The 144,179-nt window shown below is 40.3% G+C and overlaps 5 protein-coding genes across 10 annotated transcripts; 3 read left to right on the forward strand and 2 right to left on the reverse strand.

Moving 5' to 3' along the window:
- The first annotated feature begins 3,815 nt into the window (after nucleotides 1–3,815).
- Nucleotides 3,816–73,048, forward strand: LOC103716702 (DNA-directed RNA polymerase III subunit 1). Of its 3 annotated transcripts, XM_039116935.1 has the most exons (28): nucleotides 3,816–4,080; nucleotides 4,159–4,250; nucleotides 4,393–4,522; nucleotides 5,700–5,849; nucleotides 6,001–6,157; nucleotides 15,782–15,963; nucleotides 16,125–16,237; nucleotides 16,352–16,451; nucleotides 37,741–37,941; nucleotides 38,027–38,175; nucleotides 38,261–38,402; nucleotides 38,490–38,630; nucleotides 41,675–41,863; nucleotides 46,252–46,444; nucleotides 48,673–48,766; nucleotides 49,566–49,800; nucleotides 50,164–50,355; nucleotides 51,086–51,184; nucleotides 62,199–62,402; nucleotides 62,490–62,765; nucleotides 64,484–64,631; nucleotides 65,639–65,790; nucleotides 66,999–67,154; nucleotides 67,237–67,353; nucleotides 67,482–67,549; nucleotides 67,956–68,160; nucleotides 68,303–68,505; nucleotides 72,722–73,048. In XM_039116935.1, exons 2-28 carry the CDS (start codon nucleotides 4,186–4,188, stop codon nucleotides 72,771–72,773), a joined length of 4,113 nt encoding a protein of 1,370 aa, XP_038972863.1. In that variant the 5' UTR covers nucleotides 3,816–4,080; nucleotides 4,159–4,185; the 3' UTR covers nucleotides 72,774–73,048. The 3 variants fall into 3 exon arrangements, with proteins under 3 accessions (XP_038972863.1, XP_038972862.1, XP_038972864.1); XM_039116934.1 differs by having other exon boundaries at nucleotides 3,900–4,250; XM_039116936.1 differs by lacking the exons at nucleotides 3,816–4,080; nucleotides 4,159–4,250; nucleotides 4,393–4,522 and having other exon boundaries at nucleotides 15,777–15,963.
- A 2,080-nt stretch (nucleotides 73,049–75,128) lies between these two features.
- LOC103716675 (protein MODIFIER OF SNC1 11-like) lies at nucleotides 75,129–83,906 on the reverse strand. 4 transcript variants are annotated; one of them, XM_039116937.1, is made up of 5 exons: nucleotides 83,558–83,894; nucleotides 76,024–76,104; nucleotides 75,752–75,877; nucleotides 75,563–75,620; nucleotides 75,129–75,464 (listed from the first exon to the last, which is right to left on the reverse strand). In XM_039116937.1, the coding sequence occupies exons 1-5, from the start codon at nucleotides 83,854–83,856 to the stop codon at nucleotides 75,429–75,431; spliced, it is 600 nt and encodes a 199-aa protein (XP_038972865.1). In that variant the 5' UTR covers nucleotides 83,857–83,894; the 3' UTR covers nucleotides 75,129–75,428. The 4 variants fall into 4 exon arrangements, with proteins under 4 accessions (XP_038972865.1, XP_038972866.1, XP_038972867.1 ...); XM_039116938.1 differs by having other exon boundaries at nucleotides 75,136–75,461; nucleotides 83,558–83,897; XM_039116939.1 differs by lacking the exon at nucleotides 75,563–75,620 and having other exon boundaries at nucleotides 75,136–75,539; nucleotides 75,991–76,104; nucleotides 83,558–83,906.
- A 3,973-nt stretch (nucleotides 83,907–87,879) lies between these two features.
- On the forward strand, nucleotides 87,880–97,852 carry LOC103716674 (50S ribosomal protein L6, chloroplastic). The gene is made up of 3 exons (XM_039116941.1): nucleotides 87,880–88,027; nucleotides 89,631–89,939; nucleotides 97,362–97,852. Exons 1-3 carry the CDS (start codon nucleotides 87,993–87,995, stop codon nucleotides 97,696–97,698), a joined length of 681 nt encoding a protein of 226 aa, XP_038972869.1. The 5' UTR covers nucleotides 87,880–87,992; the 3' UTR covers nucleotides 97,699–97,852.
- Nucleotides 97,853–101,693: 3,841 nt separating this feature from the next.
- LOC103716673 (conserved oligomeric Golgi complex subunit 5) lies at nucleotides 101,694–111,052 on the forward strand. The gene is made up of 3 exons (XM_008804771.4): nucleotides 101,694–102,896; nucleotides 103,435–103,908; nucleotides 109,823–111,052. The coding sequence occupies exons 1-3, from the start codon at nucleotides 101,820–101,822 to the stop codon at nucleotides 110,744–110,746; spliced, it is 2,475 nt and encodes an 824-aa protein (XP_008802993.2). The 5' UTR covers nucleotides 101,694–101,819; the 3' UTR covers nucleotides 110,747–111,052.
- Nucleotides 111,053–117,544: 6,492 nt separating this feature from the next.
- LOC103716672 (glucan endo-1,3-beta-glucosidase-like) lies at nucleotides 117,545–118,733 on the reverse strand. The gene is made up of 4 exons (XM_008804770.3): nucleotides 118,573–118,733; nucleotides 118,245–118,273; nucleotides 117,809–118,055; nucleotides 117,545–117,709 (listed from the first exon to the last, which is right to left on the reverse strand). Exons 1-4 carry the CDS (start codon nucleotides 118,709–118,711, stop codon nucleotides 117,684–117,686), a joined length of 441 nt encoding a protein of 146 aa, XP_008802992.2. The 5' UTR covers nucleotides 118,712–118,733; the 3' UTR covers nucleotides 117,545–117,683.
- Nucleotides 118,734–144,179: the final 25,446 nt, after the last annotated feature.

The following is a 144,179-nucleotide window of genomic DNA, read 5'->3' on the forward strand; positions in this document are numbered from 1 at the left end:
ACGTAGCCTCTGAGGGACCCATCCGTACAATGTCGGTACTGATACCGAGTGCATCTGCAATACGCCGCCGGTGCATGTCAGCATCATCATGACCTCCCCTAGCTCCAGAATGAGTACTCGAGCGCAGATGAGGAGGCTGAACTGCAACGTGCGTGATACGGAGATACCACTCCATGTATCCCGGTACGCTGTCTGATGGCCGGGTAACTGGGTGGCTCCTGCTCGCCTGGCTCAGCACGTGGTCCTCCCACCGCTCCCAAAGCTGATCCATATAGGAGTAATGTATCCGGTACGAGCCTGCTGTGGAACCTCTGTTGGCTCGCGTAGGGGCTAGTGGCGCTCGAGGGATGGTCTGAATACGACCAAACTGTCTAAGAACCCTTTCTGGATGATAGGGTTCTACGATATCAAGGCACTTGATGGAGCCACTAAAAAATGCGATATCAACATATGGGCGATCTCCCCGAAGCCGATGATGGGGATCCCAAATAACCTGCAAAACAAAAGGTCCATTTCAGTTTTATACTATATCGCATATTAAAAGTACTGACAAACACAAGCAAATGGTAATATGATACGTACTTCATCGATGCTCAAAAGGTCCAATGACTCACGTAGAACCACTAAATGGTCCATCGTGGTACGGGATGGAGTACCGGGCATCCAGCGGTGCACGCGGGGACTGGCATCAGTATACTCAAGCGACGGGTGAGGACTGAGTGCTGAAAAATGCTCATAAATCCATGCCTGCAGAAGCGTCATATAACCACTGATCTGTCTCACTGATGACCTCGACGCAATCCCTAACTGCCGATACAAATATGCTAAGGCAGCTGTACCCCAGGCATATGTGCTCACCCTATCCAGATCCCGCAGTAAACACAGATACGCTATAGGCACCCTGGTCCCACTCTTATCAGCAAAGAGTGTGCAGCCTAACAAAAATAACAAATAGGCTCGTGCTGCACACTCTATCCTCTGCTGGCTGTCTCTATCAGATACAGAGTGAAACTGAGTCCTCAGCCACTCCATCCTCACAGACTGACCGCGCGATGACAGTACCTCCTGACGCGCGTCTCCAGCTGACACCCCCAACAACTCCACAAGTAGCTCCTCAGCATCCTGATCACTCATCCTCTCAGGAGAAACTGCTACTGAGGCACCTGCGACAGGAATCCCTAAAATGGCGGATACATCATCCAACGTGATAGTGATTTCGCCAAATGGTATATGGAAGGTGTTCGTCTCGGGCTGCCATCTCTCTACGAAGCCCGAAATCAGAATCTTATCGGTGAATCGATAAGAGCACTGTACTAACTCTATGAGGCCCGACTGCCTCAATAGTGCTTTGAACCTGGTATTTGGTTGGTTTGAAGACCACCACTTCCATTCACCAACCTTGGCAGTATGGTTCATGCACTTTAGTGGAGCCCGTTCCTGTAATATAAATGTATAATTACTACTACTTTATAAAACATCAATAAACAAAATATAATGCTATAACAAATAAACAATACCTGTTGCCTCCAGATGGAAGCTGCTATATGCGTCCTGAAACTGATCAGGACGGACTCATCCTCTGGACCTCCTGGACATGGTCCAACGGACTCATCGTCTTCGCCCCTAGCGGGCATATCATCATGCTCTGACTCAGGAGAGGGCGATGGCATGTGAGCAGGCTCGGGAGAAGCAATCCTAGCACGACGTCTCCTAGCTGACGCCGTAGGTCTAACTCTGGAGGGACCGGGATCCATGTCTGAAAATATAGAAATTCAATGTTAGGCTATATCAAAGAAAATAATTCAATTGCATACATAAATGATAAATGATAAAACAAGCCAAAAAAGAAACAAGTTACTTCTTGGAATCTACATGATTGGGTTTTGTGATAAATAATTCAATGTTACTTCAATTGCATACATAAATGATAATTCAAAAGTATACGACTCGTAAACTCAAGACATAACTCAATAATAGACTTTACCTAAAACTATGCCGCAGTTCTTAGTTTTTGTTTTTAGTTTTTGTTCGTTAACTAATGTTGTGGTTTTATTATTTGATAGAGCATTTGATATGAGATAATCATTCCAAGATCAAGAATGACATCGATGAAGGTAACAAGATCATCATATTTGGATGCACCATGTTAATGCTATATGATAATGATTCTAAATTATCCCTACTTCTCAAATTACTATCTAATCTAGTAATGAAAAACTTGTCCTTGATGTTGGGTATCCAATTCACCCTAAGGACGTGATCTAGGCTAAAATTTGGGAATAAAAATAATCCTTAGTCTAGCAACAGAAAAAAAAAAAAAATTTGGATTCGGCCCCATGGGGACCAAGATACATTGGGTCGGCCTCATGGGGCCGAACCAATGTATTTTGGTCGGCCCCATGGGGCCGAACCGAAGGCACTGGTTCAAAGAACCAGTGCCGAACGATTTGGGGAGGCGGGGGGGGGGAGCTACCTCGAGGTGGTCGTGGAGGCGCCGGCGAGGTGCTCGTTGCTCGGGAGATGGCCGGGGAGGTGGTTCCGGAAGAAGCCGGCGAGGTGGTCGGAGATCGGGAGAATGCCGGCGACGAGAGGGAGAAGGGGGAACGGGGGGGTTTTGGGCGTTGGCGAGGTGCTTTGGGCGGAACAGTTCAAAGGGAGACGGAGGGGGTTTGGCCGCCGGCGAGGTGCTTGAGGCGAGGTTTTTTGGGCGGAAGGGAGAAGCCGGCGGGTGTTTTGGAGGGGAAGAGCGGGGTGGGGGGGGTTTGGGGGGTGTAGAGAGCAATTTAGGTGAGGGGGTGGGGAGGGTGGGGGGTAATTTAGGAATTTTTAATTTTTTAGGGGTGTCCTTAGCAAATGGGGGGGGTAGTTCTATATACACCCCCCCTATTGCTCAGGACACCCCCCAAAAACCAAAAAAAAAATACCCAAACTAACCTTTAGTGTAATTACCATATTGCCCTTGAAATTTTCTCATACACCCCCCTTCCTCCTTCTCCGTTTCGTTTTGAAAAGAAAAAAAAAAACCCCCCTCAAACCCCCCTTAAACCCCTCGATCCATTTACATCGTTTAGGCGATCTTTGAAGGAGATTTAAGCCCCATTCGAAGCATGGACAAGCAACTAGTGATTTGGGACGAAGAATCGGCCGCAAAGGTACGTGTTCCACCTTGTTTCGAAATTTTTTTTTTTCACGGTTCGTGCTCCGTTCGGCACTGGATCGCCGAACAAAAGGCTTCTGTTCGGCTGAACAGTGCCGAACAGAAGCCTTCTGTTCGGCAACCCTCAACCGAACAGATCTGTTCGGCTGCACAGTGCCGGACAGAAGGCTTCTGTCCGGCACTGTTCAGCCGAACAGAAGCCTTTTGTTCGGCGATCCAGTGCCGAACGAAGCACGAACCGTGAAAAAAAAAAATTTCGGGAGAAGCCGGCGAGGTGGTTCCGGGAGAAGCCGGCGAGGTGGTCGGAGATCGGGAGAATGCCGGCGACGAGAGGGAGAAGGGGGAACGGGGGGGTTTTGGGCGTTGGCGAGGTGTTTTGGAGGGGAAGAGCGGGGTGGGGGGGTTTGGGGGGTGTAGAGAGCAATTTAGGTGAGGGGGTGGGGAGGGTGGGGGGTAATTTAGGAATTTTTAATTTTTTAGGGGTGTCCTTAGCAAATGGGGGGGTGTAGAGAGTATTTAATTTTTTTTTTAATTTTTGGGTGGTGTCCTGAGCAATAGGGGGGGGGTGTATATAGAACCACCCATGGGGGGTGTAGAGAGTATTTAATTTTTTTTTAATTTTTGGGGGGTGTCCTGAGCAATAGGGGGGTGCGCGAAGATGGGCCGATCGGGTCCATTTGCCCCTTGCGGGCGATGCAAGCACCTCGCATGAGACTGCCTCAAGATTAAAACCCGCCAGTATTCGCCGCTGCTGCCGAACGCGGAGGCGGAGGCGGAGGCGGAGGCGGAGGCGGGTGTTCTTAGCACGCAAGGCTACGGTGTCGCTACTCGTGCCCCGCCCCACGGGCATCGACCTACAAGAACTCCAATACCCTCCCAAAACCCTGACAAAACCTAGGGTTCTTCCCCTCGGATTAGCAATCGTGATTTCCGATCGCCCTATTAGCTTGACGTTCGCCGACAATCTGGTCTCCTGAGTTTGATTTTCTCTCCTCTCTCAGTGTTTTTCTCGGCCTTCCTCGCTCGTAATGATGCAGGAGAAGCTGAGATGCACGAAGGAACCCTATATCGAGGACGTCGGCCCTCGAAAGATGTAAGGCGAACGAGTTCTTGGAACTCTGACTTCAAATATTAGACTGATTTCCAGTTTTGCTTTCTGATGTCAAGTTTGTTCTTTGGAAGTGCAATCATTCTATTTTACATTATCTCCTCCCTCTGTCTCATTTTTTCTGCAGAAAAAGCATTCGATTTAGCACCTTTTCTGGTGAGGACATACGGAAATTGGCGGAGGTGCAGGTCTGGAATAATAGAATCTACGACCTTAATCTGAAACCGATCGAGAATGGTTTGCTTGATCCTCGAATGGTACTTCTTGGTCTATTTGTCTTTTATTATCTCTTGATTTTCTTCTTCTTAGTTACATCTTCTTGATTGGATTAGCATATCTTGTACCATCACGCTCTTTTTCTGTTAAAAGAAGATTAAATATAAATACATGATATGAATCTTCTGATTTCATGTTACATTGGTCTTCAACGGGAAATAGATGCCAGAGAATTAGGATGATACGAGGCAGTCTCAATAAGTTTGTGATGGCATCATCATGAATTTTAACCATTTACGTGGAAGACTTACTCCAAGTTTTTGACACACTTCGAACTCAGCTGAATTTTAGTGTCTGTTGCATCTAGCAAGGACTCTTTGGAGAGTAATTAAACAACTCCACTATACATGCATCTTCATGCTTTATAGGGATGATGATGTTCGTAGGCCGGTGAACATGGGCCAGGAGTATGCAGTAGTTTTATGACCACATGAAGTTTGCTCTGCTAGTGCCTGTTACTCATGTTTTGTCACTGGAAATTTTCAAAGTTGTAAATCTATGACCAGCGCCTGATGATCAAGAGTGGGCAGTAGTTTGATGACCACATGAAGTTTGCTCTGTTAGTGCCTGTTACTCATGTATTGTCACTGGAAATTTTCACAGTTGTAAATCTATGACCAGCGCCTGATGATCAAGAGTGGTTGCCTTGAAGGCCTTCCATGAATGATACTGGTGTCTCAAAAAGCTGACCTGCTGAATGCAGTTCTCGGTGATACTACATAAATGCTGTTTAGTGGGAAGCTTGCTGAAGTCTCTCGGTCTCTCCATTTTCACCTTAAAAGAAATATTGTTATTATATCAGCAAACACATGATATTTCTTAACAGGGGTATCCATAGTTGCCGTATAATAGTTGTTATGTCAATGGTAATGAAAAATTATACTAAGTGAAAAAAAGAGGGGGTACAATTGGAGAGGCGCTTCCCCAAGCTGACATGGAAGCAAGATAATTGATAAATATCTGCGTACATGCCCATCATAGCATTCAGATTCTTGCTAGAGTCACACTCACTTAGGATATTTTTTCTTAGAAAAGAAATTTTAAATACTAGTGGTCTTTGTAGGATACGTAACAAAACTATCTGTCTTATAGTCATGTTTCATTCTAATAAAATGCAAATGTATTCTGGTGTCATGTTCTCTTTATTTAAAATTGCAGGGGGCTCCCAACAGACAAACTGAGTGCGCTACGTGCCATGGAAATTTCACTGATTGTCCTGGACACTTTGGATACTTGAAGCTCATACTCCCTGTTTTTAATGTTGGCTATTTTAATTCTATACTAAACATTTTGAAGTGTATTTGTAAGGTACATCTCTTCCTCTAAGACAAGTTTTATAGTTTTCTTGAAATTTAGAGCTCGAGTCGCAAATTTTATTTATGTAATTTATCAGAAACTTTTACTTTTATTATGTAATGATGCTGATTTTAATGTTAGTGTGCTATGATATGCTTTATAGGGCTGTGGTAGGATACTTCTTGACGAGACACTTCGCAAAACATATTTGAAGAAAATGAGAAATCCTAAAGCAGATATCCTTCAGAAGAATGCTCTCATGAAGATAATTAGAGACAAATGCAAACCTTGTCGTTGCCTCCGTTGTGGATATGCAAATGGTTAGTTTTATGGTATTACTTCTTTATAGTGCACTTTCTTTGTTGTTTGCCATCTATTATATTGTAGGTCCATGCATCATGTTTGACTTTCAAATGAATCTTTCATTTTAATGCCTTCTGTTGCTTTATTGTGAACTTGAATCCTGGAGATGAATGCATTTAAAATTATTTCAAATTGCCCTTTACCTCATGGAATGTTATTTCTCATTTTAGACTGGTTTATCTAAGCTTTGTCATTCACTAGTCTCTTTCTTCCTGTCAATCAGGTTGTTTGACCTTTTCTGACTAAGTTGTGGATAAAGTTATGTTGAGGTAAAACTTTGAAGGAAAATTTTAAAGAGCCCATGTTTCCATGGATTACATGCTTTACATAAATTCTTGCTATGAAACATCTCCATTAAATGCTGTTTGGCATCAAAGAAACCAGGTAGTCTGAATATCAAGGTACACTGAACCGGTACTGGTAGGCGTACCGGTTGCCTACTGGACCGGTTCGGGACCGGTTTGTACTGGAACCGGTCCGATATGAACCGATATTTGTTTTTATTTTTTTTTTTTGGTTCACGTCTGCGCGCGGATGTGGTAGAAAAAGAAATTTTTTTTTTGGTTTGCGTCCGCACGCGGAAGCGCCAGGGCTGCCCCGTGCGGGCGCGTTGCCCCACGCGGGCGGGAGAACCGCGCGCGGGGCGGTTCCAGTGCAAGGAATCATGCTCGCACGCGGGGAGGTTCCTAGCATGGGGAATCACGCACGCGTGCGGTTCAAAAGGAATCACGCTCGCGCGCGGTGGAACGGCGCTCGGAAACGCATTGGGCGGGGATGTTAGCCACCTCAGCCCGCCAAGCCAAATTTCTGCAAGTTTGGCCGAGGCCAACCTCGGCCAAGAGCAACGCCTGGGTCAAATCCACTGCTTGGAAGTCTGCCCAAATAGTGGCCAGCACATTCAGCCTTCGGCGCAGCCCCGCACAGGCCATTCCCAGCGCCTGCGCGAGGTTCTGCGCCCCCTGCAGCAGCGCGCGGCCCACCGCGCGCACAGCCGGCCTCAGCCGCGCGCGGCCAACCGCGCGCCCAGACGAGCCACAGCACGCGCAGGCCCCTGCGCGGCCTCCTTGCAGCAGCACAGCCGGCGGCACCCGCGCCAGCCAGCGCGCGCACCCGTGCGCACGACCAGACGGCCGCCTGCACACGGCCGCCAGCCCGCGCGCGCCCCCGCGCGCACGCCTGCGCGCCCATCCGCGCACCCGACTGCGCACGGCCCCCAGGCAGCACGCGCAGCCACGCGCCAGTCCGCGCCCGCCCAGCGCGCCCCGCGCCCTGCGTCCGCGCCCGCCCAGCGCGCCCCGCGCCCGCGCCCGCCCGGCGCGCCCAGCACTATGCGCCCGCGCCCATCTGGCGCGCCCGGACCTCACCAGACCAGGAGTCGGCCAGCACTCAGCAGGGCCGCCTCCCCGCCTCTCGCCAGCAGTTGGTGCCCGCGCAACAGTGGGTTGCGCGCACGCCAAGCATGGGCATGAGCACGAGTGGCAGCCAAGGGCACCAGCCCATACGTGCGGCCATGGGCACGCACGCATCAGGAAGCACAGCCAGCCCAAGGCACGGCCAGAACAGCATTCGGCCGAGCGCACCACAGTCAGATCAGCCCAAGGGCAGCGCACGGGTCAAGCTCAACCAAAGACACAGCGGAGCAGCCGAACCCGCCCACATTGGGTCCGGACCAGCCAGCGCACGAGCGCCCGAATGCCCAGGATGGAAAGCCACGGTCAGCCTGGCCCCGCGCATCCCTGAAGACACATGGCAGCCATCCGCCGACCAGGCGCCCAGCCAAAGAAGGAAGGCAGCGGTCAGCCCGATCCCGCGCGCACTAGCAGACACATGGCAACCATCCGCCGACTGAGCGCCCAGCCAAAGAAGGAAAGGCATGGTCAGCCCGATCCAGCGCGCGACCGAAGGCACATGGCAATCATCCGCCAAGCAAGCGCCCGGCCAAGCAACTGTCAGCCCAGCATCGCGCGCGCCAAAGGACAAGTGGCAGCCATCAACGCCCAAGCGCAAACAAGGAAAACCATCAAAAGATTGCGCCCAGCCAAGGCCAACAAACAGGGACACTTGGCAGGCTGCCAAGCATCAGCGCCGAGGCAAACCAGGAAACCGCACGCAAAGAATCCGTGGAGCCTGCAGGCTCTTCCATGGCCAACCGACCCAGGCTGACACGGGCGGCCAGGATGCATCAGGCCGCCAGATGAACGCGCGTCAAGAGGACACGCCAGTGATCCGAGGGAAGCTCGAGCCAAAGGCAGCAAGGCATGGCAAACCAGGAAGCAAGCTCGGCACAGCAGGAAACACAGCCCAGCCGCCCGGCGCAGCAACCAAATCAGGCTGCGCACGGGCAGATGGCAGCATCAGCAAGCGCCACGCACAGAGGCCAAGCCAGCAGCCAATCCCGAGCGCCCAAGGCAAATCAGCACATGGCCTAACCAAAGGCCAAGATTGACCAGGCCATTGCGGCCGAAAAGGAAGATTGTTAGCCTTAGAATTGAGTCCATAATAAGCCACGGCAGTAGGCCTATAAGAGGAGCCTTTAGGGCCCTTTGATCTATCATATCTCATATCTCTTAGAATTTGGTTTTTCCTCAAAGGAGTCAAGGGTTGTATCCCTTAGTTTGTCAGCCGCAAGGCTCATGTTCTAGGGCGGGGAAAATCAGCCCCCCTAGGTTTGTTCTTAGGTAGTGCAAGGTCCCTTCCCGACCTTTGCCAAGAGTCCTATTGTAATCCGGTGTTTAGTGGAATGAAATCATATTTCTTTCAACATTGAGCCCCACCTTGGTTTCTTCCCATCGCCGGCAGCCCGAAGGCAAGCACACGGCGTGGATTCCACGGCAACAAGAAGGAGGAAGATACCCACCAGCAAGTCGGTCCCAAGGCAAACCGCCAACACCAACCCTCAACCTTAGACGCTTGGGCCGGGGATCGGGACCGCAACCCCCGGGTCGCCAACACTGGTGCTTTCATTGAGAGACTTCAACGGAGATCGTCGGGTAATCGGCTTCAGTCCAAATCCACGGAAGGGCGATCTCAAGGGTATCTTCTAACTTTTCAGATCTACATACCTCATTGTTTTCCTATTGAGATCTGAAAATCAGATTTGTAATACATTGTAAAAGCACAAAAAAAAAATTCTGATTGTAAGGGGTTGTCTCATGGAGTTGGATAGGGAGTCCTTTAGCCCCCAAAGGCTCTTTGAGACCATTGAAAACCATAACACCGAGATGAGTAGGGTGTTAGAGCACTTGGTAACCTCCCTAGCCACCATAAGAAGAGAGAGTAATGCAAACATAGAGCGGCTTGAGAGGAGGTTTGCAGAAAAAAATCGTGAGGGTGAAAGAGAAAGAAAAACAAGAGAGGAAAGAAGAAGAGGAAGTAGGAATGCATGTGGAGAAACCCTAGAAGATAGATGGGCCGGTGGCATCCCCATGGAGGATCGGCCAAGAAGCATGGAAAGACCCATGAGTGAACCCATAGGAAGTCCTCATTCTTGTAGGCCTTATGGCCGACATGCACATGAAGGAAGAAGAAGGGAGGATAGGGTGAACCATGAGGGAGGTTTCGGACCACATGAGAGAGGGATTAGAAGACCCAAGATTGAATTTCCAACCTTTGGAGGGGGAGATCTTTATGAGTGGCTCGACAAGGTCGAGCAATACTTTCATGTTTATGAGACCCCTAGAGAGGAGAAGGTAACCTTGGCAAGCTATCATCTTGAAGGAAGGGCCAATAGATGGTGGCGGTGGCTAAGGAACATATATGAGAAGGAAGGAAATTATTTGGGGTGGACGGCCTTTGTACAAGAATTCATGAATCAATGGGGGCCTTCACCTACCATCAACCACCATGGCCAATTGGCCAAACTCAAGCAAGAGGGCAAGGTCCAAGCTTATATCGACGAGTTCCGACAACTTCAAACTATGGTAGAAGGATGGTCGGAAGAGGCACTACTTGGCACCTTCGTGGACGGGCTCAAGCCTTGGCTATCCAAGGAGATCAAATTGAAGCAGCCCACCCGTCTACAAGAGGCTATGAGGATGGCGGAGATCCTTGACCAAGCCAACATCCAAGACCGGCGGACCAAGGAGAGCTCCAACCGCAATGTGCTGCCACCCAAGTTCCAACCGGCAGCAAGCACTTCCAAGCCTCAAACAGCCGCTGCATCAACCTCCAAACAGCAACCATCCAATGTTAAGAAGCTCAGCCGAGAAGAGGTTCAAGAGAACATCAAAAAAGGATTGTGCTTCAAGTGCGGCGCCAAGTGGGAGAAGGGCCATCATTGCAAACCGGGCCAATCCTATGTGCTGAAAATTGACAGCAGCAGCGAGGAAGAAGTTGATGATGCCTCAACCAGCAGCTCCTCGGATGAAGAAGACTCTACCAAGGACCAACCCATCAGCCCCTTGCCAAAAGACGCCGAGCTATCCCTCCATGCACTCACCGGCGTTCAAAGACCATCAACCATGAGGATGACGGCATGGATCGGCAAGCATGAAGTCTCTTTGCTCGTTGACAACGGGTCGTCCCACAATTTCATCAACCCGGGAGCCTTGCAGCGAGTAGGACTCAAGGGAGCAGCAACCGAGCCATTCGAGGTCAAGGTAGCAAGCGGCGAACGGCTCAAATGTCAAGAAGTTGTCAAGAATGTGCGACTCCACGTCCAAGGGGTAAGAATTTCTGCAGATTTACATATACTACAACTTGTAGGCTTGGACGTCGTACTTGGCAATGCATGGCTCCGAGGCATTGGTAAAGTAGTCACCGACTACAATACCATGACCATGGAGTTCCGGATCAATGGAAGGAAGAAGGTGTGGACAGCACTCAACCACAAAGAAGCCCTACCGTGCGAAGCCAACATGATCGAATGCCTATGCCGGGGAGGAGCCCTTTGCTTCACCGTCGTGATGTCCAACCAAGGAGTGGCTGTGGAGGGACCTCAACCGCAGCCAAAGGATGATTTGAAGGACCTTCCACTGCAAGTACAAGAGCTACTTGCAGCATATCAAGGAGTTTTAGCCATGCCAACCACACTCCCTCCCAAGCGCGCCTTCGACCACTCCATCCGATTCAAGGAAGAAGGCAAGCCAATCAACGTACCACCCTATAGGTACGCGCACTTCCAAAAGGGAGAGATTGAAAGACAGGTTGAAGACATGCTGAAACAGGGGATCATCCAACCAAGCATTAGCCCATTCTCATCACCGGTTTTGCTAGTGAAAAAGAAAGATGGGTCTTGGAGGTTTTGCACCGATTACAGGGCCTTGAACGAGGCCACCATCAAAGATAGATTCCCAATTCCAACCGTGGACGAGATGCTTGACGAGCTCCACGGTACGAAGTACTTCACCAAACTTGATCTTCGGTCCGGCTACCATCAAATTCGGATGCGCGATGAGGATGTCCACAAGACCGCATTCCGCACACATTCCGGACACTACGAGTACTTGGTCATGCCCTTCGGACTTTGCAATGCTCCATCAACCTTCCAAGCAGCCATGAACCAGGTATTCAAGCCGCACCTCAGAAAATTTGTGATTGTCTTCTTCGATGACATCTTGATCTATTCCAAAACCCTAGAAGAGCATATGCGGCATTTAGACCTAGTCTTGCACACTTTGGAGGAACATCATTTCTTTATCAAACCCTCCAAATGTGCCTTTGTACAAACTGAGCTAGACTACCTTGGGCATGTGGTATCCGGGGACGGTGTACGGGTTGATACCCGAAAAGTGGAAGCCATGACAGATTGGCCATTGCCCAAGGACATTTCAGCCTTGAGGGGATTCTTAGGGCTCACGGGCTACTACCGGCGCTTCGTCAAAGGTTATGGCCTCATTGCAAAACCCCTCACGGCCATGTTGAAGAAGGATGGATTTGCATGGACATCAGCCGCACGCCAAGCATTTGAAGACCTTAAAAGAGCCATGACGCAAACACCAGTGCTTGCATTGCCGAACTTCAGCAAATCATTCCAAGTCTTCACCGACGCAAGCAATGAAGGAATTGGACGGTACTAGCTCAAGACAAGCGGCCCATAGCATTCATTTCCAAAGCACTCGGGCCACAAAAGAAAGCATGGAGCACTTATGCACGGGAGCTTCTCGCGGTGGTACATGCGGTCAAGGTTTGGAGGCCTTACCTCCTAGGGCGGCGCTTCACCATCATCACCGACCAACAAGCTCTCCGGCATCTCCTTCAACAGAAAATCGTGACCCCGGATCAACAAAAATTCCTGGTAAAGTTACTTGGTTTTGAATATGATATAATATATCAACCAGGAAAGGAGAACAAGGTGGCCGACGCTCTCTCACGCAAGGAAGGAAGTCCATTGCTCAAAGACACCCCTGAGGACAAGGGTACTCTCCAAGGAGGGGGGAATGTTAGCCACCTCAGCCCGCCAAGCCAAATTTCTGCAAGTTTGGCCGAGGCCAACCTCGACCAAGAGCAACGCCCGGGTCAAATCCACTGCTTGGAAGTCTGCCCAAACAGTGGCCAGCACATTCAGCCTTCGGCGCAGCCCCGCACAGGCCATTCCCAGCGCCCGCGCGAGGTTCTGCGCCCCCTGCAGCAGCGCGCGGCCCACCGCGCGCACAGCCGGCCTCAGCCGCGCGCGGCCAACCGCGCGCCCAGACGAGCCATAGCACGCGCAGGCCCCTGCGCGGCCTCCTTGCAGCAGCACAGCCGGCGGCACCCGCGCCAGCCAGCGCGCGCACCCGCGCGCACGACTAGACGGCCGCCTGCACACGGCCGCCAGCTCGCGCGCGCACCGGCACGCATGCCCGCGCACGCCTGCGCGCCCATCCGCGCACCCGACTGCGCACGGCCCCCAGGCCGCACGCGCAGCCACGCGCCAGTTCGCGCCCGCCCCCCAGGCCGCACGCGCAGCCACGCGCCAGTTCGCGCCCGCCCAGCGCGCCCCGCGCCCTGCGTCCGCGCCCGCCCAGCGCGCCCCGCGCCCCGCGCCCGCGCCCGCCCGGCGCGCCCAGCACTATGCGCCCGCGCCCATCTGGCGCGCCCGGACCTCACCAGACCAGGAGTCGGCCAGCACTCAGCAGGGCCGCCTCCCCACCTCTCGCCAGTAGTTGGCGCCCGCGCAACAGTGGGTTGCGCGCACGCCAAGCATGGGCATGAGCACGAGCGGCAGCCAAGGGCACCAGCCCATACGTGCGGCCATGGGCACGCACGCATCAGGAAGCACAGCCAGCCCAAGGCATGGCCAGAACAGCATTCGGCCGAGCGCACCACAGTCAGATCAGCCCAAGGGCAGCGCACGGGTCAAGCTCAACCAAAGACAGCGGAGCAGCCGAACCCGCCCACATTGGGTCCGGACCAGCCAGCGCACGAGCGCCCGAATGCCCAGGATGGAAAGCCACGGTCAGCCTGGCCCCGCGCACCCCTGAAGACACATGGCAGCCATCCGCCGACCAGGCGCCCAGCCAAAGAAGGAAGGCAGCGGTCAGCCCGAGCCCGCGCGCACTAGCAGACACATGGCAACCATCCGCCGACCGAGCGCCCAGCCAAAGAAGGAAAGGCACGGTCAGCCCGATCCAGCGCGCGACCGAAGGCACATGGCAATCATCCGCCAAGCAAGCGCCCGGCCAAGCAACTGTCAGCCCAGCATCGCGCGCGCCAAAGGACAAGTGGCAGCCATCAACGCCCAAGCGCAAACAAGGAAAACCATCAAAAGATTGCGCCCAGCCAAGGCCAACAAACAGGGACACTTGGCAGGCTGCCAAGCATCATCGCCGAGGCAAACCAGGAAACCGCACGCAAAGAATCCGTGGAGGAGCCTGCAGGCTCTTCCATGGCCAACCGACCCAGGCTGACACGGGCGGCCAGGATGCATCAGGCCGCCAGATGAACGCGCGTCAAGAGGACACGCCAGCGATCCGAGGGAAGCTCGAGCCAAAGGCAGCAAGGCATGGCAAACCAGGAAGCAAGCTCGGCACAGCAGGAAACACAGCCCAGCCGCCCGGCGCAGCAACCAAATCAGGCTGCGCACGGGCAGATGGCAGCATCAGCAAGCGCCACGCACAGAGGCCAAGCCAGCAGCCAATCCCGAGCGCCCAAGGCAAATCAGCACATGGCCTAACCAAAGGCCAAGATTGACCAGGCCATTGCGGCCGAAAAGGAAGATTGTTAGCCTTAGAATTGAGTCCATAATAAGCCACGGCAGTAGGCCTATAAGAGGAGCCTTTAGGGCCCTTTGGCGAGATCATCTATCATATATCTCATATCTCTTAGAAATTGGTTTTTCCTCAAAGGAGTCAAGGGTTGTATCCCTTAGTTTGTCAGCCGCAAGGCTCATGTTCTAGGGCGGGGAAAATCAGCCCCCCTAGGTTTGTTCTTAGGTAGTGCAAGGTCCCTTCCCGACCTTTGCCAAGAGTCCTATTGTAATCCGTTGTTTAGTGGAATGAAATCATATTTCTTTCAACATTGAGCCCCACCTTGGTTTTTTCCCATCGCCGGCAGCCCGAAGGCAAGCACACGGCGTGGATTCCACGGCAACAAGAAGGAGGAAGATACCCACCAGCAAGTCGGTCCCAAGGCAAACCGCCAACACCAACCCTCAACCTTAGACGCTTGGGCCGGGGATCGGGACCGCAACCCCCGGGTCGCCAACAGGGGAACCGCATGCGGGCGCGCGGCCCCGCGTAGGGCGCTCTGCCTTGCGAGAGCGTGCGTGCTGTGGTTTAAAATCTACAGCATGTGTACTGTGATTAAAAAAAAAAAGCCGGTACCGGTGCCAACCGGCCGGTTTGCACGGGTACGAGACCGGTACGCATGCATACCGGTTGGTACCGGCCTGAAAACAGTTGGAACCGGTTTTCACGTTGTCCGGATACTGGTTCTAGATCGGACCGGTCCGTACCGGGCCGAATTGGCCGGGACGGTCCGGTTTGGCAGACCATGCTGAATATTATACATGTTGAATGCGTTGTCAGCATCCAATTAGTGGATCGTTTGCTCACACATGGACTGCAGCCTATACTTTTTTGTGTGCTGTTTGTTGTGAATTTGCAAAGTTGGGAACTAACCCTTCTTGTTGAAATAGTTTTTGGTTTGGGGCTTCACGTTATTTTGGAGTATTCTACAATGAGGGTGGAATATTTCTGTCTAGAGGGTGTCGCTCTCCTTTCTTTTGTCATTGCTTTAGTCTTTTCCTCTTGTGGGGCTTTATAGTGTTACCGTAACTGGGTAGAAGGCAATATGACTATTCCATCATAGTGCGGGTGGGTTTGAGTTAGGGTCAGCTAGTACGAACAAATCCTGGTCAATTCTCACTTTTTGAAACCTGATAGGAACCAGATAATCTCGAGATAAAACGAACCAACACAACCAAGACCGGGTACGTTCAGTTTGGTTCTTAGGTTAAAATTAATTAAAAATTCATTCCAAGGAAACCTATTAAGAGACAAGTGGTAAACAACATGAACCAGCAAATAATATGTTCAAGAATATCGCAGAAATAACACATATGATTTTTGTTTTGAAAAGTTAACTTCCTGTTTCAGCCATTTTTTTATTCTCTCTCTCTCTCTCTCTCTTTCTGACTAGCACTTGTATATTCTTAAGTGCAGGTGTGGTGAAAAAGGCAAGATCTGGACTGTATTTTATTCAAGATTTTAGCAAAACTGCTGATCCAAGTGTAGAAGAATTCCGTTCTGCATTATCTCACACAAAAGATAAAACATCTTTCCAAGTTTCCCATGTTTTAAGTGCTGTTGCAGTTCTTTCTCTTTTCAGAAAAATGCTTGATGAGGTATAAGCTCGTTGTTGTCTACAATTTGCTGGCTACCTACAAGAACCCCCCCTCTCCCCAAAAAAGAAAGAAAAAAAAGGAAAAGTTTGTGTTAGGATGGAGTTTTGCTTGTTTCCTTTTTTAAATTTATAGGTTCATAATTTTGTTGTTTTGTGGTACAGGACTGTGAATTGCTTAATCTTTATGATCGGCCTGAAAAACTTATTGTGACACATATTGCAGTACCACCTGTCTCTATTCGCCCTTCTGTCATCGTGGATTCTGGAAGATCAAGGTCTGTTTGTGCAACATTTCCTTTCTTATGCTATAGTTGCTTCTCTAGGAAAATAGCATTTTGACAGGACATTTTTTTCACATGCTGAAGTAACTTGATTTTTTAATCGTGCAGCAATGAGGATAATATTACAAGCATATTAAAAAATATAATCAATACAAATTCTATACTTCGAGAGGATCTTGAAGGTGCTGCCCCTCCATTCAAGTGTTTGGTGAGACTTATTACTACTCGTTTGTCATCTCATCATTTCTTGGTACTTTGTTTAAACATTTTGGCCAGATCTACTAGTTTCTTGAAAGTTTTGATGAGATGTTTGGATTTGTTGTGCTAAATATCAAATTTTGTTTGAAGTTCTTTATTCAGTTTCCCTGTATATTTCCTTTATGTTTTACAGAGTGTGCTATCCATATTGCTTTTTGTGAAACCTTTATTGGTGGCAGTAATATGCTAATTGACATGTGGATCTTGAGCACATAACCATAATTATGATTATAAAGTCTTGTCCTATATATATGGGGTTGGCTCTTTGAATCCTCATTCACTGAGTATTCCTATTTAAGGAGACCTCCAATATCATCTCAAGCTTTTCCTTATTTTTCTTCACAAATTCATCCTTGTTACTATAGGCCTTCCCCTCTCTCCTACATCTGAACTAAAGACTAAATTAACCTTCCTTATTGGAGCTTGTTCAAGTTTTCTTGTACATGCCTATAGTATCTTATTTGATTCTCCATCACTTTGTTTGGCCAAAGTGATAAAAAATCCGAAAATCCAGGTATGTGCAACTTCAATAGTTTTTGTAGTTTGACTCAAGATCTGTGAGCTGTCCCAAATCGGGTGGCATAGAGCATGACATACTGACTCAGCCAAGAAACAAGACCGTTCAAGCTTTGGGTTTGGGCAAGGGCTGAACCTCTCTGTTCCATGATTGGAATTGACCCATCTGGGCAGTACAAATTGTTATCTACCAATTCTCCATCTGCTTAGCGATCTAGAGAAAATAGGTTTTTGAACCTTTTCTCTGTTGTTTCTTGCTTGGGTATGTAGAAAGAGAAGAAAATGGAGGGAGAGGGTGAGTTCGGGAGGAGATCCCCCACCATTGTAGCTGGATTCAAACCTAAATAGTGAGAATTTCCCCACCTCTTCTCTTGTTTCTAATTTTTATGCCAAAAGTGACTGAATAATGAAAAAAACCTAAGGGAAATCATGCCAAAATTTTGTACTTTGGCATAATTTATTGATATATTGTAGACCTATTATGATCTACAACTAATATTTATCTTTTACTAAACTATATTCTTGGATAAAAAAATTTAAAAAGAAATAGTTTATATCAAGGTTTGCCGTACTGGATCCGGTAGGCGTACCGGTCGCCTACCGGTATGGTTCCGGTTCGTTCCGGAGCCGGCTGGTATGAACCGGCCAGCTCTTCCCCGCCGAAGCTGGGGAAGAAGAAGAGGAGAGAGAGCGTGGGGAAAAGAGGGTGGGAGGAGATCCGTGGCCGCCATCGGAGAGCTGCAGAGGGGCAGCGGAGGCCGGGGGGCGGCCGAGACCGTGGGGGAAAATTTGGGGATTTTTAAGTAAAGTCGGCACCCGATTTGCCAACTTAACTTAAAATCTCCAAATTAAAAAGCTGCGGCAGCGGCCTCCGCGGGCTTCGCCACCCCCCGGCCTTCGCCGCCCCTCTCCGGCTCTCCGATGGTGGCCACAGGTCTCCTCCCTCCCTCTCTTCTCCACGCTCTCTCTCCTTCTCTTCGTCCCTGGCACAGAACCGGCCCGTACCGATTTTCATTGCTTCGGCGTACCGGTTACAGGCCGGACCGGTTCGTCAGACCTTGATTTATATATTCATCAGTAAAAATTAGGAGCAAGTTGTCATGATCCAGAGGGATGTATGCACTTGTTATCTTTTTTTTTGGCAGCATTTAGCTTATTTTCGAGCATGTTTAGGCAAGGTCCACCGAATTGGTATTGGGACCTATATCGGTCGGTGGCCAGATCGGTACGGTACTGGTTCGGTATGGTACCGGTTCGATACCGTATCAACACGGTATGTAGAGGAGTGCCGGTTCCAAACTGGCATGCTATTTTTTTTACTATTTTTTTACGTTTGATTCATTGGCAATTAATTTTTTCAATATTTTTAATGATTTTAAGTATAATTTGATGTTTCTTGATATTTTTTTACGTATCTATGATCCTGATATATCCTAAATGATGCCTTTTGATTAATGAGATGATGCATGCTACAAGGAGCAGTATAAAATATTCTAAAATCAATTAGTAAGATACAAAATATAAAATAATACATTCAATTACATATATTTAAAGTACAATATACATACCGATATTTAAAATCTCATCGAGTGGCGATGCCTCTCGTAGATATATCTGAATTATTAGCATAATTAGGTGGTATATTAGCCTCCTTTATCCAAGCGACGCTGTAGTCCTGTACGGTCATTCCATAAGGAATGTTTTTTGGGTTATAACTATTCTTGGATCTCTCACTAAAGCTCTAGCTCTGAGAGGTGTCTGGTTGATAATACGACTGTAAAGGGATCCATCCGAGTATGCCGGCAACAAAATTCGACGTGTAAAATGCTCCGAACTGTGTAGGATAGTAGCCATCGAAAGACGATACCTTAGACACTATATCCATATCCATATGGGTCATATATTGCTTGTGGCTGCTGGTAATAAGATCCAGCATACTACTTGGAACTCGATAGGTCTATTGATCTTACTCCATGTGTGAGGTTATTTGCAACTACAGCTGTCCTTCTGAACGACCTCGAGGAGTTTGTCTTTTATATGCAATCGTATCCTCGCAGGCTCTACTAGATTGTGCACCATGGTCTCTATCGTGTGTAGCATGCATAAACTAGGATTCACCGGTGAATAAAAGACCACCTTACGATTGTCTTATGAACAATGGTCTCAGGTCCTCCAGTTTCTCCCTCATCAGCAAATCCATGACCACCAGAATTGTCATTGCTGCTCTTCTTGGTGACTCCACACTTCATCACGGCTGCAACTAGCTTTCTTTTTCTTTTTTTACTGTGTCGAGCAGCTGCTTGCTTACCCTTCGTGTTCCTCTCTACTTGGCTACGCTGGGAGGATGGATGCCATCCTTCTAACTGAGTCGATCGGGTAGCATGGTTGCCTTATCTAAGCAACTCTTAATTGTATCTTTGGGACGATATCTCGGACAAAGAGTCATGTGATGACAGGCTTCCCAGTGACCCTTATGGCCGATCAACTGGAAGGATGCGTGGAATGTTGCAATCTATCTATTGCCCTACATCAACCCTAGCCTCGCCAGCTACGAAACTGGCTGGTCGTGGAGTTGATCCTAGCTCATAAATTCTCGGCTTCTACTGCTGGCCCACAAGCCATCCAATTATAGGATCATCTTCATCGTCAACAAAAGTATTGTTAATCGAATTTGTGTACTCAGCTTCACTTTCTTCTGAATGCATTTTTATCTCAATCTCAGATTATAATGAACATATATGAGGTTGGTGAGGTACTTTCTATATTAGATGATTCCTTTGCTTGTTGTGGACGACGGCGAAGATAGACGAGTTGCGCTCACAACCACTTGAGGAGATCGTCTAGGAGAGGATTCAGATAGCTAGCTGCTTAAATTTTTCATGGACTAACAAAATGAATGCACTATTTAGTTGCAAAAATATTGAAAATTACATATAAGATAGTATCATATTAGTAATCATCTAACATCAGATGATAGTTATTGTTGATATGTAATACACTTGGATTCATACTTTTTTTTACTTATGATGGCTGTCGAGACTTCAAAGCTGTCCGTGCCCTCCCTAAATATTTTCGTTTGTGAAAAGAATTGTGTTGTAATATGTTAATCAGTGAAGATACGAGTTAAGTTATGCATGCTACTTAAATTAACTTACCTTTTCTAGACATAAGACCACAACTTCTGGATTAGGCTTCATCTTATAAATCGCATTATGCAGAGCGGTCAGAAGTTTGTCGTCCATATCGATTTCAAGTTTTGTGGATTGGAACCTCGGGTTCAGGTAGTAAGTTGCAAATAGAGTTCATAATTATTTTAGTAAAATTGTACAAGTACAATCTAATTTTCAATGTTCTTGCTTACCTGCTAGATGCAAGTTCCTACCGTTCAATGATGTCGATGTACTTCTGGGCATGCGTCGAATCTGCCTTTCTGATTTGATTATTTGCCATCTCTATTATATGATACAAGAAACCCATCTGGGAGTACTTCTCACTATCCACATCCTGAAGCACTTCGTACAATGGCTTGATAGTCTTTATTATCTTCTCGACTCGCTGCCAGAATGTTTGCCTTGTCACCAAGTCCTCCATAATGCTTTCCTCCGTGTCAACCCTCATAAATCTACTTTTGTGTTGCTCAGCATTGACAAACATCTAATGTAGGTCTGCTTTTCTCTTGAGGAGGCTATTAAGTACAATGTAGTTAGTAACAAACTGTGTCATATCTGGTCTAAAATTCTCTCTGCATACCTTCTCATAAGTGATAGGATCCATATATGGCTATACATATATCTGGTGATGGCTTGAATTGTCTCTACTGCTGCATCCTACGAATCTTCACAATGTCCATCAATATAAGGTCAATACAATGTGCAGCATATGGGATCCAAAAAATATGTGGCCGTTGTTCCACCAAGATCTTTGCGATAGCCTTATATTATGGCCTATTACAGTGATAACTTGCACGACATTCTCTTTTCCTATTTGATCAATTACCTCTATCAATATAAGGATGTACATGGTGTTGGGCACCTGATTGGAAGCATTAATCGACTTCTGGAAGAAAGTCTTCGTATCACAACATGTCAAGAAGTTGATGCTTCGCCTGGTAGGATTGGTCCAACCATCACACATCGTTGTCAATCCATACATGAGCTATTTGCTCCTGTACGAGACAATCTACTTCTCTAGCTTCTTATTGTTGTCAAGAAGCTCACCATAGATGTTCTTCAGTCATGGAGGATCTACACCGGGATCAACAACCTATATGGAGAAAATGACAGACTTATAGTACGTGTTGTCTGCCGCATTTGCTAGAATTTAGCTGAAGTGGAAACATGATCTAATAGCTCGCCACATATCTTTCTTCTTATCCTTCTTTGGTGTGGTGTCAACTCTCTATTGTTTCAAATCCTTACCGGGGAAGGCACGGGGATCTAAATCATGGATGATGGCTCTTGGTGGAATTTTTCAAAATTTTTTTTTTACTATGAAAAGCCTCCAGCATAGATGCAATACGGCTACCGCCTCTACTGACGGTCTTTTTAACTGAGGAGGTTCTTTTGAACTTTGGATATGCCCTGCTGGTTGTAGAGTTGGAGCCGGACTCACAGCGTGAGGGCCTAAATCGAGCTCTATATCGGGCCATCTTATTCTGCTGCCACTGATCATCCAAGCTTGCCTGAATGGCAGCCTAGATCTGTGCCTTATCGTCATTTGGAGCGGACGCCTCCTCTGACTTCTTGGAGTGATAAAAAGGTGGCTCTGCCGCTCAGCGGTCCATCTCTGCTTTGTTCTTGGCAGTCCTTTCTTTCGTTGCTATGAAATCAGCGAAGTGCTTCTTTACCAGTTGCCGGATCTCTTGTGGGCATTTTCGGTATATGGATATGTCAGGATAACCACCAACTAGGTGCTACTTCAACCTAGTTACTCTTTTCTTAAACTCTGTGTTGCACTAGTTGCACCTTCAGTAGTGTCGGTCCGTGAGCATTTGCCTATAATCCCAACCACTATCACGCTCTGAGTCCTTTTCCTCAATAGTTCCATTTCTGTAGATTTATCAAGCATGTCGGTTTATTAATTATTTAAAAATACTAAAATTTTGTTACGTTAAAAAAATATTTTTTACTTCAGAAAATATATTTGACTTATCTAATACATAATACTATTTTTTATATTTTTTAATTTATTTATCTATTTTAATAATTTTAAATTTAAATATTTGCTTAAATACCGTAAATTCAGAAAAATATGTTTTCTACTTTAGAAAATACTTCTGAATTATGTAATACGTACTACTAATTTTTCATAGTTGGTATTAATTTTATATTTTAATTACTTTTTAAATTAAAATAATAATTTTTAAATATAATTATTTTAAAAAATTAATTTGAGCTCAGATCCATATAAAGCCTACTATGGATGCCATATATATTTTTCTAAGCCCGCGGGCATGCATCAAAGGCTATTTATTTCTCATTTTTTTAAAAAATTTTGGCCTAGGACACTGCACATGATCGCATCTAAACTTGAATAAATGGACACCATATCTAGCTGAAGAGTAGCTTGCATGCCCCTAAATAAGTTTCTGATTTTACAGTCATTTTTTGAATTTATTTTATTTTTTAAAATTTTAGTGCAAAATTTTGGCCTAATCTTTCCTTATTTTGGAAAATTTTCGGCATTTTTCGGTATTGAAAAAAAGAAGAAAATGAGGTAAGAGAGGGGAAACATAGCTTGTTTTGGGTTGGATCCTCCTTGAATTGTCAAAATCAGCACATTTTTTTGGGCAAGGATGGGGTTTGAAGAAATGGTGAAGGAACGCCTGAGAAGGCTTTGAAGAAATGGTGAAGGAACGCCTGAGAAGGCCTTCATAGCGCACTTAAAAACATAGGGGGAAGGGGCAACTGGCTCGGACCAGTGTGAATCGGGCGGCTTGCACTAGTTCCGCTTGGAACTGCTTGGTTCGGACCGATTTTGAGTTCTATTGCCGAACCAACCTAGTCTCGCGCCTGGTCGGCTCGGTACGACCTGAACCGAGCGGTTCGGCCCGATTCGGTAGACCTTGTTTTTAAGGCTACCAAATTAAAGACCAAAATTAAGTAAATTTGAAAATAAGTAGGCAAAAAGACTTCATAGGCTCCAAAGAAAAAAATGTGTAGTATCCCTTCTAGATAGCTGCATTAGCCCAAATTATAATATAATTTTTAAATATTATTTTTTTAATTAGAATCTTGTATCCTAGGGCCACTAAATTTAGAAAAAAATGAAATATATGACAAATAAACATATAAAAACCCTAGATTTGAGTTGCATCATCTTAGAAAAAGGTCATGACCTAGTTATGGTCCCGGTAATTCGAGGTGTTAGGAGGGGCAAACTAGGATAGACCAATCTTTTGTTTTTGTTTTTTTGTGGTACCTTAGGATTCAAGCCCATGCCATTGCACTTGTCAGTCCAAACCTTTTACCATTACACCAAGCAATGGCCCCTTAGTTCAATCGTCTTGAGAAAACTTAAAATAAAAAAAAATACCTTAGGGATTACGGGGGACAGATCATAATGATCATGTGTACTCTATATTAGTATGTCCGTGGTATCATACCATATTGACACTACTTGACTAGCATGAGTCACAGTATTGATACAATGAACTTGGCTTAACATGCTTTGTGTTTGACTGTTAACCTGTTATCAACCCTCCGCTTTTTAACTTTGAGGCTTGGAAGCAACAACGATGGTGTTATAGATCTTGAGCACATCTTGAAAACTAACTTTAAAAAGCCTTATTTTAAAAGATTTATCTTCTGTGCCTGGTTTCTTTGCTAATATGGACAATTTTAGTAAAAAGGGTGTCCGGCGAACGAGGCTCTCTTCACTCTGGGCTCTGGTGAGGGTTAGAGATACACAGCCTTACCCTTCCGTGTGGTTTCTTAATATGGTCAATTTTAGTATCATCTTTATTTCCTTGGATGATAAGTGAACACCAACACAAGTGTTAAACTTGAAATCAGCTATTATCAGAGAGACCAAGGAAACATAACACATTGGACTGTTGCACCGACAGAACAATCTTAAGCCATAGTTTTAGTTCCTGTCTTCCTATTGGAAAAATGGTTAGCACCTTTCTCTTGAGATGGAATCTCTTATTTGAGGAAGGATCATGATTTCTTAACCTAGTCTCCTCTCTTTTCATGCAGGATTGCAACAATCCACTGGCTACTATTATACAATATTAACAATTTAACATCATCACTCCCTCCCAATCGCAAATCAAGACCATCTTTAGTAACTTTTTCATCTTGCTTCGTATTAGTTAACCAACATTCCCCTCCACCCTAATTGAGTCTGACATCAATTTCATACAAATTGAACAGAGGATAGATGATAACCAGATAGACTTTATGGGTTCCAATGATCATGTAGGAAATCCATATTGAGTGGAAGTTACACAGAAGGCTAAAGGCATGTTATTTGTATAAGTATGATCCAGGTTCGTTATATTGGTTGAATTAGTTTGGATCCTATTATTTGTAATCTACCATTGGTCCCTTGGTCCCTCAGTTTTGAAATACCATTCCTTTGATTGCATCCATCCATGCACCTGATGTAAATAGGTTCATATGAGAAAAAGACACATGATTTAAGGTGATTGCACACCTACTTGAGTTTTGAATCAACTTTTTGCTGTCTCAGACTCTCCTCTATCAGACGTGCTTGACACTGGACACTGAACACAAAGACGCTAACTACAGTGTTTGGGGCATAGTGTTCATCTGTTACCTATTGGAAATGCACAATTTCTTCTTCTCTATCATCTCAACCATACGCATGTTTGATTTTCCTCCCAGGATATGTTTGATTATTTCATCAATATTCTTACATTTTCCTTATGATTATGCTGGCCTGTACGTTTCCTTTACTATTAAATTATTTGGGTCAGAAACCCTAAAGTAGGCATAACATAACCATCCCAAACCATGATATTGGATGGAATGAATGGCACAGCTTAAATGTAATCCTTTTTCATCTGTTTTCTGTAACATCATCCAAGGTCTATGTTTTTGCTCATCCAAGATCTATATTTATGCTTGTGCTATTCAAGTTCATGAGTAATATATAGCTGTTAGTGTTGGAATCTCTCGCACACCGCAGAAAATTCCAGAAAAATTCTGCGCGCAGCGGAAGAGGCATGCGCGAGATCCCGTTCATCACGCATGAACGTATTTTAAAAACCATCGTTCGTAGATAGATTAGGATTAAATACTTTTACATAATATTAGGAAGATCAAATCTTCACCTTGTGCGGGTAGATATTCACCGCAATCTGATGATCGTAGTATTTGTTGAAAGGTTCACTTGAAACCGCACATGCGTCCAGCCTCTACGGGTATCCACACGAGGCAGAGGACCAATCCAAACTCTCTAATCTCCCCGGGGTGCTAGCTCCCTTGCAAAGATATGTTTTGATGGCTGAAATCCTCTCTTGATTTATCAACTCTTTGATAGATCTCAAGAGAAAGAAGAAGGACTTGAAAGGGAGGAAGAAGATCCCATCTTGCTGCCTCCTTTTCTTTTATTCTTGTGGATGGAAGAAGGGTGAAGAGAGAGCCACACGCCACCCTATTTTTCTTTGATGCTCACGGCTGAAAACCCAAGAGGAAGGAGGCTTTCCCATGGCACAAAAACCAAGAGGGGAGGAGGCACTCTCACGGCACAAAAAGGGGAGAGAAGGGGATCTCACAGCATCAAAAACAGCCTATTAATTCCTTTGCGGGGTCCGCCCCTTATTCTCCTTTTTTTTGTGTTTGTTTGCGGCTGAACTCATCCTTGGAGAGGGGGCTGCCGTATCCTCTTTTTTTTTTTTTTTTGATGAGAGGAGGGGGGCCACATGCTCCCCTTTTTTGAACCTTAGGCGTGAGCTCGTACAAATTAGGAGCTCACGTCTATCTTTTTGGCAAGAGGAGGGGCGTACGCCCCTCCCTTTCTCTTCTCACGTAAAAACCAAGGGGAGGGGAGTACCTCTTATCCTCTCATGCCCCATGCCCAAGCCTCATCTCATGAGGTGCGTGGGCTCCACTTTCAGCCTCCTTAATTTCCTCATGTTTATCCATAAGATTAAATCAATTATGACTCTTAGAGTCCTAATCTAATTAGGACCCAATTGAATCATGACTCAATTGAACTCTTCAATCCTAATCCAATTAGGAGTCATCTTAATTTATTAGATCAAAATTAATTAGGACTTTAGGAATCCTAAATTAATTAGGACTCATATAATTTTAGTCCTAATCCAATTAGGACTTTAGGAACCTACTCCAAGTAGGACTCTAATTTAATTTGAAGTCCTAATCTAATTAGGAATCTAGGAGTCCTACTGCAAGTAGGACTCTTATTAAATAAGATCAAGCCCAATTAATTAAGTCCAATTGATTTAATTAAATTGCAATCCAATTGCAATTATTTCTTCTTCTACTCACTAACTTTTAGGGAGTTAAAACAATTATCAATCAAATTGATAATTATAAATTATTTGTGATTCCAAATTATAATTCAACCATCGGATCGGTCAATACCTCTAATGTGTGTGACCCCATAGGTTCTATTCTGTCTGGTAGTGAGATATACTGCGATCTCTATCACAATATCATTGAAAACTCCTTTCAATGGGTTGGAACAATTCCAACTCAACTCACCAGGGATCATCGATCATCAAGATAGTCCTTGTGAGTCTCACCATCCACCAGTGACACCTAGCAGCATGTAGTGGCTACCCAGCAGAATGGAATGATGAACCTCTAGGTGCAGTTATCGTATGATACAGTCCTTCTATCGTGGATCCCTACAGGATGGAGGTCATGGATAATTCGTCAAACCCCATCGTCTGTCATATGTCAAGATTTATTCGACTTAAGTTCGAGAGTGGAAAACTCCTTTTCCACTATACATACTACCCCGGCCGAGGATTTACGAAATCAGTCTCATAAATCACATAGGATCTCTCTTAACCTATCAAGATCGATAGATTCCATCTAGATGCACCCCTACTCCTACAATGAACCTACTGCAGCCAATCTGCACCACAAGAACCCAATTGGCTAGGGCTCATGTTTATGTGCTCGTCAAACTACAGCAACCTCAACGAGTGGATAGACATCCAAGTGACTACTTGCTATGGTCACGCTCAGTACCCTTGTTCTCTAACAAGCACTTGCACAATTACTCCAGTGTCGCCACACTGTGGACTCAAGACTCGTCCATCAAAGAAGGCGATCTGTGCACTAATCTCAGCGGATCGATCACCGTCCTCGTGATGATCCATCGATCAGGAGCAATTCAGAAATTAATCACCAATGACACATGCCTCAAATTCTCAACTCTTGAGAATATGCGTCATAATCTTATTAATTTCTTGGACGATTCATGGACACATAAGAACATGAATGAAAAGAATGCCCATTCTAATAAATTCATTATTAGGTCAAGTACAATTTTATGTCCCAGAATAAAATAATGCGTCAGCCAAATTGGCTTCTAGGGCATACTTCTAACAATCTCCCACTTGCACTAAAGCCAATCAGTTATAAACCTAAGCCCCATCTTCTCAAGATGCGCTTCAGTTTTCTGCTGACTTATCTGCTTAGTGAATGGGTCCACCACATTTTTTGTGGAGTCTACTCTCTGATCCTCTACTTATTTCTTTTCTGGGTAGTCGCTTATTTGGTTAAACCACCGCTCTATGTGCTTCAGCTTCTGGTGAGATCTTGGCTCTTTAGCTAGTGCTATGGTGCCTTTGTTATCGTAGTAGAGTGTTATTGCATCTGATGACATTACACCTAACTCAGCAATGAACTTCTTAAACCAGAAGGCAAGGTTCGCCGTACCGGTACCGAACCCCGTACCAGTGCCGCACTAGTATAGGCGTACCGAGTGTCGGTACGGTACGGTACGCTCGGTACCGACCGTCCCGATATTGGTGTACCGATACCGGTATCCATCGGTATGGGTACGGTACGCTCGGTACCGATCGGTACCGACCGGTACAGCGAACCTTGCCAGAAGGTTTCCACTGCTCCCTTAGATACGGCTTAACATTCAGCTTCTAAGGTAGAATCTACAATAATCGGTTGTTTGGAACTCTTCCAATTTACTGAACCATCATTGCATATAATCTGATGTAGACTTTCTATCATCAATATGTGTGCATCCTTCTACCTTCAACTCTGATCTTCTTCCAAAGACCAAGAACATGTCCGTAGTTCTTCTCAAGTACTTAAGACTGTTCTTCACAGCTATCCAGTGCTTCTTGTCTGGATTTGACTGATATATGCTCGTGACACTCACAGCATGTACTATATCAAGTCATGTACATAGCATGGTATACATGAGGCTCCCTATAGCCGAAGTATAAGGGATCTTGCTCATCCATTGAATCTCTTCAGATGTGTTGGGGCACATCTTCTTGGAGAGATTTACCCCATGCCTAAGGAGTAATAATCCCCTTTTAGAGGTTTCCATGCCGAACCTCTTCAACACTCCCTCTATGTACATATTCTGTGACAGGACAAGTATCCTCTTAGATCTATCTCTATAGACCTTAATTTCCAAAATATAGGATGCTTTTCCAAGGTCTATTATGGAGAATTTCTTAGACAACCAAACCTTAACCTAGGATATCATCCACGTACAATACGAGGAATGCAATAGCCCTCCCACTAACCTTCTTATAAACACATGGTTCCTCCTCGTTCTTGATGAAATCAAACGATTTGATTACATCGTTGAAACGAGTGTTCCAACTCCGAGATACTTGCTTTTGTCCATAGATGGACCTTTGTAGCTTACAGACCTTGTGATCACCATCACAGTATCATGATATGCTGCAACAGCAAGCAATATTCGAATGGACTTCAGCAATGCTACAGGTGAAAAGTATCCTTATAATCAGTACCTTCGCACTGACTATAACCTTTCGCCACTAGCCTTGCCTTATAGGTCTCTACCTAACCATCCGAACTTAATTTTTTTCTTATAGATCCATTTACACTTAATAGGTACTATACCTTCTGGTGGATCTACTAAGGTCCAGACTTGGTTGGAATGCATGGAGTCTATCTCTGACTTCATGGCTTCCAGCCATCTCTCGGAATCGATGTCTAACATCGCCTCGTTGTAGGTATTGGGATCCTTACCTTGATCCCTATCTCCCATAAGGAACACTTCCTCTACATCCTCTGTAAGCATACCTAAATACCTTTCAGGCGAACGGAAGATCCTGCTAGATTTACAAGGTGGAGGAGGTACTACGTGTACTGGCTTAATATGAATAGGTTCTATAGGCACAATAGCTCGTTGCTCTTCAGAGACTTTCTCTTAGAGCTCATTTTTCCTCCCACTGCCTTTATCAAGGATAAACTATTTCCATGAAGATAGCATGTCGGCTCACAAATACTTTGTGATCCTTTGGGACGTAAAAATTGTATCTTAATGACTCTTTTAGGATATCCAATAAAACGAGCATTAATTGTCTTATCCTCTAACTTGTCCGTCTGTTGTCGCTTGACGTGGCCCGGACATCCCCAAATCTTAAGATGACCAAGACTCGGGTTCTTACCATATCAAATCTCATACGGTGTGGTAGGAACAGACTTAGAGGAAACACTATTCGATAAGTAAATTGCTGAAAGTAGGGCATCTCTCTAAAGAAACAAGGATAAATCAGTGAAGCTCATCATGGACCTCACCATATCCAATAGGGTTTGATTCCTCCTCTCTGACACCCCGTTGAGCTGAGGTGTACCAGGAGGGATCCATTGTGAAACTATACCATTCTTCTTGAGATAATCATGGAACTCTCTATTAAGGTGTTCACCTTCTCGATCCGATCGAAGAACCTTAATGAGTTTTCCTGTTTGTTTTTCTACTTCATATCTGAACTATTTAAACTTTTAAAAGATTCAGATTTGTGTCTCACACACATATCCATACCGTGAGTAATCATCGGTAAATGAAATAAAAATTACAATCCCTAACCTGCGCATCGAATGGGCCACACACATAAGTGTGTACTAGGGTAAGTATCGCAGTGGACCTCTCCCATGTCCTACAAAGGGTAATTTGGCCATCTTTCCTTGAAGGCAGGATTCACAAATCGGATATGACTCGGAAGTCAATGAGTCTAGAAGCCCATGTTTCTTCAATTTGTTTATTCTGTCTTCTCCTATATGACCAAGCCTGAGGTACCACAAATACTTTAGATTTATCTCATCTCTAGATCTTTTGGATCTTATGGTACTCACTGTTTGCTCAGATACATTCACAGATACATCCATATGTATGTGATAGAGACTGTCAATCATAAAACCACGTTGAACCAATTTATTTCTCAAATAAATGGAATAGTAGTCTTATAAAAATCTTTATGTGCTAAACAAGATACAGAAATCAAATTTCTGCTAGCAACAGGTAACAGTCCCTAAGTATCCTGAGCATATCTGACATACCTTCTGGAGGTCTGTCACCCTTCATGTTCTTTATGCTTCCCATATATGTAGGACAGTTCCTCTTCCAATGGAAATATTTTTCCTTGCAATTGGCCTTTTTCTTGAAAATTCCTTGGTGTTTCTCGGTCTTCTGCTTCTTCGCAGGCTTCTTCTTCTTCCAGGTAGACTCTCTATTGGAAGTAGAAACCAACTCGACAGCAAGAACGATGCCCCTTGAACTCTTCAAGGTCCGTAAGGTAGTTACCAATTTATTTTACAATTCTATTTTAGTGCATACAATCTTGTTCATATGGTAGTTTACTATAAACTATTCATATGAAGCTGGAAGGGATTGCGGGATCAAATCCGTTTGCAATTCCTTTTGCATGGTCATGCCGAGCTTCTCAAGCTCCTCTAAGTCCTTTATCATGGTCAAACCATGATCATGGACAGACTGCCCACCACGCATCTTGGCCTTGAAGAGCCTTTTGGACACTTCAAACCATGCTGCGCGACTCTGATCACCATACAACTCTTATAGGTGATTTAATATGTCCTTGGCAGTCTTCATGTTTTTATGCTGGCATTGTAATTCATTGGACATGGATGCCATTGTGCAGCACCTAACTTTATTGTCATTGTTCGTCCACTTAGCATGCGTCTTACGCTGATCAGTGATCAGACGGATTGGTAACACGAGGATTCTATGGTCTAGCATATATCCGAATTTCTCACAATTCAAAACTATTTTGAAATTTGCTGAGCCAGTCTTTATAATTGGGTTTGGTCAAACGGTTGTTCTATAGGATATGAGTTAAGAGTCTAGAAGCTGACTTTATAATCCTCAGAGAGTAAAGATTCTAGTTAGAATTTTGTACTTGAACTCTATTTGTTTTAGAGCCTTTTAAAACAAATATTCCTCCTACTATTTTCTCGAATCTCTCACACTCCTCTGGTAGAGAAACGGAAACCTTGCGACTTTAGGTTTCAAGTGGGGTGCTACGGTCTCACCAATTTACATGCCACCTCACCTAACAGTTATTGGTGACACATAAACGATGAGTGTACAACTCTTGTACAATGCTTCTCAAGCAAGTTGTAGCGCTATCCGGTCTCTAAGTAATGAAGACCTCACCTAACAGTTATTGGCCCCATTCCTTAGTTAAGTCGGATCCACCGTATAACCGTAGAAGCAAAGCCGTCATTGGTCCCTCACCTAACAGTTATTGGGCCCAACCCCATCTTTACCCCTACAACATCTCATGCCTAATAGAGAGGTCCAGTCCCCCGATGCAACTTGCCCATTGTATCCAGCCGAGACAAATCAACGCCGGAAAGACCTTAGCAGCTCTACTACGGTGGAAGACCTATGAACTTAATATTTTTCGAGGAGATTTAATTTAGGTCTCTTTCATTTAATTATCTACATCTCATGCAAATAATTATCTACCCGCTATGCATAAACATAAATATAAACATCCAGGCATAATAACAAAAATTAAACTGGTGATGATCATAAATCCAGGATGGGGTCATAGTACAAGCACATGCACGTCAATTGGTTAGATCGTCTTCAACTCTTGACTCGATCTTGAGCACCCTAGGTCCAATTGCGATCAACTCCTTGATCCATCTCTAATCAACCCTTGATCTCGATCCGCGCAAATCGTGCTTGTAGAGGCATGCACCGATCAACCATTGACGTGCAAACACATCACAGATTACATCCCAGATAACTTTAAAATAAATAAAATTAAATAATAGTTACAACCCTTTTTCATGAGACACGCAGGTCTCTAATACATCAATATAAGATGCACGCAGGCATCTGAAAATCTTATTTACATGCCATCACATAACATCACAGAACATCGCAAAATATTTCAGCACATTCACAAAGGGTCATCCATGATCATCACCATTCGCATCACATGCATAAATTATAATTTATAGATCTGAAATCTAATTGATTACGTCATCACATGAGTTGCTGATCATGCAAGACATGATTCTAAATATTTGTAATCATATTATCAAAGCAATAGAATCATTAATCAAAACATTCAAAAATTTCAGCATGCAGAAAAATCTGCAACCTGAAATTCTGCATGCATAAAATTCAGCAAGCATAATCCTTTAAATTTCAGATCTAATATGCCCTTTAATAATTAATCCTAACCTTAATCAACGAAACCTAGGCTCTGATACCACTGTTGGAATCCCTCGCACACTGCAGAAAATTCCAGAAAAATTCTTTGCGCAACGGAAGAGGCATGCGCGAGATCCCGTTCATCACGCATGAACGTATTTTAAAAACCATCGTTCGTAGATAGATTAGGATTAAATACTTTTACATAATATTAGGAAGATCAGATCTTCACCTTGTGCGGGTAGATATTCACCGCAATCTGATGATTGTGGTATTTGTTGAAAGGTTCACTTGAAACCGCACATGCGTCCTGCCAATACGGGTATCCACACGAGGCAGAGGACCAATCCAAACTTTCTAATCTCCTCAGGGTGCTAGCTCCCTTGCAGAGATATGTTTTGATGGCTGAAATCCTCTCTTGATTTATCAACTCTTTGATAGATCTCAAGAGAAAGGACTTGAAAGGGAGGAAGAAGATCCCATCTTGCTGCCTCCTTTTCTTTTATTCTTGTGGATGGAAGAAGGGTGAAGAGAGAGCCGCACGCCACCCTATTTTTCTTTGATGCTCACGGCTGAAAACCCAAGAGGAAGGAGGCTTTCCCATGGCACAAAAACCAAGAGGGGAGGAGGCACTCTCACGGCACAAAAAGGGGAGAGAAGGGGATCTCACAGCATCAAAAACAGCCTATTAATTCCTTTGCGGGGTCCGCCCCTTATTCTCCTTTTTTTGTGTTTGTTTGCGGCTGAACTCATCCTTGGAGAGGGGGCTGCCGTATCCTCTTTTTTTTTTTTTTTGATGAGAGGAGGGGGGCCACATGCTCCCCTTTTTTGAACCCTAGGCGTGAGCTCCTACAAATTAGGAGCTCACGTCTATCTTTTTGGCAAGAGGAGGGGCGTACGCCCCTCCCTTTCTCTTCTCACGTAAAAACCAAGGGGAGGGGAGTACCTCTTATCCTCTCATGCCCCATGCCCAAGCCTCATCTCATGAGGTGCGTGGGCTCCACTTTCAGCCTCCTTAATTTTCTCATGTTTATCCATAAGATTAAATCAATTATGACTCTTAGAGTCCTAATCTAATTAGGACCCAATTGAATCATGACTCAATTGAACTCTTCAATCCTAATCCAATTAGGAGTCATCTTAATTTATTAGATCAAAATTAATTAGGACTTTAGGAATCCTAAATTAATTAGGACTCATATAATTTTAGTCCTAATCCAATTAGGACTTTAGGAACCTACTCCAAGTAGGACTCTAATTTAATTTGAAGTCCTAATCTAATTAGGAATCTAGGAGTCCTACTGCAAGTAGGACTCTTATTAAATAAGATCAAGCCCAATTAATTAAGTCCAATTGATTTAATTAAATTGCAATCCAATTGCAATTATTTCTTCTTCTACTCACTAACTTTTAGGGAGTTAAAACAATTATCAATCAAATTGATAATTATAAATTATTTGTGATTCCAAATCATAATTCAACCATCGGATCGGTCAATACCTCTAATGTGTGTGACCCCATAGGTTCTATTCTGTCTGGTAGTGAGATATATTGCGATCTCTATCACAATATCATTGAAAACTCCTTTCAATGGGTTGGAACAATTCCAACTCAACTCACCAGGGATCATCGATCATCAAGATAGTCCCTGTGAGTCTCACCATCCACCAGTGACACCTAGCAGCATGTAGTGGCTACCCAGCAGAATGGAATGATGAACCTCTAGGTGCAGTTATCGTATGATACAGTCCTTCTATCGTGGATCCCTACAGGATGGAGGTCATGGATAACTCGTCAAACCCCATCGTCTGTCATATGTCAAGATTTATTCGACTTAAGTTCGAGAGCGGAAAACTCCTTTTCCACTATACATACTACCCCGGCCGAGGATTTACGAACTCAGTTTCATAAATCACATAGGATCTCTCTTAACCTATCAAGATCGATAGATTCCATCTAGATGCACCCCTACTCCTACAATGAACCTACTGCAGCCAATCTGCACCACGAGAACCCAATTGGCTAGGGCTCATGTTTATGTGCTCGTCAAACTACAGCAACCTCACTGTGAATAGCCGAGGCATCGCAGGTCAAAGGACCAGTATACAACTGCAGCATCAAGTAAGTCACTGACGAGTGGATAGACATCCAAGTGACTACTTGCTATGAGTCACGCTCAGTACCCTTGTTCTCTAACAAGCACTTGCACAATTGCTCCAGTGTCGCCACACTGTGGACTCAAGACTCGTCCATCAAAGAAAACGATCTGTGCACTAATCTCAGTGGATCGATCACCGTCCTCGTGATGATCCATCGATCAGGAGCAATTCAGAAATTAATCACCAATGACACATGCCTCAAATTCTCAACTCTTGAGAATATGCGTCATCATCTTATTAATTTCTTGGACGATTCATGGACACATAAGAATATGAATGAAAAGAATGCCCATTCTAATAAATTCATTATTAGGTCAAGTACAATTTTATGTCCTAGAATAAAATAATGCGTCAGCCAAATTGGCTTCTAGGGCATACTTCTAACAGCTAGTTACTGATTCTACTTGACTTTTTTTAATGTGGCAATTAATAATCTTTTTTAATTGTTTATGTATCTCTTTTTATTTTCTCAAAACATATAAGCTTATAAATGTCATCAAGCCTGATTTGTGATATAAACGTGACAAATTGCACAACTTCTGAGTGGCTTTAAATTGACGTAAAAATTCTCTCCTCTCTCTACATATTTATTTATTATATTTATCATCATTACTAGCTCTCCTGATGTTTAACATACCTTCACCATGAAAGAGGTGATTAATATTCTCACTAGTTTCTCAAAATGGACTCATCCAGTGGATAAGCAGATTCCTGCTTTTTCTCAATGCTTAGAAAATGTGTTTCTTGATAAAGCAACCAAGTGAAAATTGCCACCCTAGGCAGCATTTTTTGGGTTCTAGAGAGAGTCGGTCATGGGTCAGGTGGCTTGCCTAAGCTGCCCCAAAATTTAGTGGGCTTGGGCATTGAAAATAGGCTTGTGGGGTGGGCCTAGGCAAAAAGTAGGCCCAATCTAAAAATTGGGCCGTGCTTGGAAAAATTAAAAATGGTCTAGCTCAGCCCAGCCTAAGATCATATATATGTATATATTTTGTACATTAATTATAATAACTAATTATATATTATAATGAAATAATAATATATATTGCACTTAGCCTATAATAGTGGGGGGAAGAGGAATTTGGGCCAGGTGGGTGGGCCTAGGATTGGCTCTTCAAGATTGGGACGGGCTTGGGCATAGGCATTGAGTCTATCTTCTACTGTAGAGCTTGTCTTGAGCCCGACCCGACAAGGTGTTTGATCAGCTCGAATTCTAGATAACAGATGTGGTGGTACCATGATCTGCTGAACCGGTCGGAACCGACCGGTTCAGCCTGTACCGTACCGGTACCGGCCTCCACCGGTACGGTAGATCCAAAGGGGTCAGAACTGAATGGTTCCTTGCCTGTACCGGTGTGGTTCGCACCGGTACAAGCCCGGTATCCGTGCGAACTGCACCGATACTCGTGGGGAAGAAGGGGGAAGAAAGGAGGAGAGAGGGGAAGAAGACCTCTCTTGCGCTACCGGGCCTTTTTCTTCCTCCCGAGCACCTCGTAAGAAAGAAGACCTCCCTTGCTCGCAGAAGGGGGGAAAGAGAGGAGGAGAGAGGGAAGAAGAGAGGAGAAGGAAAAAAAAAGGAAAGAAGAGAGAGAGAGAGAGAGAGAGGCCGCGGGGGCGCGGGCGTTAGTGGGGAAACACATCCTCCGACTCGCGCCCGCGCACGTTCCACGCGGTGGGGATCGCGGTTCATGTGCGGGGCAGCGAGCCCACGCGCTACCCCGCATGGGCTTTTAATGCGGCAGAGTGGCATGTCACTCTGTAGCATAACGCGTCCGCGCATTTTTTTTCTTCTTTTTTTTTCATAACCGGTTCGGTACTGGTTCCAATCGGTACCAAACCGGTACCGGTCTTCATCGGTACGTCGGTTTGGTCGGTTCCGCGTATCTTGGGTGGTACTTTGAAATTGTAAAGATCCCAAAGCACTATCAGATAGACACCAACTTCTTTTTGCTTTGTGCATAAAGTTTCAGCAACAGTGAACCCAATTCAACCAAGAGCATTTAGAAAGGCTCTCACTGTATAGTCATGGGACATATGTTTAACTCTAACATGAAATCATCAGCATTCAATGTGAAAATGCCAATTCTTACTTGATATTTCACTTACGTGCAGAGAAAATTGTTTCTTGTTGCACATCCTTTGAAAATCTTTTTACTTGGAACATACCTAGAAAGCCATATGGTAATTAAGAAGCCAAAATCTTAGCCAACCAATTGTTCAAAATTTGCATTACCCCTAACTATACTGTACAAAATTTTGAAATCTTTTTCAAAAATTAGAACATTCCTTGCCAATTGAATCTTTAGTCTAGCCTGTAGCACAAAAATATATATTGATAACTAAACAATGCTTTGAAAACACTCCCAGGCAAAATAATTACACTTTGATGGATTATCTCTATGTAAAACCTTTGATGAATGAGACTCGGTCATTCTTTTGATTATGGGATGTGACAGAAGCATAATATTTTGAGTCTTCTTTCTTTGAGGAGACCATTGTTTACTGGTGACATACTAATCCCTCATTTTATGTTACTGAATATGCTGAGATTTATATGAATGTGCAGCAGAAGAAGAACTGTATAAATGAAAACAAAGGCATGGGAGTGAGGCTTGTTTTCTATCACATGTTTATGCGATGGTTGTAGATGCTATTTAGACACCTTTAAGAAATACCTCTCAATATCATAACTATGCTGTATTTAATAAGTTATGCTGTATCTATTTGGCTATATGTTATATAAGATGGAGTCTTTCAATCTAGTTGTTGATATCATATTCAGTTTTCTATTCTGACTTGATTTGTTCTCAGAAAATAGTTCTTGGCATTTAAGTGTCTTGCTTATCCGACTTTATGTCTTGATTAAATTATGCAAGCCTAGATGGGTTTTCGATTGTTCTTTGATGTGTTAAAAAACTGCTGTTGATTCCTTATCAGGATTGCTGGACACACCTTCAAATTCAAGTTGTCGAGTATATAAATAGTGAAGCTCCTTGTATTCCTGATTCAAAACATCGCGGGCTTGTTCAACGGCTTAAAGGAAAGCAGGGGCGTTTCCGTGGTAACTTATCTGGAAAGCGTGTTGAGTTTACTGGAAGGACTGTCATTTCTCCTGATCCAAATTTGAAAATCACAGAGGTAAGCCTATTTAGAGATTGTGGACCAGATATTAGATCTTCCTGCATTCATTTTTTCCCCTCATGTTGTTATCTGTGTATTCCAGGTAGCAATTCCCATATTGATGGCCCGGGTTTTAACATATCCAGAAAGGGTTTCTAACTATAACATAGAGAAGTTGCGACAGCTTGTTCGCAATGGGCCTTCCAAATATCCTGGGGCAAATTTTGTTCTACGACCTGATGGCTCAAAAGTGTAAACTGTTAATTGTATTAGCTTCATAACTTGTAGTGTATCTACGCTCTTGAATTACGATTTAGTTATTGGTGTTCTCTTGTAGGCATTTGAAATATGTGGATAAGAGGGATATTGCTAATGAGCTGAAATATGGTTATGTTGTGGAAAGGCATTTGGAAGATGGAGATATCGTCCTCTTCAACAGACAACCGAGCCTGCATCGGATGTCCATAATGTGTCATAGGGTATGCTCATTTGTTTATCATGACATTCATTTGTTGAAGTTCTCGACTTGGTATTTACTTTTTTTTTTTTGGTCATCATGGCTGTAGGCACGGATAATGCCATGGAGAACACTGAGGTTTAATGAATCTGTCTGCAATCCTTATAATGCTGATTTTGATGGTGATGAGATGAATTTACATGTTCCTCAAACAGAAGAAGCTCGTACCGAAGCTCTTATGCTTATGGGGGTATTTTTCAAAACTCATTTTGTAATACTTGGTAGCTGTATTAAATTAGTTTTTCAGCTTGAGGTTGCAAGGCGCTTTCGTTTCCTTTGTAGCCATCGTCAAATTCTAAATTTGAAAGGAGTCTAGTGAATGCCATAAGTCTCAAGTCAGCAATGTTCTTTGAGTTTCAGTAGAAAAATGTTAATATGGGGAATGTCATGGTGAACATTGTAAGGAAGCACAATATATTAACAGAGCATTGATAAAATGTAAATATAAACTTATGAAAGAATCTACAAATAAGAAAGATTTTGTTTCTTTTAATTGCTGGATCTAGATGGAGAGTATGGTTTTGTTTCTATCTAAGAGGCAAATAAGCTCATATTCACAGTCCTATACGATAGATTATACTGGAAAAGAACTTGTTGACATACACAGGGTATATTATTTTAGACACTATATGTAGAAAACAATTTTATAATACTATCTCATTAGTCTTTTCTTTTCTTTTCTCTTCTTTTCTTTGTGGGTCTTTTCAGGATTTTCAACTTCAAAACCATCCTTGTATTATGAACTTAAACCAATCTCACAAATATGATGGGTTAGGGTTGGCAATTTGGGACCTGGACCTGGCAACCTGTCCAAAATAAGTTGGTTTGATTGATAATTCTTCATAATTACGCTAGTTGCGGGGATATGCAAGACCAACATGATTATAATTGGGTCAGCTTAGGGTTTGGCCCTCAGACCCAACAGATCTCCATGGGTTCAACTGGCCCTTAAAAACCAGGCTAGGTCCCTAGAACAATGGTAATGCATAATAGTGTCATCAGCCACGGGCAGAGGCTCTGTGGTGATGAGGCCAGGCAGTTTATGCTTTACAGAGTAAAAAGTATTGAAGAGAAAGTGGAGGGTTAAACTACATGATTCTGATTCTGATTTTGTTCTCCATGTCAATTTCTTCTCCTTACCTTCTCTTGCATGGAAGCAGCCTTAGATCCCTTCCTCTTGGTCCTATTTCCTTTTCATTTCTGCAGGTAATTGACAAGTGAAGTTTTAATTGGGCTCACAAGTTGATACATATCCATTTGAAATAAATGGGCTGGATACGTGTTTATTAGTTGTTTCCTCCAAACTTATTATAAATGAGTTGAGTCCAGGTTGAGAGTTTGTTTTGACTTAATCCAAATCCAACCTGAACCAACCCATTGCCTCACCTATGTAGCTCTTAATATGGCAAAGTTCTTGTGTGAAATTCATTATTGCTTATATTAGGAAGTTAGAAATGAAGATGTTCACATAAAACAAATGGGAGGATGTTGAGCATTTCAGCAACGCTTTAAAATGATTTAAATGTGAAGTTGGGAAATAAATCTTTAATAAGAAAGATTATCTTTTGTTACGTGAGGGGAAAAGGTAGAAATAGTGTTATGTTTGTATTAAGTGGATTCTCAATTAAAGGAGACTAATGCTTAATAAGGATCAAGGAACTTATCGACTGATAAATATGTATCCATGCTTTGTTCTTTTTAAGTGTAAGTCCTGATGTTCCATAAGTTCTTGTAAGAAGTCCATATACTTCATTTCTAAAGATACATAGTTGAAAAATGAATCTCTAATTGGGCTGGCAGGTTGGGTATGGGTCCACATAAAATAAAAAATTGGGTGCATTAATTTCATGGGAATTCGGATGTTGTTCTAGATGAGAACTTTATCATTCTGAGCTCCAGGGGGTCATAAGTAGCATAACTATTATTTTGCATTTGAGGGGATGCTGACTTCTGTGGATTGTAATGATGATTAGTTATGAATTTTGTCTTAGACATTGCATGGTTGAAATAAGGAGCAAGGCCTTGGTCTCTGGATTGTTTGCGGGGGAAATGTGTTTTTCCTTTTTCTTTTTTGCATCATATATATGAATAAGAGTTTGTGTATGTGTAAATACGTAGTTTTCTCCCATCCATTTTGGGATCTTGAACTACCTAGCTTTTTAAGAATCATTTATCTTATGTTTGAATATTTTGGTTAGATCCTTTTAAATTAGATGCTTATGGGGCAAAGAAGTTACTGTTGGCATGTGGTGAACCCAAGAAAGGTAGAGTTAAAAAGGGAGTAAGAAGTCCTTTTGGTGATGAAGGAGTCGAAAGAAAAACAAAAAGAAGTTCCACATACAATACTTTGGAAGGAAACACTATCAGCTATAGGAAGTTTGCAAGGAAATCGTTGTTTGAAACGACATGTTGATGTTCTCTGGTTTATGATGTAATTAATATCTTCATATTTTCATACTAATTAAAAAGTTGCAGTTTGGTATTAGATGGTTTGTGGAAGTTTAACAAGCTTATGTAGGTGACAATTTATTATTTGTTTCCCTGACGATAGGTATAAAACTGGCTTCTCTTTGCAACTAGTGGTAGTCCTATTAAGAAATTATTCTATTCTCAAATCATAAAAGGAGTAGGGGAACAACTGGCAATGTGGTAAATCCAGAGTAACCTCTGGACATGGTCTGCCGTACCAGTCGGTACGGGTCGGTACCGGCCGGTACATATCGGTACTGGACCCTACCGGTACGGTACAGCTACATATTTCGGTACCGAACCGTACCGGCCCGGTACCGGCCCGGTACCGGCCCGGTACCGACCAGTCCGTACCGGCTCTAAATTTTTTTTGGCTTTTAGCCCCATCAGTACGTACCGGTTCGGCTCGGTTTGGTTCGGTACCGTACCGGTACCGATGCCCACCGGTACATCGGTACAATCGGTACCGCGTACCTTGCCTCTGGAAACTGTTTTCCAATGCATTGCTTGTTAGTTTACCATGCTTTTTTCTAATGTTTTCTAACATTTCTGCACCCCCCCTCTTCTTTTGTGTTATTTGGGCTAATTGTAACCACTCCTTTTTTGGTTTTGTCTGTGTATCATGTCTTGCACTAATTTTCCAGAGTCATAGCTCTGGTCCCCGTCTTTTTTTTTATGTTTGACTTTATATTTCTGAATGTTCGACCTGTTTTTCATTGTGTTATCAAGGCATTTATTTCCTTTTTCTGTTTTTTTGTTTCACAGGTGCAAAATAACTTGTGCACACCAAAGAACGGAGAAATATTAGTAGCTTCAACACAGGACTTTCTGACATCATCCTTTTTGGTTACAAGAAAGGATACCTTCTATGATCGTGCCTCCTTCTCTCTTATGTGCTCTTATATAGGTGATGCCATGGACCCCATAGATTTGCCAACACCAGCCTTAATTAAGGTCAGATCTTCCCCCTCACCCCCTCCTTTTTTATGAAGGTACAGATTGCATTAGACACATCAATGAAGTTATACTTCATACTTGCAGTTTGTGAGGTTCTTTTTGCTTTATATATTTATATATATCTGTATCTATCTATCCATCCATCTATGTATATATATATATATATATATATATATATATATATATATATATATATATATATATATATATATATATATATATATATATATATATATATGCTGTTATCTATTATTGCTTAACAATTAACAGGTAGTTCTTATTTTATCATCTAGCTTATTATCAATCTATATGCACATGACTCCTAGTTATCTGACTATGTAAAGGATTAGCTTCGACTACCCTGAATATTTAACAATTTGTTCCTTCTCTTGATCATGGTTACTATCATAGGGCCAGAACTTTTTGCGAATTTTTCACCAAGTTCTGCGCCTTGTGTGGCACTGAATGCCTCATTCAGTCAGCCTTCCAACCCGCACGCACAAGAGTGGCTGTATGGGACTTTACCATAGTCTATGGGACACAGCAGTGGAGGGCCAAAGTGTGTAGAACCCACACGCACCTTGTAAAAGAGACCCTTTTCCTAATCTTTATTACAATCCACAAGTCACAAAGATACAATGGCCCTTTAGGGATAAACCTCCCATTATTCCCTTCTTTCCCAAACATATGAGGTCACTCAGCAAGTCTCAACCCTATGAGACTTCCTGCCTCACTTTTCTCTGCCCTCTGTGCTCATCTCTGCCCAAAGGATTGGCTAGTAGGCCTACCTATAGCCATGCGGTGGACAATCCCCCAACTGCTAGGAAACTCCCCCAAATTGCTAGAAAGTGCCAGGTCCAAGTCTTGGACAGGAGCAATTGTTGATGGTAGTTCCAACCTCTAAATCCACTGGAAACCCCCTTGAGCAAACCATCTAGTAGATCGGTTTGCTTGCTCATGCCTGAGTCCCAGCACGTCCGTGCGGTCGTGCTCCTGGGCGCCCGCATGCCCATGTGCCTGGGTCATCCACAAGTTCGCCTGCCCAGGTCTTCTATATGTTCACCCGCATGGGTTGTCCGTATGCTCGCCCTGCGCCCGCCTAGGTTGTCCATGCACCTGTGCTTGGGTGCTTGAGCCTCTGCCTGTGTGCGCCCAAGTCAGTGTGCTGCACTTGGGCACCCGGCCTCCGCCCGTGCATGCCCAAGTCAATGTGCGGCGCCTGGGCCTTTCCACAGCCTATGCACCAATGGGATGCATGCCCATAGCCTGCATGCCTGCGACTTGAGTGCCTCTTGGGCCCATAGCTTGGGCGCCATGCCTCGTGGTATGCACACCTATGCCTTGTGTGCCCACAACTTGTACACCTTTGGCCTGCGCATCTTGCACCCATGCCTCGGGTGTGCACGTGTCTGTGTCTGGTGTGTGCGCCACCGATTAATCCCTACACGCACATGTCCCTTAGTGCATGCCATGCATTGGCACCCTAGCCCAGCACCAGTGCCCCTCGTCCAAGTCACATTCGGTCTTGTCCATGTCTATGCCGCATCTTGCAGCCAGTGCCCAGCCACTTAGGCACCATGACTTGCCGAAGTCATCACCACCCATGGACCATCAAAGCACTGGACCAACAAGTGCCACACTCGTGGCCTGTGTAATCCTCAAATCATGCTCTACCAGCAAGCCCTCTCGCCGCTGATGTGGGCCATACTCCATGCCCACAATGGTGCCTTGCCAAGGCATGCCTCCTACGCATGCCCCTTTTCACCTAGGCTAGCACATCCTCGGGCACGAACCCGTGCCAACCCATGAGTGCCGCTAGTGTAGCTCTAACCATTACAATATAGCTTTTATTGAAGGCCTATATAAGGAATTTGTTTTTTATCTATTCCGACTGATGTATAAATTTAGCTTCCAACATATGTTCCCAAAAATACGATAACCATGCCAAGAGGGCCATACATAATTTGTAATACTAAATGGTCAAGTGAAATCTGCCACTTGGTGCATCTAGCATGTGAGCAGCAACTGGATTCTTGGGCCATGATACGGCATTAAAATGAAGTTCCTCTTGCATCTTTCGGTTCCCTCCAGAATTTTGGATAACCCTTGAATAACCCAGTTCAAAAATTTATGCTTGCTCCCTCTCCCAAAATTTGTGTGGCTCTTCCTGCCCCCACCATTTTTTTGGTAGCACTTGCTCTTCGTGATACATTTAAAGACCTGTCTCATTGTTCGGATTCCAGCATTGTATTCACCACATACTACTCTTTCATACATCTCATTCAAAATTTCAGGCAACCAAGTTTAGTCACTTGTCGCCGCTATAAAGTGAGAATAGGCAAAACTTCACTGCATATTAGCATGTGGCAATTTGGATGCTACCAAAAAAAGTGGCAGCTTTGAACAGAAAAAGGAAGTCATAAATTTGCGAATTAGCAACTCAAGAGGAAAGATATAAAGCCTATTCCCTGTCAAATGATGGTCCATGTTCTTTCTCCTTTGGCCAAAAGTCCTACCACGCTTAGTATTCTGAAGGTCATCCTAATCCACATTGCTGATGTTCCGGTTTTCATACAAGAACTGGGGGCTTGTTTGACCTGATGGTGGGCAGATGCATGGTCGAAGATGTCCTGCAAATTTACCATGGCATTATAATTCATTTGTTCCTTTACTCCTACTAGAGAAATGAAAAGCTGATCCAGAAACATCATATTCTTGGGAGTTCAGTTTATTGATATTCAATTCCATGGTCTCTGTAAGCTGCCCCAGCAATCAAAAGCAAGGAGCATCACAGAGGAAATGGAGAGACGAGTTCAAGGAAAATGAATTGGCACCACCTCTACACTTTGTTCTTCTATTTTTTCCTAAAAGTAAATATTTATTTTATAGTGAAAAATATGAGCATGAAATCTTGACAAATGTCATAAACTTTGTTTTAGTTAATGGAACATGCCAGCAGGAATCAAAGATCTATTAGTTTTCGAGCAATGATAGGACTCTCCTTTATCTATCGCTTTTTATCTTATTGTCCATTTGGCTTCTTTTGCAACAATACTTTAATTGTTGGATTAAAATTTTGAATGTCACATATTTCTATTTTGTTCTTATTGCTTCCTGAAAACAAAATACTGTGAGTTTATATTATTTATGTATACTTCCAATTCTTGTTTTGATTCTTAAATTCCTTTGATATCAATTTGTCTGCTCAGAAAAAAGAGAATTATATAATATAAATCAAAGGTACATATTGTGTGATTAAGCAGTGGTTTGCAGCAATTTTCATACATTTAGTCAACCGTAACAGGTCTGAACCAACTACAATATACGGTCCCTCTGCGCAATAGCGCAATACCTTGGCCCCGTGAGGGAAAAATCTTCACTCAGGCTCTGTTGATATTTCTGATACCGATCGAAGTTTGACTTTTGGCAGCTACTGTAACAGCTGAAGGGCTACACAATGGGAGGAATATTGACATTATGTAAATAACGAGTCATAAAATGTAAATCAAACTCTGATTTGAACCCAAATTTTGATATTCATGAATGTGGCCTAAATAGGAAAGCTTGGCAAGGGGAGATTCTTGAACCTGAACCTAAATAGTGGAGAAAGGCTTTACGTTATGGTTATTTTATGGTTTTGACCATAATAATTCTTCTAGATACAAACTGTGAAAGGGAAATTATTCCTCCACTTTTTTCCCTGGAAAGGCCAATAGCTTCTCTTTTTTTTGTTTCTAGTGGAAAATGTTAATTATTTACACTTTGTAACTCTGCATATGTATGAAATGTTATCGTGATATTAAAACATAAGTTGTTCTAGGATCTTATCTTGCTTGCATTTTTGTTCTTTGCTTTCGTCTCCCAGAGACTATGTTCTAACTCATAAAGGTATAAAAAAATTGTTAAGCTATTTCTATCTTTCTATCTTCTCATTGGGGATATGTTGCGAGTAGGAACTGAGATCTTGATATTGTAGGTATTTTCTGATCTTTTACCTTGCATGTTCTACTCATGCATATGTAGCTGCCCTTACAACGTTGAGATCCTAAAGTAGTGTGCCAAAGAAATCCCAATAACTACTGCTATCTTCATCGATTCACAATAAGTGGTTGTTTTACTTTGAAAGATCTCCCATATTTTATGAGATCATGGCAAAAGTTTGAAGTTTTCTTCTTTTTCTAAATAATGCCTGTCATCTTTTAGATATTACTAGCTTTCACTTTTCTTTAATTTTTCTTCTTTGGTTTAGAATCTTTGGGTTGTTTAGTCCATTTTTTTAAAAAAAATTTCTGATTTTTTTTTCCTGCTGTCTATTCTACAAATTTAAATTGATGCTGCTAGTGTTGATTTTTTAATTAATTTTCCCCATATATTATGTATTGCAGCCCATTGAGCTTTGGACAGGGAAACAGCTATTCAGTGTTCTCATACGCCCTAATGCGAATACAAGGGTGTTTTTGAATCTTATTGTGAAAGAGAAAATCTATAGCAAATCTGAAACAATGTGTCCCAGTGATGGTTATGTCTATTTCCGGAACAGTGAGCTAATGTGTGGGCAGCTTGGGAAGGCTACTTTAGGTAAGAGGGCCCTTTGCTTACAAACCTTGGCTAGGAATACTTTTGTTATTTTGAGAATCTTATCTTGCTTATTTATTTTGTTTATCCATATATCTTTTTCCCATTTTCATCTCCAATTAAAGAAAGATCATGTGCCCCCTTTTTTTCCCTTGTAGAACTCACTTCCCTTGAAGTAGATCTGATATTGATTTCAGCGACTCTGTAGTTCATAACAAGGATTTACATACAGTAGTAGTGTATTGACATATCTTACAAAACCTCTAGGGAATTGGTACCTGGTACGGTCACCATACCATACGTCGGTACCCTGGGATGTCCTGTACTTGACACTTGGTATGAGGTTTACTTGCTGGGTTCCCGTACAGGTTCCAAAACACTGATACTTAGACCTTGGTTCATAACCTATTTGGCAGGTATTTTATCACTTACAATTTATAATATTGACTTTTGAGACAAGGCCCCTTCTGAATGCAGCTATATATGTCAGAAATATCCTGGAATTTTCTGTAATCATATGCTTTAAAATGATTAGGCATTGATATGCATCAACCTTATTTTGCTCTGAAGACTTTGGTTGATTCATACCTGAGCAAACACTATATTTGAGTGTGAAACTGCAAGAAGGTACATTTAAAATTCTTCAACTATATAATATATTTTGAATATTTTTGTTTTCATTTTTTCAATTTTTTATTTTTGATCTGTCATATTTGGATTCTTTGTAACTTCCACGGAATCCAGAGCTGAAACCACAAAAACTGTCAGAATTTCCGAAATTGAAACTCATCTGGTCCAGCTGAATTTGAGTCTGAAGCTGAGTTTTCAAACCTTGGATTATAGTCAAATATTGCATGAAGTGGTTGCCTCATGATGGACCAAGGTTCTCCAAATTTGCAGATTTGTCTCGATCTTAAGTTTTCAAGGGTGATTAGTGCATTCTATAACCTCAGTAAATGATCCTGCAGAGCTTGTCATCTTTTTTATCAGGCTCTAGGGCTTCTAGTCCATAAACTAACCATAGTATTATGATTCTGACTATTTATACTAGCTTTTTAGTCTTTGTTACAATACAATACATATGAATGCCTATGCAGGATACAACATATGTCACTCAACTGTAAGCTAGGTGCATGCTTCTGATATTTGGCATGTGCAATTATATTGTAGCTTGATAATTCCCAAAATATGCACGACCTAATGAATGCAGGTTAATATTTTCTGAGTACTGTGATCTGTACGAGTATTGTTTAGTCATATATGTGGTTTATAATTTTATATGCGAATTACTTATGCTATATAGAAAAAGAACAAAGCCCATGGGTTTGTCAGTTATCTACCAAGATTGTCATTTAATTTTTGAATAGAACTTTATTGAAATGGTTCTACGAGCTTATTGGTGTAAATGGTAGAAATAACACATATAACTCGAATGCCTCCCATTCCTATCTCTCACTATCTTATCTTTCCAAGCTCTGTTGCACTGGACACATTTAAATTGTTGAGAAATATCTGTTATTTTTTGAAATCCCATTATAGCATTGTTGATAAAGTTTGACCTACAATCTATTGTTTCTAAAAGTGCCGTTGTCTTTGCTTATACACTAGTTATAGTATTTGAATTGGAATTACAATAGGTGTTAATTCTTATGCTTGTGAACAGACTTCTATCAGTGCCTAAGATATGATGTTTGTATTAATAATTTATTTTCCATTTTTGAAACTTTCAAATCATATCCTGATAAGCAATTACATCTAATAGAGTTCTAGCTCTTTGAAATTGTTTCATGTTTGAACATATACTGTTACAAGTTGCTATCACCTAATCAAAGTGCACATATTGAGCTACAGGCCTTTGTGTGATGACTAAATATTTGCCTCCTTTGAAGTTATAACCTGTTGTAAGTTCTCAGCGATTTACATGGTGTCTTGGTGTAAAATCTTCTAGGGAGTACTGTGATAGCTTCATAGGGTTGTACTGTATACATGAGCTTTTTGATGTTCATCGGGTAATGTCTATTTGTCTTTGAAATTAATTCATAATTTCTTCCTTCTGTTGATATATATTTGTGTGTTAAAGTTTGTTTTTTCATGACTAGATGCCTTTGTCAAGTATCCTTTTTATGTTCTTAAATGATGATGTGATTTTAAATGAATTTTGATATGCCAATGGTTGGTCTGGACTGTTCAAATGGATTAAGATGTACATGCTACTATTTTTTCTACTCTAGGAAATGGCAATAAGGATGGGCTATTTTCTGTGCTCCTAAGAGACTACAATCCACATGCTGCTGCAAGTTGCATGAATCGCCTTGCAAAATTGAGGTAGCTTTTTGTTATGCTATGAGGTTCAAATTAAGCCTTTTCATATAGTCAAATATGTAAATAGTTTGTTTCAGGCACTTCAACATTGCTATAGGTTATGATTCGTATTTCCAATTTTGGTTGTCACCTGAAATTATGAAGATTATCTCCAGGGTCAGCCATGTAACTTTGTGCACGCAAGCAATTTTGTTGTTAAATAAGTGAGTTAAAGGAAAAGAAAATGGGAACAATGAGGGAAAATGTCAACTACTTTGGGCATACTCCTCTCTCTCTTTCTAAATTTCTTTATAAGCACTCATACGTGAACTTGATATGACTTGTGGGAAGTTCCAGAAGTTTGTTTACTTTGTAGACCACAAGGGCTGATTTACACATGTTTTCCTTGTATTCTAGTACTGTATAAATACTAGAAAAATAATTGTATTCTGTGCTTGACCCCTTTATTTTTGTGTTTGTGTGTGTGGAGAGACCTAGGATGGGAGAAATCCCAGCTAAAGTCCATGTGAAGGTGGGACTTCAGCGCAGGTCCTTGGTACTAACTCCCAAAGACTACCAACTGCACTAGTTGGCATTTTGATCATGGACAATTTTTATCATATGCAATAGGAACTTCTTTGTTTTTTTATTTTTGAAAATCATATAATTCTTCTAGCAGTATACTGATTTTTGTTGCGATCTTATATGCTTTCTCATATTCATGATAATTATAATATTATAATAAGTATATTTATATTTAATGTTTTTCTCAATATTGGCAGCCGTAAGCTTTTCATATAGTTATCTTTTGTTGTATTTGCAGTGCCAGGTGGATTGGGAACCATGGTTTTTCAATTGGAATCGATGATGTCCAGCCAGGAGAGAATCTCAACCAGCAGAAAAGGAAGAAAATTAATGAGGGATATAGAGAATGCCATGAACTTATATCCTCATACAGCAAAGGGCAACTTACTTTGCAGTCTGGTTGCAATGCAGCTCAAACATTGGAACTTAAGATAACTGGCGTGCTGAATCAAATTAGATCTACAGCTGGAAATGTATGGGCACTATCATTTTTGTTTTCGTCATAGCAAATTACTTCCTGTATTACTATTTTTCATTGCTAAATATCATCTGCATGCTTTTTGTTTTGCATCCCATTGTTTTTCTTAGTTAAACTGGGGTTATCAAAACATATTTGTTTTCATCATGATTTGAACTTCTATTCAGCATCATTTGGACAACATCTATCTACATATTGTCTTTTTTTTTTTTGTCACCTTAAATTTAGTGCTAGAGTGCTGGTTCCAATTTGCATTAAGTTTTTAGTTTTTTGTGAGGTAAGTGGAATCCCATTGTAACTATTTCTTATTTCCAGTGGATCGCTAACCAGAGAATCTTCAATGACTTTTCTATTTCAGGTTTGTATGAATGAACTCCATTGGAGAAACAGCCCTTTAATTATGTCACAATGTGGATCTAAAGGTTCTCCAATCAATATCAGCCAGATGGTTGCATGTGTGGGCCAACAATCAGTTGGTGGGCGTCGCGCTCCCAATGGATTTATAGATCGAACTCTTCCTCACTTCCCTATAAGTTCAAAGACTCCTGCTGTAAGATTGACGATAGATTAGTAGCATTTTTACTCCCTCTATTTCTTGTTTATGCCATGTTTTATTGCAGATCTCTATATATGAGTGTTATGATTTTATATAATACCCTGCTCAGCTCAAGTCAACTCAACTAAGCTTTCATACTGAACTAATTCGGGTCTGCTTCATCAATTCTTTTCCTCCATTCTGCTTGGTTTAGGGCCATACTTTCTGAAATATTTTACATAATAAACCTACCTTAGTGACTTTCATATGAGATGATCATAGTTTGTTGCTTGGTTTTCCTTTCTTTTTGGTATAAATACCGATTTTCATCAGTCTAGTCCTATGATTCTCCTCCACCTTTCATCTGCATGTATTTTAATGGAGATCTATAATATAGCAGTCTACTATTTTTTTATGATCTTTATTTGAATCTACTGACTAGTAGAATCTGTTTATCTAACATAGGTGCGCCAATTTTCCACTGTTGTGATAAAAACTAGGCAATTGTTATCTCTTTACTGATATGTCCATAGGTCCCACTGATTGTATTTTCATCAAATCTTTATGTTTTAGCCATTGGAGATATGGGTCATATTGACCTACGCGTAACATTCATAATTTATTCAACTGACTTGCATTGTTTTCTAGAAGTGCCACATTGCATATGTTAATACGTGATTTTTTTTTTTCTAATTTTAGTTGTTAAATGGAAAGCTTAGTGATGATGATGTTATTTGTATTGCAGGCTAAAGGTTTTGTAGCTAATTCATTCTATACCGGGCTGACACCCACAGAATTCTTTTTCCATACAATGGGTGGGAGAGAAGGTCTTGTGGATACAGCGGTATGTGTCAGTCTGTAACATTTCCCTACAATTTGATTTATTAAGTTATGTTTGACACCGGGTAAAATCTCTCCCTCCCTCCCTCTCTCTCTGTTTGTGTCTCCATGTATGTGTTCATGTGTCTTTTGGAGGGCTGGGATTAACTTTTGTGCAGTGACATATTCCGAGTTAAAGGATAATCTTCAAATTTACCCGTGTGACTGGACATAGATGCATTTGTCGTGCAATTTTAGATCAGGAGTAGGAATTTGAGCCTGATAAAAGTGTTTTTTAGACTCTCAAATTGAGAGAAACAATTAGAAATATTGACTGTGGAGATGACACTTGGTTGCAAAGACAAACCAACAGCAATTTCTGCACCAAAAGGAGTTGAAGTTGATCAAGGTGTCAGTTCCATAGAAATGTTTACTTTGCCACTCGGAAAGTGGGGATTTAATCATAGATCTACTGTAAATTAGTTGATACTATGGTATGCTGTACCGGCCCGAATTGGGCGGTACGGAGCGTACCGTACCATACCGTACCAGTTCGATACCGGTATCCGGTATGGATGGCGTACCGATACTACCGTACCAACATTATCTAGCGTGGCACCGGTACAGAGTCCGGAATCGAGATGGTGAACCTTGGTTGATACAATGTTGTGAAGCAGTGAAGAACTGGCATTTCATGCTTTAATAACAAACTTGAAGGAGCAAAATTTCAAGATACTATAGTAAAGGCTAATGCAAGGTCTGCCGTAATGGGTTCGGTAGGCGTACTGATCGCCAACCGAACCGGTACGGTTCCGGTTCGTACCGGAACCAGACGGTACGAGCCGGCCAGCTCTTCCCCGCCGGAGCCGGAAAAGAAGAGAACGAGAGAAAGCGCAGGGAAGAGAGGGAGGAGACCTGTGGCCGCCGTCAGAGAGCCGCGGAGGGGCAGGGGAACCCGCGAGGGCGCGGCGGAGGCCAAGGCAGCGGCCGCATTTCGAAACAGGGGACACGGCCGCGAGTTTTTAATTTGGGGGTTTTAAGAGAAGTCAGCAAATCGGTTGGTTTAATTTGGAGCCCAGCGCCCCCCAGCAGGCTTCGCCGCCCCTCCGCGGCTGTCCGATGGCGACCACAGGTTTTCTCCCTCCCTCTCTTTCCTGCGCTTTCTCCTCTCTTCGTCTTCTTCGTCTTCGGCACAGAACCAGCCCGTACCGGTTTCCACGGCTCCGGCATACCGATAGCTGGCTGGACCGATTCGTACCGGCTCGTACGGGCCGGTTCGGCATACTATGGGCTACTGGCTTATTTGTTGGGAGAGATAACTGGATGTTTATTAGAAATAATGATGGATGATAGTAGGAAGCATATGGAACACTAAATAGTGACAAATTATCCATCATGTTGGTTTTTCTGATTAAGGCAATGTATTATCCCAATGGACCAAAATGGAATTACAAAGATTTAAGAACACATCATTAGATGGGATGAACAAACTTATACAACATATTACTAAGAATACTAAATTGTGTTGAAACAACCATTTAAGCCAAAGTTTGGTGATCATATATTGTGCTCGTACTCTTCAGTCAACTATGTTAGCACTAAAAGAAGCACATGTTACCAGACTTGTGCAGATGTGGTTGGATTAGGAAACCTAACCCATTTCAAATCCTAGCTCTATTTGATGTTGTCATATTCAAGAATATAATACATGTTCTAATAATGCTCGTTCTAAGACATGCTTGACTTAATTGTTTTGAAGCATTTCGAACTCATTATATTAGATCATGCATCTCGAATCAATTTTTAATTTGCATAATGATGTTATCAATGTGAAAGAGATGCAATGAATCAAATCAGCAATCAAGATCCGCCGAACTAGTATCGAGATATATTTTTTTAGTTTTTTAAGTTTGATTAATTGGTAATCAATTTTTTTCAACTTTTTTAATGATTTTAAGTATAATTTGATGTTTTTCTGATGTTTTTTGATATTTCTATGATTCTGATTTAACCTAAATGATATATTTTGTTGTTTTAAAGTGATACAAAATATAAAATAATTAGTGAGATATTGCATACTACAAGAAGCAGCATGAAATATCCTAAAATTAACTAGTGAGGTGAAAAATTCAAAATAATACAATCAATTACATATATTTAAAATACGTACATATTGATATTTAAAATCTCGTCGAGTGGCGATGTCTCTTGTAGATATTCGGATCATTAGTATAGTCAGGAGACACATTAGCCCACCCCTTTAATCAAGCAACATTGTGGTTTTGTTCATTCCATAAAGAATGCGCTCTGGGTTATAAGTACTCTCGAATCTCTTGCTGAAGCTCTTGCTCTGAGGTGTTCTTTGGCTGATATTACGGCCATGAAGGGGCCCATCCGAATAAGCTTATAGCAAAATTCGACCCATAAGATGCTCCGAGTTGTGTAGAATAGTAGCTACCGAAAAATGATGCCTCATATGCACCATATTCATATCCATGTTCGTATGGGTCATAGGAATGTGGATAATAGGATCCAATATACGACTTAGAATCTGATACATCTATGAATCCTACTCTACATGCAAGATCATCTGCAGTGGCATCGTATCCTGAATGACCTTTAGGAGCCCGTCTCTTATATGCAATCATACCCTCGCAGGCTCTACCAGATCGTGCACTATAATTTCAATTTGTGTAGCATGCATAAACTGAGACTCACCATTGAATCAAAGACCACCTTGCGGCTGTCTCATGAACGGTGGTCTCATGTCCTCCATTCCCTCTCCGGCCAACAATCCATGACCACCAGATTGCTGCTCTTGGTCTCTAAATCTGAGTAAACTGGTTCCTCCATAATCTCCATGGGAGCTGCAGGTGCCTTTTTTTTTTTTTTTTGGTGTGTTGAGCAGCTGCCTGCTTATCCTTCGTATCCCTCTCTATCTTTATCCTTTGTGCCCTTCTTTACCTGCTTACTCTTCTTGCTCTGCTTGGCTATGTTGGGAGCACCATCCTAACCGGGCCGATGGGGTATCGTAGTAGCCTCGTCTAAGCATCTCTCAATCATATCTCTGAGAGGATATCTCGAAAAAAGTCATGTGATGACCGGCTCCCTAGTCCTATAGCTGTGGTTGATCAGTTGGAAGAATGTGTGATATATTGTGATCTGCCCATTGCCCTACATCGATCCTAGTCTTATTGGCTACGAAACTAGCATGTTGCGGAGGCGATCCTCGCTCATCAAGCTTCGGCTCCTGCTGCTAGCCCACAAGCCATCAAATCATATGGTTATCATCATTATCAATGAAAGCACTATGGATCGGATCTGTGTACTTAAGTTTTACTTTCTCGTGAATGCACTTTAGCCTCAATTTTAGATTGTAGTGAACATATACAAGGTCGTTGAGGTGCTTCTGTGTCAAACAATTTCTCTACTTGCTGTGGATTAGGACGAAGGTGGATTAGTTGTGCCCACAGCCACTCGAGAAGACCGTCTAGGAGAAGATCTGGATAGCTAGTCGCTTAAGATTTCTTGTGGACAAACCAAAATGAATCCACCATTCAGCTGCAAAAATATTGAATTAAATTATATATAATATAGTATCATATTGGTAACCATCTAATACCATGTAAATATTCTCCTGATGTGTAATATACCTGAATTCATACTTTTCTTACGATAGTTGCCGAGAATCCAAAGCTGTCAGTGCCCTCTAAATATTTTGGTTTGTGAAAAAGAACCATATTGTAATATGTTAATAATTGAAGATATCAGTTAATTTACACGTTACCTAACTTACCTCTTCTAGACATAGGGCCATGATTTCTGAATCAGGCTTCATCTTGTAAATCATATTATGTAGAGCGGCCAGAAGTTCGTCATCTATATCGATTCTAGGTACGATGTACTGAAACTTCGGATCCAGGCAGTATGCTGCAGATAGAGTTCGTTGTTGTCTTAGTAAAATTGTTTAAGTTCAGGAGCATTCTAATTTTCAATATTCTTACTTACCTGCTAGATGCAAGTCTCTACCCATCTGTTCTCAAGATCTCTCCCCTTGCATATCTTCTCATCAATGATAGGACCCATGTATAGTTATAAATATATTTGGTGATGGTTTGGGTTGTCTCCACTATTTGCTACACCCTATGAATCTTCGCAATGTCTAGCAACATGAGGTTGATACATGCAGCACATGGGATCAAAAAAATATGTAGCCGCTGCTTCATTAAGATATCACCGGTGGCCTTATATTATGGCCCATTATCTGTGATGATCTATACGACAATCTCCTCTCCTACCTGATCGATCACCTCTTCTATATTAATCTGAAGATGTACATGGCATCGTGCACTTGATTAGAAACATCAACCGACTTATGAAAAAAAGTTTTTGTATCACAATATGTCAAGAAATTGGTAATGTTCTGCCTGGTAGGATTGGTCCAACCATAACACATCACCGTCAGTCCATGTGTGGGCCACTTGCTCTTGTATAAGGCAATCCACTTTTTTAGTTTCTTATTATTGTCAAAAAACTCACCATAAATGTTCTTCAGTCCTGAAGGATCTACACTGCCGACAGCCTGTATGGAGAAAATTGTAGACCTATAGTACGTATTATCTGCCAAATTCGCTAGGACGTGTCTGAAGTGGAACTAGAATCCAATAGCTCGCCATATATCCTTGTCTTTTTTTTAGCATTGTGTCAACTCTTTGCTGTTTCGAATCCTTGTTGGGGAAAGCATATGGATCTAAATAATAGTTGGTGACTCCTGGTGGAATCTCTGGAGGACTTCTTTTTGTTATCAAAAGCCCTCAGCATAGATACAATATGGCCACTGCCTCTATTGATATTTGATAGTCTCTCTAACTGAGGAGATCCTTCTGAACTCTGGATCTATCCTGCTGCTTGCAAACTGGAGCCCGACTCGCAGTATGAGGGCCCAAAATTGTGCCCTATGCCTGGTCACCTCATCCTGTTGCCACTGATCATCTAAGCTCGCTTGAATGACAGCCTCATCTGTGCCTCGTCATCTAGAGCGGATATATCCTCTGACTCCCTAGAGTGATAGGAAGGTGGCTCTGGCATTCGACAATCTATCTCCTTCTTGGAAACCCTCTCTGTTGCTTTGAAATCAATGAACTGTTTCTTTATCAACTGTCAAACCTCCTGTGGGCTTTTCTAGCACAGATACGTCAAGATAACCACCAGCTAAGTGATACTTCAATCTAGTTACTTCTCTCTTGAACTCTATGTTGCACTCAAGGTTCGTTGGACCGACCGTACCGACGTACCGGTGAGCATCGGTACCGGTTAGAACAGATACCGAACAGGAGACGCGCGCGTGAACGCGACCGTGTGCGAACGTAAAAAAAAAAGCAAAAAAAATGAAAAACAATGCGTCCGCGCGTGCGCGGACGTGTTAAATGCCACAGAGGGCATTAAATGGCCCATGCGGGCTAGCAGCCCGCGGGGGCATGCTGCCGCGTGCGGGCGTGATTCCTTGGTGGGTAATCGGCTGTGGGCGCGGTCCAGCCCGCGTGGGCATGCTGCTGCGCACGGGCGCGATTCCCTAGTGGGTAATCGGCTGTGGCGCGGTTCCTGCGCGGGGAACCGCGCGCGGGCGTGCACTACGTGTCCGTGCGGGCGCTCTTCCTCGCGCGGGGGGCGTGCTGCCCCGCGCTCGGGCGCTCTTTCCTGCGTGTGGCCGCGCGGAGAAAATGTGTTTGGGTGCAAACTGGGACGGTTCGCACCGGTACAAGTACGAAACAAATCTGGGTCGGAACCGTTTTAATATGTTGTACCGTACCGGTGCTTGTCGGTATCGGTTTCAATGGTGCCAACCTAAAAGTACTTTTTCATGATCCTACCTAACCAATGTTATGCTCTGGCTTCTTTTTCTTTGATGGTTCCTTTCTACAGGTTTATCAAGTACGTCGGTTTATCAATTATTTAAAAATAATAGAATTTCATTACGATGAAAATAATATTTTTACTTCAGAAAATACATCTGATTTATCTAATATATAATACTATTTTTTGATATTTTATTTATTTATTCATATATTTTTAATAATTTTTAAATTAAAAAATATGTTTAATTACCATAAATTTAAAAAAATATGTTTTTACTTCAGAAAATATTTTCGAAATATGTGATTTATACTACTAATTTTTCATAATTTATGGTATTAATTATTTATTTAATTATTTTTAATTAAAAAATAATTTTGAAATATAAATATTTTAAAAAATTAATTTCAACTCAGATCCATGTAGAATCCACAATGCATGCTACATATATTTTTCTAAGCCCGTGGGCATGCATCAAAGGCTGCTTATTTTTAAATTTTTTATAAATTTAGGTCTAGGCTACTGTGTGCATGATCCAATGACTGTTGAACCGGGCTGAACCGCCCGAATCGGTTTGCCTGTTACATTCGGTTTCGGCCTCATACCGGCCGAAACCCATATGGAATCGGTTGGAACCGATTACTTACCAACCAAAATTGGCTAGAATCGGTCATAAGTGCCCGGTCGGTTTGCACCGAGTCAACCCGATTTCAAATATTCTAGCACTGTAGCACTTCGCCTAATGCCTTTTAAAAGCATCAGGTCACCTACTGCGAAGTTTAAAAATGGCTCCGCGGCTTCTCCTTTCCAAAATCTCCATAACAACACCGATTCAGGCTATCAGAAGGAAAATCCAAGGCTAAATAAGGTGTGCTGACTTTTTTCTACCTTATTTTCTCTATTCTTTTGAAGCTTGAAAAAATAGCTCAAAAATTACAAACAAAGGGCATGCCAAAACTTTTGATTTAGGATTGATTTTTTTATATGTTGTAAATCTATGGACGATCTACACGCTGACATAAAAAATTTTAATTTTTAGATTAATATAATTTTTATAAATTAAAAAATATTTTTGAATTAAAAAATAAAAAAATAAAAATAAAAATAAAAATTTTAAAATTAGAATGTATTTAAGGGCATGCAAGCTACTCTCCATAAAAATTTGGCATCCATTCATTCAACTTTTGATGCGATGCACATAGTGGCCTAGGCCTCAATTTGAAAAAAATTGAAAAATAAGTAGCCTGTGATGCATACCCGAGTTCTTAGAAAAATATATGTAGCATCCATTGTTAGATTTTACATGAATTTGAGCTGAAATTTATTTTTTTAAATAATAATATTTAAAAATTATTTTTAAATATGTAGCCACAACCACAGGAGAGCCCGTCACTACATAAATCCTTGTCTGAGATATCTTCTCAAAGATATGATCGAGAGATGCTTAGACGAGATCACTATGCTACTCGGTTGACTCGGTCAGGAGGGTGACATATATCCTCCTAGCATAGCCAAGCAGAGAGGGGCATAAAGAGTAAGAAGGCAGCTGCCCAGCGCACCAAAAAAAACAAAAGGCACTTGCAGCCTCAATAGAGAGTATTGAGGAGTCAGTACACTCAGATTCAGAGATCATGAGCAGCAGCGATGACAGTTCTGGTGGTCATAGATCTGCCGGCTAGGAAGAAAGTGAAGGATAGGAGACTACTATTTATGAGACAGTCGCAGAGTCTTTTCAATTCACCGGTGAGTTCCAATTTATGCATACTACACAGGATAGAGACTACGGTGCACGATTTGGTAGAGCCTGCGAGGATACGATTGTATATAAGTGACGGGCTCTTCGAGGTCATTCAGGAGGACATGATGCAGTTGCAGATGATCCCGCACGTGAAGTAGGATCCATAGATGTATTAGGTTTCGAGTTGTATACTGAATCCTATTATCCGCTACCACAAGCAGCCTATGACCCATACGGATATGGATATGGATATGGTGCGTCTAAGGCATTTTTCGGTAACTACTATCCTACGCAGTCCGAAGCATCTTATGGGTCAAATTTTGCTGCTGGCATATTCGGATGGATTCTTCCGCAATCGTATTATCAACTAGAGGACATCTCTTAAACCCAGAACTTCAGCAAGAGAGTCGAGAGTGCTTGTAACAAAAGCGCATTCCTTATAGAATGAACGTATAAGACTACACAGCAGGTTGGTTAAAAAGGTGGGCTGATGTGCCTTCTGACTATGCTGATGATCCGAATATCTACGAAAGGCATCGCTCCTTGATCCGATTTTAGATATCGGTATGTATGTTGGACTTTAAATGTATGTAATTGATCATATTATTTTTAATTTTTATGTCACTCCTTGATTTGATAATATTTTATGTTCATTTTATGATTTATATTATTTTGAAACAATAAAATGCATGATCTAAGTTAAACCAGGCTCATAGAAACATTAAAAAAACATCAAAAAAAACATCAAGAAAATATCAAAAAAATATTAAATTAGACTTAAATGCTTTGAAAAAGTTCAAAAAGAGTGTTTACCAATTATTTTTTTTTAAACATCAAAAAGAATGTTTATCAGTTTGGTACGGTACCGAATCATAACGGACGAGTTCTGATATTGGTTTGGCGGACCTTGTCATGATCGCATCAAAATTTGAATAAATGGATACCAAATTAGCTGGAGAGTAGTTTGCATGCTCCTAAATACGCTTATGATTTTATATTTTTTTGATTTTTTAATCCAAAAATATATCTTTAATTTTTAAAAATTATATATAAACTAAAAATTAAAAAAAAAATGTCAGCGTGCATATTATCCATAGATCTACAACATATCATAAAATTAAGTCAAAATCAAAAAATTTGGCATGATTTTTTCTTATTTTGCAAATTTCGAGCTATTTTTTGGAGCCTCCAAAAAGAAAAGAGAATGAGATAGAGGAGAGGAAGCGCACCTTATTTTGGGTTGGATTCTTCTTCAATCTTGCTAAATCAAGGTGATTTCTTCGTGCAATGGAGAAAGTGGGGAACAAAATGAATGTTGGCAAGGCCTGAGAAACTTCTCGAGCCTTCCCAATGGCTCTTTATAACAAGAGGGGGAGGGGGCTAGTTCGAAACCGGCCCGACTCGGTGCGAATCGGACGGTTCCCACCGATTTCGAACAGAACCGGCCGATTTACGACCGATTCCGGCCGGTTCTAGGCGGTTCCAACTGGTTTTGGACAGATCCCGAATAAAATAGGTGAACCGATTCGGTCCCCCACCGGGTTTGATTGGTACCCGGGTTCGGCCTAGTTCGGTAGACCTTGTCAGTAATTTTGCCTTTGTATATGATGTTGAACAAAAGTTACAAAATAAAGTCAACATATGATTTGACATTGACACAAGATGGCCATGCCAAGAAAGATGCGGAGTCAAATGACATTGAAGCACAAGATACCCAACAAATTTTGTTGTGCTAGTAGTAAGATCACATTTTTGGGCTATGTGCCTCCCATCATCACAGTGTTGAATGTCTAGGAGCATCATGGTGGCATTGCCATGAGTTGGACGTTGTTCATGCTATGTGGGGTGGAACTACAGATTATGTCCAAGTCATCTAAATTCATTAATGCTCACTTTAATATCATATGTATTTACCAGTATAAGTCAATTGCATTTACTATCACAAGGCTATAAGGCTAGCGATATTGTTGTCATTGACAGATAATTGGTGTAATATGACTTTGATGCATTCTGATGACTTTTCCCATTGTCCCATAGGAGTTCTTGCCCGCCCGGAAAGGAGTCATAGCCTCATACATGTTTGTGCAACTTGTTCTTTTACTTTGCTTACTACATGTCGGTTGTTATAAGCACTTCAACTGGGGTCCCATATTCTGAGGTAGTGTTGTTTTTACAATGTCGACCTGGTCAAGTATCCAATGCGAATGCCCATTTATATCTTCTAACTTTTTGTGTATTCTTTTATTACTAAATTTAGACTTGGGTGTGGTGGTAAGTACTGCTTGTCTATGAATGCCTATAGGGCAGAATGCCAATCTATGTTTTGGGGACCCCATCATCACATCCTTAAGAAACAAATTTTCAATTTAATTATCCCAGCTGACAAACACAAAGCATTAACGATCACTATGTGATCCTGTAATTTTGTTGCTGTGTTTGGATGATCACGCTTATGTTGCTGAGAATTTGGGATAAAATCTTCTTCAGAGAAAAACAGCAAAGATTGCACAGAAAATTAAGGTACATGGATTGGTTTTAAACTTTTAGTGATTACTTTCCACTGGTTACTTCGTGCAATAGCATATCTTCCAACAAGAGCGGCATCCTCATATCATAGTCACACCTTCAACCAAGCTCCTACAAATCTTTCAACACTAGGCCTCTCTTCTTTCCTTTACTGTGGCCTTTTCTGCCACAGTTGCATGCCTCCATGCAGCTCCGATCTAGTATCTAGTTTTAACCTTTTGGAAGTTATTTATAGCCGTTTTAATTCTAAGAATTTTCTAGTGACTCTCTAACTTCCTATTCTTGCTCTTTTGCATGCTTTCACCCTAATATTCTTCTTTGTGCTATGCATATTACCTTCTGATTATGAATAAGCAATGTTGCTAAAAGGTACCTAAGTACTTGTTAGAACTTATTGTTCAAAAACTTTCTATAATTTCATATTTGATGTTTATATCCTTGCTAAAGTTCTCTCACTTTTCTGGTTATATCAGATATTGTGTGCCATTGAATTTCTAGGGAAGAATAGTCATCATCTAAATGTTTTGAAGTTCAATAAATTTATGTGTTTCACACCTTGTCTGCTGTTCTGCGGATTCATTCTAAAGCTTCTCTTTTGAATGCTAAGGAAACAATTATCTGCATAAAGAATTTTCATCTGTCCACCCTTTGACATTTAATCCAGGTAACAGCAGTGAGACTGTGAGAGAATTTTGGTTTTTTCTGATCATTCTTGAGATGTTCGTTTCTATTCTGTATTGTAAATATCCTCTCTTATTCCAATTTCTGTGTTAGAAAATGCCAAACATTTCATGCTGGATGATGAACTGGTAGGGGTCCTGCCAAACCCTGGTTTCTTTAAAGGGAAAAGGAAAATAGAAAAAAAAAAAGAAAAGGTTAAAAAATCATGTTCTACACTTAATTCTGCACTTATGCAATGTAGGTGAAAACAGCAGAAACTGGATACATGTCCCGCAGATTGATGAAAGGTTTGGAAGATTTATCAATTTATTATGATCAGACAGTGCGAACTGCTAATGGATCTATAGTTCAGTTTGTTTATGGTGATGATGGCATGGATCCAGCAAAGATGGAAGGAAAAGATGGGATTCCCTTAAATTTGGATCAGTTGTTCATGAAAGTCATGGTCTGATTTTTTTCTTTTACCTTGGTTTATGGATATGCTGTGAAAAGAAGTAACCTGTTGATACGAGCTTTCTTTTCCATTTTGCAGGCTACCTGTCCCCTTAGAGAACAAGACACTTTATCTCCAGCAGAAATCTTACATACTTTGGATGACAGGCTCTCAAAATATGATACGACTCCTGAGGGTGGTTGCTCAGCAGCCTTCAAGAAAATGTTGTCAGATTTTCTGCATAAACACGCTGCTGCGTTCAGTAATATAAGAAGGGCGCTTCAGCTTGATGAAAATCATGTTCAGAAGAAAGATTCTAGTGTTCTTGAAAGTGTTGCTGCAAATATATCTGGAATTTCTGCTAAACAACTACAGGTTTGTGTGATATTCCTCTTTTGCATTACTATTTTCCATTTGAAAATGTGCAGAAGGTCAGGCATTTGGAGTAGATGAGGTACAACATCTGGATGAAAGATGGGAACAGAAGCTAGGTTAATTTGGTTAACTATCTTATTTATCTTCATCTTGATAAAGAAGATTCTTAATGGTTGGAATTCAGTGACACTGCTTTATAAATATTGGTCTACAAAATTATCCCCATTATCTTTTTGTGAGACATAATAATGTTATGCCCAAGCACCGCACTGCATGCTCATACCGAACAGGACCTGTGTGCTGCTAAAAATTGTTGTTTCTTGCTAAATGCAAAGTAGTGCCACTACCAAAAAAATATGTAACTAGCATGTTGTTATTATGTAATTTTATCTCTTTTTTTTAATTGCTGAGTTGTAGCCTTTTTTTGATTATTTTTGTTGAAACTTGAAAATGTATATGCCTTCAATTCGTGAATCTTTTGACTAATCTATAATCCTAGACCATAATAAATATGTGTTAATTGTTTCTAAACAAGTCATGGGCATGTGTATTGCACTTTCTGATGTACATTAACAGTGCATGCTGCTAACATCGATTAGCGTTATATTAGAAAATAGAAAGGAAAAAACCTTGTTTCTTGTCAAATCTGTGGGTGTTACAAACACACTGCTATGGGATTTCTGTAGAATGAGTGGACCATGTTAGATACTATGGATCTAGGTAAGGTTGGAGCATGCTTTCTGTTTGACCAGCATCGGAGAAAACAATCTATCCAACCAGCATTTGATATTTGGTAAGGAGTATATTAAGAGTTATAAAATCATGTCATTTGGGGGATATGAGCTGATGGAGAATAGGTTTTTTAAGTAGTTTTGGTTTGTAGAGTTCTAAACCAAGGAATTCAGAACCATCCCAAATTGTTCGGTTCGGGGCTACCGAGCCATGCCGGCGGCGAACCGGGATGGTTCCGGCATTCAAAACGAGAAACCGGTAGGAGGGTGAGAGGCAATACGAGTCCGGCACAGAACGACATGAGGATGCACCAAACCATTCTGTCGGCCGACTGGTATGGGCTCTGGTACGAGCACAGCGAATCTTGTTCCAAACCCTCCTAATATTTCATTGAAATACATTTCCCTTCTTTTATTAAAATTAGTTGGCAAGAGTTTCTGAGTAGGGCAGATGTAGAACTTTTAATGGAGAAAAGATTTGATGGTCAATGCCCCAACTTTTAGGGAAATATTTTCGATATGGACATTAAAAATATGAGTTCATACAGGAAAAACTTTCGGAACATCACTTGTGTATAGCAGTGGATTGGAGTTAGAAAAGAAAATTCAAAAGGGCTTCTTAACGAAGTCCTAAATCTTGTCTAATGGTGATACAAATTTTAAGAAAGTATGGAGTTGTTTGAACTGGTAGTGTCATAAAGAGTAAGCGAAAGTTTGACTTATATTTGTTGTGTTGGTAGTACTTTCTAAAAAATTTCATCCAATTGTTTTGTGTTATTGACTTGTTAAAATTGCATCTTAAGTCTCAGATCACAATTGCACATTGCCTTTTAAAAGAAGAAATGTAATCCATAGGTCTTTAGTTTGTATTAATACTTTAGAATAAAAGATATCCTTTATTTTTTGCTTTTCGTCTGTAGAAAACAAGGCATTTGTCTCGGATATTTCTTGAGTAGTTTTATCTAAATAACAAATTTCCTGTTTTAGGTTTTCCTGGAGACATGTATATTCCGTTATCATTCGAAAAAAATCGAAGCAGGAGCAGCAATTGGAGCAATTGGAGCTCAAAGTATAGGAGAACCAGGGACTCAGATGACACTGAAAACATTTCACTTTGCTGGAGTTGCTAGCATGAGTATCCTTTGGACATATTCATTATTAAACTGAAGTAGCCTTTAATTTCTTTCATGTAGTCTGTAAATGAAAATTCCACCTTCGAATTTCTTTTATTTTATCTATACCAATTTCTCACGCACTTCTTTTTTTCCTTTTATGCTGTTTCCTGTTCTCAAACACTTTTGTCTATTTTGAGGAACTAGGCAATTCATTATTTTTTTCAGTGTGCCAAAATTATGAGACCAACTTCTATAATAAGTTAACAAATCTATCATCTTCATTTCATGCATATTGATAGTTTCCTTGTTATTGCACCAATTTTATTTGCATGAGTCAAAATTTGTATACTTTTGATTTAAGATCTATTTGTAACACATCTTTTTGTCCCAAATTAGGTAAAAAAGAAGAATGGCAAAATGCATGATGTTGATGTATACAATAATGATGTTCACTGTGCTGAAGATCTTTGATTTTCTTCTTTTCCAACTCTTGCTCTTTTGACATTTCTTGGGCTTTCATGTAGGAAGATATTATCATCTAATATTTTAAGGTGACAATAAAAAAACAATCCAGAAAAACATGAAGTTGCCATTTTCTACCGCTGTATATATATATGCTATGTTTGAGGAGGAACGCAAGTTAGTAAAGCTGCTATCAATCATGTATATCTTCCTAGTTTGAGATATTTACTAGTATGAAGTTTCTTTACCTTTTAGTGTTGTTATTTCTGACTTTGTTTCTAACCAAGTCATAGTGCTATTAAAAGCTATCACAATTAATATCCAAATCCAGCGAGAAATGCTTGAACAACTTCCATCTCCTTCAAATATTTCTTCAACCATTTACAGAAATACTCCCATCATCTGCTTCCTGTTGCACAGTATGTGATATCCCTGTATAAATAAGGGATATATGTGTCTGATATTCTTCAAGCTTTTTCTACATATTCAACTTACACAAAGATTGGATATTTTGCTTATACTGAATTCTATATATAGTGCAAGTGATCTCTTGACTGAGCATTAGATGTCACTCTTGGGGTTCCTCGCATCAAGGAAATAATAAATGCTGCGAAAAACATAAGTACGCCAATTATCACTGCCACACTTGTCTCTGACCGTGATGTTATATCTGCACGTATGGTGAAAAGCAGTCTCGAGAAAACTGTTTTGGGTGAGGTATGTTTCTTGCTAACGATAAGAAGTCACACATCCTTTATGTAATACTGCCTTGGAGGTCTGTTAGTAGTTCTTACTGAAGTGCTAATTGTAATGGAATGAGACTTTTCCTTTTCCCTCTGCTATTCTGTGAAAAGCATCTGGAGTCTGGACTGTTGAAATTGAAAAATCTGGAAATCAGTAACAGATTAGCTCAAACATGCCTTGTGAGTTAGAACCATCATCTCTTTATATGCTAATGTTGTAATTTGACAGTGGCCATCCCTTAATCTATGCACGATGCAAGCTAGCTTAATGGCAAAGTAAGATTGGGAAAGCCAACAATATAAAAGAAGGGTTATAAAGCTTGCTGTTCATGTTCATGTTGTTGTCCCAGAATCCGATCCATAACTCATCGATTTTTGTGTGAATGGCCCTTTTTTATCTGGAGTAAATTTTCCAGTCAAGTAGTAAATGAGACGACTTTCAAAATGCATATTTTAATTACCTCTAATGAAGATAAAACTAATAGTATGATGATATGGTCCATACCATTGTCACATTTTGTGAAGGTTATCTTTTCTGGTCAATGATAACCATGGCAATTCTTCCAAAATGTTGAAGAGGCTAAGTACTTATTTTGATATGTAATCAATGGACCTTGAAATGTACATTTTTCTAATACTACAGGATGCCCATGATATGCAGCTACACATGTAGTCTAAAGTTGGTCTTTCACTAATGCCCATCATTTTACTACAAAGACACATTTAATCCCATCACAAAATTTGAAACTATTAAACATGCTATATATCTTTCTCGTGAAATTAACGCAAAAACGGATAGGATCATTAGATGTTCTGCATTAATCTTTCATACATATTTAGAAGGGTTCTATTGGTTGCTTCAAAATTTTCCATTGGAAGTGGTTATTCACGCCTTCCTCCCACATCTTAAGTAGTTCATGAGTAGTTTTAAGTAGCTAAACAGCCTTGCTAGCATGATGCATCTTCTATTTCTTTTGTTGATTTGTGACACCAATTGACCTGCAGAATGATTGCCTTCCATAAATCATTAGAAGATGCTGAAGTTGAATATGATGGTCCATGCTGATCTGTATATGATGATTTGATTAATCCACTTTTCTTTGCTATTTATGTCCAAATATCCATATTTCGTAAAATACTATGTTGAAGCTGGATGATTGTTGACCTCATTTGATTGTGCAGGTTGCTAAAGCCATAAAGATTGTACTGAAATCCAGTCAGCCTTATATAGCTGTTAAACTTGACATGGAACGAATTGAAGCCTTGCATATTAGAATTTCTTCCCAGTCTGTACAACAGGCAATCCTGAATCATCCAAAAATAAAATTAAAACCTGAGGTATGAAGATATCCTTACCTTAGACCCCTGCAATCATTCTTTCCATGCTGCACTGGGTCTTCATCATGCAGCTTGCTTGCAGCATATCCGTGTCCTTGGAAACAACAATCTGAAAATATACCCTCCTGAAGCAGATAGGAGTAAACTACAATTTGAGCTGCATTCTTTGAAAGCTGTGCTTCCAAAGGTTATCGTGAAGGTAAACTTATGTTTCTGCCCCTTGATAGTCAATTTTAAGAAACTCTTTGATGACAGAGTTTCATCCTTTAGATGTAAGATTTTGTTAAGGAAGGGAATCCTTATGCTTTTTTTGTAATTGATGCTCAGGGTATTGCAACTGTTGAGCGTGCAGTTATCAATAATACTAATGGAGTATACAACCTGCTAGTTGAAGGGTTTGTCTGACTTGTGTTCCTGTTCATGCACTATGCTTTTTGAATTGAATATTCTAGTTCTTCATATTCCACCCTGATGCTTTGGTCAACCATGGACTTCCTCAATGACAGTAATCAAATAGGAAGTGAACGTAACAAATTCTATAAAGCACTCTGATTTGGCATCAGCACTAAAATGCTTTCTTAATTATATATTTCGGACAGCCAGAATTAATTGAGTTATTTGAATAATAAATATGGGTTTATTTTTGTTCAATTCTGAAATTCTTTTCTTAAATATAAACAAAACTGAATGGATCAATAATCTTTTTTTGCAATCTTCCTAGTATAAATTTGTCCTACTATAATGGCACTCTTTTTAACAGTTCAAATGCATTGACTTACTATGCTCTATAAATATGTGCAGTACAAACCTTTTGGCAGTCATTGGCACCCCAGGAATCAATGGAAGTAAAACTAAAAGTAATCATGTCATTGAAGTACAGCAGACACTTGGAATTGAGGCTGCGAGACAGTGCATCATTAACGAAATTCAATATACAATGCGTAATCATGGCATGAGCATTGATGCACGGCATATGATGCTTCTGGCAGATTTGATGACTTACAGAGTAAGCATTATTTCATATTCCTGTTGTGTATGTCCGTGATGTAGATGCTGGGACTTGTTAATTGTGGCTTGTTTATCTTCAGCTCTTAGTATACATTTGCTTAGCAGGCATATTTGTCATTTATTGTGATTGCCTATGTCAGGGTGAAGTTCTTGGAATCACTAGATTTGGCATCTCAAAGATGAAAGACAGTGTTCTGATGCTAGCATCATTTGAGAAAACTGCAGAACACCTGTTTAATGCTTCATACAATGGTAGGAATGATCAGATAGAGGGAGTAAGTGAATGTATTATAATGGGCATTCCGATGCAGCTGGGCACCGGAATACTTAAAGTTAGACAGAGGTATATACCTAAAACATCTTCATAATCTGCAGTAACACATTTAGGCCAAATGATATGCAATTATGATTGTTGCATCAGCATTTGCATGTTCGAGTCACCAATACATGTTCTTTGATATTCATATTATCCTTATGTGGCTATATATGCATCAACTGGATTCGGATAACATTTTGGTGTCATTTATCACTATATATAGTGTGATTATTTGGACATGCCCATGTACATACGTACACATACATAGATACATACATAGATACATACATATGTACATATACACACACACATATACATATACATATATATGTATATATGTATATATACGTATACATATATATATATATATGTGTGTGTGTGTGTGTGTATGTACATATATATATATATATATATATATATATATATATATATATATATATATATATATATATGTATATGTATATGTGTGTATATATATATATATGTGTGTGTCTATATATATATATCACATTACAAATTACAAGTGTTCTATTTTCTGTTCTAAGGAAAGAGGACATGTGAGGGCAAACATTTATTTGAAATGTATGGTTCGCAACATTTTTCATTAATAACCAGCTTGACAGTTAGTCATGTCAAGCCCTCCGCATGATAGACCTTTTTGTGAGTAAATGTGTTCATTGAGAAACTACATTATGACTTTATGAGCTGTGATACGTGTCTTATGCTTTTTAAAAAAAAAATTAATGTGGTGATTCAAATGTAGTAATTTAATCAAGGATTTGAACCAGGGACTGTTGTGCCGAAGTCGAGGCCTGGACAGTTTGCTCAATGGGATGGGTAGGTACGGCCTTGTGCCATTCCGTGTCGGGCTTGTACTGACATGATAGAGGGGGCGGGAGGAGAGGGAGAATGGGAGAGAGGAAAAGAGAGAAGGGGGAGAGAGAGAGGGAGAGAGGAGGGTGGCAGAGGCCGGTGGAGGGCCGGCGAGCTGCGCGAAGGGGTGGAGCAAATAGGGGAACTAGAGACGGAGCCCCTCCTCTGCAGCTCCCCATCCCTCTGCCGGCCGGCCTCCACCTCCCTCTCTCTTCCTTCCTCTCCCTCCCTCCCCTGCTCTCTCTTTTTTTCTCTCTTTCCTTCTCCTTCTCCCCCTCCATCGCCAGTTTCTAATTTGGGTTCGTGGAACCGTCCCAGTCCGCTGTCGGTAGGGCTCGGTACGCCCCAAACTAGATAGTTCGGGACGGTTCCGCCGACCATGATCTAAACCTTTAAAAGGTATATAATGTTTTTCCTCTTGCCGAGTCAAAAACAAGGACCCTTGTCCAGAACTGATTCTCGTATTTGTGTCCATACAACACTATCTATGATATTGCCGTTATAATCATCATTAGCAAACTAAGAGTGTTCTTTGAATCTATGATTGGTTCTATTACATGTGCACACATTCATATGAGTTAGACCCCGCACACACATATACATACATGAGTTATAGACCATGCACTAAATGTTAAAACTTTGAGAACAGATTTAAAAGATTTAATGATTCCAAAAACAATGATGGTTCACTCAAATTGGAGATCCACACACATACAACACCATTAAGAGTCTATACCCTTAAAAGAAAAGGCAAAATAGCACGATTTTTTGCTCTTCAAGTAACATCACTAATGATATTGTCGTCATAACGTCATTAGCAAGTTGAGAATGTTGTTTAAATCTCTAATAGGTGCCATAACATGCATATTTGCGCTTGCATTTGTGTGCATGCACGAGTTAGACCTAAGGTTCAAAATATCAAGGATCAATATTAATGTTTACCATCCAGACTCCATACCGGTACCATCATATTACAGTATTAGTATGCAGTACGGTACGAGATGATGAGGCAGACTGCATATCAGTATAGTATGCCTGGGACTGTACGGTACTGATCGGTATGGTGAACCTTGATTGATACCATATCGAGAAAGGTGGGTGCAGTACGTGTCATCGCATTAAGGATTGTGCGGGCAAAAGGTATTGATGGATACATATAAATACACCCCAAAGCCCTTGTATGGCCTTTTCTGGCCTCCAAACTTTATATCTAGATTTTCTTTAATAACATTTTCATAAGAAATAAGATAGGAATATCGAGTTAAATACTCCAGTCAAGGTTTTTTTGTGCTAAAATCATGACATGCTAAAATATCGCACGTCACTTAATTTGCAATCTAAAATACATTTTAAAGATTCACATGTCAAAATTAGCAACTAAAATGAAAGTAAAGAACGAATATTATTTATAGTGTTATTTAATAATAGTAGCAAAAAATATTATTTATAACGTTATTTAATAATAATAGCATCTGAACCCCCAAATCATTCTAATTAGTGCTTCTAATTTCTACCATCAACAAGCACTAAGGGCATGTTTGGTTAGAAGTTGGACTCTGAAATGGAAATGTGAATGAGTGACTAAATAGCTTTAGCTTACTTATCCATATTTTAATCAATTTTTTTTTTTCAAAATTTGTATAGCATGTTCTGAAGTGCAAGTTTGTTGCATGAACTAATTCCATTTGGTTCATTAATTTATCTTCTCTTTTTTTTGTTGATTTAGAAGCATTCTTTAAACATATATATTTTTTGATGATTAAAAATATAATTAGTTAAAAATTTATGATAATTTCAATTTTGGCTAGTGGAACCTGGGCATGTCAAAAGAGTACCAATTGTGCGTCAAATTTTTTGGCAATATGCACCTATCGCTAGAGCAAAAATAGTTGTAGACTGGTCAATCTAGTGTGAAAACCCTTTTAGTGATTCATCTCTCTTCTCATTTCTGCTTTCAAGTAGTGGAAATTAAGAGAGAATCATCCCGTCACCTACTTCCCGAGCAATACCCAAGTGTACCACTCGGTTTAAGTGGTTCAATGTCAATTTAGGATAAACCAACCTTGATGCACTCCTGAACCATGGGATTCTCCTCAGTTTAGGTGCTTCGGACTGTTTCTGTCTAAAACAAGGTTCCATGTAGCGAACCAAGACTTGCCCTTTTTAGGAGGCCCCAAATGGCACGTATCAAGACATGCATGCTGAACTGCTTGGGATTTCAAATGCTGGCTAGACCACACAGAAGCATATACATATGAGTTAAGACTACATGCTAAAGGTTCAAGCTTTGACAAAAAAATTTAAAAGATTTACCAATTCAAGAAACAATGATGGGGCATTCAAATTGAAGATGCACACGAGTCAGACTATATACTAAATGTTAGAACTTTGACAAGAAATTTAAATGATTTAACAATTTCAAAAACAACAATGGGTTACTCAAATTGAAGATCCACACCATTGGGTTTGATCTATACTTTCAAAAATGGGTCAAATATCATTTAGTTTAGAGATCTTTAAGCTTCTTCAAATGAGTACAATTAATGGATGGCTTTATTTGTGCTAGTAGGCCAAGTACATGATAGGGCAGACATATGTATGAATTGTAAAGTAAGGCATGTATCAAGCTATACTCAATAACCACTACTGATAAGTAAACATTAGTTTTATGTACCTCTACATGGTTTCTGCATTGTTCCTTTTTTTTTTTTTAATGCACAATATGGTCTTACCTCGCAGACCCAAGGAAAGTCGAAGGAATGTGATTTCGAAATTTACCATGGTTTGGCAGTCATACCTTTTAATACTTGGATATATAGTTTTTCTAGCTTTAGAATATGCTATGTTGTTCTTAAAAGGATTGTCTAGGTTTTCTTTTGTTGCTGATATCTGTATAAGGTAGTTTGTATTTGAGATCAAATGGGTGTATTCCCTTTGTGTACCTATAAAAGAAATATCACCAGCATAGTTGCATCATCAAATCATAAAGTTTGAAATGACCCAAACATGTGATGCATTCTCTCTGCTTCTAAACAACTCCAAAGGCAAGGAGGGCAACCTAGTAGGCTACCTGCAAAGACCAACAAATATAAAGTCCAGGAGAAGAATTTAACAGTGCCGCAATTAGCAACTAGCTGTCAACCAAGTTTTCAATGCCTGAACCTTGTGAAGTGTGTTAGAAGATATATGATAATTTGAAAATATTTTTATCTTTGGTCCATAGATGGGCTGTTGCACATCAGGCATCGAATTTTTGGTGGGTAAATAGGTCAGGATTCTAGAAATGAACAATCTTCTTTGATAAATATATTTTGATTATGCATGCTTTATTTAGAAAGTTGGGTTAATTAGTCAAATTTTGTGATGGCAGGGTTGAGCAGCTTCCGGAACTTACTTACAGGCCTGATCCAATTATATGTTGAAATCTAGCAAGCTTAATGCATCTTTGACATGTATATGAACAGCAGTTCTTGTATTGGAACTATGCAATCAGTATATGATTTCATACTAACAGGTATATGAAGTTTCTTCATTATGCACTTTTTGAAGAGGCATATATGAAAAATGCCATGTGGATTTATTAATGGGTTCGGTGAAACCTTTTATGCTGATTGTGAAGAAAACTTGACCCACCCCCTTGGGATATGTGCGCAACACCATTTCAGCCAGGTATGGCACATTCGTAGTCGTTTGTCCATGCTTTTTTCTCCCTTCAACGATATCACATGCCAGGCTAAGCAAATGTAGTGCAACATTTTTGATACTAGACATCGCACAGAGTTTTGCGAGGCTTCTATTGATTCTCAGTGCAGTAATCCGGCACTGACATATCCTTCATGCTGGGATTAGCATGGATACATTTAGGAGATAACCTTCTGTATGGCTTGGTTTTTTCCTAAAGCTGCAATGCTGATACGTCTGATGATCTAAGCTCCGGACTTCTTTAATTTGTCATCTAAGAATGTGGCTTTAGAATCTGTATGGAGTTCACCCATTTAACAACGATGAACTAATTCATGCTTGCCATGACAGTGTAGCTGATGATGCGGAAAAACTTGATTTTATTTCTTTTATGATCCCATGCATCATCTTGTAGTCGCTTTCTGTACTCTGCTTTGGTTAATGGACTCCCCAAGGAAGAATGGGCTGTTAGCACATCGCATGAGCTAGACAGAGTTGCAATGTAAAAGCTCTGCAGCAGCTCTTTGATTTAAGCTTAGGTAATACAGACCCTGTATTCAGAAAAATTGCTTCACGCAATCACCCAACATTATCATGCAATTTTCATATTTTTAAATCTGAGGCAATTTAAATCTGAGTTTCCCTTTTCATATTTTTTGCCAGGTAAATTAGTAATGCCTCTTGGTTTTTGTATCAGAGGCCTGGGTTCCAAAGCCACACGCGTGGCCATTACCGACAGGCCTCTTCCACATATATATTAGAGCAAAAAAGAAACAACATTGTACTATTCTTGTTTTTCTTGATACAAGGATCATGCTAGTTTCAAGCGAACAATTTTGAAGTGATGATTGGTGTAGGTGATACATGCGTATCCAAGAGAGTTGATGGGTGGAGCAAATACGGTAATGGATGAGAAAAACGAGGTTAAATGGATAATTGCACAATTATAAAAATGGTGATACGATACAAGCCCATTGAAACTGCCGCCACCCCGTGGCCGCCGCCGCCCCCGACCCAACCCCAAAATAATAATATGGTCATGTTTTTCTTCTATGTCAAACAGCAACGTTAAAACCAAAACGTGAAATGGATCTTTACAGACCCGGTGAACGATACTCTTCACAAATAGGCGGACTATAATCGAATAAGCATATTATTTAGCAATTATGCTTTTCTTATCTCATCTAGGTCAAGTGTTTTTTCGCTCCTTTATGGATGAGACCTTGAGTGTTCTTTTTGTTTTTTCTTTTGCTGAAAGACCTCGAGTGTTCTTTTGACCACCCACATTTCTAGCATAAGCTACTTGAGCCTATACTTAACCTTCCTATACAAAAACAAAAAACATATCAAATGCGAAAATTCTGAGATGATTTAAAAAGTTAATGATCAGTATTAATTTTATATATATATATATATATATATATATATATATATAGCAACAATAAATTGATGTTAACAATACATGATTGATGACTAATGAGGGCATCCTGTAAACAAATGTCTAGCATAAAGGCCTGCAATATGAACTTAAGCATTTTTAGTTTCAGAGTTTTCATTGTAAAATCACGTTCAACCTCAAATTTTTTCTTTTTTTTAATTTGTCAACAAGGTCACTATATTAACCCACTTCAGGTAATTTGCTTACTAGCAAAGGAGACAGGTCACACTTAAACAGGTTTAAATCTAACAACTCATTTCTTTGATTAAGTCAAGGTCATGGACAGACCACATATAATTAATACATTTGGATGTTTCCTGTACTGATTTAGAAATGCACTCAAAATGCTGGAAATTTGTAAAAACAACTGATTTCACACTTGGGCCCTGTACAAACCCTGGGAATTGATTTCGCCCGAAGCATAGGACCAATGATCATCCACGACTTCTGTGTACCACTGGTGCCACAAAAGCCTTTGGTGATCTTATTGGCGTGGGTTGATCCCACCATGCCAAAAGCTTCTCAAGCTCAAGCATTTACATTTACTTTTCTAGTTAGAGACCAACATCTTGGGGCTAACATGAGATCTGCTCAAGGACCTCCTGGGTTAGGTAAATATCTCATGCCTTTCCCGACTAGAGAGGCACATTCAATCTGCTGGGCAATAAAGTATCAAACATATTGAGGCATATTGTGCAGTTTGTTCAGGACATCGTAGTATTAGCTTCAGAACAGATGTAGCAGCCATTTGAACCAGTCTAAATTTACAGACCGTCAGTATACTGAATCGTAATTCACCTATGATGGCCCACAAAATAGGCACACCACCAGCGTATCATACATGCCAAATGAAACAAAAAAGCCCTACAAGCAGGTCAGCACAAGGATGACGGTATGAAGGCAGTTAGTACCACAGAAAAGTAGCCAGAAGCACCATGTACCGCTGAAGTGTCGGCTCTCACGTCTTTCCTCCAGTCCTAGCCACAGCTGTCTTCTGGTTTGAACGTGGAAAAGAAAGCTTGTCAAAATCATCAGCAGATATTAATTCATTGATCTCCCATCCAATCAGCTGAAATACCATTAAATCATTACCGCGTCAGATTTGGCCTCGCCATTGGTTTGAGAAGAAGAATTAAATGTGTCTGGAAACCTGAAAGGCATAATATCATGCAAGAAACCAGCTTAAGTCACAATCACAGGGATCACCGCAATCATTTTTATGCATCATGTCAGCAGGATCTCAGCCAATACAAGCCAGAATTACAAGGATTAAGTACTTACCTGTTTGCTCTTGCCTTTCTTTTTTCTTCTTCCAAAGCATCAGGTTCGGGGTTCTGGATAAATCTTTCCAATCGAGCCTTCTTCTTTGCTTCCTCATCAGCTGGAGAGTATCCTGTGAGCCCAAACCTGAGAAATGACAAAAGATGATGCCTCAATGCTTGTCTAGTAGATTACCAATGATCTGAGAATGAGCAATGAACATGTTAGTGATCCATGTATTTGGAACGAGAACTAATCACAATTGATTTCGACAATGACATGCAAGATGAGACCTCTCTGCCCGTGCCTTTCTTTTCTGCTCCTCCAATTTTCCCTCGACAGTTTTACCAGATGAGATAGGTCCAGTGCCAAACCTGCCAAAGAAATGGCCCATAACTCATACATTCTTAGAGGACATGGTTTGGATGCGTCATCAATATTAAAAGCAACTTTTATCAACCACAAAGAAACCAATATCAATAGGTCAAAGGCTTAAATATTATAGGACAAGTAATGTTTGCCTAAGAAAGTAAACATACAAAAATATAGCGGCCAGTAGATAGTTCAGCAGACCTCATCAAAAGAAGCAGAAAGATAGATAGTTCGGCAGATATCATCAAAAGAAGCAGAAAGAATTTACCTAGACAACTAACATGTGCATGGCCAACATGAATGATTGTAGATGCAAGCAAGCAAGAAGGACGCACAGTAATATAAAAGGTCACAACAATCCATTATCAATGGATCCTTCCATACAATCAATTACACGATGCAATTACAAGAAACATTGTGGGACTGCACATACCAACAAACTAAAGCAAATGGTAGAATGAGGAAGCAACAACTCGCCACCAGGGAAATGACAGATTAAAGAATGGAGATTCATATGCTATGATTAAATGACAAAAAACCTAGTTGTGAGAAATCTGAATTGCGCTCTGATTGTCAAGATTAGAAAACATAAGATAGAGAGAGAAGGTAATGACTCAGGCATCGAATACAATAATGCTTGCAGAACACAAGCAACTACTAGCCAAGATATTGCCAGTGAGGAAGACAGCACTAGTTGATGATAAAATTTCAAATCAAAGAATGATTTGCTTGTAAACTAGAACCTTCTGCTTCAGTTGATCGGAAAAAAGAGACACATTTGTCAAGCAAGCAGAGAAATCAAAACGTAATCTAAAAACATGAGTGCAATCGAGAAATCTCAATGGTAACATAAAGGTCAAGAAACTAATAATGAGAGTGAAGATTCTTATAGATACAAAAATAACATGGGTCTGCCAAGAATTGGCACAAATAGAGGATGGACACCCTTTTGCCAACTTTTTTCCATCCTATCTTGAGTATCATGCCACCCCCATTTCCCTTTTCTTTCGAGTTATGAAGCATGGAAATGGATATTGGATACAAATATGACAGTTTCCTGGTATTGAAAACCTTCAAAAAAGTAGGATACAATACAGCTAGGATACGTCCATGAGAGCAATGTATGACTTATACATTCATATATGCATACATACATACACAAGTATATAAATACATGCATGTAAAAAAGCATCTATAAAGTATAGTAGGTTAGCAAAATAATCCAATCCTTTACACAACAGTATGAACTTTTACAGATTCATCATGTAGTTATCATTCAACAACGCTAACCTATATTTCATAAGTACATATTAATGTTGTAAATTAAAAATTTAACTATTCATCATTTACATATTAATATTATAAACTATAAAATTGGCTAGTCATCTTAAAAAGGTTAATATCAAAAAAAGAATGCCCTCCCCCTCATTTTTTGAGATATCAAGGAAGTAATTGAGTATTCTGAGAAGTAGCTGAAGGTTTTTTTTTTTAACTTTGAAAAACAGGATATTTTTCACAAGTATATCTGAGAAGTATCCAACAAATATCAGTATCTAACATGTATCTAAAATGAATACGGCATGTGATTTGAAGTTTCCATGCCTCTTTGCTAACGAGGCTAACCTCATTGGCCTGGGAACCTTAGTAGGCTATTTAAGAGGTGGTTGCATCAAAGCAATTGGAGTTTTGGCAGCGATTTGTTGGCTACTACCATTGCATCTTCTTCATCTTCTCCTAGTGCAGCACAATGTTTGATCTGAAGACCAAGCCTTCCTCAAGGTGGTTCTTTCTCCATGAGCCATGGAAGTGCGCTTACGCACCTTCACTAACAGCAAAATCCTCACATCCAGTAAATTTCTCCATACTTCTCTTCAGTCATTCCTCTTCTCTACAGTTGTTCCTTGAAATCACCATATCTTTCATCTTCATTCCTATTCTGTGAGAGCCTCCTTGCATATTCTTTGTCACCGGACAGGCCCTAAAATCCTACTTGAGAGCCTCATCCAATATTAACCTAAAAATACTTGGTTTTGGTGTTTTGAATTCCTCTCTGCTTGAAATTTTAAGCTTGATTTTTGTTTAATGTCTCTAAGTTTGATCGTTTCATGCAAATCACTTGACTGGTCATCATCAGATTCGCACTTCATCTTATCTTTATCATCAGATTTGGAGATGTTTGTTGGCTAAAGTTAAAATCCATTAGTTCTGAATAATAAAAGGTTCCCTAAAATTGATTCTACTAAACTAACCCTTGAGTACATCAATAAGGATAATAGTCTCCTTCCACCTTGCAATGTTCCTTGTTAAGAAAATAAGGATATAGCTTTCTTCCACCTTGCTAGAGGCATGTTTGGCATTGCTTTACATTCTTAAGAAGTAATTTTAAAGAATCACATTCATTTAACTTCGCAAATAGAAAGTGCCTTTTGGTATATTTGGTGTTTCGTAATTACATACCATAGAATCATTTTTTATCAATGAGCTTATTATATTTAGAAGACAAGGAGAAATCTAACAAAAGAAGCTAGAAGCTAGTTTTTTTCTAGCTTCTTTTAGAAGTGCTCTTTTGGCTTCTACTTCTTGTAGAAGCACTTCTCAGATGATATTACCAAACAGTTAATTTCTTCGGAAGCACTTTTCTACCTGTAAATTGACAGAGCACTTTTTTTAAGCAACACCAAGCATGCCCTAAGTTTTTTTTTTCCCAGTCTCTAAGCTCTTAGAATGTACCCATGATTTTCTCATAAGAACCAACAAGAACCACATCATTGGTTGCAACCGACACTAAAAATTTGGACAAAGGAATTCAAGGGTTGTTCCTTTACTCTCATAATGAGTTTCAAGCATTGATATTGGCAGAAGTGTCCGTCAGCAGCAAGTACAACACATGATATTTGGTGCTGAGCTTTGCTAAAAGAAATATTCAAAGTCTTGACAGTTAAAAATCCATTTTAATTAAAGAATATTGGTACGTGCTATACTGACCCTATGCCAATACTAGCTTGCCACTTGAAAGACTGGCACGTAAAACCTTGGTGGTAATTCTTTCCAACTTTGCTAAGGTTTCTTCCTATTTTTACTTCCTCATAATGTATCCATTAATTTAGCATAAGACCCCAAAGAATCATGTCATTGTTGGTAGCGAAAACTAAAAAGTAGGATGGAGAATCATAAGGGTTGTGCCCCCTATCCAACGGTCTTTTGTTAGCCTATTTAGGAAAGTAGATTTCTAGAAATTTCACAAGTATTTTATAAAGGAACCCATATATTTCAAAGATCACAATTTTCATAAATCAGATTTCTTGATAGCATCTTTATTTTTGTGTAAATCTCACAAATGATCAAAGAGCACTTGAAGATCTCAGTGCACAAACTTGCACATCCTCTATAAAACAAACGATTAAACTTCTATAAAGTTGTTAAGATGATTGAAATGTAGTTGCTGTCCACCTTCTATAATGTTTGTTGCTATCATTAAATTTCCTATGAACAAGAAATGGCATACGCACTTTGTTGTTAGCAAGCAACCCAAAATCATGACATAGAATTTTAGGGGTTTGCCCAAGCTGAATGCTCACAAGAAAATTCTTTAGTCTAACTTTGGCATGAAATCTGTCATTCAAAAAGATTTTCCAACTCACAAAGACATTTTAATGAAAGCATGAAAATGCAACATTATGTCTCATGATAACAACATTGTCTTCCACAAAAAGTATATTTTGTCTATCATAATAACAATATATGCATCAGACCTTTATACATCACTAACAGTATATGCATCAAGGTTCAATTATTCCAGAAAAATAATCAGCAACATAACAAAAATAAGCACAGCATCATAAAATAAATGAATGAAACATATGCATATTAATACAAATAAATGCAGCAAACGTTCTATTATACCAGGAAAAAAGGCAGCCACATAATTAAAAAAAAAATCACAACAGACGTTGAGATTAAGATTTAAGAGTGAACATTAGCTCCCTCAATCATCCAACTTCACCAAGAAACCCAACCATCATACAAAGTACGATGAGCAGGAAAGGGAAAAAAAATCAAGAATCCAAAGGGAAAAATGGTCTCCATCAATGCCAGAGAAGAATGATGGGAAAACAAAAGGTTTTGGAAGAATGAAGAAGATCCAATGAAAAGAACATTGCCCTATGTACACTAGAAATGCTGCTGCAAATGCCTGTTTCTTGCTGCCAGTTTCCTAGCACAGACAACACTCCTCTCTCACTCTTCTCTTCATCTCTTCCCCCCCTCTCTCAAATAGATAAAAGATTATCACACAGGAAAGGATGGAGACCAGCTGAATTTAGCTTAAGTTATTGGATGCAAACCTGGGTAACAAACCTGCTTTACCTGAGCTCAATAAACAGCTAGCAGATTTAAAGAACCCTAGAGGTATCCCAGGAATATCAGGATGCATTTTACAAGTACCTTGACCACATTTTAATTATAAAAAATCATGACAGATTTCAGTGCTGGAGATGGATCGAGGTAGTAGCCAGCATGCCAATATGTATTTCTATGAACAAGTGGTGTTTTGGACTACCCAGGCTCCAAGATTGATACTTCACGTATCAAGCCTTTTCCCAATTATTTGGAGTCAGCATTATAGATCCTCATTCATCCAGTATTTCTATTTACAGCCACTTCTGATGTTATTTACAGAGAACACCCCAATGTTCATGCGTATCAAATATGGATAATTTCATTGTTGGTGACAGGTTTTCATGACTGGCTGTCCGCCTGACTTCATGTCCTAAACTATTACTTTCATTTTGCTTGATTAGCAAATTTTCAATTTCCTGCAATCCATACCATTTAACTTAAACCCATGTATGAGTATGGAGACAACAATATCTCCAAACAACAGTCAAAAGAAAATCTCTTTGAGATTTCTCAACTCCAGAAACATTCACTAAATGCATCTTGAAGGAAATGTGATAAATAGAAAATAAGAAATAGTGGGGTATTAAATGCAAAGCTTCCTCCCAATCAGTTCTCTCTCAATAGGCAAGTTACTTCTCCAAGCACTTTTAGTTCCAAGTGTTAGATTATTAGTAGTGGAGACAAGATATATAGACAGGAAAATGAGAGAGTAGATACTACAAGTGCATATCTTCCTCCCAAATAAGTACTCCTCTAGGAGGCAAGATTCTTTTCAGGCTGTTGTAATTCCAATTCCAATATTATTGAAGATAGCAACACTATTAGTAGGAAGAAATAACTGAAAGAGAAAAGAAGTCATCCATGAAACTAATTAATTTGGCTAAGAAAATGCTCACCCTATCACCTTAAAGCAATGCTCACCTTAGGTGACAAATCAACAAGTAAGACATACATTCAAAACAAGATAAAAGACAGAGGTGTCATTCTACCAATTGAAGGTAAAATAACAGCATAAAGGAAGGTCTTAGTGAAGGCCTCTTCGATCAAAGCAAAGTCACCCACACTCAATATGAGTCTAATAAATACTGCCTAAAAACCCTAATGAGTTATAGTGAAAGATAATACTTCATAGGGCTATTTTGTGGCCTTATAGATTGTTCTTTATCAAATTGTTTATGATTTTAATTCATAATTGTGGAATTCATTATATCCGATGGTTGTATTAGTGAGAGTGCTTAAATCTGGACCATTCGGTTGCAATTTCAAATCCTATGAGTGACAACAATGATGGAGCATTGTAGTTTATATCGTGCCCAATTAAGGGTTATTTATGGTGTCCATGATGGGGTGGAACCCAAATCTAATTTAAACAATGGTGTAAGGTCTCACTCTACGGACCATCCAATTAACTTAGAGAGAGAGAGAGAGAGAGTTAAGACCATTGGATCATTTTTTTTGGACTAACGAGGTGCTATGACAGGACATAGTTTAATCAACTTATTCAGTTAGTCTGGGATAACTATTGAGAGATTATGCATTCTCTCTCTCTCATTTTGCACCACCATTCCCCATTCTCACCATCACTCTTCTCTCATCTCCCTCTATTGGATGGAAGGCCATCATAGGGTGGATTGATAGAGGGGTATAGCGGAGGAAGAAACCTTCAATTAACTCTCTCCTCCATGTTTCATCTCAAAGGGCAGCAAGAAGCAGGTACGAAATCCTTTCCTTGAATTTCACATACGCATGATGTTGTTATTTCAGCATTTATTAGGTCATGGGAGATCTTCGGGCTCATGGTTTTGATCCCCAAAAACTTACAGTACTTTATCAGTCTTCTTGTACTATTGAAGTTAATTTTGGACATAAAATTGATGATAGCAAAAAATAAACCAGGCTTGTTCTTTGAAAATAGGCAACACAATATGGTTTAGCATGCATATTATGGATAAATCATACTTTATCACGTATGTTTTTGTTCCATAAATCTCCACTAATTTTTCCTATAACATAGCGCATATGTAGCACTTTTTCCTATGACCATTTTATATCAAAACTAAAGTTTGCTCCCTAAAATCTATTGTTTATAGGATTTGACCACAGTCCATATTAACTTGTATTTCCCCTATAGCTATATTCTACTTTATTTTTTTCATTTTTTTTTAGATTTTCTTTTCTGTTCCTCAAAATCAATAGAAGCTATATTAAAATTAAAGTTTCTCTTTTCCAGCAAAATTTCGAAGCACACATAGATGCATACATACATCGACATGCAAATGTACATACATGTTTAGTAAAATGAAAAAAGATGGCAAGGGGAAAGAATAAAGAATAAAGGGCGGATACCCAGGTAATCAGGAAAAGTATTTTTGGAACTCAAACAATGGGAGCAATGCACCAGAGTTTCCTAAACCCTAATAAACATATTTGAGTCTTTAATCATCCATGTTTGAGTAAAAGCCACAGGAATGTGTCTCGGCACAGCTTTTGGAATTGTTGTGGGAGAAAAGAAGAAAATTTAGAGCAATCCATTTTTTCCGATATGAACACCAAATGCTGTTGTCAAACCAACTTTTTGAGAGAAAACTCACTTGAAGCTATCTCCTTTTACACCATCCTGTTTCATCCCTTGAATATTCTACACATCCAATCTCCTGAAGTTACAATCTTCATCTCACTCTCAGGCCCTGCCTCTCGTCCTCAATCAAATCTATAATCAGTTCAAGCCAAGCTTGAGAATTGACAGCAATTATCTCAGGCATTCGTCTTTATAACAGGAGTTTTACTTCTAATCCCCCATGTCCCTTGATCCTCGAAAACTCTCCATTTCGCAAGTGAAAACAAAACTCAATTCAATTCTATATCAACAAAGAGAGGGGAGCAGGAAAGGAAGAGAAGACATAAACATTCATGAAGAAAGAATGCAGCAGACCACACCATCAAGTACCCGTAGTATCTAGTAATTACGAGAATCCCTAAACAGAAACCCTAACTATGAAGGGCACAAAGCGAAGAAAGAGAGAGGACATGATAAGCAGTGAGTTCAAAAAGTCATACCGCTGGGCTCGGGCAGAGCGCTTCTCCTCTTCCGAGAGCTGGACGGACATCCCGAAGCGCTCCGCCCGGCGGAGCTTCTTCTCGAGATCGGTGGCGGGTGGCGGCGCCGGCGGTCCCGACGTGGTGGTAGTCTGCGCGCTCGAGGGCTCGGCTCCTCCCTCCTCGCCGGCGGCAGGCGGCAGCAAAGGGGCAGGAGGGGTTTCGGGGCCCCCGGCGGTGGGAGGAGGAGTCACCGCCTCCGATTCTAGGGTTTTAGCGTTGCCAGGCTCGTTCTCTGTCTCCCCCATCTGCGGCTCCATGAGGAGAGTAATGGTGAATGGTAGCGCCTTGCGCTGCGCGTTGGATTTTTAGAAAAAGGGCAACAGAGGGGCCGACGCCCTCTGATTTTTTTTTATTTTTTTAATTTTCTAAAGTTTTTTTTTTTTTTTTTTTTTTTTTTTTTTTTTTTTTTTTTACGGCTGCCCATGCTACTCAGACAAGACCTCTCCGAAATATTGGGCAGCATAGGTGGCAATCCAGTCGGCGGCTTTGTTCGCCTCTCGATACACCAACACAATCCGAAATATGCTACAGTCCCCCACCATCCATAGGATATTACAGAGCATAGAGCTTCCATCCCCCCTCTGCCTCCTACCCCGTATTCAGTCGATTACCGTCGCTAAGTCTCCCTTCTAGATGATATGCTTAGCTAAGGCACCCGTCTTGCATAAGTGATGCCCTTCCATGCTGCTCTGAGCTCCGCTTCTACAACTATCAATCCGATGGTGCTTCGTCTCCAGCAACAATTAGCCTAAAATTATGACTCCGGATCACAAAATCCACACCTACTCTGCCTTCATTAATGGAAGCGCTATCATCGAAGTTTACCTTAAGATGATCGAGAGATGGCCTACATCGGCTTTGGCACCAACCTGCTTTGGATGACCTAAGAGACTTGGCAAAAATTTAAGCTAAGCCTACGGTTTGAGCTACTTCAAGCAAAGCACTTAAAAAACCAAGCAAACAAATACGAGATGAAAATATAATTCATTTCATTTCATCAAAGGATGTTACTGAAGAGCAAAAGATGGAAGAGTGCAAACTAACAGGTCATACACCCAAGTTGGAAAGCTATCCTACTCTTCTTCTCCTCCTCCTTCTCCCTCTGAGGAAGACCCTTCACCGGCGAATTCTTCAGGAACGGTCACCGAGTTAAGGTCAACCTTAGGAAGCAGCTTGTTGACCCTCATCTTGCAGGTGACGAAGCCTTTCCTGAAAGGAGTCGATGGTGGCCTCCATCACTTCATCGTGGAACTCCTAAGAGTTCTTTAATTCTATTGTGGCCTATCATGCCTCTTCCTTAGCTCGGATGACCCTTTTATTGATTTGGGTAGCCTTGTCTTCCACCCAAACAAGCCTCTCCTCAACCTAAGAAGCTCTACCCTCTGCCTCCACCACCTTGCCCTTCAGGCGAGTAATCTCGATCTCCTCATCGATCTCCTATTGTATCTCCTTGAGCTTGGCCTCCAGCAAGATGAGCCTGGGCCTCAGCATCCTCCCTCGTCTTCTTAACCACTGACCACTTCATATCTATCTGAGCTCTTGCTTGCTTGGCCTCGTAGATCTGATGATCGACACCCTCTAAATTGCACTGGTAAGAGTGGCTCGTCCAATGTAGAACCCCTACGATTAGAAATAAAAAGGTCAGTCCTACTAGTCAAAGAGGAACTTTAAAATTCTGAAGCTTACACCTTACCTCGATGGCAGCTTGGCACAATGCGGTGTTGAGACTCTCGATCGACTGCCTTTGGAGCTCCTCCTCATCCTCAAGGAGCATAAACCTTGAATCATCTCCCACATCATCTGAGGATCGTGGTTTGGAGCACCCGATTCAGTGACCTTGATCAACCAATCCAATTGAAAAGTTGCCAACTTGGCCCTCTGCCATGTGGATTGGGATGTGGAAGGTGAAGCACTTAAAACCCTAGATGCACCAGTCAAGATAGGCATTGTCCTGGTCATCGGTGTTCAATGTTGGTGGCCCAGGAGCAGCCGCCGGACCTCCAAAGGAAGAGCAAGTTGATTTTGAAATTGCTAAAGAAGAGTCAAAGAATATTGTAGTTGATCTAGTCATAGAGATTTGTAAGGTGGAGTCAAATAATGTAGAAGAGCATTCTACTGAAGCTATCCAAGATATGAATGTCTCTTTTGAAGATTTAGTTAGCCATGAGGATGAAAAACTGACTAATTTTAAGTAGCTTTAGAGATCAAGCAACAGGAACATGTGCTCGGTTTGGATGAGTCACGTTGTGCCTTAGTATTTGATAAGATTTTTGGTGTGCCACTTAATTTCAAAGCTACTTTAAAGTTTGAACTGTTAGAAGACTATGCATGAGAATTTGCTTCATGTGTATGAGCCAGCTTTATGCAATCATGGAGTTGCTCAAGCGATGGCATGTGAATGTGGTCAAAGCTTTGCTATTAATTTTACTTATTTGAGGCTATTGGTTGATGCTCACAGTGATTGCAACTAACAACTTGATGTTTGCTAGTATAAGAAATATGCTCGATCGAATCTTGGCATTATGATTGAGAGCCAATGCTAAGTGAAAGGTTGGGGGACATCATTGATTTAAACACATACATCAAAAGGGACAAGCCAAGGAAGGTGTTGTCATTCGAGCCAATGATGAAGTTCCATACATCAAGTATTTGTTTATTAAGTCATTGCATGTTGCTATTACTATTATAATGATAGCAATGGCCACCATGCCGTTTCATGGCATCCACAAGTTCAGCATTGTCGGTATAAACTTTGTAATAATAAGAGTATTGAGATTTATTGCCAAGTCCTAATCTTATTAGGATTTTCTATAGCTGGTTATTAGTTCTAATAACTTTAGAATTCAAATCTAGATTAAGTTAGGCTAAGCCTTAGGCTCAATATACTTGAGTTTGTTTTTAAGCGGAAGTGGGATAATAATGCTTTCATCTTTTTTCAGAAGATGATGATGTTTTTGTTTTGCAGCGAGAGAGAGAGTATGTAGTTTTATAAAGAGGGAGAGAGAGTGACGTGAAGAGTCGGAAAGAAATCATTTTGGAGAGGGGGGGGGGGGGGGGGTCTTGGAGAGGTTTGAGGCTTACTTGTGAGAGAAGCCGAACTCATTATTTCCATCCTTATTTTTTTGAATAAATTTATTTTTTGCTTCTTTTTTTTTTCACTATTGTTGGTTGATTTAATTAGGGTTTATTTTGGATCTTGAGCTAAAATGTTCAATCTATGTCGATAGCATGCCATTCTACATAGAATATGATTGTTAATTTATAATTAAACTTTCAGATACCTACATATTTTAGAGGAGGGTACTCAAGTGAAATATTAAAATATTTTTTTATGAATTTTGAAAACATAATAGTGTCTTAAGAAAGGTTGTCATACGATTAGAAATGAGCTAGTTGTCCAACATACAATTAGAAATGAGCTAATTGTCCAATCTATCAAACTTCAATAAATGAAACATAAACAATATATTTGTTACTTAAATACCTCGACAAATATGGCTTATCTTATGTTCACCCTTCGAAAACCAATATTTGCATGTATACCCCTTAAATCATTCTAATTTTGCTATGATACTTTTCCTATTATTATTTTTGGTCTAATGATATTAATAAACAATTATTTTAGATATGATAACTTGATTGCTCTCTTGTTTTCATACCTTGAAAAATTCATACAAAAATATCTTTTTATGTTATAAACCTTATGTTAAACTTTCCTTAGGGTATCAATATAAAAGATAATGTTGTCCTTTTACAATTAAAATGGTTATTTACTCTACAAAGTCAATCAAAATCTAATTCGAGGAGGGGCATATTTGCAAAAATAAGATGATTTGAGATATATATATATATATATATATATATATATATATATATATATATATATATATATATATATATATATATAATAATTTTTGAATATTAAGTATGCAAGAAGTTGGTGGATTATCTATACACACACATATATATAGACATAAACATATATGTGCATATGTATAGGGAATGAAGTCCATGAACTATTTATTTGGTGAGATTGATGTATGTTGGGAATTCAGAAATATTTTGAGACTGAAATTATTATGAGAAATGAGAATATGGATTATAGTAGTAAGAATAAATATCTAATGTGAGAGAGAGAGAGAGAGAGAGAGAGAGAGAGAGAGAGAGAGAGAGAGAGAGAGATCTATGAATATGGTTTGGGCCGGCTCGGACAGGATAACCATCCGGCCCCATCCGACCAATCCAACCCATAAAACATCGTTCCGTAGGTCTATTTCGAACACAACGCGGTCGAACCCAGCCCAAATCAGATGAGGATAGGAGAAGACGGGGCTGAATGGATAAAGGGAAAGGAGCGCTCCATTCGGCGAGGACCGCGAGCTGAGTGGAGACCATGGCGTCGCTCTCCTCTTCAATCCACTCCTCTTGGTGAGCCTCTCTCTCTCTCTCTCTCTCTCTCTCTCTCTCTCTCTCTCCTCTCCCACTGATGGTATCCGAAAGATGGATCATTCGAGAATGAAGCCATCAAGGCTCAGACAAAGAAAAGTTCAAAATTTTGATCCGGGAGCATCCCCGAAAATGTCAAAATTTGGTACTTCAGAATCAAAGAAGTCTTTATTCCCCCTTTTTTTGGTATGTGATATTTCAGTTTATATGAAGCAGTTTGATAACTTACTGATTGTTATTCTTAATGCACTGCGCTCTTCCATATATTACAGCGTTACTTCGGCAGTAATATAAGGATAAACAACAGCACTTATCCCAAATTTTCGGTGGATTCTACGTATTTTACTTTGTCGCCGGTTTCTTTTGGGGAATTTCTTTTCCGAACTTAAGCTGCATTCTCAACTCCTTACATGTTCCCACTTGAGTTGCAACCAATGTAAAATTTTCTTTTTGACTTGCCCAAGTTTAGAAATTATCTTATGGGAACCGGTTTTAGATATCCAGCAGGCGATATAGTTAACCTCTGCAAATAGGATGCATGATATGGGCTTCTCTTGGATTTCAGCAATTATTGTATCTAAAATGGGAGTGGAAGTCCTGGGAAGGCCTATTGACAATTAGAAATCCCCTATCCCATCATAAGCAGCTCTTATGTTTGTAATGTGTCCCGTAAGAGCCATCAAATTAGCTACGTTTTAGAGTGATGCTGATGTTAGCATAACATGAACGTAGTCTTTTAGAGAATGTTATATACTGCACCACGGGTAGTGTAATAATGAATTTTAGCCTATCTTTGATGGGCTTTCCTCCTGATGAGGATAGCTGGCTAGGCCGCCATTGCATCACTCTTTCCTTTTCTTTCTCATTTTGCTACTATGATCATAAATAAAGGATGAAAAGGGTGAATTAAATCTTCATAACTGTTTAGTTTTGAAACCTTCTTTCTCCATGGACAAATCAATAGAAATATGAAATCAGATTTGGACTAGATGGGTTCATGAAGCATAAATCCATGACCTGTGAAATGCTTTCCCATAAAAATTCCCTGTTCTCAGATCTTTGGAATCTTCTTGCTATTTCTCAGAGAAGTCCGAATATGAATATTTGGATTTAGGCTTTTGATTTGGGTGCACCGTTCTGATTGCAAACTCTAGAATGGGTTGTGCCTTGTAGATTGGGCGCAATATCTCTTGTGTGTATTTTAAGAATTGTATTGCATATAAAGAAAGGAAAACATGCACTTGATTTTACCCCATATATATATATATATTTAAAATAATTGCATAACTTCTGAAATCTGTCTCAACATATTACCATTTGTAATGTGAGGTTAGAACAAGTTCTTTATTTCTGAAAATTGCTAATTCCTACTCCGTCATTTCATTTTACAGATCTAGGAGATTTAGGACAGTTGGAGACCTCAAGTTGTTTAAACCTATATATTTTCTTTCTTATTGGAATGTGTAGTAGCATTGATTACTTCAAGTGATTCAAAACTAGAGCCTTGGATAGTTAACTGCACATATGGGAGGCTTGAATTTTTTTGGCTCATGCCTAATGTAGATATCTTCTTCTTATATTTCAGGAACTTGAAATCTCTGTTTCTTGGTGAAAGAAAGGGAATTTGTATTACTAGTAGTCCTGTCAGTAGGATTGGATTTTTGAGAAAGCCAGTGCAGTGCAAGGAATCTAGGATTGGGAAGATGCCAATTGAAGTGCCACCTAATGTTACCATTGCATTGGATGGGCAAGACTTGAAGGTTAAGGGTCGATTGGGTGAACTCTCAAGGACTTATCCACGTGAAGTTAAAATTGAGCAATTGGAATCTGGAACTCTAAGGGTCTTCAAAGCTTTGGATACTAGAAGAGCCAATCAGATGCATGGGCTTTTCAGGTAAGCTTTATATGCTCATAGCATTTACTAGTTTATTCAGTTATTCTCTCTGCTATTACTTTCATCTTTAATTTTTGGCTTTTGTTGATTCTTGAACCTATTATATGACATAATTATACTGTGTATGCCCCACCTGCTTGAAATCTCTGCATCAGATTAATCTGTTTTATGTTACCACCTCTGCATTATATCTTGTTGGCTTCATTGCTTGAGACTTGAATACTGATACCTGAGAGCTTAAGAGTGAGAAATCTTGGCTTGTATCAGGTGATTAATTCCTATAGTTACACAAGATTAATCATTTTCTGTTTCTTGGTGGTTATATAATTCTCCTCTATACACATTGTGTGTCTCTGCTTTTCAACTTATGCACGTGCAATGGCCTCGTTTTTGGAGCAGTAAATGCAATTGAAAAAGCAAATCAATTTTTTATTAAAAATGAGACTTATGCCTTTCACATAATCTCATTGAGAGCCCAAGAACCACCTATATACCTCCAAGAATACACTTAAGCAAGAGATCATGAAATAATGGGATTGCATTCCCCATATCTCCCAAAGTTGCATTTAGTGGATGCATGCATATGATTTTATTTTATTTTTTGTCATGGTTGTCTCTCTGGATCTCCAGCTAAATTGGTGAAAAATTATATGAGATATGCAAGTTGAATAATTTTGACTAGAAATTAGCTGCAAAAGTAAATGCTAGCTTACATGCTTTCTATAATGATTTTGTTGGAAGAAATTTATTTCTTTTTGGAACATCTGCTTAGTTTTTGTCTGCAAACTGTTCTTATGGAGCGGAAAGAGTTCTTTTCCTGATTCTTGTTCTTTTTCTCTCTTCTTATGAAAAAGAACTAGGGCAAGTAGGAGATATGGATCCATTTGATATGTCTGTGTGCATGTGTGTGCACGTGAACACATGCACATGTGTGCTTGTGTTTGCATGTGCCCATTTGTGTGCTTTAGTTATATTGTTTACAAACCATTTAGTAAGATAAGTGGCTGCTAGTCAAGGACTTTCTCAAGGTTTCAATTTAACTTTGGAGTATTTTAGTTAGCTAAGTAAAAATACATTATGTTCATAATCAGTCCATATCAGCAATTTGGTGGTTTGCTGGTTTCAACTGGTTTCAGCCTGTCCAAGCAGAACATATTGATTTTAAAAGGGACCTTTACTGGCTTCGTCTAAGAGCAAATGCAGATGTTTCAAACAAAACCAACCAGTCATAGGAATGAGCAAGATAGTGTCAAGCAGTGCACTTGTTTTGATTAGCATTGTCAAAGGTGCTCTGGATGCTTGCCGAGGTGCTTAGGCAAGGTGAGGAACCTCTGAGTGCTTCAATAGTTGCTAGGTGAGGTGAGTTTACCAAGGCGATGCCTAGATGAATGCTTGGGACCATGGTTTGCCATACCGGTCCGTACCGGCCGGTATAGGCCGGTACGTACCGGTCCGGCCTAAGACCGGTACCGGATCAGCATGGAATTCAGTACCGGTAGTTTATTGTTGAAGGACCGGTACGGACCAGTACGGAATCGGTACGGGACCTGTTCGGGCCGTCACCGGTACGCCGACCGGTACCGGTACGGCGGACCTTGCTTGGGACAAAGAGCAAGACTTTGGGGCGAGCACTCTTCAATATCTGAAGTATTCTTCCCATCTCTTCTTGCCTATTTTTTAGTGCTTTAATAGCTTTAGTTTGAGGATCATTTTGCTCTATAGGAGTCCTTATAAGTAAAGGGCTACTCTAGGATGTTTAATGATTTATTTTTTGTGTTGCGTTTTGTTTATAAACATTAAATATGTTTTAAGAAGTCGTATTTTGCTATCATCTTTGAAGCTACTAAGGGATGTCTAGTGGTTTAATTTTGCTGACTTTTGTTTTAAGACATGACATGGAAAGTGGAATTTGGATATAGTGTTTCTAAATATATGAAACGTGATATCTAATGTAAAAGACAATTATGATTTTTGATGTTGAAACTTGAACAACTAATCTTGTAATGCTTGCATTGTTTTCATACGTACATACATAAATACATACATACATGCATACATATATATATATATATATATATATATATATATAGAGAGAGAGAGAGAGAGAGAGAGAGAGAGAGAGAGAGAGAGAGAGAGAGATGAACTAGGCTTCACTCAAGTGTATCCAAGTACGGACCGAATCGCCTCTACCATCATTCAATCAGCGTGCAACTTGAAGCTTGGAAACTGGCCATTAACAACAACCCTTCACCATGACATCCAAAAAGGAAAAACAAAAAGAGATAGAACATTAACGAGATGGGATAGCACTCATGCCTTTTTCCTCCTCTCTCGGGTACAACACTTATACCTTAATAGGAGTGACACGCCGCCCATGCCTATGCCCATCCCTTGGGACACTTATACCTTAATAGGAGTTTCTATTTATTTCTGCAATGTTTCTGTTTTTTTTTTTTGCAGAATAGGTGTTTATCATGTGGGGGTTGGTGTTTATCATGTGGGGGTTAGTGTTTATCATGAACAATGTAATGTTTATTTCAATAGAGTTAGTGTTTACTCTCAGCAAGTTAGTGTTTATTTTTGAGCACTTAGTATTTACTCCTTTCAAACTTTCTGTTTATCCTCCTCTGTTGTTGTTTACTATGAAGCAGCCCCCACCTGACCGAGAGCTGCTAGATCTTTTTCTGTTTATTTCTGTGAGGTTTGTGTTTATTCTCGCAAACTGGGTACTTATCATTTTGCGGATAGTGTTTATCCTGGACGTCTTAGTATTATTTTTTGCAGCGCGAGGGGGAGAGAGAGAGAGCACGGGCAGCACGTCCCATCCTATTAATTAATGCTTCTCTCTCTCTCTCTCTCTCTCTCTCTCTCCTAATGCAATAGACCTACTAATGACTATTTGAATGCCTCAACGTATGCAGTAATCGAACGATGATAGAGCTGACCAGATCCAGGCTTGAACCCATCTCTCTCTCTCTGTCTCTTTCTCTCTATATATATATTTGTTGAACTTTGTTAATATCAATGCCTTGCTTTCTTCAGGCAAGTACCCTTTTGGTGCCCAGTGCTTGAAGCGATATAGGGTTCATGTAGTCTTAAGAGCACCTTTTGCTTTTGATAACGTTTGTTTTGATCCCCCTTTTGGCTTGGATCTGAACATGATACATGTCATGTAATGCACTTAGCAAAAAACAAAATAATAAATATTTTAAATTATGCAGTAAGTCACAGAAAATAGGATTGACATTATTTTGAAAGCCTTAATCAAATGGAATGGACTATTTACTTCCCAGAGATTTTATTTTCAACATAACATATAAAATATTGAAGAATATCTAATTGTCATCACAGAAAAAGCATAAAAAATATTTAGATTGAACATATTCATTGGAAGTCCATTTTATCGGGATATCGTTGAAAGATGTAAACATAGGAATCATGGGTACTGCTCCTCGACATTAAGTAGCAGACTTTTAAGCTATCCGAAGAATAGTCCTTTGTCATTAAGGATATGTAACAACCTGGTGTCTAAAACCCAGGGCCGGCCCGAGCCCTAGGCAACCAAGGCGGTCGCCTAAGGCCCCGGGCCAATGGAAGGCCCCCGGGAGGCTGACCAAAAGGAAGCAAAGGCTCCATATAAAACGGGATATGGAGCTGGCTACGAGTCTTCCCCCTTGATGGAAGGGAGGTGGAGAGTTTCCTGGCCTGCAGAGGGGCAATTTGGAAAGTTGGGGACCGTAGTTTTGTTTTGGGTGGGGAGAGAGAGAGAGAGAGAGGAGGGATTTGGTTGGCTTGATAGACGCTTGAAGCAACTCTTATCTTTCATCCCTTCTCTTTTTTGGTTTTGGTCTTGGTTTTCCTTCCCTCACATTACTCCTGATCCAGCTGGGCCATCGGGAAGAAAGATAGGGGGATTGGAGATGGACTTCTTGGAGGGTGGAGATTCTTTTAGTTTTCTCCTCTCGGTTTCTTCTCCCCTCTTGGGTGGTAGAGAGAGAAAAGGAGGGATGGGGTTGAATGGCTGCTGTGCTGTGATGTTGCAGTTGCCGCTTGGGTACTCACTTGAAGGGGAGATGGTGGGATGGGACTTTTATTAATTAGATGGAGTGAATTTCCCATAATGACCCTACTTTCTGTTATAGAGAGGTTCCTTTATGGACAAATTCTTTTATTTACCTTGACCATGAAGTGCCATGGGATGACCTTTTCCTATTCGGCTCTTGCTTGACATGGTAAACTGTATTGCCAAGCATTATCTCGGTTATTTAATCAGTTTCATGGCCCTTCATTTAGAGTAATTACTTTTATGTGCTTCCATTCAAGAATAATATTAAATTGAACTTCTTGTCTATCTTTGTTAGATTCATGTATCTTTGTTGAAATAGTGTACTTGATAGCTATCTATTTTTATATATTTTTTTAAGTATTTTATATTTATTAAAAAAAATATTATTAAAAAAAAGAGGCCTCGTTCATTGGATTCGCCTTAGGCCCCAGAATGTATTGAGCCGCCCCTGCTAAAACCAATGTAAGAATTAAAACAAGAGCTGTGGAGCATGGACATACACAAAGGCGATATGGATACAACACACTTGATTTGACAAGTATTGGAAAAATAGAATATGCTACGGCAATGCAACAATAAATAAATATACATTTTTTACACATATGTAAAAAACCATCCATAAAGCATAACGAATTGTCAAACTAACATAATCATACTCCATAAATAATGTTAACACTCACAAACTTTGTCATCTATCATCATTCAAAAATATAAACTGTAATCTATACTCCAGACATTTATCAGGTATTCAAGTCACAAAATAATTAAGTTAGTCATCCATCAAGTGCATCATTAAAAGTTTAGCAATCACCAAATAAAAAGAAATGCCCCTCGCCCTCATCTCCAAAATCTGAGAAGTATCCCCAGCCGGGAAACCTCTGAAGGCCCTTTTTTAATTAAAAAAGGATATTTAATGGAAATATTCGATATATTTTAGTCATATCTTTTGCATTTGGATATCCAATGCATGTTGCTTATGGACTTGGTGCCCAATTTGGAGTATTTGTATCCTAGACTAAGAGATAATGAATTTATGTGAATGAACCAACATGATCAAGTAGATAATTCAAACGCTCTCTTTTAATCAATGAAAGCAGAAGAATCTTGTTTCAAGAAATCATCGTAACACTAGAATTTTAATACTTGGAAGTTTCTACCTAGGGCACCTTATTTTGCTTCGGAACTTTGTGGAATCTCATACATGCACTTTCTTCCTTGGCACTTAGCTTTGAATGTTTTCTAAGAGCTCTGGTTTCTTCTTTCAGAACCCAAATCTGATCATCCATTCTCTTCTTATTCAAGTGACTAACTTTTTAGCCAGCTAAAAAAAAAATCCAGGCATGCGTAAAACAAATCACATAAAACATCTTAAATTCCAAAAGCAGGCCAAGAGACAGTGAGGGAGATGGTGTGGCTCTGTTGAAACTTGCGATGGTTTGCAAAGAGAAAGAAGGGGTTGGTTTTCTATAGTTGAGAATGGAATCCTTCACACTGTAGTGTCAATGGATCTGATGAGATGTTGTAGGTGGAGAATAGAAAAAAGAAAGAAAACCAAATTCTAACCTTCCATGAGGACTCCAACTAGAGGAACTCAGTTGGAAGGGTGTTTGCAAGGGACTATCATAGACCAGCATGGATATGTAGAGGCTGCACTGCAGATCGAAATGGCACAACCCTGGAGGTTTTCCCACACTATAATGGGAGCAAGGGAATCTGGGGATGGGGTAGTGCTTCTCTGCACCTACAGGAGAAAGCAGATTCACAAGGCTAAGTGGAAGCAAGTGACCACCTCATGTCCACATGGCTCCACCCCTGAATATGTAGCTGGTTAAGTATTGTTAGACGATTAATTTTAGGACTTTTTTTGGTTAATACTCATCTTAGATGTAGTAAATGAGTTGATTACAACAAAAAGGACAAGAATCTTGGTGCAGAAAATCTCTTGGAATTCCAGGAAAATTGGCAAAGTTTGTCACGCACTTTCCTTCTTTTGACCTTGCTAATTATAAAATGCATCATAAGATGGCTTAAAATATTCTTAGGACTATCACCAGGCTGCCAACCAAAAAAAAAAAAAAAAGCTTCAGGTATCAGAATTTGTAAACCCACTTGTCACCCTGGTCCACGTGAATAAAAAAAAACAAAAAAGAAGGATTCACCACTGAAACTCTTGTGATCCCATCTCCCAGAAAGGAAGACATGTCAATACCATATTTTCCCTTCATCTGCACCTTGTTATCCCTTTCATGTGAAGCTTTCTAATGCATGAACTGAAAAGTACAATCTGTTAATTTAAACATCATATTATCATGATCAACAATTAAGTTTGTCTCTTTTAGGTTAAAAAGCAGAAGCGGAAGAAAATAGTTTGAAAAGTGGTAGAAGTTTTTTTATTGAAAAAAAGGTGTTACGAGTGGTGAAGACTCTACTGGACATGGATGAGGTGGGGTCATAATACATATGATCCTATTGGAAGAAAAAACAGTACTTAAAATTTTTCCTTTTGAGTTGACCATTTAAATATGTCATCTCAAAAGTAATTTGATATAATTTTAACGATTGTTTTTTTTTATGTTTTGGCTAGATTGATGCTTAGAGGTCTAATAAAATATGCAACTGCATAACTTAATTTTGAACCTAATGTGAAGAATTGTGAAAGATGTTCCAGATATCCATAATCCTGATACATCATGCAACTGCTATGGCTGAGCATCTTGGGCATTCTATTAGTTTACATGTTATTTATAACTGATGAACTGGAAAGTTAATTGTCACTGAACTCAAAGGATGTCATTGGGCAGTTTGGGCCTCTAAACATATCAGCAATCTGCAGTCAAATAACAACCACAATAATTTTGCATACAGGCCATTAGATATATGATACGAGTTATTTATGAAAATGATTTGGCAAATCAAGGATATATGTGATATTTCATATGAAAACTTGTGCAGGTTTCAAGTTGGTTTCAGAGCATGTTCTAGTTAGCTTAAGATCAGATACAATTCAGGCAAAATTGCCCTAGATCAGTTCTGTGATAGCTAGAGATGTCCCATCTTGAATATGTTCTTGTAAAGGCAAAAGTTTTTTTTTCCCTTTTTTCGTTTTCCTGATTATTCTTTTGCTGGTGGGTTGTGCCAAAAATTGTCAATTTATGAAGTTATCTTTTAGGTTTGGAAATCTGCCCCTTCCTCCTTGCATGACTTCTCTAGTTAAATCTTCCTGAAGATAAAAACAGAAGCTTGCCTCAGTGTTTATTCTGCTAACCATTTCTCCTATTTTTTATTTTTTATTTTTTTTGGCTAAAAAAAAAAAACTATTTCTCCTATTGCTCACGTTTTTTCCAACAAACTGACAGAACCCTCACTGATAACATGGTAGTCGGGGTCTCAAAAGGATTTGAGAAGCGACTTCAGCTAGTTGGGGTTGGATATCGTGCGATGCTGGAGGGCAGAGACCTTGTACTTAACCTTGGGTTCTCACACCCAGTCAGGATGGCCATTCCAGAAGGCTTGCAAGTGAAGGTGGAGGACAACACCAGAATTGCTGTGAGTGGATATGACAAGTGCGCCATTGGTGAGTTTGCTGCATCAATAAGGAAGTGGAGACCCCCAGAACCATATAAGGGAAAGGGCGTCAGGTATGCTGATGAGGTTGTAAGAAGAAAGGAGGGAAAAGCTGGGAAAAGGAAGTAGAACTGGTGTTTCACTGTTCTTGGATGTATTTTTTTTTTTCTTAAACATTTTGTTGCACCTAGCAGACCAATGGGTGTGAAATGTACTCGAGTGATGGTTTCCAGTAAATTGTTTAGAGTTTTGTTCATTATATGAAACTGCAATTTGTCTGGTACTCCGCAGCTTGTCTATGGAGACAATCCCAAGTCAGAAGAAAACAGAACAGAAACAAGCAGAGTCTCTCTTGGAATTTGGATTGAAATGCTCGGAAGCAGTTTATAAAACTTAATAAGATCCCTACTTCCCAAGTAGCACGAGTGATTCAACGTTCGACTTTGAAACCTAGGTGAAAGGGAAACCAGCACAATCCAATACAGACATTATTAAACATAAATAACTACTATTTTGGCCCTCCTTATTCTTTCATTCTGTTTATTATGGTATCTGCTACTAAATTATATGTGCATGGATCACATTTCCTGCAAAGGGCATGACTCAAATCACACACAGGAACATTTGCTAACCTGCAAAATTATACAAGATATGTCCTTACTACAATTCCATCACAATTCCCTTCCTGTTAATATTACATAGCCATTCTGTCAAATTGTAAAAGAAGAATTAACTGCTCGAAAAAGCAATATATAACCTAAATTGGCAATCTTATTTCACAAAACTGTGTGAATTGGTTTGTACAGGGGTCTGTTTTCGAAATAAGAACGGAGCTGTTGAAATAGCAGCCATGGTGGACCCTGCTCTTTTTTTTGTGAGCAGAGGTTCATGACCTCAGAAGCATGGGATGGGAGATGAGGGTATTTGGGACCAAGCACTTCCCCTTAGGGGTTATCACATTGCATTCCACATTATTTCAGGCATGCTGCATGCTCTCCTTCAGTGCAATCTTATATGTGGAAGGCCTTTCCACACACCATGTTTTCTGCCCAGCCAATCAGCCATAACTTCTTGAACTAAAGTAACCATACCGCATGGTTCTCCATAAAGTAACAAACCTGATGAGTACCTTCAGATAAACTGAGTGGCTTAAAGCAACAAAAATGCAACTAATTTTCTCTTAAGGATAAATACAAAAGTATTCAACAAAATCATTAGGATCATTGTTCTTGAAATAAGAAGTTATTTAATTCTCTGAGCCCTTTCAGACACTATTAAAATGGTTTGCCTTCATATTGGTCCTGGAAGTACCTGCCCATGCACCAACTTCACAGTCCTTCCTTCAGGTAACTACATCAGATATGCACATTAATAATGCATCCTTCATTCTTTGTGATTCATATTTCAAAAATCTGGTCTAACAGAAGTTGAAATTTAAAAAAAAATGTTGCAGTTTGAGTATTTGAACTTCAAAATCTTTACATACTAGCAAGAGCTGAGCCGATGATATACATTCACTATTATTGGAAAGATGCGAGATAAAGATCAATATTGCACTGCCAAAATTGAATTTGGGGATAATGCAGGTTTTAGCATTCAGTGCACCTTCAAAGACCTATTTTTAAGATGGTACTAGAAAACACCATTAAAGACCATTCAGAAGTAAAACAGATGATCAAGACACAGCTACAAAACAAAATTCAGCTTTAAGGGAGAACATAATAGTGCGGAGAAATCAAAATAATTGTTCAATTATGTAGAAATTTTCCGTGAACATCAGACACCATTTAATATTTAGGAAAACCAAGCAAACCGTTTGGTTTTGGTTTTAGCAAATTCTCCAACCCGAACCCAACCCAAAATCAACTCTACAACTAAACCCGACATCAAATCCAAAATCGAACATACCTGATATTTCTTTACTGCTCTTTATATTTACTATAAATTCTAACCCTCTATCTTATTCAACCTGGACTGTTTATAAACCATGGATAGGTAAATTACTAAATGGACAAATCCTAGAGGCTAGAGAGATGGCTCCCCACCCCCCCCCCCCCCCCCCGATTCTTCTAAGGAATTATTGTGTTTGTTGGACTTATTTTCTTTGATGTAGTTGGACTTGTTTTTAACTTGAATTATTATATTTGTTGGATGATTGTATTATTATTTGAAAATTATTGAGTTTATTGGATGGTTGTATTAACATATTTATTAGGTGAACTAGCATGAATTATATAAAAATTGATATCTTTAATTTGAATATTTATATATAAAATTTTAAAATAAATAAAAAAATAAAATAGTTTTTGATTTTTTGATTTGAGATTTTTTTTGACAATTCTACAATTTTTTAATTTAAACATTATTTAGTTTTGGTTTTGGTATGGATTTTGGGTTGGGTAATGATTTTTTCACTGAAGACTTACATTTTTTTTTTTATTTTGGTACAACAGCTGCTCATACAGCTCTAGTGTAAGTACAACCAACTAAATCAAGAAAAAAAAGTGGCGCAGAGAAGGGGCCAAATCCGCACTCGTCCAAAGGACCTCTCCGGAGTGTCGAGCAATGAAGGAGGCGATCCAGTCAGCAGCTCTATTCGCCTTCTGATACATATAAGCAGCCTGAAAGGAGCCCCGATCCCTTGCCAATTTGCGGATCTCACGAACTAGTGGATGACCATCTCTATACCAGTCCTCGCTCTGTATCCAGTCAATCACCATGGTGGAGTTCCCTTCAAGACATACATTATCAGCACCGAATACGCGTCGCAAATGTGATACCCTCCCAGGCTGCCATAAGCTCCACCCCAATGATAGTCAAACCAAAAATGCGTCGCTCCCTTGTAGCGATAAGTCCGAAGGCACAATCCCTAACCACAAAATCCATACCTCCATAAACACCATCAATCGAGGCACCACTATCGGAGTTCACCTTAAGATAGCCAGGGGGTGGGGGCTCCCAAGAAATAAAGATAAACTTGGGCGCTGAATCAGTATAGCAGGGGGCCTAGATGTCCCTAGCCATCCTAGATGAGATCATAGTGATAGCCGAGGTAATCTCCGCAACATGAAGAAAGGCTCTCCCACTACTGCTCTCGAAGTCGACCTCCTGCCCTCGAAAAGGCGGGCATTCTTGTCTAACTAGCTGTGATAGGCCAGGTATGCACACGAGATCCCTTACTTAGCGTTACTCGGTCTCCTCAAGAAGTCCCTCAGGTAGCAAAGCAGGTCCTCTACCGTCATGAAGGCCTATGGAAAGGGAAGGGATGCCCACCCCCAAATCTGCGTTGCTCTAGGACAACCAAGGAGGACACGGTTGATAGAGTTCTCGGCATCTAAGCACACGTTGTAGAAAGGAGTGATCCGAACACCTCTCCCAGCAAGCACACTTTTGGTCGGGAGGCAGCTCCAAGCCATCTTCCAGATGAATAGAGCCACTCAGGGATGCATCCGCATCTTCCAGATCCAACCACCCTCAATCTGCCTAACCAGCTCCTTGCTGATTAGAGCATGAAGATCCTTGACTCGCACCCTCTACCGCCCTGTCGGCATCCAGGCCAATTTGTCTTACTCCTTTCCAGAAGGAATAGGTAAGGCCAAAATTCTCTCCGCCAACAATTCACCAAATACCTCCCGGACCAACCCCTCCACCTGCCCTCTCCAGGGATAAATAGGTTGCTTACCATGCACCTGACAATCCTCGCCGTATCCACCATCGTTAGCAATCGACAGAGCGGCAACTCGGTCACCCTGTTGTCCTCCAGGACATCAATAGATCGTCCATCATCAACAACCCATCTGATCATATGGAGCACTAATGGAGCGTGGGCGCAGATCTCTCTCCAAATAAAGAAGCAGTGGCGTCCAACCTGAACATCCGCCTCTATCGAGAGGGCTCCATACTTAGCCCCTAGGAAGAGAGCACCATAGACTATCAGATTCTAAGATATACATGACTGCGTGCCTCGCCACAGGGGGCCTATCCACTAAAGGAGTCTTACATTCATATCCTTATTTTGGCTTGCACTGGTTGAAGTTTGCTCGCAAACCGATTCAACCCTCTTCACGCACACACTCTGCCTAGATCTGGCACTTGCTCCGGTTCAATTTCCCTGCCAACCCGGTTCAACACCCCTTCCCTCTTCGCTCGCTCCATTTCCCAATAGTTCTCGAGGCAAGTCCAATAATACGGGGAGGGGAGAAGATCTAAAATCCTCGCTTCCATCTTCCATTTCCCATTTCCGACCGGCTATGGCGTCGCCTCGAATCCTCCCGTCTTCTCCCCTTCAGAAGCTCGCAACCTTCAAAGACCCCGCCTTCTCCCCGGCGACGGCGATGGGGCTGCCCTCCTCCTCCGATGCGTCCCCTCTCGACTCCTTCGCCTCCGACCCCGTCTTCTCCGCCTTCCTCTCCCCTGACTTCGACTCCGCCCGCTTCTCCTCTCAGGCACTCAGCTCCGGCTCTGCCGCCGCCCGAGCCGAGTCCCTCCAAGATGCCATCCGCCTCCTCGAGAAGCACCTTCGCTCCGAGGTCCTCGCTCGCCACTCCTCCCTCCTCTCTCAGCTCTCCTCCCTCCGTGACGCCGAGTCCTCCCTTTCCGCCGTCCGCTCCGGCGTCGCCGCCCTCCAGTCCTCCCTCCGCCGCGCCCGCCAGGAGATCGCCGAGCCCCGCCGCCTCGTCCGCTCCCACACCCTCCAGCTCTCTAACCTCCATGCCGCCGCCGACCTCCTCCAGTCCTCCGCCCGCCTCCTCCGCCTTTCCCGCAAGCTCCGCGACCTCATGTCCCATCCCCCCGACCGCCTCGACCTCGCCAAGGCCGCCGAGATGCACCGCGAGATCGAGCTCCTCTACGAGGAGCGCGGCCTCGCCGGCATCTCCGTCGTCGAGGACGAGATCCGCTGGCTTTCCGACACCGGAAACCGCCTCCGATCCGAGGCCATGAAGGCCGTCGAGAGGGGCATGGACGAGTCCAACCAGAACGACATCTGGTGCGGCCTCCAGGTGTTCTACAACCTCGGCGAGCTCAGATCCACGGTCGACTCTCTCATCAACAAGTACAAGGGGATCGGGGTGAAGAGCGTGGGGTCGGCACTGGACATGAAGGCGATCTCGGCATCGTCGGGGGCATTTGGGCCCGGCGGAGTGCAGAGGAGCGGAACGCCGCAGATCGGGGGAGGCAAGAGGGCAGGAGAGGCCCTTTGGGAGAGGATGGGCCGGTGCATGGATGAGCTTCACAAGGTGATGACGGCTGTGTGGCAGCTCCAGACGGTTCTCTCGAAGAAGAGGGTCCCATTCACGCAGATCTTGTTCCTCCATGAGGTCTGGCAGGTTAGTGAGTGAATTCCTTCATGATGACAAGCTAGCTCCGCGTTGCCAAACGTTTTATCTATTAGAATTGCAATTCTGTGAGTACTGGGGGTCGTTGTGTTCATCTGTAGATGAAGTTAGTACAATGAGTGCAAATATTGGATTTTATAGCTTGTTTCTCCAAATGTTAATTTTGAGTCAAAATTGTAGATTGACAAGGTTGATCTTTGTTCAATTTCTTTGGCAATTTCTGTATATAAAGTTGGTATACGTGCAGAGATCTTAGTTTTTGTAACTTTCTTCTTCAAGGCTTAAGTTTGAATCCAAAAAAATACATTGAGAGGGTTGAACTTCGTTCAATTTCTTTGAGCTGTCCTTAGGAATGATGGGATTGTTAATTTTGGTTCCAGGTTGAGCTGACATGGCCTTGTTGTATGGTTGGATTGTTCTGATGATTTTGGAGATATCCATGTGGCTATAGAATGATTTTCCTCCTATTATGTCGTTATCTTACGACATTTTGTAATTTTTCTTCTCTTAACAATGGCTTATTGTGCAGGAGGGAGACCCTCTACTAACAGATCGGGTCTGGGAAGCACTTGTCAAAGCTTTTGCTAGCCAAATGAAATCTGCCTTCACTGCATCAAGTTTTGTCAAAGAAGTATTCACTCATGGGTATCCAAAACTATTTACCATGGTAGAAAATCTTCTTGAAAGGATTTCACGCGATACTATTGTGAAAGGGTTTCTACCAGCTCTCACACCTGCAGGAAAGGATCAAATGGTTGCTTCCATTGATATATTCCAGACAGCCTTTCTGGCTCTCTGCCTAAGTCGCCTCTCTGATTATGTTAATAACATATTTCCCGTATCAAGCCGTGGAAGTATTCCTTCAAAGGACCAGATCTCAAAAATCATATTGCGTATCCAGGAAGAGATTGAAGTCGTTAGAATGCATGGGCACTTGATGCTTCTCGTTTTGCATGAAATTGGCAAAGTTTTACTCTTATTAGCTGAGAGAGCTGAATACCAGGTACATGATTTCCAACAATAAAGATAGTCTGGATGACAATGTTTCCCATCTCTTATATGAATTACACCATTAATTTATTTTTAAGATTTGCATATGTCACTATATTGTCTATTGTACCAATTCAACATCTGTCAGTTTTTTCCTGCCATTCTGTTGGAAGTAATTTTGAAGACAAAATTTGAGCTGCCTCTCTTTTAGTTTGATAGTATGTTAAACTTTCTGCTGCACATTGAACATTTCACAGCCTAATTCTGGTGATTGATTTGTTTGTTTTAGGTGCTTGTTTATAAGTAATCTTTTATCTAAAACACCACTGTCCCACTTCTCATGGGGGTTTTTTGTCATTGAAAAAGTTTATAGTAACTCAAATCCTTCCTCACTAACCTTGCCCTGTTTTGCTTGAAAGACCAAGTTGTAATCTCTTAGAGGTGAGAAAGTTCTATAACCTTGGTGTCAATTCTTTGAATTAGTGCCTAAATTTAAAGGGCCATTAGAGGGTAAAAGAATCCACCTTATTGGTTGAGCATAGGCAACTAGGGAACAATTTTCAATTTTCTATAGATGAAGAAGTAAGAAAGCAAGGTTTGATAAGTGGAACTGCATTTGTCTCTAAGCTACATGTTACATTTAAGAGCTGAAATTGAAACACTTAAATCAATGAGAAAATGAAAGATAAATAGATCTTTCATTGAATTGTGCTTATTGCTGATAGGCTAACCATCGGGTCTACATAGGAGCATGTTCTATGAGCTTATTACGAGACATAAGTTACTGTTACATTTGAAACTGAGCTCTGCATAGAAGAGGTTTAACTGCTTCATTGTATAGGATTGTGGGGGACAACTTCTAAGGAAGAAAAACTTCTTCTTTGGATAGTGTACCTACAATATAATTCATACAAAAAGTCTGTCTTAGTCTCTCATCTGGCTGCCAATTATCTGTTATGGTGTTCACTGGGTTCCCCATGTTCAGTTGTGGTGATGTAGTTGGCCATCATTGGGCCTTTGATTGCTCTATTGCTCGAAGAGCATCCATAAAGTCTAGTGTCTTTGAATGATAGGAGAAACTGCTCCAGATTTCAAAGAGAAACTAGTTGCAGGATTGTCAACAATTACTAGTTATAAATCCCAAGTTGGGTTTAAAGAGGATCCACTCAAGTCATAGTTGGTGAGTAAAAATAATTCTCTTATAGTGAGGGCAGCAGACGGCCCTAGAATTTACATATTAAGATTATTTTAAGCATGTTACCTAATTTGGACCCATTCAGTGGTTCATGGGTTGTTGTTGCATTTACATGGATGGTCTAAACTGGGCTTCATGGCTGTTGTCCAACACATCCATTTGGGTCGTTTGATGCCAGAAGGCTCACTGTCAGTGTCAAGGTCAGCTGAGGGGATACCTGATTTTGTCTTCGGATTCATGAAGTTGATTTTGTTTTGGGAATAAATATGTTGTAGCTAGATGGAGTACAAGTTGGAATATTGCTAATGCTTTTCCAGTTAGAAGTATTGATTTCACCATCTGAACTTCATTTTGATGAAAAGAATTTTAAATTTTATATGTACAAGTGAAAAAGATGTTGGTACTCAGCCAAATATATCAGAAACTCTGAAAATTTAAGAAATATTATACGAGTCTTGTAGAAACTATTGATTTGTATAAAAATAGGGAAAGGTATTTGACATTCTTAGTTCCTCTTTTCAACTCAAGTTCTAATCAATCCCCTTTTTGTATAAACAGTCATATAGAACTCCTTTTTTAACTTAACAGAACAAATGGTCCCTACTATCCACCTAATTATGAATATTATCAATATCCTTATCTTTATGTTAAATAATAATTATAACCTTAATCTTTGTAAAACAATCTCTTTGAGTGAAAAGGTAATAATGGTAGAGTAAATTAAGGTTGTAATTACCATTTAACATAAAGAGATTGATGGAGTTGATCATTAGTTGGATACTAGGAACCAGGATTTAAAAAATTGATGGAAATTAAGGTTGTAATTACTATTTAACATAAGGAGCTTGATGGTGTTGGTCATTAGTTGGATACTAGGAACCAGGATTTTAAAAATTGATGGAACAGGACCATGACATTCCAATCGCAAACGGTAACCGAGGAATCTTGGGATGCCGAAGTTGGTTGGATTGGTACATATGATTGTACCAGTCAGTACTAACTATATCAGTTGCATACCTATTGCTTTTCATTTTTATTGATGCTAACGATCTCCATCTCAACCATGCTAGTACTCTTCTAATACTGTAGCATTTTGAGACAAAATCGATGCAGAGTTTGATATGAGTATATAAACCTTTGGTTGGAACTATTTTCTTCCATTCACAAAAGACATCTTTTTAATAAAAAGAGGGCTGATTTGAAGTTGGGTTAAGAGGGTAGATTGATACATCAAAATCCCATGAAATAAAACATGGAACATACAAGCGTGGGATTTTTTTCTTTTTTAAACTTTTCTCTTTGAAAAGTACATAAATGATATATCGTGCATGTCTCTAAGGCTTTAGAAGTTTAAGATAAAGATACTATTATCATTAGGTGGCCATTTGTTGATTTGTAGGTAGGATTGGAAATGGGCTTGGGCTGGGCCAGCTTTGGGCCGGGCCTTTGGGCAGGCTTGAGACTGTTTGGGACGGGCTTGGGCCTAAAAATAGCATCAAAATAAATTTCAAGCTAGGGCCGATGCTTGGCTCGGTCCAAGTCTAACTCCTGGCTCGAAACTTGAGCTTGAAACCTTGTCCAATCTTAGCCTGAATTCATTATTAGAATTTTTTGGTAGGAGTCTTTTAGGTCGTGTCCAACCATTTTAGGCCAGTCCGGCCAATTTGTGTCAGGCTTAAATGGTTGTATTTGGATTAGGCCCGATTGGGGGTCTAGGCCTAGGTTCGGACTCAAGTAAGGGATTTGGAAAGAAAATTCGGGCCTAAACCTGGCCTGAAGCCCGAAAATTTTTTTAGGCTAGGTTTGAGCTGGCATGTGGTTCGGCCTGGCCCAGCCTAATTCCAACCCTACTTGTATATTGTCTTTCCAGATCAAACTAACTAGGTTAAAGTTTTGTCAATTTTGGCTGTTTATGAGTACTTTCCTGTTAAGATCTGGGTCATTCAAGAGTGCTAGCATTTTCAGTTCCATTTCTTTGGCTTTCTTGTGCCTGTAAACTAGCTTTCATTCTCATTCACAAGATTTGGGTTCACATTCTAAACCTTTTCACGAAATTAATATAGTTGTATTTGAGGCCTTCTCAGCTAGTCTGATCATTTGAACACAACTATTATTCCTGTTTTGCAAGATTTAGGCTAAGTCAGCAGGTACTTACTAGTTTCTTGCTTTACTATTACACACAGATGAAAATTTAAAGCAAAAGTAAACATTGACCTTAAAATCTCTGCCTTCTCAGCTAGTCTGATCATTTGAACATAAGTATTATTCCTGTTTTGCAAGATTTAGGCTAAGTCAGCTGGTACTTTCTAGTTTCTTGCTTTACTATTACACACAGATGAAAATTTAAAGCAAAAGTAAACATTTACCTTAAAATCTCTGACTGGTTCCAACATATTCACTACCAAACCAATGTCTGAATTAATGCCATTATCTTCAATTGACAGTTTTGAACTGAATTTGAATTGGTATTGGGTAATTGTTGATGTTGAAACAGATTGTTGCAAAGCCAGTTTTACCTTTTATTTCAAGTATTTTCCCCCTATGTAATGCCTGTAATTAGCAGCTTGTGATGGTTGCAATATTACGAGTATTCTGTATTGAGAGAGTATTCTTCCATATAGGTATTGATATGTCATGCCAACTTGCTCCTAGAGTCTTTTGACACTCATCCTATTGCCACAGTTGGTGATGCCTCAGCTCTCCTCACCTGCCTAAGCTCAAATGCTTATTTGCCTGCTTGTTGCTCAAGTACCACCCTGGATTTTAGTAGAAGACAGTCGATTTTTGATGTGTCTTCATTGGAATCCTACATGCTCAAGCCATCTTAATCATTTGTGTATCAATATGTTCTTTATCATTGACATCGTAGTTTTTGTTTGATGCTGTTACAGCTAGGTTATTAACATGCAACTGCTTAACTTATATCCTTAGATCTTTTTATTTAGTCTCTTCCAATTGTAAACATATTTTTGATAGCAGGAGTGCTTCAAAGCATTTTCCACCCGCATGATCAAATCTTCTTTTGCTTGCTTGTTGCTCTGGTTCCCTCATGCTTAGATGCTTGAAATTTGATTTTGGAGATGTCTGATTTGGAATCATATTCTGAATTATTTATTGTAACAACTCAGGACCTCATCCAAAATAGCTAGTCGGAAGCTATTATTTGGGTTCCTTGATCCTGTATAAGTATCCAAGATCTACCCAGCGAATAACCGATGTGGGACTAAACACATGCTTGCACGGGTCCTCACATTTATTAATTATTATTTGTTCTTTTAAAATCTCTCTTTGCTTTCATTTTTATGCGAAGTGGTTATTGCATCCTTCTAGTGCTCAGCTTTTTTGAGCAGATATTCTATTGCTCTACAAACCAAAGTCCACCGAACCGGTACCGAGATCCGTATCGGTCGGCATCCGGTACGGTTTAGTACCGGTTCGGTACCGTATTGAACCGGTATAGGTAGGGCGTGCCGGTTCACGGACCGGCACACTTTTTTTTGGAGTTTTCAAAAAAAAATGGTAATTACTCTTTTTGAACCTTTTCAATGAATTTAAGTCTAATTTGATGCTTTTTTGATTTTTTTGATGTTTATATGATCTTGGTTTAATCTAGATGATGCATCTTATTGCTTTAAAATGATATAAATCATAAAATAAACAATATAAAAAATTCTCAAATCAAGTAGTGACGTAAAAATTAAAAATTAATACAATCAATTATATACATTTTAAGTCCAATATACATGCCAATATCTAAAATCGAGTCGAGTGGCGATGCCTCTCATAGGAAAGATGAAGCACACCTTATTTAGCCTTGGATCTTTCTTCTGATAGCTTGAATCGGTGCTGTTTGTGGAGTTTTTGGGAAGGCCGAAGTCTATAGTGCTACAGTGCTAGAATGTTTGGAACCGGGTGGGACTCGGTGTGAACCGGCCAGTTTCGGCCCATTCTGGTAGGTAAGTGACCGGTTCTTGCCAATTCTATATGGGTTCCGGCTGGTATGGGGCCGGAGCCGAATGTAAGAAGCGAACTAACCCAGTTTCGCATTGGGTCGGTTCGGCACTGTTGGCCCAATTCGGCAGTCCTTGCTACAAACTTTTTAAGTCATTGCTGTCCTTATCTCACCAGCAGGCAGTGATCTTGTAAAATATACATCTTAGATAGGTTTAGGTCAAGCAAAAACCAAACCCTGACTAAGGATTTGTTTGGCTCAAGGTCCCCGGAACTCTTTGTGGGAATGCATGTGTTCAATGTTGTCAGCCAAGACTTCTTGGTTACTTTCCTGGATGGTATTGCACCTTTAAACTCATCATCTTCTCAATTTTTCTGCAACTTTTTGATGGTAAGATTGGAAACTATGTTCTCCAGGTCTTTAGGTTCCTCACATATATCAGCTCCTTTCATTCATTTACAGAGTCTTATTTATTTCACTTAAAAAGTTCTATTTTGGTAACCAAATTTTGGTTTATACTCTCCCATTTGGACGAATGATCGGATAACAAATTACTGCAAAGCATCAAAATATGTTTTGATTGTTTTTGCTTGTATTATCTGTAGCCATGTTTATCTGTATTGGTAATGAGACCGGTGCAAATTAACATGACATTTTTTAATTCTGCTTTCATGATGATGGTTTAGTTGCCATTGATCTATGTTTTTTCTTTTTTTTAATTTTGCGGTACAGATCATCTATCTATATTAGTATCTAATGTTGTTAATCTCTAATTTGTAGATATCCACAGGTCCTGAAGCTCGTCAAGTTACAGGTCCTGCAACTCCGGCCCAACTCAAGAATTTTGCCCTCTGTCAGCATCTCCAGGAGATCCATACACGCATTTCCAGCGCTACGTCATCTCTACCAACGGTTGCCTCTGATGTCCTGTCACCATCTCTTGGTGTCATCTATGGAGTTGCCTGCGACTCAGTCACCTCCCTCTTCCAAGCCATGCTTGATCGTCTCGAGTCCTTTATCATTCAAATCCACGAACAGGACTTTGGGGACCGGGGACTGGATGCAGCAATGGATAATAATGCCTCTGCTTACATGGAAGAGTTTCAAAAATGCACAGTCCATTTCCGGAATGAGTTTCTATCTAAACTCCTGCCTTCTTCTGCCTCACGTTCAGAGACCATATGCACCAGGCTTGTGCGGAGAATGGCCTCTCGAGTCCTCATATTCTTCATTAGACATGCTGCTCTGGTGAGGCCTCTTTCTGAGTCAGGCAAGCTAAGGATGGCAAGGGACATGGCAGAGCTGGAGCTAGCAGTTGGCCAGAACTTGTTTCCCGTGGAGCAGCTTGGCGCACCATACCGGGCACTTCGTGCTTTCCGGCCTGTGATCTTCTTGGAGACATCTCAGCTCAGTGGTTCTCCACTTCTTCAGGATCTGCCACCCAGTGTGATACTCCATCACCTTTACTCTCGAGGCCCTGATGAGCTGCAATCACCATTACAAAGGAACAAGCTCACCCCGCTTCAGTATTCATTGTGGCTTGATTCACAAGGGGATGATCAAATTTGGAAAGGAATTAAGGCAACCCTTGATGATTATGAGATAAAGGTTCGAGCTCGAGGAGACAAGGAGTTCAGTCCAGTATATCCTCTCATGCTTCAGATCGGATCATCATTGGCTGAGACCACATCATCTCAGTTGTGATATGTTTTTCTATGGAACATGCGATGATAGGAACAGATCTGAGAGCCTGTTCCCATGGAGTTGCTTTGCTAGAAGTACCTGTTTCTATTTTGACATACATTTCCCATATCAGCAACTTGCTAAATTTGGCAAACTAATTGGTAGTGTACATGAACCTTCTACAGCATTGCTTTTTTACATAGAGGCCTTGCATGCTCTCAAATTCTTGTTTGGTGCATGTTACCAAGTTGAATTGTTGTAAATTATTCAATTACTTACTGGAGATGTTGGTTAGTCAAATAGTTCCTGATCACCATTCATGAATTATTAATATCTTTATGATATTCATAAATTCAAAGAGTTGATCCTGAAAAGTTCATGAACACTCGTGAAGGATCCATGTACCCTGACTAAGACTACATGTATTCTGTGGTCATACTTTCCTATACATCTGGTGGCAGCGATAGCTCATTAATCTTTGTCAAAGAACACATTCTTTACCCTTTTCTGTTCTCAGCTTTGACCATGTAACTTGGACAAGGGTTCTGATAAAAATTAAAATTCTTTGAAAACGTATTTTGAATTTTGTATCATTCTTTAGACCCTTGCCATTCATAAGATGACTACAACTCAGAGATAAGCAGAACTAGCAATAACTGTACCCGTGATTAAACATCGAGAAGTCAGTTTGCATATGCAATACGCAAACAACTGTATTTTGGAAATGTTGGAATTTAGAATTTGGACAAACCTTCGTATCTTCTGCTAGTTGCAGTCATCATAGTGGTCCTTGCAAGTGTTGGGGCTCATGTACTCAGCCATAGTAAAGGTATAGCAATATACTAACTTCTTTCCCAGCTAGAATGTATTCTGAATTTTATTACATGCTGTAGATGTTGAAACTATCTGGTGTTGAGCTAGTTTAAGATATTTTGCTCACATAAATACTTCCATGCTTTTAAACTGGATAACAGTAAATACTGAAATAATATTATGATTGTTTTGAAGAATATAAAAGATTATCTTATCTAAAAACAAAAGATATATAAAAGATATATCAAGCATACATTCATATCATACTTGAGAATCACAAAGGTCCCACAGTTCGAAACAAATAGATGCAATTCTTCCACATAGCAAACCCATGAATAAGAATAAGAAAACGAGGAATAAGTCATACATTTAGCATTCACAGGTCAACAGAATCAGCAAAAACTAATGATATACATGAATTATGTCTTGTGATCTATTTTTCGCATGGATCCTCACACATGGACATCAATCCTAATTATCAAATCAGGCTGGCCAGACAATGGCTGATTCCCAGAAGAGAATAAGTCTTAAACATATTGCATTAAGCACTAGTCTTCTTGTTTTAATGTTCTAGTTTCATAAGCCCATCCTCATTCATAGGCATTATGACAATGGCAGTTCCAATTGTTCCTCCTAACATCAAATGGTTTTGGGTATACACCATGCATTGCATTCTTGATAACTAATTGAGTATAACTGAAACTTTTTTATCATGTGTGTTTTGTACTTGTTTATATTATTTTATTATTAAATATTTTAAAAATATTTTTTCATTATATGTGTATATGCATACAAATATATATAAATACATATACATTCATATACAATATGTATACAGCACAAACATGTACACATAAGTTCATGTATTAATGCACATACATATCACATGTATGCATATATATAAGTAATATTTATTTCATTATATGTATAAAAGTATATAAATATATAATATGTATGTATGTATGTATGTATGTATGTATGTATGTATGTACATACATACATACATACATACATACATACATACATACATACATAGACATTATATGTATGCATATGTATACATTATTAGTTTAAAAATGTTAGAAACTTGATGATACCAGAAGTCAGGAACAGCAGCTTCAGGACATGGCAGAAAGCTGGAAGATATATAGTTGACTTGGCCATTACGAGAAAACAAGAGGAAAAGAAGGGTTTCAAATGTGATGGATTCTTGGGAATTAAACTTTGAGCAGCAACAACTATTGCAACTCTCATGGGTCTATGGACCATTGGCTTATTATTGTTGCTTGGGGAGCCATTGGCTGATTTTCAAGTGAGTAAGCTGCACTAAAAATGCCATGTTTATGGCGAAGTAATTCCAGTGTAGTTTATTATGTGAATGGTATGGTGGAAAGGGTCAATTCTATGAACAGATCAGTATATGGCTTATATAATTCTCTCAAACGAAAATGTTATTTCAACATCATGAGATGCATGTCCTCCTTTCTTGACATATGGTTATGCTGGGATAATCCGATCTGAAATGTCGCATCAAAAGGAAGATCACCATATCTTCTATGACTAAGTTGAAGGGTTGAAACTGTATCCCCCAACATTTTGGATAGTATTGCAGATGAAATGACCCTACACACATGACCCTGTACAAACCTAGAGTGGTTGACCAAATGATGCTTCAAGGAAGATTGATTTCCATCATGTTTTTGAGAAAAGATTAGGCGAAGACCAGTTACTTTCATTAAGTAAATGAAAGAGAAATAGAGGAGGCCAGCAAAACAAAAGAAGGAAGGATTGAAAAGCAGAACGTTGGAAGTAGCCATTCTCCTGGTCCAATCTTTTACAAGAAAGAAGATATTCTCTAACACTTCAGGCTTGGAGTTATAAATTCTTCTATTCCTTCTTTCAAGCCATATCACCCAATAGCAGGTGGAAGCCAAAACATCCCAGCCCTTTCTCCAAGATGTAGCATGTTGGAACTGGATTTCTGTTTTATTCAACTAGAATGCATTAAAATTGTAAAACTTGGGATAAGTCAAGCTAAAAGACATGGAATTAAAGAGCAAATTTGGATATTTTGCTGTAAGTTAATGTAATTTACTTATACTAGAAGTCTACAACCAATACATTTTATTCTGCAATAATTTACGTGGATAATTCAGTCCATTGTTCCTATTCCTGACATGAAACTTGATCCTATTTGCGCAGAGTTGGGTCTAGCTCTGAGATATCATGCATCAGTGCAATAATAAATAGGCCGGGTCACACGCTTTTTACCATATGGATCACCTGTAACATCAAGTTCTTTACACAGTTTGCTCAAAAAAAAGTAACATATCAACATTAAGACAAGTCAGAAATATCATAGGCTACTACAAAACTAAACATGCACAGGGAAAATGCAAGGAAAAAGCTTAACCGATCAGAATTATGATAACTTAATCCATTTAAAGAGGTTTAAGATGCTGTGCTAATGAATAACCATATCATCATTTACCGTATCACCTTCAATCCTAAACAATAAACACACATCACCATTAAAAACAAGGAAAATAAAAATTAAGTGAAACTCATTCTGGAGCTATGCAGTTTATATAGGGTTACAATTTTTTCTGACCACAATTTGTAATTCCTAAGTGAATCAATAGACAATTCTCAATCACCTACGAATATCTTATAAGCAAACTAAAAAGAATGAAACTTCATTAATCACCATCGAAGTAAATTTGGTCGACCACCAACAAGAACCTACATAGTTGAATGAGCCTTCACTCATAGACCACCTTAACCACCCAAAAGAATGGATCTGAAAGGACATATATTCAGGATCTTCAGCTTCACATTTCACTGCATGACAATTTTCTAACACTATGAATTAATCATTCATAATATATCTGTCTTATTAGCAGGTGCCATTGTACAGTCTGGATAAAAAATTGTGGAAGCGCAGCCATAGCATCTTTCTGTTTTCAAGTGTCAGGGTTTTGAAGTCTTAAAAAACTCAATTGTAAGATATTTTATGAAGAGACTGTGACATTGAAATATGTACATCTTAGCACGTATAAAAGTCACAATAATATAGTTACTCTTAGTTTTATCAAAGTTTTAAAATTGAAAGCTATTTCATTGTAGCCAAACTATAGATATCAACTCTTAGTACTAGAGCTTCAAGAGTAAATGCCTATTCTACAAACATTATAGCCAGATTTTAGATGTGAGATTGACTTAAAATCTCTATTCAGGCTCCAAATGACGTGCCCCATTGAATACTGGGAGACATTTAGGACAAGAAAGAAGGAGCAAGCAGAAGACCTATGTTGATTATTCAGTTTATGACAGCTCCAAATTTTTCATCATTATCCAACCAACTGCTCCCTCCCTTCACATTTGGAACAACATTTCTACAGTACAATTGGTAAAAAAAAAAAATCCTAATCAAAGGGAAGTACTAGCTACTCCATTAGATTTATTTGTTTCAGGATCTTGCATTCTTACTCTGAAATGGTTCGATTCTTTATCAAGGAAGGTTAAAATTATTGGGAAAAAAGAAAAATTACCTCATGGAATGGCTCATTCATCAGTCACAACTGAGATTAATATAAAAACCTCAAGCATCACTTCAAGAAAATTTGGTCTTTATTTTTAAACTACTGCTTCATAAACATCTTATGAAAGGAAAAGTTTTAGCCCCTTTGACCCCACTTGAATCTGTGCTCCTCGGATAGGATGTACTATACCAGTCGGTGCTTGGAGGAGCATGCTATGCTACTTGATCTGCTCAATTGTGAGAGAAGCAATGGTTCGAGGAATTTTTCATCCCGGCGAAACATGTGTTGTCTGAAACCAGTGAAACCTTATTAAATCATAGAGAGAAATTTGATGGTGATATAATCATGAATGGCATTCAAAGATTAGTTCAGAACACTGGATGCCGAAGCTTACAGGAAAATCGTGTTGATGGATAAGAAATAACATATGGCGCCAGTAGGATTCTTGTTAAAGTTTTGAGTGAATGAGTGCAGCTCTGCAGTGTGCTAGTGAAAGAGTTATTTAAGTGGAAATAAATCGATCAATCTTCTCCTTGGATTGTCTGAGACCGGTCCAGTGGACCTTTGGTGCTACCTTGTTCATCCATGATAGTCAGAGGTTTTAAAGCAAGTAGGATGTTGTGCTTTGGAGTTCAAGGTTTTAAATTTATGTACGAGAGTAGAAATCTGTAAATGCACAACTAGCTGGCTAAAGTGGGTCCTATAGGAACTGAAGCAGTTAATATAAATGAAATCCGTGCCTTGGTTTTAACATTGAGGTGGCCTTGCAGTGTCTTAAATTCTTGTCTGTTTCATCTTACCAAAATTATGGCACTGTATGAAGATTACATAGTTATTCATGATGGTTTTTCCTGAGCCAAGTGAGAAGTATTCTCCAAAGTATTCCCAATTCATCATCATCATCATTGTTGTTGTTATTTTGTTTGAGCGGCTCCATCAAACCAGTCTGGTATGAATACAACCAGTTTCCCATAATTTTCTAATTGAAGATCATATCAAACTGGTCTAGGGCCATTCAAATTTCCCAATTCATTATCATTTCAGTCACCATTCTCTTAAAAAATAAACATTTAATGTTTATAACATTTATGAGTTACTCATGAATAGTAAATGGGAATCGTGGGGTGTGTATGTCAAATCTGGCTAATAACTTTTTCTTGTTACTCTTTTCTGAGTTTATATACTTCTAGTGGCAATCATAGCCTCATAGATCATTCATCTCTATAGAAGATAACATTCTATATACTTTCCACCACTTCAGCACTTTTAACCATGGAACTTGAATAAAAGATTTAGAACAGTCTAAAGCCTATTACCAAAACTATTAGACTCTCAACATCTCTACAATTATGGAGTCATGGGGAAGTGACTCCACCTCTGAATTCGACTTCCATTTTTCCTTCACGTTTCTGTTTTACCGCTTTGTTGAAAGGCACATGCATTGCACATGCTACGTGCTGGTTTATATAATGTTAAGGGGGTTCAAGAAGAGTATATAGTTATTGCTTGAACGAGCTCTGAGCAGTTTATTATGCAAAATCTTCAAAGCAATTGCACATCTAATGTGTTAAAAAAGAATGCATTCAGAAAACAGTCTTCTTTTAGAGGTTATAGTCCTGAAGTATGTCTTAGAAATAGTAATTGAGGAAGAGGAGCCTTTTGGATTAAATATGACGGAGAGGCAAGTTAGAATGTTATTGGATCACATAATGGCACTTATCCTGACATTAATCCATTAATCATCATAAATCTCACTGAAAAAACACATATTGCCAAAAGCTCAGACTTCAAACTATAGAATAGTATTGAAAATAATAATATGATTTTTTTTTGATTAGTTACAGTAGATGTATCAAATCAGTTGAGCATATGATTTCATGTCTTGAGAACTGGAAAGCCTCACACTGAAGTGATACAATGCTTGCATTACCAGGTTTTCAACAGTTAGGTCTGATGGGCCAACTGAATTGGCAAAATCTCGCAGTTGTACTGAAGTTGTGTCTTGTGATCCCTATTGCACAATCCTCTTGCATAACTATCGATCCTAACAGTGAAACCAGGCAGCCAATACCATTGGTACCTCCAAAAGAGGTAGAAATAATGGTGTTCATTGCTGTAGTATATCACAAGATTGTGCATAACTATCGATCCTAACAGTGAAACCAGGCAGCCAATACCATTGGTACCTCCAAAAGAGGTAGAAATAATGGTGTTCATTGCTGTAGTATATCACAATATTTAATATTTTTAATGTTCTAACTTCAGAGTCTCATCCCTGTTCTTATGCATTAATTACAAAGGGCACCTTTTTCTTTTCTTGAGGAAATGGTTTCAACCATCTGATAATGTTTTCAGGTCACCTAAAGGTATCATTTGTGCTTTTTGCTTACTTCCCAGTTATGGTCTTGGCAATCCAAGGTCCTGGGAGAAAGATATGGAGAACAAAAATGAAACAACACTTGTTGCTGCTTTAAATTAACCATAACTTTATTTATGTGGTTCATTATTTAGTTTAAGCACAACTACAATAAGAGGACATAATAGAGAAATCATGGACAATTGAACCACATCGCCAAACTCCCTGAAGCAGAGCAGAACTTCTATTAATCATACTTGCAGTTTCCATAACCTGCAAAAGACAGCTTCTTTAAGTATCATTACATCAAAAAGAAAAAAGAAAAAAAAGAAGAAAGAAAAGAAGAACAAGCAATTCAGCATCCATACTTACTTGGGTCACTAAAGCTTGTCAAGCCAGAGCCACCAAACTCACAGTTCCAGTAGTTCCTCCCATTTGCTTGGTAGTAAAGGTTCATAGCCACTGAAGCGTGTGATATAGTGGTGTCAGGATAGAAGCAAGAACCGCCTATTTGAATAGGGCTGCAGTTGATGTTGTTGCAGGCAAACTGGATGTTATCTTTGAGAGCTAATTCAGTGGTCGAAGGCTTTGCGATACACCAAGTTTTCTGAGATGATAGCTGTACAACAAATCAATAATTGCAGTAGATGTTAATATTTCACCAGTAACATTAAGCTACCTATATGTTTTGCAGAATTTCCTACGAGCTTAAACAGAATTTACGCATTTCTGTACTACAAACTAATCCACCATTAGAAGCATTGAAAAAGAGGAACTCTGAGGTGTTGGGACAGGATCATGGAAGCACCTGGCCATTGACCAACTTCACGGTTCCCCCTGAGAATAATAAAAACATATATAAGCTAACTTTAAATTATAAATAACTGGCAGAATAAACATACCGATTGTCTACTTTGAAGAAGAACAATAATTGTGTAAAACTATAGTTCATGAGTGGAATGGAGGCTTATCTCTACGATATTAAAATCCAAACTACTTACAGAATGAAGAAAAAGACATCTAAGCTAGAACGAGTTTCATCAAAGCAGCCATCAAGATGGCTTGAATATAAATCAGACTCTGAATTGGAAGATCATAAATAATAAAAGTTTACAAACGTTTCAATGAAGTAATACCAAAGATCATGCACAGCAGCAACAGGAGAAGGCAGAAAACAGGTAGAGGCAGCACTGACTTAGCCATTGGGAGAGAACAGGAGGAAGACACAAGTATGAAGTGTGATGGACTGCTGGGTTTCAGACCTTGGGTAGCCATGGTATTTATAACACTCCAGTGGACTGCAGGCTGAGCTGTGGCTGATTTCTGCACTATAATTGTCCTGTTTAGCAACAAAGTTATTCCCTAGTAGGTTATTGCATCAAGAATATGACCCTAGGGTTCATTTTCTCGACTAATCTTTATCTGCGGTATACAGCTATCTCATGTAAAATGACATTATTTGAATAGCATGCAATGCATGACCATCTTCCACAACATAAGAGTAAATGGGGATATTCTGCTCTGATGTCTTGAAATAAAGGGATCTCACCATATCTTCTATGATTGCACTCGGTGGGTTGAATATTTTCTTTAGAGAAATGGAAATATTCTAGAAAGTTTTCAATTAGTATGCATCTAAAAAAGAGAAAAGGGACCCATGGGCATGACCCTCCCCAGTCCTAGCTTGGTTTTGGCCCTAAGATCTGGAGCCAGACCTGAACTATTTTATTCAATGGTTTCATCACCTAGCGCCACGACTTGAATTGCCTTAGGTCGTGTTAGAGTCTAGTAGTTGTTTCATTAAAGTTTCAGATCAAAAATCGTATCCACATTTTTAAGTCTGAGTTAAAATAAGCAAAGCTAAAGACATGAGGCTGAAGACCTTGAGGTGGATTGATGTACATACTATGCACACTAAGAGATGAAAAGCTGTCTTTAATGTTATATAATACATTATAATGGTTTACAAATCCCTGCATTTCAAATTGATCTAAAAGGAGGACTTAGTTTGATACCGAATAAAGAATTGGGGCTTAGACATCAGTTCTAAATGCACTAGCAAAAGCATAGAGATGATTCAACATCTTTCATTGGTGGAAGCTATGGCTTCTAGAATCTCTGTTTTGAATTCATCAAGAAAAGACAGTGAAACTCAGGCAAGAAGTAGAATTATGAGATAATGATAATATAACAACGCATATGTTGTCTTCTATTGCATCGAATTTTACATATGAAAGTAGTACAAGTTGCCTACTTCTGAGTAGTACAAGTCTTCTGTAGCCCTAAAATACAGCAAATGATGCAATGACAGCAAATTTCAACAAAGGTTATCTTAAAAGTTGACCCCTGAAATACAGCGACTCAACCATGCCACACCGATGCAGACTGATACGCCTTCATGAATCAACCCCAGAAGTATAAGAGTCGACCTTAGAATAATCTCAAACAGAAGACAGAGCTGTAAATTTTAATATGTTGGCAAGTCAACCTATGGAGATCACGAGTCGACTCCAATCTGACAAGAGTTGACTCTAAAAGCAAAAGAGTTGACCCCTAAATGACCACAGACAAAATATAGAGAGGTGTAAAAATATAGTATATTAGCAAATCAACTCCAGCTCCAGAAGTAAACGAGTTGATCCCTGAATGGCCACAGATAAAAGACAGAGTGCAGCAAAATTCAGTTTGTTGGATAGTCAACCCATGAATATAACAAGTCGATCTCTGTCAATGGATGAATCGACACTTAAACCAAAAGAGTCGACTCCACAATGGTCACAAGAGAAAGATAGAGCGCAACAAAAATAATAGCTAGTTCGAGCGCCTCTTAAAGATCATGTGTCGACCTCTGAAGATCATGACTCAACCACTAAAGAAGATGAGTTACCTATGTTCACCTGATAACAGTAACAGCTAGTTTTTTGTAAATCAGAACAACCATTTTTATTTCACAATGGCTCTTTCTACCTATCTAATGGCTAGAAGTGTCTTAAAAAAGAAAAATATTCAAGTGCACTTATTAAGAACTGAAAGCTCACATCCTCCACTGTTGAGAGAGTTGGTAAAAAATAATCAAGTTCAATCAAGGCCAACTACCTAATTCAGGGCTCCATTTATTTTTGTGTACTTAAATTTTGAGGAGTTGTATTTTGTTTAATGTGTATTCCTCTCTATATTCTGTTGTTGACAAGTTTCAGAAATTGAAACTTGGAAAAAGGTCCATCTAAATTTTGAATTGGATTGTATTGATCCTAGAAAGATGCTCGAGAGTGGTTTTGGTTGTTTTTCAGTAAAAATCAACTAGGTTGATTGTGAGCCCGGTCAAAATAACTGGATTGTAATATTGGACAAATTATTGTTAAAACTTCCAAGAATGGTGTCTTGGGGATATTGATCTTAGGGAGATTCTCGGGAGTGGTTTTGATTGATTTTTAGTGAAAATCAACTAGATTGTGTTGTCGGCGCCCCACGCCGGAACCCACTCACACCAGCGCCGCCACCGACGTCGGACAAGCAAGAGAGATACAAACGGATAAGCACTCTCTCGCTCCCTCGACTCCGGACTCAAGGATCACCTCTTCGCTCCGCCTACGAAGGGCAAAAGATTACCCCGTGGTATCAGTAGGGTAAAACACTTGAGCACCGCAACGGATTATCAAAGATCAAAGGAAGAAGAAGGAAGAAAATAGCAAAGCAAACACAAAGATGTAACGAGGTTCGGCTACAAATAGCCTACGTCCTCCACCGCTCCAAATCTCAATAAGGATGAACTGATTACAGAGATAGCACACACCCGAACGATCACAAGCGATCGATCTACAAGAGATTCACATAGAATTCCCTTTGCACAAGAAGTAGGATCCCAATCCTCTTCTTCTCTAGAACCCTAGCCTCACAAACAAGAGTCTCTCTCAAATATACGGCCAATCACTATACCCTAGGGCTCTCATGAGTCCTATATATAGTCTCAAGACCTTCAGATGATCATAGCCGTCGAAACGCCAACAAAACACCAAAAGAAAACTCATCCGTATGATTTCCGCGAGCTCGAGTCGACTCGGCTTTAGTTCGAGTCGACTCGGGCACGTCTGGACAACTTCCAGTATGACTGGCACGATCTCGAGTCGACTCCACTGTATCTCGAGTCGACTCGACGATGCTCCGAGTCGACTCGACTGTAGTTCGAGTCGACTCTGACAGTCCAGACAGAAACATGGTTTTTGCGGCTTTCTCCTCTCGGGTCGACTCGACAGACCTCGAGTCGACTCGACTGTTCCCGAGTCGACTCGATTGTAGCTCGAGTCGACTCCGACAGTCCACCAGACGGAACTATTCAGAATTGATTCTCCTTCAATTCTCTTCATCACTAAAGGTCTCCACATACCCCAACAATCTCCCACTTGGAGACCTTGGGTATATTCTCTTGTTACTTGGTTCTCCTCTGTGCTCCCACTGAAACTGGATCATCCTAGTGAAATCGGTACGATGCCTCCTCAACGTCTTCAAGCATGAAGACCAGCAGAAGCTGAACAGCTCCTCAGCTTCTCCACCGTGACGACCTTCGTCAACATATCTGCAGGATTCTGACTTGTATGAATTTTCTCCAATTTGACGAGTCCCTGCTCGAGCAAAGACCTCACGAAGTGGTACCGTATGTCAATATGCTTCGTCCTTGAATGAAAAGCTGAATTCTTCGCCAGATGAATTGCACTTTGACTGTCTGAATATAACATGCAATCCTTCTGTTCCTTCCCAAGCTCTTTCATCAAGCCTTGAAGCCATATTAGTTCCTTGCACGCCTCTGTGGCTGCCACATACTCCGCCTCCGTAGTCGACAATGCAACAACTGGTTGCAACCTGGAAATCCAACTGACGGCTCCACTGCCCAAGGTGAACAAGTACCCTGTCGTGCTTCTCCTGCCGTCCAAGTCCCCTGCCATGTCTGAGTCCACATAGCCCTGTAACCGGATCTCAGAACCTCCATAGCACAATGACATGTGCTCAGTGCCTTTCAGATACCTCAGTATCCATTTGACCGCGCGCCAATGCTCCAAGCCTGGGCAGCTCATGAAGCGACTCACAACTCCCACTGCTTGAGCAATGTCTGGTCTCGTACACACCATAGCGTACATCAAGCTCCCCACTGCCGATGCATACGGGATTTTTGACATATTGAGCTCCTCCACCCGCGTCTTCGGACTTTGCCCGTTTGAGAGCTTAAAATGGGCACCCAGCGGTGTGCCAACAGGTTTGGCACCCTCCATGCAGAATCTCCTGAGTACTCGGCTGATGTACTCCGCCTGAGATAGTCTGAGGATATGTTTAGACCTATCTCTACTGATCCGCATCCCAAGGATCTGTTTTGCTGCTCCTAGATCCTTCATTGCAAATTTTCTTGATAGCTTCAGCTTCAATTTTGCAATCTCATGCATGCTAGCTCCTGCAACTAACATGTCATCAACATACAATAGCAAGATAATATAAGATGTACCGAAGTCCCGGAAGTAGCAACAGTGATCCTCCTGACATCTCCTGTATCCTATCTCAAGCATGTAACTATCGAACTTGAGATACCATTGTCTGGGTGCCTGTTTCAAACCATAGAGGCTTTTCTTTAGTTTGCAGACTAAGTCACCCGTGCCAGCTGCAATGTATCCCTCCGGCTGCTGCATATATATCTCCTCATCGAGATCTCCGTGGAGAAAGGCCGTCTTCACATCAAGCTGCTCTAAGTGAAGATCCTCTACTGCCACCATGCTCAGCACCGCTCGAATAGTACTCATCTTGACTACAGGAGAAAAGATCTCTGTGAAGTTGATACCTGCTCTCTGCTGAAATCCTTTTACAACCAGCCTGGCCTTGTATCGCTTCTTCCCGCCTTGCTCTTCCTTCAGCCTGCAAACCCATTTGTTTGACAGTGCTTTCTTCCCCTTGGGCAGATCCACCAAATCCCACGTTTGATTCTGCTCCAATGACTTCATCTCATCATCCATGGCCAACTCCCACTCCTTCCTGGTATCAACCTCCAATGCCTCCGTGAAGCATTCAGGTTCGCCATTATCTGTGAGCAGCAAATAACTAAGAGTCCCATCATACCTTTGAGGAGGCTTCCCATGAGTACTACGAGTGGACCTTCTTAGTTGTGGAGGGGGTGCCAATGCTTCAGGTTCTTGCTCTGACTGAGTCTTCTGACCAGAATTTGTAGACTCCTCTTCAGGATCCACAAAACACGGCTCAACAGATTTTGTTTCTGATTCAGTGCTCTGCTGCATTTTCTCATTGAATACCACATCATTACTACGAATGATCTTCTTGTGTTCGGGATCCCAAAGCCGGTACCCAAACTGTTGACCTCCGTATCCAACGAAAATACACTTCTTTGATTTGGCGTCTAGTTTGCTTCTTTGACTGGAATCAACATGGACATAACTGGTACAACCGAATACTCGTAAGTGCGCCAAATCAATCTTCTTCGCTGTCCATGCTTCCTCAGGAATCCCAAATTCAAGTTTCTTTGATGGCCCTCTGTTGATCAAGTAGGCAGCAGTGTTAACTGCTTCCGCCCAAAACTGCTGTGGCAATCCAGCATGTATCCTCATACTCCTGGCACGCTCATTAATTGTTCTGTTCATCCTTTCAGCAACTCCATTTTGTTGTGGTGTTCCTGGAACTGTCCTTTGCCTGACGATCCCAGCATCTGCACAGTAGTCCTCAAACTCCCTGCTACAATACTCACCACCGTTGTCCGATCTCAGGCATTTCAACCTCTTTCCTGTCTCGAGTTCTACCATCGCCTGCCATCTCCTGAAGACCCCAAATACCTCTGACTTGTGCTTCAAGAAGAACACCCAAAGCTTCCTGGTAGCATCATCAATAAAAGTAACATAGTACTGAGATCCACCAATGGAAGAAACTGGTGCAGGCCCCCACACGTCCGTGTGCACGAGATCTAGCTTTTCTTGCTTCCGAGGTTTACCTTCTTTGTTGAATGAAATACGCTTCTGCTTTCCGAGAACACAATCCTCACAGAAGTCCATCTCAACACTCCTGAGACCCTGCAGCTTTTCCAACTGGTGCATCACCTCCAGTCCCTGATAACTCATGTGCCCAAGTCTACAATGCCATAACTTGGTGTCCACATCTGCTGCAACAACTCCAATAGAGTTCTCCGTGCCGTTGGTGACATAAAGTGTCCCAACCTTCTTGCCACTAGCCACCGTCAACGAACCTCTGGATATCTTCCACTGATCAGCTGTGAAAGTAGCCTTGTACCCCTGGCTCGCCAACTGTCCAACAGAAATCAGATTCCTCTGCAGTTGAGGTACGTGCCGTACGTCCTCAAGCTCAAGTGAAGATCCAGAAACCAACTTCACTTCCGCGCTTCCCCTTCCTTGTATGGTGCAAGGCTCTCCATCCCCTAGGTAGACTTTGCCAAAGTCTCCCTTCTCATATCCTTCAAGAAGCTTCCGTTGGGATGTAGCATGGAAAGACGCGCCCGAGTCTATCACCCAAGACTCGTCACAGGTAGACAAAGATAGAACGAGGGCATCCATATCACCGTCTTCAGCAAGATTTGCCAGATCCTTGCTGACTCCTTCGGTGTGGTCGCCTTGCTTCCCTTTAGGAGATTTGCAATCCCTCCTAAAGTGCCCCGTCTTCCCGCAGTTCCAGCACTTCGCTCCCTTGTTCTGAGGTGCTCGAGACCTGCTGGATCTCGACTTCGAGTCGCTTCGAAATCGACCGTCCTTCTTTTGTCTTCCCCGGTCAGAGGTGTTTAGTGCACTTCCAGACGACTCCGTAGCTCCAGAAGATTTCCTTCTTGCTTCTTCACTCAGAAGCACTCCCACAACGTCATCAAAAATCAACTTCCCCGTTGCCGAAGAGTTGCTCACCGCCATCACCAGGCCCTCCCAGCTATCAGGCAATCCGGAGAGGATTAGCAATGCCCGAATCTCATCGTCAAAACTAATCTCCACTGACTCCAACTGGGCCGTGAGTCCATTGAACTCGTTGAGGTATTCTGCTACGCTGCCGCCATTTTTCATACGAAGATTAAACAACCTCTTCATGAGAAATACCTTGTTTGATGCTGAGGGTTTCTCGTACATCCGCGACAATGTTGCCATCAACTCCATCGTCGTCTTCTCGTTTTTGATGTTGAATGCCACTTGGGATGCAAGTGACAATCTGATGGTGCCGAGCGTTTTCCGATCGAGGACCTCCCAGTCTTCATCGGACATCTTCTCTGGTTTCTTTGCTCTACCTCCAAGAGGTAAATAGAGATCCTTCTGGTAAAGGTAATCTTCTATTTGCATCTTCCAAAACCCGAAGTTCGTGCCATTGAACTTCTCAATTCGCAACTTTCCTTCATCCGCCATTGCAGAATAACCAATTGCTCTGATACCAATTGTTGTCGGCGCCCCACGCCGGAACCCACTCACACCAGCGCCGCCACCGACGTCGGACAAGCAAGAGAGATACAAACGGATAAGCACTCTCTCGCTCCCTCGACTCCGGACTCAAGGATCACCTCTTCGCTCCGCCTACGAAGGGCAAAAGATTACCCCGTGGTATCAGTAGGGTAAAACACTTGAGCACCGCAACGGATTATCAAAGATCAAAGGAAGAAGAAGGAAGAAAATAGCAAAGCAAACACAAAGATGTAACGAGGTTCGGCTACAAATAGCCTACGTCCTCCACCGCTCCAAATCTCAATAAGGATGAACTGATTACAGAGATAGCACACACCCGAACGATCACAAGCGATCGATCTACAAGAGATTCACACAGAATTCCCTTTGCACAAGAAGTAGGATCCCAATCCTCTTCTTCTCTAGAACCCTAGCCTCACAAACAAGAGTCTCTCTCAAATATACGGCCAATCACTATACCCTAGGGCTCTCATGAGTCCTATATATAGTCTCAAGACCTTCAGATGATCATAGCCGTCGAAACGCCAACAAAACACCAAAAGAAAACTCATCCGTATGATTTCCGCGAGCTCGAGTCGACTCGGCTTTAGTTCGAGTCGACTCGGGCACGTCTGGACAACTTCCAGTATGACTGGCACGATCTCGAGTCGACTCCACTGTATCTCGAGTCGACTCGACGATACTCCGAGTCAACTCGACTGTAGTTCGAGTCGACTCTGACAGTCAGACAGAAACATGGTTTTTGCGGCTTTCTCCTCTCGGGTCGACTCGACAGACCTCGAGTCGACTCGACTGTTCCCGAGTCGACTCGACTGTAGCTCGAGTCGACTCCGACAGTCCACCAGACGGAACTATTCAGAATTGATTCTCCTTCAATTCTCTTCATCACTAAAGGTCTCCACATACCCCAACAGATTGATTGTGAGCCCAGTCATAATAACTAGATTGTAATCTTGAAGGAATTATAGTTAAAATTCTCAAGAATGGTGTCTTGGAGAGTAGACATAGGTACAAAATTAGCGTCGAACCACTATAAATTTATTGTGTTTGTAGTGTTGATTTGTGTGATTTGAACTCCTGTATATTTACTTTTATTCATTATTTGTTGCAACTCATACATACTCATCATATTTTATTCCACTATATTTTATTTAAAGTTTTTGAGAAGCCTAATTCACCCCTCCTCTTGGGTTGCATAGCTAAGCAGCAAAGGGTCAAATAATTCTTTTGCACATGCATTGCATATATTAAACGTAAATTTAGAATATGATGACCCAAAGATTGATTTAAAGATTGATTTTGATGATCACAAAACCTTGAAGTATAAATACTAACGTTTGTGTTGCAAGGAGAAAGATAGTTATTTTGCAAGGAATATAGCAAGTTTGAAGAACACAAGAAGGCCTCCAAAGCTCTCAAGAAAAGTTGGAAGAAAGCTACAATTTATTGACCCAAGTTTCAAGTTCAAAGGACTCAAGTTGGAAGAGCAAATTCAAAGAAAAATCCAAAAGAATAGTCCTCGAGTCGACTCCTGAATAGTACGAGTCGACTCCAGGGAGTAACAAGGCAGAAACACAGAGAAGCTATTTTGGACCCTGAGAGCCGAGTCGACTCCTGAGGAACTCGAGTCGACTCCAATGGTTGGCAGGTCGACTCCTAAGGAAGCAAGAGTCGACTCCCAGAGAAATACAAGGCAAAAAGTCAGAGAGCCAATTTCAGACACTGAGTGCCGAGTCGACTCCCGCAAAGCCCGAGTCGACTCCGAGATAGCGCTACACCAAAAGACAGAAGACAGTGTTTTTGTCTCTGAGACTCGAGTCGACTCCAAGACAGTTCGAGTCGACTCCAAGGCAGCGCTACTCCAAAAAGACAGAAGACTGTTTTTCGGATACTGAGAGCCGAGTCGACTCTGAAACAGTTCGAGTCGACTCCAAGACTGAACGAGCCAAAAGACAGAAGATCGGGAGTTCGGCCTCTGAGCGCCAAGTCGACTCGAGTGAGCCAAGTTGAAGAATACATCTATGGATTTCTTGGGATGAGCCGACTCCAAAAGTGCAAGGTCAGCTCCAGATTTTGGCAAGTCGACTTCGGGTTAAGTCGAGTCGACTCCCAGTCGAGAAGACCACTTTAATTCAAATCTGGAACAGTTGCCGAGCCGACTCCAGAAAAGCATGAGTCGACTCCTGCTACAGCCGAGTCGACTCCAGATCGCGCGAGTCGACTCCGATCCCAATGGAAACTTTGTCAGGAGTTGCAGACTGTGCACAACGGCTCTATTTTTCTCTCTAACGGCTAGATTTCTGGTTCCACGACATGTAAAGCTATAAAATCAAGAGGAGAGCTAGGGAAGACGGCATGGAAGTGGGAGAGAACATTTAGGAAAGAGATTTAGAAGAGATTACAAGGAAAATCTCCCTAAAGCACAAAAGGGCCATTCAAAGCAAAATAGAGAGAAGAAGAGCATCCAAGTGAATCCCAAAGCTTCCTCTTCAACTGTGTGCTGCCTCGGTGATCCTCTACTTCGTGCAAATCAGAAGAGGGTCAAGTGAAGAAGAAGCCGAGTTCCTCCATCTACGAATTAGTTTGAGGGCTTCTTCTCTTTACCTTACTTATTTATATTTGCTATATCTGCTTAAGTGAGAAGCTTGTATTTGTCTTTAAACCTTTGTTTTAATATCTTGTAACTTGATTCAATCAAGGGATTGAATCAAGGGGTTAAGGTTTGTTGGTGAGCCAAAGGGAAAACCAACGGTGTTAGGTTGTGGTTGGTGAGCCTTTGGAACCAACTGGGTTGATTGTGAACCCGGAAAACAATCGTTGTAAGGTTGTGGTTTCTGTGGGGAAAACCAACTGGGTTTGATTGTGAACCCGGAAAAACAATCGGTTGGTTCTAGTCGGTGAGCCTGTGAAAACCGACCGAGTTCGTTGTTATCTCGCAAAACAACAAGTTGGGTTGTGAGCTTGTAAAACAACCGGCTGTAATCTGTAGGATTATAGTGAAATTCTCAAGAGGTCTTGGGGAGTGGATGTAGGTGCTGGGGTGCACCGAACCACTATATGTTTGTTGTGTTTGTAATGATTCTTGTCATTGTCTAACTTACTCACTTACTTACTTAGATAAATTGCTTGCTTAACTTTTATCCGCGCATTCTTTAGTTGCAAGCATATTCAATCTAGTCACATTCTATACATCAAACTGTTGCTAAGTTTAAATTTCACTGTGCATCTATATAACTTAGCATAATTAATTGAAAAGTTTTAGAAGTAGTCTAAAAGTTTAAAAAGACCCAATTCACCCCCCCTCTTGGGTTGTATCTACTGGGCAACAAGTGGTATCAGAGCAGGTGCTCTAAGATTAATTATTGATCTCACGATCAAGAGCCAAAGATCATGACAACTCAAATAGATAGTTTTCTAGGAGAAGGACAATTAATTGATACACCTCCACTATTTAATGGCATAAACTATACACATTGGAAAGCACGCATGCGCATTTTTATGCAATCACTTGATTATAATCTATGGAGTATTATAGTCAATGGAACACACACAAACACTAGTCATAATGAGAAAATGGTTCAACAAAATTCAAAAGCCATGAACCTATTATATTGTGCATTAGATATGAATGAGTTTAATTGCATATCTTCTTGCATGACTGCTAAAGAAATATGGAATATGCTTGAAGATAAATATGAATGCACTAACAAATCTGAAACATCATGTGTAAAAGAAGAGCAGTATCATCCATGCTTCGTGGCACATGAGGTACGTGCTGAAACTGAAAGCACTTTTACATTTGATGAACTTCACGATGCCTTTTCTGATTTGTATTTAGAATATAAGAAACTTATTTGTAAGAACAAGAACTTAAAGAATGAAAATCAAATCCTAATAGATGAACAACTGAAACTAACTAATAAAACTGAAATCTTAATTAAAGAAAATAAAGAACTAAATCAAAGAAATCAACTTCTCACCGAAAGCCATGATAAACTTAAGAAAAACAATGAATTACTTTCAGAAGATAACAGAAGATTAACTAAAGAAGTTGACAAATTAAAACCTATTGTTGAAAGATTTACTTTCAGCTCTGAAAAATTGAACCTAATGATAAATAATCAAAGAGCTGAATTTGACAAAGTTAGATTGGGATATCAACCATGGTACATCCAAAAATCTTTCAAGAATACAGTTGTTAAATCCTCCATTGCCTATCCTAAAATAGATTTTTATAAATATGATGAACAAAAGTTAATTAAAATCCCTTTTGCTCATCCTGAAATAGTTTTTCATAAATTCCATGAACCTAATGAACAAAATCAGAAAATTAAAAATTCATCATCTACTTATGTTAAATCTATGACTGTTAAAGTTAACAAGAATATGCAGAAATACACATCTTGTAATCCTAAAATCTACATGCCTATGGACAAAATAGCTATTAAGAAAATATGGGTTCCAAAAGGAACAATAATAGCTAACCTGCAAGGACCCAAAAGAGTTTGGATTCCTAAGTTGAAAATCTGATTACTTTTCAGTAGGTGTGTCTAGCTCTCCAAGGTTCTAATAAAAGATATTATCTGAACAATGGGTATTCTAGACACATGTTGAAGAATGGAACTTAAATGTAAACAAGAAAAATAATTAAAATAGAAGAAATAACTTCAAATTTCTCCATCTTTCTATATTATACTTTACTTATTGTTGGATAAGTTGCTAGATGATTAATCAATTTATTAAGAATAACTCTATGAATTCTCTATATGCTTGATTGAGAGCTTTTATCCATGGCATTATTATTTATTGATCATAGATATGAAAATGTGTACTTGGTATGCCTTTGAAGATATGCACTATAAATACCAAGATTAAAGAAACCATCTTTGGCATATAATATCAACTCATGCGAGTATGGATTTATTTTCAAAAGACTTTGTCATTGGTTTACTTAGATTATCTTCTACAAGGTCAAAGTTTGCTATGCATGTTAATTAAGGAAACAAACAAAAAAATCAATTTCTAAATCTAAAAGATGTTGTTTCCAACACTAAGTTTTCAAAAGCTTACATTGGTTTTGTTCTTGGCACTTAAATTGAAATATTTTCTGCATTGGCACAAACTCACAAAAAGGGATCAAATGAAAAAGGTTTGCAAACTATGAAAATAAAGAAGTATCATGGCATAGTGTTGAAAACCAATTTTGTATTAAGTTGTGCACAGAAAATAATATTGAATGAAATTGTTTCTGCACCAAGAACACCATAAGTAAAATAGGGTTAATAGAATTCTTGAAGAAATGAAAAAGATAATTGTGTATGATAGTCATCTACTTAAATATTTTTTTAAAGCTATCATCACTGCTTGTCATACATGTGATTTCTATTAGATCTATTTTTGATGAAAACTCCTTTTGATCTTCTGAAAAATAGAAAATGAACTATTGCATATCTTTCATATTTATCAGTAGTATATGTTATACTTGATATGGTTTCTTGAAAGTAATGCCAAATCTGATAGAGATATGTCTATCCTTGGATATCATTCATCAAGCAATGCATATAGAATATTCAATGAAAAGATTTTAGTTGCAGAAATATCAATTCATTTTATTCTTTATGAGACTAATGATTTATTATCAAGATACTAAAATCAAATTATATATGTATATGGTTAATCTTTTACATATAACAATCTGAAAACATGTTAATAATTAGAACCAAATTGAGTTTTTCAGAAATGCACTTAATGAAGAAAAATTGATGACTACTAAAAGACTAAATCAAGAAAAGATGAAATAGATCTTGATGAGATTCTTGTATGATTAGAAGTAAAGATCACCATTATCATTTGCTTGCTTTATGAGCTTTATATTCTATCAAATGAGTGTGTAGAATGGACTCCTATGTGCTTACTTTATTAAAAAAGATATATGTTAAATAACCACCATATTTGAAAACACTCATTACAAATATGATAAAGCAATATGTGATTTGGAACAAGCACCAAAAACATGATATAAAAGCTTGAGTGACTTTTTGATAGAAAGTAATAGTGATAAATCTATGCATCAAAAAGAAGAATTTGTGATATCATCACTCTTGGTTCTACAAACGAGGATTTATATGAAGATTTTACTAAGCTCATGCAAGGTGAGTTTGAAATATGTATGATGAATAAATTAATATTTTCTCTCGAACTCCAAATTAAGCCAAACAAGAAAAGGGGGATTTTCATTGACCAAAGTTAGTCCACAAGAAAAACTCTTATAGAAGATTGGCATGAAGAAGGTATATCTATGACCCCATCTTGTAGAATTTGAAAAGGATGAGCAAAGTAGATCTATTGTTTTAAAGCTGTATTGAAGCATGATAGAATAATTATTTTATCATACAGCTAGTAGACCTGAATGTATGCTTATTATGTGACCTTATGCAAGACTTCAATCCAACTTTAATGAATCATATTTTGAAAGAAACAACCGTTTAAGATAAGTTGATTAGAACCTAGCTAACATATCCTTTTGATAATTATCTTAAGCAAATAGAATCTAAACTAAATTGATTTTGGAAATAAGAAATTGATTTGACCTTGATAAATCTTTCCATTGCCTCACATGCTTGTCCTTGAACTATCTTGGTTAATGAAACTATTTCTTTAGTTCAAGTGATATGTGCTTGCTTATATTTAGGCAATCTCTTGAGTAAAGTGACTCAATATTCAACTATTATCTTATCTTAAATTGAGTCATCTAGTTAGAAATATGTTGGATGAATGGGTTGTATCTTAAAGAAACTAAAGACTTTCTTTCAAGAAAGAAAAGGAGTTTGGTAATAATGTAGAATCCTTGAGCAAGAAAATGAGTGATTTCAGCTTGAAGGACACCTCCACATAAGATACAATAAACATTCACATGCAAACAAGAGAGAGGATCTTCTTCAGCCAAAAGTTCACACATAAAAAATCTAGTTTGGCTTGAAGAATATATAATGAATAAGTGTTGCCCAGTAGATACAACCCAAGAGGGGGGGTGAATTGGGTCTTATAAAACTTTTAAGCTACTTCTAACACTTTTCAATTAATTATGCTAAGTTGTATAGTTGCACAGTGGAATTTAAACTTAGCAATAGGTTGATTTATCGAATGAGACTTGATTAAGTAAATTTAATATGCTTGCAACTAAAGGATGCGCGGATAAGAGTTAAGCATGCAATTTATCTAGGTAAGTAAGTGAGCAAGATAGACAATGACAAAAAGCATCACAAACACAACAAACATATAGTGGTTCGGTGCACCCCAGCACCTACATCCACTCCCCAAGACCTCTTGGGAATTTCACTATAATCCTACAGATTACAGCCGGTTGTTTTACAAGCTCACAACCCAACTTGTTGTTTTACGAGGTCACAACGAACTCGGTCGGTTTTCCCAGGCTCACCGACTAGAACCACCCGATTGTTTTCACGGGCTCACAATCCAACCCAGTTGGTTTTCCCAAAGGCTCACCAACCACAACCTTACAACGATTGTTTTCCGGGTTCACAATCAACCCAGTTGGTTTTCCCAAAGGCTCACCAACCACAACCTTACAACGTTGGTTTTTCCCTTTGGCTCACCAACAAACCTTAACCCCTTGATTCAATCCCTTGATTGAATCAAGTTACAAGATATTTAGAGCAAGAGTTTAAATCAAGTACAAGCTTCTCAAATAAGCGAATATAGCAAATATAAATAAGTAAAGTAAAGGGAAGAAGCCCTCAAACAAATTTGTAGATGGAGGAACTCGGCTTCTTCTTTACTTGACCCTCTTCTGATTTTGCCCAAAGTAGAAGATCACCGAGGCAGCACACGGATGGAGAGGAAGCTTTGGGATTCACTTGGATGCTCTTCTTCTCTCTATTTTATTTTGAATGGCCCTTTTGTGCTTATGGGAGATTTTCCGTGTAATCTCTTTGGAATCTTTTTCCTAAATGTTCTCTCCCACTTCCATACCGTCTTCCCTAGCTCTCCTCTTGATTTTATAGCTTTACATGTCGTGGAACCAGAAATCTAGCCGTTAGAGTGCTTTTTCTGCCCGTTCTGAACACTCTGTGCAGCCTGACAATATGACCGTTGGTGGGTTGGAGTCGACTCGCGCGATCAGGAGTCGACTCGGCTGTAGCGGGAGTCGACTCAAGCTTTTCCGGAGTCGACTCGGCAACTGTTCCAAATTTGAATTAAAGTTGCCTTCACGACTGGGAGTCGACTCGTCTTGACCTGGAGTCGACTCGTCAACTTCTGGAGCTGACTTGGCAATTTTGGAGTCGGCTCATCCACTGAAGTCCGTGGATCCAATTTTGAATTTTGTCCACTCGAGTCGACTCGACTGTCCTGGGAGTCGACTCGAATCTCAGAGCCCGAACTCCCGATCCTCTGTCTTTTGGCTCGTCCAGTCTTGGAGTCGACTCGAATTTCCTCGGAGTCGACTCGGCTCTCAGTTTCCGAAACTTGGTCTTCTGCCTTTTGATGTGAAGCTGTCTTGGAGTCGACTCGAGATGTCTGGGAGTCGACTCGAATCTCAGAGGCAGTAACTTGATCTTCTGTCTGTTGATGATCGCGGAGTCTCGGAGTCGACTCGCGTACTGCGGGAGTCGACTCGAATCTCAGAGTCCCAAAAATGCTCTCTGACTTTTTCTTTGTGTTCCGCTGAGAGTCGACTCATGCTTTCTTTGGAGTCGACTTGCCAACCATCGGAGTCGACTCGCGTTCCACTGGAGTCAACTCGAATCTCAGACCCGAAAACTGCTCTCTGACTTTTCTGCCTTGTATTTCTCTGGGAGTCGACTCTTGCTTCCTTAGAAGTCGACTCGGCAAGCATCGGAGTCGACTCGCGCTCTTCAGGAGTCGACTCGTTGACAGGTTCTGAATCTTTCTGTCCGGCTGTCTGTTGCTCCTTGGAGTCGACTCGGAACTGTAGAAGTCGACTCGAGTGCCTTTCCTTTGAATTTTTTCTTAAAACTTGCTCTTCTAAATTAAAGCCTTTGAACTTGAATCTTGGGCCAATGAGGTGTGGCTTTCTTCTAACTTTTCTTGAGAGCTTTGGAGGCCTTCTTGAATTCTTCCAACTTGCTATGTTCCTTGCAAAATAAATAATCTTTCTTCTTGCAACACAAACATTAGTATTTATACTTCAAGGTTTTGTGATCATCAAAATCAATCTTTAAATCAATCTTTGGGTCATCAGTCTCCCCCTTTTGATGATGACAAAACTTGGAGTATATGTAATATAAAATATATTGTGTTCTAGAAGTAATACATAGCTAAGTTGCATGAAGTAGAAAACATATATATTTAAAAACATACTTCATGATAATGCTTTAGATTTAATCAGCTTAACACAATCAACATATTTCAATTTAAGCTGAGTTGGTGTTCAATGCAAAACACAAAGCATTATGAGCATATACTTAGATATTTCTCCCCCTTTTTGACAACATCAAAAAGATAGTGAAACATTAAGCACAAAGATAAGAATACTCAAATATTTCTTTTTCTTATTGTACTCTGATTTGCATGTCAAATTATTGCAAGGATATGAATCATAAAACTCAATGCAATAATATTAGAATCAGATTAATGAGCATAGATCAGAGCCAATTAAGATAATTTCAGAGCAGAACACATCGAATGTGATTTCAAGAAGTTTTCTAGTTTGATACCACAGATAGTTTTCTAATCAAGTATAGGTGGAATCTTCCTTAGGTTAATACAAGAAGTACCACAAATGATATTCAAGGAAACACATGAGTGGAAATCTAACCTCTCTTTAATAAGTATGAAAGCTTGTTCATTTAAGACCTTTTGTCCAATCTATTAAGTATTTTATCAACATGAGAGCAATTTAATTGATTTACAGAATAAAAGATCAAAACTTATATATTTGAAAGACATATCATGTTGGATCATTAATTCTTAATGACTTCAAGGTTCTTTTATGATAATAAGAGCATTGGGGCACAAATACCAAAATATGAATTCATGCAATTTATGATTCATCTCAGAGCTCTTTTAAAGACTTTCTTTTGTTCTTTTAGAAAATAAGCACAATTTGATACATAAAAAATATGAATTGGCACATAATTTAAGTTCTAAAGAGCAAGCCAATTTGGACTCATTAGTGAATTTCAAAATAGATTTTCTAAGAGATACTCAAAAAAAAAAATTCAACATGTTATTCTCCCCCTTTTTCATTAAGTTAGAGGCTCTTAAGATCAACTATTTGAATTGCAATTTGGTTCATGGTTTATGCATAAGATATATTAACCAAATAACAAGCCTCAAGGTGTATCATAAAGATTTTCAGATTAAATTTCAGATGATACATATTGGAGAGCATTAGGATCACTTTTCATTTAGTATGCTTTCTCTCTCCTTTAGTTATAGATTTATGCGATTAAGTTCCATAAGATCTCTCCTTCTAAGATTTTCTTTCTCCCCCTCAATTGATCATTCCATTTAAGTGTTTAGAATTTGAAGATAATGTTCAGTAAAATTGTCAATCTCAAAAAAATATATTTTCTACAAGTTTCAGCTTATTTTCATAAAACTCAAGGTTTGAGATAAGACAACCTTTATAGAACTCATCTCAAGGTATAAACTTATTATATAGTTAAAGCAAGTCTTGCAATATAAGGAGGTTCATCAAAATCAATCCATAAAATTCAAGGTATGCATTAAAGTAACTATAGGATAAGATACTGAATATCTAAAGCTCCCCCTCAAAAGATGCATTCTTCTTTAATCATTCTTTTCTTTTGTTGAATTTCAGATTTTAATGATAAACGTGAATAAAACTGAAACTTTATGATATCAAGAATGTAGAGTGATCTAGAATTATTCAAAATTTATAGCAATCACTCTTTTTAATCTTTCAAGAACAAGTTATGCTTCCTCTTAATCTTTGAGAAAATATACTGAAATATTAATCAGAAAATGATTCATTTGAAGCTCAAATTCTTTTAAAAGCATTTACATTTTCTTTCTTTTAAGAATCATTTGAGTGAACTGAAATGTTTCTAGACTTAAGATCATTCACTCTCTTAATAATATATATATATATATATATATTGATGGAAGTCTTTAATAATGTAGGAGAGAAAAACATATAGATGATCATTGAAGTATATATATTTATAGAACTCAATTTCTTAATTATAGTTTTTCAGCAATGTATACATGAAGCACAATAAATTTTTTTAATATCAAAATAAAATCATATATTTAAAAATATTTGTTTGCAATTAAGATCATTGAAAGATACATCATTTAGACCAATATTGGTACACTCTAAAGATAAGTAATGATATGTTTCGGATGTGTATCGGAGCAATCAACCAAGGCATCAAGATTTTAAGTAAATTAATTCTGTTTTTCTTACATTAAGATTTTATTTAGCAATCATATTGAGTTTAAGGTTTTATATAAAATCAGATTCAAAAGATTTTCAATAGAGACTTTCAAAGTCATAATTTGATATATGTATCTTCCACATTGTAGCTCATCTTAAATCATTATGATTGAAGGCACATATTTCAATAACATTAGAGCACTTTCAGAATCTTTGTATTTAATGTTGAGTTTCGATACAAAATGGAGGATATTTTAACAAGTATTAGGATATTATGTATCCAAGTTAGGCAAGTAGAAAGATAGATCAAGATCAATTTGTTGCCCAGATAGACAACCCAAGAGGGGGGGGGGGGGTGAATTGGGTTTTTAAATTAATTTAGATATTTAAAACGATGTGGTTGATTAATTAAAAACTTTTGCAAGTTATTTAATTTATGCTAAGTGCTGTGAGTGATGTGAGGGGAAGAAGAAGAGACAATCCAACACAAACACCAAGTTTTATAGTGGTTCGGAGCTAACCCTTGCTCCTACGTCCACTCCCCAAGTCTCACTTGGGAATTCACTATAACCCCCTTGGATTACAGTCGGTTGTTTTGCAAGCTCACAACCAAACTTGTTGTTTTACGAGCTCACAACGAACTCGGTCGGTTTTCCCAGGCTCACCGACTAGAACCAACCCTGATTGTTTTTCCGGGATCACAATCAAACCCTTACACACGTTGGTTTTATCTTGGCTCACCAACAAACCTTAATCCCCTTGATTCAATCCCCCGATTGAACCAAGTAAATACAAGTAGTAGAGAGAAAACAGAAAATAAGCTTCTCAAAAGCAGATATAAAACAATATAATCAAAGAGGAGTTTAGAAGCCCTCAAACGCTTTTAAGCTGAAGAAGAGGTAAGGCTTCTTGAACTCCGGTCTCCTCTTGAATGTGTAGTCGACTTGAATGCTGGAGGAGAAGGCTTTAATTGCTGGAAAGATGTAGGTGGAGCAGTAAATGCAGATCTTCCCTTTTTCGTTGATGAGCACCTTGTAGAGCTTGAATGCTTGATTAGTTGGAGTGGAATGGTTGTTCTGTGCCTTGCTACAGTCCTCTGTGGCTATTTAAGCCAACCCCCACGGAAACTAGCCGTTAGAGTGCTTTTTCTGCCCGTTCTGAACACTCTGTGCAGCCTGACAATATGACCGTTGGTGGGTTGGAGTCGACTCGCGCGATCAGGAGTTGACTCGGCTGTAGCGGGAGTCGACTCAAGCTTTTCCGGAGTCGACTTGGCAACTGTTCCAAATTTGAATTAAAGTTGCCTTCACGACTGGGAGTCGACTCGTCTTGACCTGGAGTCGACTCGTCAACTTCTGGAGCTGACTTGGCAATTTTGGAGTCGGCTCATCCACTGAAGTCCGTGGATCCAATTTTGAATTTTGTCCACTCGAGTCGACTCGACTGTCCTGGGAGTCGACTCGAATCTCAGAGCCCGAACTCCCGATCCTCTGTCTTTTGGCTCATCCAGTCTTGGAGTCGACTCGAACTTCCTTGGAGTCGACTCGGCTCTCAGTTTCCGAAAGTTGGTCTTCTGCCTTTTGACGTGAAGCTGTCTTGGAGTCGACTCGAGCTGTCTGGGAGTCGACTCGAATCTCAGAGGCAGTAACTTGGTTTTCTGTCTGCCTTGGGGTCGCGGTGTCTTGGAGTCGACTCGCGTATTGCGGGAGTCGACTCGAATCTCAGAGTCCATAAAATGGTCTCTGACTTTCTTTGTGTACCGCTGAGAGTCGATCTTGCTTTCTTTGGAGTCGACCTGTCAAACATCGGAGTCGACTCGCGTTCCACTGGAGTCGACTCGAATCTCAGACCCGAAAACTGCTCTCTGACTTTTCTGCCTGTGACTGCTTGGAGTCGACTCTTACTTCCCTGGAGTCGACTTGGTGAACATTGGAGTCGACTCGCGCACTTCAGGAGTCGACTCGTTGACAGGTTCTGAGTTGATCCTTTCTGTTCTTCTGTCTGTTCTCAGTCGGAGTCGACTCGTACTCATCTGGAGTCGACTCGAGCTCGTGCCAGTGAACTTGATACGCTTGGAGTCGACTCGTGATACTCGAGAGTCGACTCGAGTCTCAGACATTGGTTCAAACAGACTCCTTAACTTATCCAACAATTATGAACCAAGTCTTGGGACACTTAGACAGGATTTTCACTGAAACACTCAATTGAATTCATTAGTAATTAAAAGATATACTCAAATGCTTTGAGCTCATCAAAATCAAATGGGGTTTTAATCAATCACTCCACAATCTCCCCCTTTTTGATGATGACAAAACATTGAGTATATGTAAAATGAGTTGCTCAATAAATAATGAAATAAAATCCATAAATGAATTCAAATGTCTGGTAATTCAATTTGTCCAAGCTTGAAAGGAGTGAAACATTAAATTTCGGAGTTAAAGCTCCTCCTTTCATTTGGAATTATATAAGCCTTCATATTATGCAATCAATTGTTTGGCTTATATGTCATTAATGATTTAGTTTGATTAAAATTCAGATTCTCCCCCTCAACATATGCATTCAACTATGTTTTGATTCTCTGAATTTCCTTTTAATGCTTTGAAGTTTTTGAACTGAATTTTTTTGGTTTTTAGAGGGAAAAATCTGTCAATTTGTTCATGAGTAAGATTCAGCTAATCTCCGAATATCCCTTGAATAGATTCTGGAGATTACTCCATTAGGAGCCCCAAAAGAGAGATAATGAGCCTCGAGGTACCGAATCCACTTAGAACAAATTTGTGTGTGTTTTTAAGAGTTTATCTTTTTATTGATTTCTTTTACATATTTTATCCATGTTTCTCTCCTTTTACATATTTTATACATATTTCTCCCCCTTTTTGTCATCATATCAAAAAGGAGGTAATCACACACAATCAATGGCACAAATGGCACAACCAATCATCACATGGCACAGAAATGAAGATAAGATGTCTACTCATTGTATTGATATGAATGTGAATACATTTGAGCATACAATAAGTAAAGCAAAACAATACAAAACAAAACAAAAAGAGCATCTATGGTCTCCTCGAGGATGAAGATCCCCCCCTCGAGGATGTATCTCCCCCTCTCGATGAGGGGGCTCCTCCTCTCGAGGATGTGGCTCCTCCTCTCGAGGATGGTGCTCCTCCTCTCAATCGGCTCTGCTCCATGAGGAGGGTGACTGCATCTGTAACATGTCCGAGCTGCGTGATAATAGACGTAGTGGCTCTGCTATGTGTAGTGGAGAGCTCAGTCACCGACGTCTGAAGCCCAGTCACTGATGTCTGAAGTGCATCCAGCTTGTTGATGAGTACATTCGACAAGCGCTCGGCCCCCTCGGTGGTGGTGTGCATGTCACGACCTATGTCCTCTCGCATCTGTCGAGTGGTGCTCGTGACCTCACTCATGCTCTGGAACTGGGCCTGGACCAAACTCCGGACATTGTAGATCTCTTCCTGTACATGAGCCGTCATGTCAGTCACGGCTGTCAAGGAAGGGACCAACTGAGAAGATACGGGTGCAGGAGTGGGAGCAGGCACCGCACCCCGGAGCTCCCGAAGCAGCTCATCCCTCACCTCTCTGACTATCTCCTGTCGCAGCTCCCGGAGCTGCTCAGGATCAATCCGGACCGCCATAGAGGGTGGTGCCGAGGAGGAAGGTCCGGCGGAGGTGGTAGGAGCAGGAGGAGTGGATGGAAGGTCTGGATGGTCTGGAAGGTTTGGGTAGTCTGAATCGGGCTCAGGACTGGGTGAAGGTCTGGTGGTCTGAGCGGTGAGGGTAGATTTCCTAACCCATACCCCCTCTCTCTTCCGAAACCCCATCCTGTGTAGGGTCCCCGCACGCGTGCGATCAGTCCATCGCAAAGCGCGAAAGGGCTCCCCCTCAGGAATGGGAACCTCGTACTCCCTAAACAGAAGGGTGAATATCATGCCATATGGGAGGGTGAGCCTAGGTCTATCTAGGGGCTCACACATGTATCGATATATGAGTTTTGGGAAGTTGATTGGGGTGTCGTGAAGCATATAGAACATAAGAGCTAGGTCCCTCTCATTTACAAAATCAAATCTCCCTGTCTTAGGGAAGATGGACCTAGACAGTATACTCAAGAGGATCCGCATCTCAATCGGTAGTGAGCTGGCGGATACCTCGTCTACGGGTGACTGGGGTGGATGCCCGAGAACGGCCGTAAGGGCCTCAACTCTGTCCTCGGGATGTGTGGGAGCCACCCCTACTAGTGGAAGGTGGAGGATGTGGCCAATAAGATCCTCCGTGACAAACACAGGGACACCGACTACTGTGCCCTCGATACCCCCATCTCCCCGATGGACGGTACCGTAAAACTCTCTAACGAGCCCTGGATATGTGGGGAGGTCCAATGTAAGGAAGAACTCTAAGCCCTGGACCCTAAGTCTTTCACCTATGGTGAAACCTTCCCGGGAGAGGAAGTCGAAATCGACATACCTCCCGGTGGAGACGACCTTCCTGGCCAATGGCCTCGCGGGAACCGCCCTAGGCGGGGAACGAGCCGGAGGTGGTTGCCTCGCGGGATCGTGCCGCGCCTTGGAGCGCCGCTCGGGACCGGCCTCGGGACGGGACCTCTTCCTAACCACGGTCTTACGTGGCATTTTGACCTAAAATGGAATGAAGAACCTAAAGGACGGAGAAGGGTCGACGGAGGAAGCTTAGGACGGACCGGAGACGACCTAGGAACGGACGAAAACCCTAAGAACCGGTGAAAAATCGACGGAAAAAGGGTTGGAGACGATCGGGGACGACCTAGGAGTCGGCTCTAGGGCTTTTTGAACAGTGGCGGCTTGAGAGAAAAGTGTTTTCGAAACGACAAATCTAGGGTTAAAAAGTCGGATCCCGACTGCGAGTCGACTCCACTGAGTCGCGAGTCGACTCGACCTCGAGTCGACTCCAGAATATGCGCGAGTCGACTCTCCTTATGCGCCTGTAGGCCTCGAGTCGACTCCCGACAATATGCGAGTCGACTCCCCCTCTGCTGCCATCTTTGCGAGTCGACTCCCGCCAATGCGCGAGTCGACTCCCCCTTAGGAGCCGGCTCTGTAACTTACTCGAGTCGTCTCTAACCTTGGCACGCATCTAAAAATCATGCTATAATCGTGCCAAATGAGGGAAAATCACCTAATTAAGATCTGATTTGATGATCATTGAAAAGGAACTCTATTTTAACCATACTGTAATCATCAAAATCAATGAATCTAGTGGAAACTACCACTAGGATGGATCAATCACTCCTAATCCCCTCCTAAGCACACTAAACCTCTCTTCACTTAGGGGTTTTGTAAAAATATCTGCTAATTGATTATCAGTACAAACAAATTGGAGTGTCACATCACCATTCAATACATGATCTCTTATGAAGTGATGTCTTATCTCAATGTGTTTAGTTCTTGAATGTTGAATTGGATTTTTAGTTAGATTTATGGCACTTGTATTATCACAATTAATGGGAATTTTATCTTGTTTAATGCCATAATCTTCTAACTGTTATTTAATCCATAAGATTTGAGCACAACAACTCCCGACTGCAACATATTCAGCTTCTGCAGTGGATAATGCAACCGAGTTTTGTTTCTTGCTAAACCATGAGATAAGGTTTTCTCCTAGAAATTGACACGACCCGCTGGTACTTTTTCTATCAAGCTTACATCCAGCGAAGTCTGAATCTGTGTATCCTATTAAGTTTAGGCTAGATTCTTTAGAGTACCATAGCCCTATGTTCTTAGTTCCTATTAAGTATTTAAAAATTCTCTTAACTGCATCTAGGTGTGTTTCTTTAGGATTAGCCTGATATCTAGCACACATGCACACACTAAACATAATATCAGGTCTACTTGCAGTAAGATACAGTAAAGATCCTATCATACCTCTATAAAGTTTTTGATCTACAGATTTACCTGATTCATCTTGGTCTAATTTGCATGATGAGCTCATGGGGGTGCTGATTGATTTGTTTCCCTCCATATCAAACTTCTTGAGCATCTCCTTGATATATTTAGCTTGATTGATGAAGATGCCTCCTTCAGACTGTTTGATTTGAAGCCCGAGGAAGTAGTTCAGCTCTCCCATCATGCTCATCTCAAACTCACTCTGCATCAAATCAGCAAACTCTTCGCAGAGGCGATTGTTAGTAGCACCGAAAATGATATCATCAACATAAATCTGTACTAATAACATATCCTTATTTTGCTTTTTCAGAAATATTGTTGTATCTACATTTCTCCTAGAGAATTCATGTTCTAATAGGAATTTGCTAAGCCTCTCATACCATGCTCTAGGTGCTTGTTTTAAACCATAAAGTGCTTTGTCTAGTTTATATACATGATTGGGATATTGATGATTTTCAAAACCAGGAGGTTGTTCTACATATACCTCCTCATTAATATACCCATTTAAAAAAGCACTTTTTACATCCATTTGATATAGTTTGAAGTCCTTAGAGCATGCATATGCTAATAATAATCTAACAGCCTCAAGTCTAGCAACGGGAGCAAAGGTTTCATCAAAATCTATCCCTTCTTCTTGATTATAATCCTTTGCTACTAGTCTAGCCTTATTCCTTATAACAATTCCATTTTCATCTAGCTTATTTTTATATATCCATTTAGTACCTATAATTGGATATTCAGAAGGTCTCTCTACTAGATTCCACACTTTGTTTCTAGTAAATTGGTTTAGTTCTTCTTGCATTGCATTTATCCAATTTACATCATTTTCGGCTTCTTCTATATGTTTGGGCTCAAAGTGTGAAACAAAAGCTAGATGGTTATTCAAATTCCTAAGGGATGCTCTAGTCCTAACGGGTTGAGATGGATCATCTAGAATTAGTTCCTTAGGATGCCCATGAGCATACCTCCAAGCTTTAGTTAGCCCATGA

This window comes from Phoenix dactylifera, unplaced genomic scaffold, assembly GCF_009389715.1.
Source record: "Phoenix dactylifera cultivar Barhee BC4 unplaced genomic scaffold, palm_55x_up_171113_PBpolish2nd_filt_p 000146F, whole genome shotgun sequence".
Taxonomy (NCBI): domain Eukaryota; kingdom Viridiplantae; phylum Streptophyta; class Magnoliopsida; order Arecales; family Arecaceae; genus Phoenix; species Phoenix dactylifera.

What these genes read in the sequence shown, in the direction of transcription:
- LOC103716702 (XM_039116935.1), top strand. Translation starts at nt 4,186, where the DNA reads ATGATGCAGGAGAAGCTGAGATGCACGAAGGAACCCTATATCGAGGAC. An exon ending in AATCGCCTTGCAAAATTGAG is followed by an intron (nt 48,767 to 49,565) that starts GTAGCTTTTTGT and finishes TTGTATTTGCAG; the next exon opens with TGCCAGGTGGATTGGGAACC. An exon ending in TAAGTTCAAAGACTCCTGCT is followed by an intron (nt 50,356 to 51,085) that starts GTAAGATTGACG and finishes TTTGTATTGCAG; the next exon opens with GCTAAAGGTTTTGTAGCTAA.
- LOC103716675 (XM_039116937.1), bottom strand. Translation starts at nt 83,856, where the DNA reads ATGGAGCCGCAGATGGGGGAGACAGAGAACGAGCCTGGCAACGCTAAA. An exon ending in AGAAAGGCACGGGCAGAGAG is followed by an intron (nt 75,878 to 76,023) that starts GTCTCATCTTGC and finishes GTCATTTCTCAG; the next exon opens with GTTTGGGCTCACAGGATACT. An exon ending in AGAAAGGCAAGAGCAAACAG is followed by an intron (nt 75,621 to 75,751) that starts GTAAGTACTTAA and finishes TATGCCTTTCAG; the next exon opens with GTTTCCAGACACATTTAATT.
- LOC103716674 (XM_039116941.1), top strand. Translation starts at nt 87,993, where the DNA reads ATGGCGTCGCTCTCCTCTTCAATCCACTCCTCTTG. An exon ending in TCTTCAATCCACTCCTCTTG is followed by an intron (nt 88,028 to 89,630) that starts GTGAGCCTCTCT and finishes CTTATATTTCAG; the next exon opens with GAACTTGAAATCTCTGTTTC. An exon ending in CAGATGCATGGGCTTTTCAG is followed by an intron (nt 89,940 to 97,361) that starts GTAAGCTTTATA and finishes ACAAACTGACAG; the next exon opens with AACCCTCACTGATAACATGG.
- LOC103716673 (XM_008804771.4), top strand. Translation starts at nt 101,820, where the DNA reads ATGGCGTCGCCTCGAATCCTCCCGTCTTCTCCCCTTCAGAAGCTCGCA. An exon ending in TCCTCCATGAGGTCTGGCAG is followed by an intron (nt 102,897 to 103,434) that starts GTTAGTGAGTGA and finishes CTTATTGTGCAG; the next exon opens with GAGGGAGACCCTCTACTAAC. An exon ending in CTGAGAGAGCTGAATACCAG is followed by an intron (nt 103,909 to 109,822) that starts GTACATGATTTC and finishes TCTAATTTGTAG; the next exon opens with ATATCCACAGGTCCTGAAGC.
- LOC103716672 (XM_008804770.3), bottom strand. Translation starts at nt 118,711, where the DNA reads ATGGCTACCCAAGGTCTGAAACCCAGCAGTCCATCACACTTCATACTT. An exon ending in TGAAGTTGGTCAATGGCCAG is followed by an intron (nt 118,056 to 118,244) that starts GTGCTTCCATGA and finishes TTTGTTGTACAG; the next exon opens with CTATCATCTCAGAAAACTTG. An exon ending in GACAAGCTTTAGTGACCCAA is followed by an intron (nt 117,710 to 117,808) that starts GTAAGTATGGAT and finishes TGTCTTTTGCAG; the next exon opens with GTTATGGAAACTGCAAGTAT.